Below are 129,611 nucleotides of genomic sequence, written 5' to 3' on the forward strand. Positions count from 1 at the left end.
TTTTTTCATGTGCCTGTTGATCATTTGTATTTCTTCCTTGGAGAATTGCTTGTTTAGGTCTTCTGCCCATTTTTGGATTGGGTTGTTTGTTTTTTTCTTATTAAGTCGTATGAGCTGCTTATATACTGTGGAGATAAAGCCTTTGTCTGTTTCATTTGCAAAAATTTTCTCCCATTCCATAGGTTGTCTTTTTGTTTTACTTATGGTTTCCTTTGCTGTGCAGGAGCTTGTAAGTTTCACTAGGTCCCATTTGTTTATTCTTGCTTTTATTTCTATTGCTTGAGTAGACTGTTCTAGGAGAGCATTTTTGAGATGTATGTCAGATAACGTTTTGCCTATATTTTCTTCTAGGAGGTTTATTGTATCTTGTCTTATGTTTAAGTCTTTGATCCCTTTTGAGTTGATTTTTGTGTATGGTGTAAGGGAGTGTTCTAGCTTCATTGCTTTACATGCTGCTGTCCAGTTTTCCCAACACCGTTTGCTGAAGAGACTGTCTTTATTCCATTGTATATTCTTGCCTCCTTTGTCGAAAATTAGTTGATCAAAAGTTTGTGGGTTCATTTCTGGGCTCTCTATTCTGTTCCATTGGTCTATATGTCTGTTTTTGTACCAGTACCATGCTGTCTTGATGACTGTAGCTCTATAGTATTGTCTGAAGTCTGGGAGAGTTATTCCTCCAGCCTCTTTATTTTTCTTCAGTAATGCTTTGGCAATTCTAGGTCTTTGATGGTTCCATATAAATTTCATTATGATTTGTTCTAGTTCTGTGAAATATGTCCTGGGTAATTTGATAGGGATTGCATTAAATCTGTAGATTGCCTTGGGCAGTGTGACCATTTTAACAATATTGATTCTTCCAATCTAAGAGCATGGGATATCTTTCCATTTTTTAAAGTTTTCTTTAATTTCCTTCATCAGTGGTTTATAGTTTTCTGTGTATAATTCTTTCACCACCTTGGTTAGATTTACTCCTAGGTATTTTATTACTTTGGGTGATATTTTGAAGGGGATTGTTTCTTTATTTTCTTTTTCTGTTGATTCATTGTTAGTGTAAAGAAATGCAACTGATTTTTGAACGTTAGTTTTGTAACCTGCTACCTTGCTGAATTCTTCAATCAGCTCTAGTAGTTTTTGTGTGGACCTTTTAGGGTTTTCTATATATAGTAAAATGTCATTGGCATATAGTGACACTTTTACCTCTTCTTTTCCAATTTGGATCCCTTTTATTTCTCTCTCTTGCCTGATTGCTGTGGCTAGGACTTCCAAGACTGTGTTGAATAGGGGTGGTGATAGTGGGCATCTAAAATCTATTTTTATATATAGTGAAAATTTATTAAATTGTGGCAGGTTCATACAGGTAGCTATTAAAAAGGACAATGTAGATATGTAAGTATTTGACACTGAAAGATGTTTATGATACGTTAGGTAAAAAAAAAGTATGTATGAATGAAGATATTTAAATAGAAATATACAAATGTGATACACACACACACACACACACACACACACTAGGTCTCACAGGAAAAATTCGAGTACATGTAGGATACAGGAGACTACACACTAGGGTGTAAACAGTGGTCTATGTGGTGTGATTAAAAGATAATCTTGATACTTTATGCAATTCTGTGCTTTCTCAATTTTCATAAATCCTATTGTAAATCATATCACATATGTTTATAATCAGAAAAACAACATGTTTCCGTTTTTTTAAATGACCATATTATCACTAATGTTAATGATATGCAGTAATGTAAAAGTGGATTTAAAAACTTTTTGTAGAAGATGATCCAATTTTGATAAGCCTTTATAACAACTGTAGGAGTTTTAAAAGCCGAATGTCATATAACAAAATGCAAATGATCTGTATTCCCGATTTTGTTTTGCTATGTTTTCTGCTGTCTATAATGAATATGCATAAGTTATGTAACAAAGAAAGTCAAATTATGTAACAAGAAAGTTTTAATTTTTCTAAAAAAAGTATGAATAAAATAGCATCCCTGCCTCTGAAGAGCTGACAGTCTAACAGAGGAGACAGGAGCAGAACAGGGCAGTAAAATACACAACAGGGCTCCCGAGGCTCACCTTCCATAAGGGAGGCCCAACCAAAATGGGAAAGAGCTCAAGGAAAGGTCCATGGAAGAGAGATCATTTAAGCATGCCTCCAAAGTAGATATGGACAGACAAAAACTAGAGGAAAGGGATTCTCAGCAGAGAGAAGGCAGGGGACAGCACGTTGAAGAGACTTGATTACACATGATCAGCTCTTCCCAATGAGCTGCCCACCATTTCCACCAACCAGCACGCTCACTCATCCAGCTCGTCCATGTCATTTCAAACAAGGCAGTGGTGAATGAGTGCAAGATCCATTCTGGTTGAATCTTGTTACATATTGAGTGAGGGAAACAAAAATGGATTCAAGACTAGATGACTCATGACTGAATTATTTTGCAGTTTGAGTTATGGGTTCTTGGCTGGATTTGATTGGCAATTTCAGTCTTTACTAAATTTATCTGATATTAAAGCTTTTTAAATTCTCAGGGACAAGTGGGAATTTCCCATACATCAGATTTAGATCTTAGTTTCATGCATCTATAAAAAAAAAGCTATACATTTCAGCAGGCTAAGGCTTGTCCTGGCATAACATGGTTCTTCAGAGTGAGGAGGTTAATGACTCCAACCTGGAAGAGTGATTTGCAAATAGAACCCTCTTTCCTGGAAAAGAAGATAATAGGAAGTTCTGGGGATGGCTCTGTTCACTGCTCTGGAACATAAAGTTCTGGAAAATCTAAATAAAGCTTGATTTCAGAGATGTGGCAATATTCACAGGACTTGTGTGCAGGGAACGTGAGAAAAAATGGAATTTCACATCAATTATGACACAGGACCAACTAAAGCATTTCCTAGCTACTGTCTGCTTCCAACAGGCCCCAAACACTTGGCCTCTCCTCAACTGTTGTCCCACAGCAAAGCAGCCAGGAGAACATTGTCTGGCTCAGAGTCCCTGCCTGTAATGATTACACTTGGGTGAAATTTGAGCACTAAATTGAATACCTGGAGATGTAGGTGCTAGTCTTGCCTCTGTCACTAACTCACTTGGAGACCTTGGAAATGAGGGGTTTGGTGTCAGTCAGTAGGTCAAAACTTCTCTTCCGCTCCCATACCATTACATGTTCTGCACTCTCATCCAAAACACCTCACTGAACCTAAATGTCCACAGATGGCTGGATAAAGAAGTTGTGGTGTATATACACACACACACACACACACACACACACACACAACGGAATACTACTCAGCCATAAAAAGAATAAAATAATGCCATCTGCAGCAACACGGATGGACCTGGAGATTGTCATTCTAAGTGAAGTAAGCCAGAAAGAGAAAGAAAAATGCCATATGATATTACTTATATGTAGAATCTAAAAAAAAAAAATTCAAATGAACTTACTTACAAAACAGAAACAGATTCACAGACATAGAAAACAAACTTATGGTTACCAGGGGGAAAGGAGGTGGAAAGGGGTAAATTAAGAGTTCGAGATTTGCTACTATATATATATAAAATAGATAAAGTTTCTATGTATGGCACAGGGAACTATATTCACTATCTTGTAGTAACCTATAATGAGAAAGAATGTGAAAACGAATATATGCATGTATGTGTAGGACTGAAACATTATGTTGTGCACCAGAAGTTGACACAACATTGTAAACTGACTATACTTCAATTAAAAAATAAATAAAAAAGAAAACTATCTACTCATGGTCAAAAACAAAAACCAAACAAACAAATCAAAACAAAGCACCTCACTGGACACAGTGATTGTCAGCTAGGATGACCACCTCCACCCACTCTCTGATCTTCCCTGAGAATCTCTGAACAAAATGACCTTCATCTGTTTCATGTCCCCCAATGCTCAAAGTTTAGAATTCTAGATTTAAGTTATCATCAAAAGAGCCTTGAAAAAATAGACAAAAACCCAATTTTGCTTGCATATACTTGTATGTGCTTAGACAATACCCAAAAAGGTTTAAAAGAAGATGCTAACAGTGTTTTTTCTCTGGGGAAGAGACCCAGGAGTCACATAGTTAAGGAAACAAAGAGACTGACTGTCACTGGATACCCACTGAATTTGTTCACTGAATGCATGTTAAGTTAGGAATTTCAGTGAATGGCAGCTAACAGAGACCTGAGAAATGGTGACTTACACAAACAAGGGGTTTTCTTTTTCTTACGAAATGAAAAGTCTGGGGTGGGGTGGCTGTGCAGAGTCATTACCACGTTCTCAGGAACCCAAGCTCCTTCCAGCTCTCCACGCCCCTTCCTGACACTGTGGCCTGTGTCAGGCCATGAGCTCAGACAGCTGCTGTGCCTCCAAGCATGACCCGTTGTTTCAAGCCAGCAGATGAAAGGGCCAAGAGCATTGCTTGCTGATTATGACCCCTTAAAAGAGCTTTTCTGGAAGTCCTCCCCAGCTCACCCCTGCGCACATCTCACTGCTCACAACTGGTGTGGCTCTGTACTCCTGCCGCAAGGGAGGCTGGGAAGTGGAGTTCTCTTACTGGACATATTGCCATCCCATGTCAAATTGGGGTTCTGTTAGAATGTTAGAAAAAAAATGGAGAGACTGGATATGACTTTCTAATTAGTAGTGTCTGCCATATACATATTGGCTTTTTAAAATTAAGACTTTATCTTTTTAGAGCAGTTTTGGGTTCACAGCAAAATTAAGGGAAAGGTACAGAGATTTCTCATCTCTGCCCCCCCACACACATATAGCCTCCCCTACTAGTAACATCCCTCCGCAGAGGGTACTTTTGCTACAATTGATGAACCTCTGTTGATACATTACAATTACTTAAAGTCCATGTTTTACATGAGGGTTCACTCTTGGTGTTATGTACTCTGTGGGTTTGGACAAATGTATAATGACATGTACCCGTCATTACAGTATCATACAGAAGAGCTTCCCTGCCCTCAGAATCGTCTGAGCTCTGCCTGTTCATCCCTCCCCTCCCCAGTCCCTGGAAACCACTGATCTGTTTGATTGTCTCCACAGTTTTGTCATTTCAAGAATGTCATATAGTTGGAATCATACAGTGTAGCCTTTTCAGGTTGCATTAGTAATTAGATTAGATTAGCAATACACATTTAAAGCCCCTCCATGTCTTTTCAAGACTTACTGGCTCATTTCTTTATAGTGCTGAATAATATCCCATTTTCTTTGTGTACCATAGTTTATTTATCCATTCACCCGCTGAATGACTTCTTGGTTGCTTCCAAGATGCAATTTGAAGAAAGCTGCTCTAAACATCAGTGTGCAGTTTTTTTGTGTAGACCTAAGTTTCAGTTCCTTATGGTAACAGGAGGGTTAGCTTTGTAAGAAATGGCAAAACTGTCTTTCAAAGTAGCTGTGACATCTTGCATTCCCATCAGCAACGAATGAGAGTTCCTGTTGCTCCTCACCAGCGTCTGGTGTTGTCGGTGTTCTGGATTTGAGTTGTTCTGATAGTTGTGAAGTGGTCATGTACTGCCTTCAAATAAAAAAAAAAAAAGAAAATAGAATATATAGTCACACACAACAAAAAACCTTGAAATAGGGGGAGAAACAGTCCCAATGTGAGTAGTGATGGCGAGTGATGGAACGAGAAACTTTGTGGGCTCCCCCAAAGCAAAACAACCATTTAACTGGTGAAAATTATTAAAAAATCATTTAACGTCTCTGGAAGTTGTTCTAAAGCCATACAGCAAATGCATTTATTTAAGAAAAATCTACTACCCCTCAGTAGGAACAGCGAGAGCCTGTGACATTTGAGTCATGTGCCCCTCCCGTCGTACCCAGCTCCGAGCGACAAAAGCATTATCCGAGCAGGTGAGTCTTTCCTCCAGTGTTCACTTGTCTGCGTTGTGTAAGGGCTGGGCCCAGAGCTGAGAGAGGCTGGATTTCAGAGCTATTCAGTCCCCTGGTTTTTGTTTTGTTTTTGCTTTTAACAGCAGCGCCTGTTTTTGAGGAGAACGGCTTTGATTCTTGTAGGACTGTGAAGCCCAGGTTCCCCATCATGACGGAAAGCAAGAAATGGGACCAAGCATTGAGATATCCAGGTTTAGGTGCTCACTGTTTTCTTGAGCAAGTCACTTCCCCTCTCTGAACTTCCACTTCCTCAAGAGAAAAAAAAAAATCCATGTAGGAAACAGGGTATCAACTCAGGACTGTCCCAAAGGCTCGAGAGCCATGATCTGAATCTACAGTCCTTACAATCTTCCCCTCCTGAATTCTGCTCCCTCTCCTCCCATAAAAGTAACTCTCATTCTCCCTCTGTCTCTGTCTCTCTTTCTCTGTCTTTCCATGTATCCCTGTCTCTGTCTCCTTCTCTCTCAAGTCCATTGTAATGTTTACCCCCTGGAAAGCTCCGGAGGACGTACTGAAATGTGTTGGCGATGAGGGTTTGGTATAGGCAGTTAGAGCTTCTGATATCTGGTTATATCAGAAGACTTAAGACAAAAATAATGTTCTGAGGGGAGAGCTAAGAGCTGCCTCTGGGAGGGAACAGCTGCAAGGAGGCAATTCACGCATAAAAGGAAATTCGGGACAAGCAGGGTGGGGCAGGAGCAGACTTGCAGGCTAAGTAGACACATATTTAGGGAGGTTTGCCTCCTCCCTCGTGACTCCCTCCTTTTCTACTCTCTTTCCTTTCTTGGGAAAGGACGGGAAGGAAGGAGAAATGCCCTCCAGTGCCTGTGATGCGACGGCCACCGTATTTGGTTCTGCACAACTTCCCACCCCACAGTCACTCCCATAGCGTGTTGATGGGGTTCGCCATGTCTACACACCAGCTGGATCATTATTTACTTAGTATTTTTCTTTAAATCAACTCCCTTTTCTTTATTTTCTTTAACTTAGGTACCTACTTTAGCCTCCTACCCGTCATTATCATCTATAAAAGGGTTTGGTATGTTAATTATTTTTCTAATGCATATTTAAATAAGCCTATAACTATTACAGTTTAAATATACTTGTCTCCATGTCATAGTTACATGGCCACACTTCCGGATCCATCTAGATTAGCTCATTGTGTCTCTGCAGTGTCTCTGGGAGGTAGGGACGAGGCTCTCTCTCCTACCCACGAGGAAGCTAAGGCTCAGAGGGGTAGGGGGGTAAGTAACTTGTTCAAGGTCATGAGACTAGCAAGAGGGAGGAAGCCCTGGAGCCACATGTCTCTAAGGCCCATGTCTTTCTCCTGATACCGCCCTACAGGGGAAAGAGAAGAAGAAAAGAGCTGTATGAAAACATCCACCAAGTCCCATGCGTTTGGCCCAACCAGCTCGTTCAGCCCCTATGAAGAGTCACGCCCCATTGCCCATTCCTGCCTCCCAGGCGGACGCCCGGTTTCCTCCGCCACCATCAAGCCCTGTGTCTGGCACAAGCCTGGTGCTTGATTTGTGTTTGTCAAGGGATGGCTCTGCTCCAAGTGCAGATCCCGCCACACCTGTCCTGGTGCTAAGGCTCCTCGAAGCCACCCTGAACGCTGCCCTTGGTGCTGCCATCACTCAGGTCACCGCTTTTGTTCCGGCTTCTTGCCCAGCAAACAGGCCAAGGCTTTGCCCTTAAGGTGGGACTTGAGAAGGGTTTGCTCTTTTCAGTGGTTGAATTATGACAGTGGGTATTCACCTGGGAACCGTTTGAAAGCCTTCTTTCATCTTCTCTTTTCTCCAACAGCGTCTGGTTGCCTAACACAGAGAGGACACACGTGCTTGGCAGAGAAGGGTGGGGTTCTCTGCCATGTACCACCTCGGCCCCTTGGCCTTATGCTGCTGGGGTGCAGCCCTTCCCTGAAACGGAGAGAGCACCGTCAGGGTCACGTGCAGACTTCTTAGACTCAGTGGCCCTTCTGCTCCGTGCTCTGCCCCGCCAGTGGCTGGCTCTGGGTTTGGGGGACGTGGGGGGTGAGGTGGAAGAACAGTGTCGGGAGTAATGGGATAAAGGAACCAATATTTATTATGGGTCTGCAGTGTGTCAAACACTGTGTGAAACATTGGACATCTGTTGTCTCATTTCATACTCTCAGCAGCCTGTGACCTTAACAAGTAGGTGTAATCATGTTCCTCATGCAGGTGAGGGAATCCAAGTCTGGAAAGTTAAGGAACTTGTTGAAAGCCACACAGCTACTAAAAGGCAGGGCCATGATTCAAACCCGAGTTTGTCTGACTCCAAAGCCCATTGTCTTTTCACTACATCAGGCTCCCTCATCCCTAGATGAGATGTATGACAAAGGGGCTTGGAAAGCATCAGATTCAGGATCTCTCAGGCTGCATGTTTCACAACACCAGTGCCTCAGGGAGGAGGACAAAGCCAGAAGATTTTGGAGAAAGTTGGTTTAAAATAAATTAAATGGATGTCTTTACACTGGGGTTTCTTTTATATTCGAATGTGTCCCTGAGTCTCCAAGGGGAAGCTGTCCTGTGCCACATCATCCAAATGACTGTTTATTTTCCTTCAAAATACCCAAGAAACTAGTGTTTTCAGAACATTTTGGAAAAAAGTCATCTAAACAGACTCCTGTATTTTAAGTATAAAAAGGGAAGCAGGAGATCTGTGCAAGTAATGCGACAAGCAGGGTCATTCGCAGCCCCGCAGCCTCACTCCTGCCCTGCCGTCCTGTCTCCGTGGAGAGGCTCTGCCATGTCATCAGTCACTGGGAATGAGATAAAAGCTCACCACGGGATAAGCATGACACAGTGGAGAGGGAGCCACCGGCAGTGCGGTGATAGCATTGGTGACACGGTGGCAGCACACAGGACTGCCCTGGCACCGGGCTCAGGGCACTGGGAAGACTTGCTTGGAGACTGAACAGCTTCAAGGACTCGGCTCCTGTGAGCCCACGACAACCTGGAGCCTCTGCCCCCAGCCCTCATCCACCATGACCAGCAAGGCTGCCTCCAGCTTTCCAGTCACATCCTCAAAACCCTTCCTCCTCTTGTAACATTAAAAGATGCAGTTGGCAGAGATACAGATTCCTTATGAATTCTGCTAACAGTGGTTGAAATCCTTCTGCAATGTAAGCTGAACATTTCTGGCCTGAGCATGGAACAGTCATGGAAAGCCAGAGCTGGAAAGAAGAGTGTGGTGACTAATTCATCCAAACCACACTTTGCCAGTGGAGGGTGAATTCTGGAGGCCAAGGGCTGCTGCCACTGAGACCCAGCACAGTGTGTCAGCCCATGGCTCACGTGCGGCGTGATACTTACGCTGCTTGAGGTGGGAAATCAAAATGCAGTGTTTGAGAGCCTGCCTCCCACGTGTGGGGGGGCAGGTGAAGGAAGTGGAGCGCCCACGCCCTGTGCCTCCCGCGATGGAGGCTTCGCTGTAGATTTGAGAAAAAAGCAAGACTGGCTGCCCTGGACTCTGCCTTTATGGCATTGCGTGAACTAGGAAAGGGGGTGGGCACGTCCCCTCTCTGGGCCTGTCTCCTCATCACAAGAAGGAAGAAGTTGGGTTTGTGATGTTGATTTTAGCTCTAAAGTTCTGTGAACACTCCGTGGAAGAGCGCTTCATGTCAAGGGTGAAGGCGCGGCTGACGCCCCACTGCCTCTTACCCCTGGCCATGAACGGGGCGCATTTTCTCTCTTGAGGCTGTAGAACCCGTGTTTGAGAGACTCAAGGCCCAGGAAGGGCAGGCCGTGCTGCTAGCAAAATGTAAATTAAATTACAACTAACTTGCTGGGGCAAGAGTGGGCCTGACGGGGCTGCTGTCTGAGCTGCAGGAGGGAGAGCCAGCTGCCCTCAGGGAGCCTCCACTGGGCTCACAGCCACAGGCACAGGCCGGGCCCTGATTGCTCCAGCGCTGAGGTGTTGACACGGTGCTGCCTGTTGCCTTGACAACGCAGAACAGTCCCAGGCTGTGGACCCTAGCAGTTCTAAAGCTCCCAACCATCTTTCCATTCTGCCGTCTTCCCCTCTTTAGTGGGCATCTGCTGAGGTCAGAGGTCGGTGTCGAGCAACTGTCCTAGAGGAAGTGCCCTCCGCTGTTCCAACCATCTCTGGAGGCCAGCTTCAGTTCTGAAATTCGGCCAGGAGGGTGGCCATGATGATAGTGGGTCTGGAAGCCCAGTTCTTCTTGGAGTGTTTTTGAGGACCACTGTCTGACTGGAGACATTCAGTATGGTATAGCGATGCGTAGCTGCGTGAGACAGAAGGATCACGGTCATGGTCTTGAGTAGTTGTTAGGCTGGGCTATCACACTGAAGAGGAATTAGCTTTGTTTGGAACCAGCTCCAGTGGAGAAGCACCTGGGTGGCAGGTTTGACTTCAACATAAGGGCAGCAACTTCCAGAACTCAGAGAGAAGCAGTACTTCAGAGGATGGTGGATCTCTCCACCACTGAGGGACAAGTGGAGGCTCAATGACCGTGACAGAGGGTTTTGGAAACAGTTGGCCAACCAGCCAGGGGCAAGAGGGTTACACTAGATGGTCAATTTAAGGGCCCTTTCAATTTGGAGACTTGAATCCTAGAAAATTCCTGATAAGATGCTTGCCCTTTTGGTTAGAGGTTGTCCAGTAGTGCCTGAATCTTCTCTGAAAGAAAACATTTCTCCGAACCCCTCTGCATTTATAGAAATCGCATCCTTTCCCTCACCACCAACCGTCATTCTTCTCTGGGGGCTTATGAATAAAACACCTGGAGTTCTGAACTTCTTTTAAGATTTCTCTATTCACTCTTGAAATTCCTGGAGAATAAATAAGCACTATCTTTTTGGTGGAGACATCTGTCTCATAAACTGAGATTTCAGCACCAGGAGCTGCTTGGGTTTTTTTTTTTTTAAAGTGTGTACGTGTTTTTTAAGTGTGTGTATTTTCCCCACTTTCTTTGCCAAGCTGCCATTATTTTACGCTTGTGATTAATGGTTCATGGATTAATTCCTCTGCTTTGGTTTCCTGATGAGATGATTAGAAATTTGGCTACTGTTCACTGCCATCTTCAGTCTGCCTTGGGCTGTTTGCAGAGCAGAATGCCAATTTGGTCTTTTTATTGCTCTTCCAGAGAGAGTGAATAATGATTGAATTTACAGACATGTAAATGATCAGGAATGATTGGCAAGACTTGAGATACCCCCAAATCCTTATGTCATGGAAAGCCTGACTGTTTGCCCTAGTGATATTCCATGGTGCAGATTCAGAAACTAGACCTCAAGGGGGAATTGGTATAGGAACGTGATCAGACTTGAACTCAGAAAATAAGGGATTCCGTCTTGGGTCTCACACCGGAACAAATCGCTCAACTACTTTGGACCTCAGTTTTCTCATCTGTAAAATAGAGATTTATTAATTCATTCACTCAACAAAGCACTGTATGCAAGAAGTAATAACTCTCTCTACTTGTGGAACCACTACATGTATGAATTGTTGAGATATGTCTGAAAAAATTTTCAAAGAAGACACTAATGAAGTTATCTACAAAACAGAAATAGACACACAGACATGGTAAACAAACCTATGATTACGGGGGAGAAGGAGGGTAGGAAGAGATAAATTAGGAGTTTGAAATTTAAAAATATTAACTACTATATGTAAAATAGATTAAAAAACTAATTTCTTCTGTATAGCACAAGGAACTATATTCAATGTCTTGTAACCTATAATGAAAAAGAATATGAAAACGAATATATGTATGACTGAAACATTATGCTGTACCCCAGAAATTGACACATTATAACTGACTATACTTCAATTTAAAATAAAGTTTCATAAAGTGCATTGGGAAGAGAAGGGGTTGTTTTATATAAGATGGGATCTAGAATATTTTTACCTTTAAAGCCTATTACATTCAGGTCTAGGGACGTGTTTCTTAGAATGGTCCTACATTTTTTGTGGCTGAAACCACTGGATATAGGGTAGACTAGCATAGCTATTGTCCTTCTTTCTACCCTGTCCAAAGTGTAAAATCAGCACATTCATGAGTGAACAGAAAGTAACCTCCTTCCATGCTCGCATTCTCTTCTGTTAGCTGAAAGTCTGCTTAACTGCAGGAATCTCTCTAGACACAAAGCTAAGAAGCTCCTCACATGCTTTGGGTTGTATAAGGCATCAGGGCCACTTTTCTGTCCTGGGGATGCTTAGGAACGCAGCACAATGTAGTGATGAGAGGCAAAAACACAACAAAAATCTATTACTCTTAAAGACATCTTTGCCACCCACTATGGAATTGTCTCCTGATCTTACCCTGCAGAGTTGTTGGGATGCTCCGATGAGACAATGTTGCAAAAGCGCTTTGCCAAGTTAAAGGCCACTTACCAACGCCAGGAATTATTTTTCCGTGCTTACCACCTGAACTTGCATTAGCCACTGTCAAGCCTGCCTGTCCCCGTGCTCCCTGATTACCAAAGCTGACCTGGGCCACAACCACCAGAGATGGTCTCTGATTATCTGATTGTTATCTACTTAATAAGTTTCCAACATTTCTATTTCCTAAGAGTCATTTCCCCCTCTTTCTAAATACCTGAGGAGAATCATTCTCCCCACACAGAAGCTGAAAACAGATTTCACCTGATAGCCCAGCTGTGTGGCTGATGCCACCCTGTTACCAGGAAGTGCAGCTCTGTTTCCTTTTTTTGTTTAAGTTGAAGTCATTCTAAGTCATGGCCACAGACGAGTGAATGTGGGTGACTTTAGTTCCAAGCCTTGATGACAGTACTAAGATAGTCCCAGTATCACTCCTTGCAACACCTCCTGGACACCTTCCCACAGTTGGACCTACTGATTGACAGGAAGAATTACTTAGCATTTAGAAAGCGTTTGGTGTCACAAAGGAATTTATGACTTGTTTTATTAGTTCTTCCTTAGAACCTCCCTATAAGGATGGTCAATAAGACACAGGTGAAGAAATCGGGGTCCTGGGTGATACCAACAGTGTGACAAATCACCATTTCCCTGGATAAGCTGTTTCCATGCATAAGTGATTAATTCCTCCAGTAAAATCCTACGGGGTTGATCAAGTTTTGAAAGTCATTATCCAGGGGCTGTGAGCTCTCCATCAAACAGCCAATGAAAGGGACTGGTACTGATGGCCTTTCAAAACTCCACCAGTAAGCTAATGGTTTCCAGATGCATTTTCCTCCAGCTGGTGCAAACATTTCTCTCCTTCCTTATATGGTACCTTCATTTTGTCATAGGTGGAACAGGGAGTCTGAAGCCCTGAGAAATGACTTGTGCAAAGTCATCAAGTGAGTTGGGTACAGAGCCAAAATCACAGCACTTGGCACAAAGTAGATGCTTAATAAAGAAATATTTGATAAATGAATGACTGAATGAACTCAAATCTGGTATTCGTTTTTCTCCCCTGACTGTGCTCTGCAAGAAGCTATTTAGATCCACGCCATATCTGCTACCCTTCAGAAACAAGGTTCCTTTCCTCAAGTCTAAGTTCTAGTCCTCACTGTCCAATAAGACAGCCAGAAGTCACCTGTGGCCACCGAGTACTTGAAACGTATTGGGTCCAATCAGTGGGTTATAAACGAATCTCATATTTTGAAGGATTAGTGTGAAAATATTCTAAAATATTCCCATGTTCAACAAATAACAGTTTGGCTATACTAGGTTAAATAAAATATCACTAAAAGCAAATGTATTGGTTTCTTTTTTAACTTGGCTACTAGAAAGTTTTAAATTTTAAATTCCGTTTATGGCGTTGCTTTGTGGCTTGTATTGGACAGCACTAGTCTATAGAGGCTTTAGAAAAAGAATCATATACTGGGGGTTTGGGGCAGGATGAGTAAAAAAAGGTGAGGAAGATAAAGTCACAGGATGTAATGTCCAGCCTAAGGAAGACAGTCAGTAATAGTGTAATAACTTTGTATGGTGACAGATGGTAACTACTCGGAATCATGGTGATTATTTTGTAGTGTATAAAAATATCAAATCATTATGTCAAACCAAAAAAAGAATAAAAGCTTTAAAAACTAAAAAAAAAAAAAAGAAAAAAAGAATTATATATGACGTCTCCTGTCTCCTTTCAGTAAAAATTCTTTTTTTCAGGCTAGCTAAGAACCTAGGAATAAAGTTAAGGGTAACTTACTTTCTTGGCAATAACAAAAAAATTCCTCCCTCTTTTCTCTACCTTAATCCTTTACCTGAAGTTTCGCTTGCAGACTTCTTAACCATGTCCCTGGAAAGCTGGGAAATCCCCTGAAGGATTGGTGGTTGGTTGGGCAGCTGGTCGGCCAACCCGGGAAGCCAGGCATCTAATCAGAAGAACCACCACCCCAATCCCAACAGCCACAAGCATGGAAGTCACACTGTGAACCAGGGAAGTATTTCTGGAGTGTGCTCTTGGTGAATAAGTTTTAATAAAAAATAATTATCATAATAACTGACGTTTTTATAGCACTTGGCAATTTATAGAATACTTTCACATGTATCCTCTCACTTGGTTCTCATAAAAGCCCTGTAATTTGGGCATGATTATGATCCCACGTGATGGATACAGACACACAACTCAAAGCGATTAAGAGGTCTGCGCATGATCACACGCACCTCGAAGGTGGTAGATGTGGTTGGAAACCCTGGCCTCTGAATGCAGGGCTTTAGCTTATATCGCAGGGCCTCCAGAATTCAGGGTGTGAGCTCCCCCGGCCTGACTGAGGGCTCAGGTCCCTTTTCCTGCTGTGCACAGGTCAATAGTAGAGGAGGAAAGGAAAGATGTAAGAAGTAGGAGAGAGGAAAGGACTCTAGGTAAGGGAATACAGATGTAATATCCTGATGGGAAACATCCTTGATGGCATGCCATAATCCCAGCTGTAATTATCTTTTATGTTGATGGACACTGAAAGGGAGGTGCCATCATGGCCAAATTCTTATCGATGGAAGTCCTACTGACTGCTGGACAGAGGCTAGCATTGGTATTGCCATCTGAGAGGTGAGGAAACTGAGGCTCAAAGGTATTAAGCCCAATGTTCATTCCTCCACCTTCAGTTGGTTTGTGCATCAATCTACAAATCATATGTATCTTTATTATTGTCATTTATTTTTTGTCTTTATTTGTTAATTATTCAACAATTATCTCAATTATTTATATTCAGTTTATTCGGGTTTACCTAGTTTTCTGTCTCTGGCTCTTAAAGCACTTTAGTTTCTTTGAAAAAAATCTTTGTTTTCTATTAAATGCACTTGAGGTTATAAATTTTCCTCCAAGTAGCACTTTTGTAGCATCCATGGGTTTTGATCACTTCCATTGTGTGTGATAGTATCAAAACCCATTTCACTGGTGATTCTTCATTAATACTTTCATATTATTCAGTTCTAAGTATTTGAGAATTTTATTGGCTTTCCTCTTTAACATGGATTATTCAGAGGTGTGATTTTTATTTTCCAAAAATAGTATCTGTCTCTTGAATAAGTAATGTACACATATGGTACAAAATTAAAGAGATATGAGAAAGCATGCAGTGAAAAGTCTCTCAAAAGCTACTTCAGCATGAGTCCATTATGATATGTAACAGAAACGGCAAACCTATAGGGACAGGAAACAGATCGGTGGTTATCAGGGGTGAAGGGTGGTGGGAGGGGTTGGCTATAAAGGGACAGGAAAAAATCTGGGGGTTGGGTGGGGGATGGAACTGTTCTATGCCTGCATTGTAGTGTGCTGCTATGGCTGTGTGCATTTGTCAAAACTTGGAGAAGTGCTTATTAAACAGGGTGCATTGCATTGCATGTAAATTACACCTAATTTCTAAAAAAATTAAAGTCTCCCTCTTTTCTCCAGAATTAAATGGTAGTTTTCCCATTAATATAAAATTTGCAGCTATGGTTTTTCTCTTCATACTGGAGAAACCTCTATTTTAGTTGCAAGGAAACTTCTAAAATTATCTAATTTTTTAAAAGGCTGACTGGCAAAACGTTATTCTGAAAGAGGACACATCCTTCACGAATCTCCACATTCTGCTGTGATCCACTGGCAATAAATTATCTTGGCCACACAGACCCCTATCCCTGGGATCTACTGAGTGTTTTGGAATCTACTAGCACTTCCTGGAAAACGTGGGGAGTGCCTGGCAAGGTTCAGTACCTACCTCTCTGGGTCACTGCTTGACATACAACTGAAAAGATCAAGCTGACATTCTGCTTAAGCCCTGGACAGCATCAGCTCTGCTGTGACATGCGTTAAGCAGTCATAAAAGAAGCTTGCTAAGATGACATGATTATGATTATCCATAGACAAATTAAAACAATCTCATAGCCAAACAACCAGGATTAAACAGGGAGTGGGTCATGATCGTAATCCCTCCTGAGCAGAGCAGGCAGATGTCGTCAAAGGAAGGAAGCCTTGCTTTAGAAGGACTGCTTATTAACGTCTTCACCTGAGTCCAGGAAGTGTTAAAGACGCTGCGCTTGCTTAGTCTTTAGGACACAACTGTCAGTGGAGAAGTCAGTCTCTCTGAGCCTTGGTTCCCTTCTCCGTAAAGTGGAGAAAATTTCATCTATTACGTAAGTTACTAGAGAGACTGAGGGGGATAATGGCTAGAGATGCCAGCAGCAGAGAAGGCTCCTTCCATAACCACTGTGTTTGTCAAGGGAGGACCCCTGATTCTACTGCGATGGGGAGGGTAGCCTCCCATCCTAGTCCCTTGAGGGTCAGGGGTCCAAAAGAAACTATCAATCTGTGAATTTCCCAACCGGCATCGTATCAGCACCAAATGAAATAATGCACGTCTAAGGGCTTTAGACCTTAAAAAAAAAACACTGTAATGGCATCGATACCTCCCTTACACATCCACACATACCGTTCTACCTGGATAACTCAAACCTATCCTTCAAAAATCATCTCAAGCGCCAGCTCCTCCAGGAAGCCTTCTAGAATGCCCGGCCTGAGCTTTAAGAGCCCTTCTCTGGGCTCCCAGAGCCTCTCACACTGCACGGTGGTTGCATGTTTGTCTGTCACCTCCTTTGATCTGGAGGCTGATGGTCAAATCTTCGCATCTCATGGTGGAATATGAGTGCCCAGCGGAGTGGGCAGGCATATGTGTTTGTTAACAGGTTCTTACTGATGAACTTGAAGGTGTTTTTAAGAGCAGAGCACTTCTCTCTCATGAAGTCCCCAGCTCTTGACCAGACATAATCTTGCGTTACTCCAAAAGACTCAAGAGTATTTTCTGGCTTCTTCTCTCGTGCGATTTGTAGCAAGTGCCTTCACCCTCTGAGCCTGATGAGAACAGCAGTGCCATGTCTGATGCTGCGAGGAGCAGAGATGGGAAGGTGCTTTGACGAGACTGAGGGCGAGGAGCCACTAGGCGAAAGGCTTGAACTCTGGCTTCATGCTCCCTGTGAAGCCTTTACCAGTGGCACCAGGAACACGTTTTAGAGACAGAGTCAAGATTAACTCACAGCCATGTGTTCACTTCCCTCCCTGCTCTGGAATGCCTGACTCTTCACAGGGCTGATTCCTCTTCTGTGGAAGCCCCTGACATTCCTGTGGGTGACACTGACCTCGGTGATTTCCTAGTGTCCTCTAAGGCAGCGGCACTCCATCCTCATTACACACTGACCACTGGAAAGTGCTCAGAGATTCCTCTCTGCAGCCCCACACACAGATTCTCATTTGATCGACGTGTCCTGGGTCTGTGCATGCCCCACGTTACATGGGTCACAGCTGGGGCCCCTTTAGAAGAGGATAACATATCATTTTGAAAGTCCAACTAAATGTTCTCCAGAATTTCTCTAGCCTACAGCCCTACATGTTTAAGCACATTCCCTGCACCCCAGCCATGTAGACTCTTAGGAGCCAATGCTGAGATGGCTGATAGAAGTCAGCTAGTCCAGTTCATTAATTCCCAGACTAGGAAACCGAGGCCCAGAGAAGGTTTGTGGTGTCCCAGAACCAGAACTTGAACTCATGTCTCCCAACCCAGGCTAGTGATGCTTCCACGACCCAGGCTGCCTTTGAGGATAACAAATAGCTCTTTGCACCAGAGGACTGGGTGGGGAGGTTCTTAATATTTCCTTCAAATGGACTGCTGAAGCTTACATCTCCCATGGACTCTGGCCAAAGCTGTTTATGACTGTTGTCCAACAATCCGGAACAGGAAAATTTTGAAGTCAGTAGAATCAGGAAGTTGTCAAACAGGGATGCGTTTGAGCCCCAGCTCTACAATTTATGAGCTGATCAACCTTGGATAAGCTACTTCTGTGAACTTCCATTCTCTCTTCTGGGCAACTGAGTCGACAGCGGTACCGGAACAACAATGCTGCCCAAGACAAACCCTCTACTCTGGATACTTCTAACTCTCCCTTTCCCCCAACAGCCCACCAGTCACCAAGTCCTGCCCACTCCTACACTGATTTCTTGAATTCCATTTCTCTTTCCCCCGACACTATCCTCATTCGGGCTGCTGTTCATGTTGCTCTGGGTCATGGCCAAGCCCCCAGCTGATCTCGCTTCTAGCCAAGTCTTCCTCAGAACTGGGACATCTGATGCTCTTATCCCATCGTGTAAAACCTCCCCACCAATCCTAAGATAAATCCAAACTTCTTATCAGGCCCACCAGGTTTCTGCTGTCTGCCTACCTCTTCTGCATCATTTATCATCTTTCCAACCGACCACCGGCATCCTCATATCCTGTGCCGGTCACTCCAGGTCCTCTCTGTTCCTTCACCAAGTCCTCCCTGACTTCGCCAGGTCTGAGTTAGGACCCATCTAAGTGCTTGCACAGAACTCTGAGCTTTTCCTGTGATAGCCACATGACATACTGTAACTGCTCTTTACCTGACTCTCCCCTACAAATGCCATAGGAGGGACCACCTCGATCATGACTTTCACTGTGTCTCCAGTGCCAACGACCATGCCAGGCAATAGAGTAGGCGCTTTATTTGGATCTGTAAAAAGATATGACGTTGATTTAGCAGGCTTTGTAATTATTAATTAATTAATGACACAAGTCTGCACAGTGTCGGACATAGAGCAGTGACCAATAATCAGTTTTTCCCCATCCCTGTTTCCCTTGTCTGCCTTTTTGATCTGCTTTTAAAAAGGTAAAAACTGAAAGGGAAACAGACAATCCAACAGAGAAAGCAGAAAAAACCGTGAACAAATCCTTCACGAAACAGGATATCCAAATGGCAATTAAGCCTATTGAAGAAAGTGCTCAATTTCATTTGTCATCAGGAAATACAAACTACAATCACAAGAGAATACCACTCCCACCCACCAGAATGGCTAAAATGAAAGGGACAGACAATAGCAAAGATTAACATGGATGTGCAGCCACTAAAATGCTCACCCACTGCTTGTGGGTGTGTAGAACAGAACACAATGATGCTCGAAACAATGTTTGGTGGCATTGAGTCAAATGAACATATTTATATCTAATGACTCAGCAATTCCCCTCCCAGATATATACCCAACAGAATTATATTCATACATTCACCAAGGTATGTACTAGAATGTTCAGAGCAACGATTGGAAAAAACCCAGATTTTCATCAACATCACCATGGATAAATTGTTTATTTATACAAATAGAATATTATATAGCAATTAAACTGAACCAATGATGCCCAACATCGTGAACAAGTTTCACGTACATCATGATAAGAGAAAAAGCCAGACAGAAAAGCCTCTATGCTATATAATCCCATTCATGCAAAGTTCAAGAACAGACAGGTTATGGTGTTAGCAGTCACGAAAGTGGTTACCCTTGGGGAAAGGGATTCATGACTTGAAGGAGACACAAGTGGGGCTTTAGGATTTCTGCAGTTTTTTTTCTTGATCTAGGTGATTGTTATACAGATGTGCTCACTGGGTGAAAATTATGATTTTAGTCACATTCTACAACTATAAGTCTGGGAACTTCGATTTTGGGTTGGTTTCCATCATTCTGTAAATGGAAAGAATGGCTCGCTGTGCTAAACTGTTGTAGGAACCACGTGGTTGATGCTTTCCTTCTGGGAGTCTGGAATTTTTGTCTGTCATGTTTTAACCGGCATGAAAACAGGTGGGCTAAAAAGGTAGACATTTGCAATGTTCTCTCCACTAAGGGGGAGGGAAAATTGGTCCCCAGGAGCAAAATTTAGATAAACTAGAGAAAATACAGAAGTAGGGACAAGGCAGACAATTTTGCAAGCACACATCCCCCCTGGCATTCTAGCCAAGATCTCCTGACAGCTGTAATATTAACCACGTAACTGCTCAATTTACGGCTTGGGATTTGAGTAAATTTGCAATGAGAAAAAAAGGGAAGGGGAAATTTTTTAAATGGCTTTGTATTTTGTGACTATGGCATCTGGATGTGTGGTAAAAATGGAAGAAAACTGTTACAGTTTTATAATTTCATCAATGCCAGAGGGGTCATCCGAATTAGGGAAACTGCAAAACAAACAAACAAACAAACAAAAAAACGTATTAGTGAAACACAACTTCCTTGCTTTTTTTTGCCACTGATGAGTAAATTAGAATTTAAACTCTTTGGCTATTAAGCAGAGTAAATCTCCACACTGATGATTTTCACTATGATTTTTGCCTCCTGGAGCCTCTGGTGTTACGGAACCAGGTCCGTTTGCAGATGCCCAGCAAGCCAGACGCCGAGACGCCGAGGTTTGCAGCAGACAAAGGGTTTATTCACAAAGCAGCCAAGAGAGGAGATGGGAAAACAAGTCTCAAATCCACTTTCTGAAGGCGAGGAGCTTGGAATATTTATGGGAGAAAGAAGCAGGGTGGTCTGAGGTGTGGGGAAAGGTGACTGTAGGTAAGGAGAAGGTGACGTCATCGGTGTTCTGCGCAGGTGTATGTGACATGCTTCTTCCTGGGACGCATGTTCAGAAAATGGTGGTATTAGCATGATCTGAGGGTGGAATTTTTGGCTTCTGATGTCAAAGGTTATCCAGTAGACACTCACACAGGCCCAGCTGAATGGTTGGTGGTCTCTACTGGTTTGAACTGGGCAAGACTAGCTCCATGTTTCTGGAAAACAACTTAATCAGCCAGTTCTACAGTGACCCATACCTCAGAGGTGTTACCTACAGGGCGCAGTTAGAGGAGTCTTGTGATAGATTGTCTAAGTGACATGAAGCTTGGAGGGGATGCACTTGCAAGAACAATTAAAGCAAGCTTAGTCAGTGAAGGCAGGTTAGGGGATATTACTTATTAAGCAGGTTAGCAGTTAAGAAATCTAGCTGATGGCTGCCCTCGGTTTCACTGGGAAAAGACAATCAACATGAAAACAGAGGCACTCAGCAGCAGAAAACACACTTTGGAGTTTTAAAAAGCAGTTTTTAGTAGCTAATGACCAGGATCCTACCAGATCTTGTAAACACTGGTGGTTTTCTCACCTGCTGCGCATATTCTGAGTGGGGCCACGTGGACTCTAAGAATGACAAGACGGATAGTGCTTGGGAAATTCTTGCTTGTCACTGGGCTTGGAACCCAGTCCTTTGGCCCTCCAGCGTCAGCCTGTTTGCTGCTAAAGAAACACCATTGGGCTTTTTGGAGTCCTAAATTGCCTGAAATCTGATACTCTCTGCTCTGGGCCTCTTCAGCCTCAGCTGGAGCTGTGCTGAACTGAAGGCAAACCCGTGCTCAGGGAACTCTGGGACCTCTGCAGATAAAGGGCCCTAAAACATGAGAATGTCATGGATTCTGGCTGAACCATCTAGGTCGCATATGATGTGTCCACAGGAAAGGGTTGAGGTTCAGATGGGGCCATCTGACATGGAGCTCCTGTAATATTTCGTACTTGTGATACAGAGACTGACTGCAGTCTACCTTGAGATTCCGGCTGGCAGCTGCCAGATGGGAGAGAGCATATCCCAGGGCCTGTGACCCCCTCAGCCTTCTCCTGATGGATGGGACTCTCAGAGATGCCTTGCTGCTGGTCCCAGGTTAGCTCATCTCTCAATGATTCACCGATGGCCTGGCTGCCCTCCCCCTCTCCTGGGCCCACACCTTAGGAGGCAAGTTGACAATGAAATGGAGCCTGCTCCAGAAATCACTGCTTGCAGGATAAAGGAGCAGGATGAAAAGGATGGGAAGTTATGTAAGCCCATTCTGAAAGTTGCTGAAGATTCAGGATTTCATCCTGACCAATTCTTGAACAGGATTACCTTTCTGATTCAGTTGAATAAAAAGATTCTGCAAAAAACGAAAAATAGACTTACCATATGATCCAGCAATCCCACTCCTGGGCATATATCTGGAGGAAACTCTAATTCAAAAAGATACATGCACCCCAATGTTCAAAGTAGCACTATTTACAATAGCCAAGACATGGAAACCACCTAAATATCTATCAACAGATGACTGGATAAAGAAGTTGTGGTATATTTATACAATGGAATACTACTCAGCCATAAAAAAGAATAAAATAATACCATTTGCAGCAACATGAATGGACCTGGAGATGGTCATATTAAGTGAAGTAAGGCCAGAAAGAGAAATACTGTATGATATCACTTATGTGTGGAATCTGAAAAAAAAAACAAGCACACAAATGAACTTATTTACAAATCAGAAACAGATTCATGGACGTAGAAATTAAACTTATGGTTACCAGGAAGGAAAGGAGGTGGGAAGAGATACATTGGGATTTTGAGATTTGCAGATACTAACTACTACATATAAAATAGATATACAACAAATTTCTTCTGTATAACACAGGGAAGGATATTTAATACCTTGTAGTAACCCATAGTGAAAAAGAATATGAAAACAAGTATTTGCATGTATACATATAACTGAAACATTATGCTGTATACCAGAAATTGACACAACATTGTAAACTGACTGTACTTCAATTAAAATTTTTTTAAAAAGTGTTCTGTGAGAATGCTTTTGTCCCTCTCCCGTACAACCCTTCCAGGTGAAGGATTTGGGAAGCAGTAAGAGTTGACTTTAATATGTAAAGTTATGATGACTAAATGGGACACACTGAGTTTGAGACAATAGAAGGTAAAACAAAACCCTCAGCAACTTGGGAGACTCGGGGGAGCACAAGTGCTCCGTTTTTCAGGACTGTCCCTGGAAGCTTCCCCTCTTTCTGAGGGAAAACTCCCTGAGCTGCCTTTCCAAGCAGCTGGGAAGCTTTCAACTCACACGAAGCCTTGATCACCCCTGACAGCACAGACTGTGGGACAGCAGGGGTGGGCAGCTCTGCACGGCCCACGGAGAACACCTCCAGGTGCTGTCCACTCGCCAGGTGGGTGAGCTGGTGTCACAGACGAGCAAACCGCTTGTAACTGCCAGCCTCAGGCAGTCCCTCCGAATCTGAGGACTGAACTGAATTAACTGGAAGGACCTGGTGGCCTTAGGAGGAAGCCTCATGATGGGAGGCCACACTGGGAGGCCCTGTAAACATATGGTACTGCCTGCTTAATGGATGGCCTGCTTGGGGAACCTCAACAACTGTCAGCTCTTTCTTTGCAGGGCTTGTATGTGCACCCTCTGGGGCTGCACCTCCTGTCACCACCTCAGCCCTCAGAAGCCTTTGGGTCAGCTTCAACTTACTATCCAGAGCTGTGCTCAACTCAGCTGCTGCCTCTGACAGGTAAAAAAGGCTCACACTCAAACTTAAAGAGACAGCTACCTGGATTTCTAAAACAGACATTTATGGTTACTCGGCTTGGCCTGAACTGGTGAAGCTCAGAAGAGCGTGACTGAGATCAGCCCTGCAGTGTGGTCTCACCCTGCTGCATGGGCTCCTAGGGGTAATAATTTTGCTGCAAAGATGCCTTTGGCCAAAGACTGAGGAGGTGGATTGCGCAGAAAAGCATAGATGTAGCAGGTCTGAGACTGCCGTTTCAGAAAGTCCGGCCCTCTGATGGCCTTGAGGAACATGGGTTTGGGGTAGTTTCTCACCAGTCCTGAGATGATGAATGGCTCACTGTACTGAGCTGTTTGTACAAACAGTGTGGTTCATGCTGAACATCTGATTTCCTTCTGGGAGCCTGGAGTTTGGGTGCCTGCCAGGCAGAGGGAACCCACAGGACTGACCCCAGACAAAAACCTTGGACCCTTAGGCTTGGGTAAGGTCCCTTGGTAGATGACATTTCTCATGTGTCGTCAAGTTTGTTGCTGGAGGAATTAAATACGTGACTGGGAGAGAGTCTGAGAACATTCCCAAAAACCCGAGCCTGGTTTCCTCTGGATTTCACCCCATGTCCCTCTTCCCTTCTCTGATGTCAGTTAATAGGCACTCCGCAAATGATAGCTGAGTATCGCCATCATTTCAATTGCTATTAGTAAGTCGAGACGGGAGGAAGGGGAGTCACATATTGTGCAGAACCCTAGTGAAACTGGTCTAGCAGGTCATTGTGAAACCAAACTTACAAGGTCTTTCCCCCAGGAGACCACGCAAATAAGATGTTAAAGTCAGCAGCTTCCACTCTCGGGTGGGGGCACCGAGTGGAATCAACTCTCCCGTCCAGATGTGAGGCTCATTTTCAGCATCGGCTTCGCTGCCTGCCTGTGACTCACTCTACCTGGAGACAGGAGTAGGAACAGGTGAGTTTGTCATCGCATCTCATGAGTGAGTGTCTGGGACAAGGACAAAGGAGACTCTTGGGGTGGGGAAAGGCAATTAAAAACTTCCATAAAGAAACTGAGGAATGACCAGACACAAGCTATGTACAGAGGTGAGACATGCTGACGTGAAATCACAAGTTATGATGGTACCCCAGTTATCTCTTTAAGAATGCTGATACTCGGGGTCAAACTGCAGTAGACAGAAAATATGAGAAAAGAAAAAAGCTGTAACCATAACCAGAAAAGGCGCAAAGTCAGCAAGCAGGGAGGGGCCTCCAAGGTCACGTAGTCTCGTGGTTTTCCCTACAGCCACAGGCGTCTTCCAAGATGTTCCAGAGAATCTACAGATTGAGAAGTATTTCTTGCCAAGAGGATGGCTTAATATTTGCAAATATTAACTACTACATATAAAACAGAGAAAAAAAATAAGTTATCTTCTGTCTAGCACAGGGAACTATATTCAATATCTTGTAGTATCCTATTATGAAAAAGCATATGAAAGCAAATACATGAATGTATATGTATGACTGAAACATTACACTGTACATCAGAAATGGATACAACATTGTAACTGACTATACTCCAATTTAAAAAAAAGATGGCTTGCTGCTTGAGGAATCTTTTCAACCTTTTAATCTGCTTTTGTTCAGTGCTAAAGATCTAAAAATCAGTGGTGTATGCCAGGGCCTATTTATTGATAGGAACCCAAAGCCCAGGGTGGACAATTAACTTGTTCAGAAAAACACAACGGCAGACCTGGGTCTTCAACCCATAAGTCTTGCTTCCCTCTCCCATGTGGGGATAAACTGATAAAACTGATGGACACACTGTGACCTGTTCCAATGGACAGGATGATAGATGTGGGTCTCTACCTTCCCCAGACCTAAAAGAGGTTTTCGGGAAAGCCCTCCTCGTCATCAGGAGGTGAGGTTCGGAAGGGCTTCCAGATTTGGGGATCAGATGGTGCAGGTTCTATCCTGAACCATGATCTCCCCAGATTGCTCTTGCCTGCTGACAACGGAACTAGTCTCTTACCCCCAGATTTTCATCTGTGCTGCTCCGGCCCAGTCTCCATCCTTTCTGCCCCTCTGGGCTTGGCTGGCCCACTCACTGTGAAATGAGGGAAAGTGCTGGACTTCTCTGCCCCCTGTTTTGTTGGCTCTCTCTGGGCCTGAATAGGCTTTACCTCCTGGCAGCTGATCAAGTCCATTCAGAAGAGTCCTTGGTTTCTTACAGCTAGAAGAAAAACTTTGGGACCATCTAATTCCATCCCCTACTTTTGCAGATAAGGAAGCCAAGGTGTAAGAAGGTCATGTGACTCAAAGTCACGCAGGAAAACTAGGAGTCAGAGTCAGGCTTCCTAATCCAACACCCGCATCCAACAGCTTTGCAATATTCACACCAACATTCTCTCTTTTAATTCTACTCAGTTTAAATCAACACACATTTGTGGAAAGTCTAACATGTGAATTTTAGGAAAGGGCAAGGAGGAGGAAGGACGGAGGAGAAAGGAGCAGAAGTCACGAATTGATCCAAAAGAAGCTGCGAGGGAGACAAGGATGTGAAGGACGCATTCATCATCCTTAAGAAGCTTATAACCAATAAGAAAAGGGAAGATAACTGTATGACATGAGGCACCATCTGAGCGCTCTGAACAGGTTTACATCAGTCAGGTAAAAGCAGAGGAAATTTAGGATGCTTAAAATAAAAGGCTTCAGGGAAGAGGCAATATTTAAAACAGGTTAAATCATTCAACACCCATTCCAGCTTCCTTCTCAGGGGCCCTTAGAGGCTAGAAAACCAAAGACCTCCCCTGACTTCCTTGCAGTTGGGGCGGCTAGGAGGCTCCTTTCTGGCCAATGAGGTATAAGCAGGTTTCTTCTAGGATAGCTCCACTTCTACGTCTCTCTTCCTGCCTGGAACTTGGGTTATGAGCAGCTGTCACTCAGGCAGGTGGAGCAGGGAAGACAGAAAGGGCCTGGTTCCTGGAGGGAATTCAGGATGAAGCTGCCTTGCCAGCCCTAGACTGCCTGCCCCTGGACTTCTTGTTGCCTGAGACAAATGAATCCCTGTTTGGTCCAGCCACTGCAGCTTCTCTTAGATGCAGCGGAACCCAGCCTGCCTGGTTCCCAGGCCTTGGGAAAATTATAGGATTTCAAACAAGCAGAGGCAGAGGACAAGAAAGGTGTAAGCAAACACTACAGGATAGGGAGAAAGTGTGGGGCATGTTCTTGGCAGAGCCAGAGCGCTCATAGAGGGAGATCAGGAGAGAAGGTGAGAAAGGCAGGCGGGCCCAGGGATGGAACACGAACGCGAGTGGACTTCACCCAGAAAGCAGAGAGGGCCTGTTGAGGGAAGGAAGCAGCACTTTCTTGGGAAGCTGATGTTAGTTCCTTGGCACCGAACACCAGCGCCTTGGTGAGCAGGCTGGGCAGCTGGTGAGGAGCCTGGAGCAAGAGTGGGTGGCCTGTTCCTTCCTAATCTGCAGCATGTACATTACATTCCTGTTGGCTTAGTGCAAACGCGGAACCTCGGCAACCACAGCACCGCAAACTCACTCCCATTCTGAAGGCTCTGTGTCCTCGCTGTCCTCCCACCAGCACCTGGCAGGCTGGCGAACCACAGCCAGAGCCCTCTGGCTTCTAAAGTGCTCCCTGCTCTCACTGCAGTCCGTGTCAGGCCACCAAGAACGATCAGAGAGGGAAGCACTAAGAGATATGCAGGGGTCAACATGAGCTGGCATCGTTGATAGGGAAATGGAAGTGAGAAAGATACCCAATCTGTGATGGTTCAGAACAGACAACAACGTGAGATAAATTCTTCCCCGGCTGGACTTGTCTGTGCGTATGTTTCCCTCATTCCGAATTGGGCAGCAGAGGCAGCGTGATGTCATGGAAAAACACTGCTTCCAGTCAGCCTCCAACTAGCTATTTGAACTAAAAAATAATAATAATTTTTAAAATTTTTTAAATTTTTAAAATGATAATTCCCTAGACTTCAATCTTCCCACAGACCCACCTGTACACTGAGAAAGGTCTGGACAGAGAAGCAAAAATTTCACCCTCCGAGCCCCCAGTGCAGCCAGCAGTGGGCCCTGCTCCGTCTGACCCAGTCTCAGACCTCTGCCAGAAAGTTCTGACTGTATCCTGTTGACTGGGTCCTCAGAAGATTCCCCACCAATGTACTTTAAACAAGAAAGGAAAACAGGAGCCTTTGAGGGGAGTGTAGCCTGAAGAGGCTCCATGAATTTCTTTTGAAATCTCCTACCACCATCTGAAAAATTCATGAAAGTTCCGTATTTTACACCATAACAGAATTGTGTTGTTTTATTATTAAAAAATTCTATGCACTTACCAGTTCAATGATCATTTTCCTCCATGGAATCCCGGGCAGATCTGTTTGCATCCCTGATTCCCAGCTAGAGGCCTAGCTGTCAACAGGGGACGTCATTTAAGATGCTTGAGCTGGGGAAGGGCTCGGGAAGACACAAATCAGATCTGTGTCTTCAAAGATAACTCTTTAGAGTAGCGAGATCTGAGAAATAACTGAAATGTCCATCAAGAGAGAACTGACTAAATAAATTACACTCATAAAATAGAACACTCTGGTGTTAAAAAAAAAAACGTCAGATCAGCAGGTACGGGTAAGGAAAGCTCTCGAAGGTAACATGAAGCGAAGAGAGTGGAGTGTGGACCGTGTGTACAGCGTCTTCCCGTTGGTGTGGAGATGTCGAAAACACATGTGCTCCAAGGACGTCCCTGCATATACACACTTGTACAAGCAGAGGAATATTCTGGAAGGGTACACAGCCAACTGCCAACCTCTAGGGAAGGATACTGGAACTAGGAAGTGAGAGAATTTAGTTTTCATGGCATCCCCTTTGGAACGATTTGCATTTTTACCATGTGGCTGCATTAGTTTTCCAGATAAAAGAAGGAGTTCAGTCCATCTTAAACTGCTTCAAGACAAAAAGTGAAAGAAAATCGTGTTTAAGAAAAAGAAAAGTGGAAAAGAACTCTGGCAGCAGTGCATTATGGAAGAGTGGTGGGGGAAGAAAAAGAGAGTGATTATTTTGAAGGACTCAGTAAAAGCCACTGCTCTAGAGCAGGATGGCAACAGTTGACCCAAGGAAGGAGCAGGAAGGATGAGAAAGACGTGTGAGAGACTTTTGAGCAGTAGAAACTTCAGGACTTGGCAACTGGTTAGCTGTGGAGCATAGGATGGAGGTAGAAGGTAAGGAAAACTTTGGTGATGGAGCAATGGGGGTGCTGTTCCCTTGCAGAAGGTCTGCAAGGAAAGGGGACAGAATGAGGGGGCTAACGAGCTCATTTTTGGAGGTGCAGGTAGAGACGACCATTAGAAACGTGAGTCCAGGACTTATGATGAAAAACAATCACGTTTACTGTGTGGATGGTGGCACTAAGTTCTAATAGAATAAAGGATGCACGTGATTTCCTTTCCGTGGTGAAAAGAGTTAAGACAGCAGGCCTGGGATTTCTTATCCTTAGAAAGGCCTGCTTTGCAAGGTTGACTCTTGGCTGACATCTGGGAACCTGACTGGCAAACAGGTCCCTGCACCGGTAAGAGATTTTCCCTAGACGAGAAAGGTGTGCCTAGACTGTTTGTACAAACAATATGGTTTATGCAGAATAGTATTTCACTTCTGAAAGTCTGGAATTTTGGTCCGTGGTAGGCAGAGGGTGTCTATGTGACCAGCCCCACTAAAAACCTTGGGGACGATGTCTCTAATGAGCTTCCTGGGTCGACAACATTTAGCATAGGTTGTCACCATGTGTGGCTGAGGAATTAAGTACATCCTGTGTGACTCCACTGGGTGAGGACCTTGGGAGCTTGGGCCTGGTTTCCTCTGGGCTTCCCCCCACGCAGCCTTTTCCTTGGCTGATTCTGCTTTTGTGAAATACATCTTAGCCACAAGGATGACTCTATGCTGAGTCCTATGAGTCCTCCTAGCAAATTACTGAAACTGGAGGTGGTTGTGGGGACCCCTGACACGTCTCCCTCAGATGGAGATGGGGTGGGAGGTACCCTCCACAGCTAAATCTGCATGGCCTCTCTGTGCTCCTGGCCATCCTCCAATCTCTCTCTGTTGCAGTTCCAAAGGAAGATATAGCGTTCAATGTTTGTTTTACAAAAGCCTAGAGCTTCTCAGAAAAAGGTATGATGCAGGTGAGGTGTGTTCCAGCCCCACCTGTCCCGCGAGTATCAGCCAGGTAGCGCCCAGCCCAGGCTGCTCGTCTAACACACACATGGGATGACCGCGTGTTCTCTCAGTGCCCATTCACTCTGGCAGCCTGTCACTCTGTGATTGCTTGATACTCGGATGGTCTGGGGTTTTTCAGAGGCCCAACAGAGGAAACAAAGGCTGGCCATCACAAAGCCTGTAAAAAGGAGGTGCAGGGTGAATCTTCCACACCCAACCAGAATCCAAAGTAGCCCTAATTAACAGGCGATGAGTGAAGGGTGATGCACCCTGGACCTCTGATCTTTATTATCCCCAAGTTCAGGAATCTGCTCATCCTCCCAGCCAGGCCCTGGCTCAAGGGGTCTCAGTCATAAAGGTGTGTCCCAGGGAGGAACAATAGTTCCTCGCACTGGCTCTGCTCTGCTACCTGCCAAGGCCCCCAAGAACCCACATGTTTCAGATAAATGGGGGTGGGGAGCTGGGGCCGGGTGGGATGGGTTGGTGGCCTTTTGTGCTACACGGCGGGGTTTTTTGTCGTCGCTGCACCTTCTAAGATAATGTGAGCAGGGGTTAAAAAATGAGGCATGGCCCCATCACCAAAGGGACTGACTTTCTTTCTAGAGCTTTAACATTGGAAACATAGTCTTCTAATTCTTTCCAGAAACATTCCTCCCTCCTCCCAGGAAAACATAACATCACCAATCTTGAAAGGAACAGGTCTGTCCAACTACAGATGGAAGAGCCCATCGGGTTACAAAGGACACAGTCAGGGTGCTGCTTACACAGTCTCACATCTGCCTGTGGGAGGAGGTAGCTGATCTCCCTTCACAATTATAAAGACCACCTAAGTCTTTGTAAGATGTAGTGTTTTGTTTTGTTTTGTTTTGTTGAGACTCCTTAGTCTTAATTCTTTGATGTAGTCATCTGAGGCTAGCCTTGCCTAACCTGGGTTTTTCTCTTGGCAGTTTACAAAGAAGCCTCTATTTTCTTCTCCACCCCAATTCTATTTCTAGAATATTCCCTCTGAAATCCATTACCTTGCAGAAGCAAGCAGAGTTCTGTGCGAAGATCCAGGAGGACTTGGTTTCAAAGGCCACCTTTGGACAGGTTCCGGGACCTCTCTGGGCCTCGTTTCCCTCACCTGTAAAATAGGAGTGAACGTAATAATCCATGCGACATGGCTCGCCTTGTGCCCTTCACAGAGCAGGCAGGGAATAAAAGTAGCTGTTGTTCTGTTACTTGCCACAGCAAAGACCTCCTTCAATTCTCCTTAAACTCAAGTTTTAGAGATCCCCATGCAGACAAAAGTACTGACTCCCCCCTCCCAATTTCTCGTTCATATTTTATTAACTCACTATTTGTTATCACTTTTCTTTTCTCTGATGGATTGTTCTCTAAGACCTCTGAGTCCTGAGGGCCCTGCTACCCCAGGTCTACACACCATTCTTTGTCTTAAGTCCACCTCCTCCTCACTATTCTCAACATTTTCCTTTTAGTCAGTTAGCAGATGTCTCTAGAGAACTTTCCAGACTGCAGGCAGATTTCTGTGTCAGATAGGACACATTAAATGTTTCTCCAGTTGAGACCCTGTGACTGTATCATTAATAAGGGTTTCTAGACAAAAATCTATGTTTCCTGATCTAGTTTGGAGTTTTGTAATACCCGTAACACAGATACATGGGTGACTGACTGAGATATCTAAACAACCACTTTTCTTTTTTTTAGATGCTTCTTTCCTCCTGAGGTTCAAGTCCCACCCTTTCTGCCAGAATAACAACAGCCATGCAGCACATTGTTGAGCCCATGTGTGTTTCAGGGATCTGCAGGGGCAATGCATGTATGAAGCCCCATCACAAAATCCAGCCAGAGTAGCTCCAAGGGGAGGCAAAAGGGGGTGTTTAAATATCAGATTCAAGACACAGTATAGGTTTGGACATCAGCTAAATGCAAATCAAAACCATAATGAGGTACCACTTCTCACCTACCGCTGTAGGATGGCTATAATCCGAAAAACAGATAATAACAAGTGCTGACAAGGGTGGAGAAACTGGAACCCTGATGCAACACTGGTGAGAATGTAAAATGGTGCAGTTGCTTTCGGACACAGTTTAGCAGTTCCTTAAAATGTTCAATATAGATTTATCGTATGTATGAGTCAGCAAGTCCACTCCTAGGTAAATACCCAAGAGAAGTGAAAAGATACGCCCGCACCAAAATTGCACATGAATATTCATAGCAGCATTATTCATATTAGCCAAAAAACAGAAATAACTAAGATGTCCATGAACTCATGAATGGATAAATAAAATATGGTATGTCCATTATTATTTGGCTAGAAATGTTATTTGTCTATAAAAAGGAATGAAATACTGATCTGTGCTACAACATGGATGAACCTTGAAAACATGCTAAATGAAAGAAGTCAGTCACAAAATACTGCATATTGTATGATTCCTTTTATCTGAAGTGTTCAGAATAGGCAAATCTATAGATACAGAAAGTAAGTTAGTGGTTACCTAGGGCTGAGGAGGTTTGGAGGGAAATGGGAGTGACTGCTAATAGGTACCAGATTTCTTTACAGAATGATGAAAATGTTCTAAAATTGATTGTTGTGATGGTTGCTCAACTCTTGTGAAATACTAAAAAAATATTAAACTGTACACTTTAGGTAAATTGTGTGGTATGCCAATTAAATCTCAATAAAATAATATAAACAGATAAATAGATAAGCAGTACAAGATCTTATCTTGATAATAAAGACTAAAGACTGAAGGTCGAAAGACAATTAGAGTAACTATAAACCCCTAGGTGAACCTTACCATCAGTACAAAGCTGGCAATATATACTGTGAGGAAGGCACTCTACAAAAAACCAAACCTTCAATAACAGATAAAAGTGGATTATCTAAAAAGATATTTTGATGTCACCTTCCCTGGACTACTTTGAATTATTCTGTAAACCAATCCAGATTGCTCAAGAATAGGAATTAAGAGGTAAAAAACTAAATCTGTATTCAGTGCTACGTGGCAACCAAACCAAGTTCAGATGTCATTGGTCATTGTGTACTCTACCCCCTGTGAACAACTCCGAGGTTACTCTAAGTCCTGCCTGGGAATTGTCTGCAGCGTCTGATTTAGCACTCTGCCTGTTGCATGGCAACCAAATCAGCTTAGCCATCTGCCTCAGAGGCTCAGGTCACCTTCTACCAAGGGTACCAAAGTAAAAGATGTTGTTCCTTTATCCAGTAATAACCACAAATGTCATTATATAATTATGTAAACTATAAAATATATTTATTTGTAATATAATATAAATATGATCAATAAAGCCTTATTATTGACAATGACAACAAGGAATACAAAATGTGTGCGACCTACAAGGGGAATCGTGAGAGGGAAGAACCAATCTGGCTCCATATTAGATCCATTTCTTTCACTTTAGCCTTTGTATTCTACTGCTTTTGTTGTAAGTTAAGAACATTGCCAGTGGAAGAGCAAGTGCTTAGCATGCACGAGGTCCTGGGTTCACCCCCAGGACCTCCCAAAAATTAAAAAAATTAAAGGAAGGAAAAAAAAAGAACGTTGCCTAAAGCCTGAAATACACAGGATAGCCCATTCTCAAGGCTCTGACCCTTAAAGGTATAATACTTTTCCATTCATATAGAGATAAAAAGTTGCAGGACAGAGACTAGCATTTCTCTTGTTGGAGGTTTACATTGTGACCTGACCTACCTACACAGCTGTGAGAACAAAGGATTCTGACAGCTAGAAATTTGCAACCACCAACCTCATCCCCTCCCCTGTTAGTACAAAAGAAGCCTGAATTCTAACTCAGGGAAGACGGTTCTTTGGAACACAGTCCACCATCTTGGTTTTCTGGCTTTCCAAATAAAGTTGCTATTCGTTGCCCCAACACTTCATCTCTTGATTTATTGGCCTGTCATGTGGCAAGCAATACAAGCTTGGATTCAGTAACAGAACTGTAAAACTTTACTGAAGAGCCAAAAAGACGTGAATAAAAAAAGCAATATTCCATGTACCAGGATAGGAAGCCTCGGTATTGAAAAGAAATCAATTCCTTCCAAATTATTCCATAGGGTCAGTAAAATTTGGGTGACATTTTTAGTGGATGTATGAGAATGTGCAAGTGTGTACAAAAATATATATGTGTGTGCATTAGTGGGCCGGTGTTACGTGCATGTAGACAAGTACTTTTGCAGGGATTAGGGGCACAATTTGGGCAATTTGATTCTTAAGTTTTCTTGGCTGAGACTATAGCCAGGAATGTTTAAAAAATAAGAACCATGAGGATGGAATAAAGGAACATCTACAGAATTAGAGGAACAGAGGTGAGTCCATAAATAGACCCTCCTATTCATATGAAATTTGTAAATGGTGTTGGGACAACTGGCTAGTGTGAGAGGCCATTGCCTAGCCTGCTGCTGGGGAGGTGCTAGGCTGGAAATCTCTACTGCAGGAAAAGCCCAGATGCCAAATTGAAAAGTCCTAGGTCTACGACACAGCTGATCTGAGAACAAGAACCCAAGCATCAGGACCGCTAAACATCAAGTCTAGATTGGCAGTTACAGAGTAGTTACCTTGTTGTGTAGGGCAGGGTGAGGAGCTATTTATTAACGACTTCTCACAGTATTGGGAACAAAAATTCAAACAGAAGAGATAAGGTTCTCCTAATCTTAATCTCTGCCCTCCTAGGTGAGCCTCAGAGAGATAAGGTGGGTCATATGGAACTGGGGAAACGTTCCATCAAGGTACCCTGTATCCGAGTTCAGGAAACACTTGCCCTCACTGCATGTCTAACTTCTGCTGATCCAGAAACTAACAGATGCCTCTCACAGCTCTCCATTTGGAAAAGTGAAAAATGGGATCTCTCTCTTCATCTATTCACAAAAATTGATTCCAAATAAATGAAACTTCAGATGCAACAATTCAACTTCTAGGAATCTCACCTATCGCAAAACTCGTAAGAAGCCTACCAGGATACATGTAAAAGACTAGTCATTACAGTAATGCTTGTACCAGCCAAAAGAGTAAAAAGTAGTGGTCACGATAAAAGCAAATAAATGTTGAGGACTTATTGATTTCACCACACCCCCATGAGGAAAGTGGTATTATTGCTGCGGAAAAATGTGTTGCAGCTCGGTGTTACAACTCAGTTGTGACAGCAACCTAGAAACGGGTGAGAAACCAAGCAACACACCGAGAGTTGAAGAACTCAGGTTCACTAAACCAGCTTGCCCAAAGAAGTTAACACTTCAAGCTCTGGATCCCGTCTGTAGGTTTACATAGGCCTTTTATAGGCTGCCAGTTTTACACTTTGCAACATCATATGCAAATAAAGTATAACAGAAATTGACCAACCAGGAACAAGCTTTGTAGAAATAGACCAATCAGGAGTGAGAGAAATAACCAATCAGGAGTGAGCTCCATGCAAATGAAGTACTACAAATGGACCTATCAGAAATTAGGGAAGTGGACCAATCAGAAGTGAGAGTAATACCCAATCAGGAGTGAAGGAAATAACCAATCAGAAATGAGCTCAGGGAACCAATAGAATTTTAGGTGTAAGTTAGCCGCTTTAGAGGCAGAAAGTGAGATAGAGCTTCCCGGCCAGGGAACCCGGCGGTGCTGGCAGGAGAGTAGTGGCCTTGCCTGGGGGTCCTGCCAGTCTTTTTATGGGGCTTCCCGCCTCATTTTCAGGTCCATTTTACAGACAGGAAATGGTGGCACAGAAAGGTTCCGTTACTATCCACGGTCACATAGCTGGTTTGACTTTAGATGTCTGGCTCCAAAGCTCACTCTCTTACCCAGTACTCTTCCCTGCCTCCACCCGACTGTCCGTGATTCATTCACTCATTTGTTCATTCAAAATCTTTACTGAGCACTATCATGTGCTAGGCACTGTGCTGAGCACTGGAGACACAGGGAACAAAAGTAAACAAGGTCCCTACCCCCAGTGAGCTTACAGTCTAATAGGGGGACAAAGACACACAAAAACATGCGTAACTATCCGCTATCATGAGTGCAAGAAAGGACGGATCAATAGTGCTTTGCTATGAGGCCTTTTAACAGGTCACATGATGAACCCAGGGTGAGGGGAAGCCTTCTCTGAGGAAGTAACATGAGAACTGAGATCTGACGGTGCGTAGGTTAGGGCAGGTAGGGGTGTGTGTGTGTGTGTGTGTGTGTTTGTGTAGTGAACGACCCGTGCAATGGTCCTGTGGCAGGAGGGAGGGTGGGGTAAACACTTATGCCAGTAACTATAAGTGCTATTTTAGGGCCCTGGCTTCTGGGAAACCTATGCATGTCATCTTTTTTGCAACCTCCGAGCCAGAGAACGCTGCTGATTGGCAGGGTGGAGGGTGATGGCAGTTTTGGCCACATTGCAAATATATGCCTCTAGGGCTTGGGAGGGAGGGAGGTGCAGATAATTGCAGTTGCTGGGCTGGGGCTTGGCATTCTTCGTGGGCAAACAGCACCTTTGGTAATACACATCTTCAGGATGGAATGAGTCTAATCTGGTCTAGAGGGAGGCCACTCCTTCTTCAGAAAGGAGAGACAGATTCAGACAGGTGCAAGCGATCAGAGACAAACTCAGTTTCAGGTCCAGTATGCCACGGGCACAGCTGGGAGGTCCTGGCTGCTTCCTGGAGTCAAATGCAATCGTGTATCTGCTCTCCACTGGAAAGCAAGCTTCCCCAGACCAGCTCATTCACTCCACAAGCACTTAGCAGGGATCGCATGCTGCGGGCAGCAGAAAGAAATACTGTGCTTCCATATCTCACAGGGCTTCAAATCCTTTACGGAATAAGCAGCGGTATAAATAAACATAACAATCAGAAAAGGCAAGGCAAAAACACATAAAAAGATCAAATTCTTCACAAAATGTATTATGAATACAACCACATAAAACAGCTAAAATGCTATGAATAGTAAAAGGATTGGGAAGAAATATTTTTTAAAGAAAGACTATAAATTATGTTTTGCTTCTCCAATGTGGAATTATGTAAGGGTTTTCCTACTTTTTAATATTTCCTAAAGTTTTAGAATAAAGACAGACTACATTGTTGATGGCAAGGTAGTAAGCTTTATTTAAATCCAGTAATTAATTCATTCGATAGATACTCCTTGAGTGCCTCTGGCACCAGGCACGGTTCTAGGCACTGGGACTCAACAGTGTGTGTGTTTCTCATCGCAAGGATCAGGAAGGATGGAAGGATGGTGTGGCTGCGGCCGAGGGAAGAAGGGAGGATGGGGAAGGGGAGAAGATGGCAGGGTAGCAGCATCCTTAAAACATGAAAAGACTTTGGACTTTATTCTAAATGGGTTTAAATCAAACAGTAAGCGAGAGTTAAATGCTCTTGCAGGGAGAGTATAAGACAGCACATAACTGCACAGTTCAGATATTGCAGTGAGGAGGACAAGGACACTGGGCAGGAGCAGTTAACGGCGAGCTGGACTTGAAGGAAGGTGGGATTCACACCGACAGGTAAGAAAGACACTGGGTAGAGGACACTGCCCTGTGTAAAGGACACCTTTTTTGTCACAGCCCTTTCTTTAACAAAATCAAAACCAAAAGCTTACCCTTACAGGGAAGTTGGAAGAAATCTTAAAGGTCATTTATCCCAGCTTTGGCTCCATGCAGTATTTCCTTCTACAGTATTTCCGTCACCAAATAATCTAGCCCAGTGATGTCCAACCAAGGGGCAAGAGAAAAGGACTCACTCTTTCTAGAAGCTGTTATCATTGATGCTCAGTTTTAGGAAAATAGAGTTGAGACCACAGCTTTAGCCTAGTTCCAGGAGTCCTCATGCCAGAGAGCTCACTGCATCCCAAATTTTCTTTGGCAACTCTGTTAGAAAGTTCTTCCTCATAAAATGAGCACTCTCCTTCGGTGTCATTAGTAGACCCAAATAGTATAAAGTCTTGATAAGATGCATGAATTGCCTTAAAATATTCATAACTCCTTGGCCCGCAAATGAGATGTGTGCCCTAAGATTTACGTATAGATGTTTATAGCAGTAACACTGTGTACAACAGGCAAACCTAAATGTCCAAGAAGCACTGGTTAAATTATAGTTCACCCATATGAAGGAATACTATGTAATCACAATTATTAAAATCTTATTTTATAAAGAATATTTAATGACCTGGAAAAAGGTTCATAATATATAATAAAGTGAAAAAAACAGGTCATAAAATGTTACATAAATCTTTATTTCACCTTGTTTCAAAATACATAAATATAAGTAAATATATTTACTTTATATATATAAATATTAAAAATTAATAAAATAAAAAATACCGTTCACAGGGACTATCTCTAGCTTATCGAACTTTTTATTTTTGGCACTTTTGCTTTCTTCATAGTCTTGTCGCCCTAAATAAAGAAGCAAACTAAGGGAAGCTCAAAATTGCCAAAAAGATGAACTCACGCAGGAATAGCAGAGGAATTGCAATTCAGGACACAGACGGTAGCAAGGTACAGGTGTCGAAAGTTGGGGCTGGTGATATTTATGGGCAGAAAAGCAAAGAAGGGAGAGGTCAGTTAGAGTCAGCTAAAATAAAAAACAGAGACCAGCTTGAAAATTCTCCGAGTAGACAAAAACCAGTCCAGCCATAGGAAGCTCAACTCAGCTTGTTTTTCGAGACCAGCTGGACCTGGGTTATTTCTTATTCATGCGTCTGGAAACAATAAGCAAAACTTCCCAAGGTTGACATGAGACAATCCCTGGCCAACTCCCTATCACTTAAAAAATGCCAATATTCTCAGTTTTCTGGAAATCAAGCATTTACAGGAAATCAGTCCCTCAGTCTTTAAGTTTTACTTTCCTAAGGCTGCCTACATGAGATTTTCCATTTTATATCCTCAGATTCCATTTTAGATTGAAATTCTTTTACAGTTTACAAAACTTTTACTTCTGTCATCTGAAAACATTCAGGTTAAATTTTGATTTTGATAAGCCTTTTACCTTTATCACTAGAGCGATCAGCCCACCTCTTGCACGCCCTTTCCTCCCATCCATCAATGACTCCACTCCCTGCGGTTCTCAAAGTCTGAATCCTCCTCCATAGCCTTGTATTACTTTAGTCCTGACAGAAACCCCAATCCCCTTTCCTCCTTTCTCTTCAAACAGCTGAGACAAGGTCGCATTGTCCAAATTTAATTGGGAGAATTAAAAGGAAAACAATTACAGAAAATACTAATAGGAATAAAATAGTTATGGCAAGACATTCTCATTTAGCATGCTGTCTACACCTGTGACCTGCGGTGTGGCTGGTCCAAATTGTGCTTAACATGTCTAATACACACCAGGTTTTGAAGCCTTCCTTCCAAAAAACAAAGTCCAAAGTATCTCATTAATAATTTTTTATATTGATTATATGCTAAGATGATTTGGGGATATACTGCGGCAAAGAAAACATATATTAAACATTTATTTCTGCTGGTTTTTTTTTCACATCTTTTAAAAAATGCGCTACTAGATCATTTAAAATTACATACATAGCTTGAGTTATGGTTCCGTTGGGCAGTGCTGCCCTACCCCTTCTCTCTCGTCTGCCTCTACAAGGAAGGTTGCAAAACTTATGACTCATTTTCCAGCCTCCCTTCAGTGTAAGGGGAGACGTGGGACAGGGTTTTGGCCGAGGAGGACAGCTGGGGTCAGATGAGGGTGCGGTTCTGAGAAAGCTTTTGCTTTCCTGATCAAAAGAGACAGACCCAGCAGGCTCTGCCCTTTGTCCTCCTTTCCCATTTCTTGCTGCCTTGAATGAAGGTTTAAGGCCCGGAACGAGGGCAGATTCATGGCCGTGAGAACATGTGGCCGAGGCCACGCAGGCCTGAGTCCTGAGAGCAGCACGCAGCAGCAGAGCCAGCCAGGGCCAGCAACCACCCGACTCAAGTCTCTTTTCCAAAGACCCCTGCTTTTTAGCTTTAAAGACACCTGAGGGGGTCTGATAGTGAAGCTTCCAAAGGCCGGCCCTCTGGCCCTCGGTCCGCACACACACGGCCCGCACGCACACGGCCCGCACAGGCGGCACCAGACTTCTGGGCTGCACCCCCACTCTTCTGCCTTGACTCCCCTCCAGCTCCTGCGAGGCCCCCACCTTATTTCAGGCCTGTTTGGGAACAGTCTCATCTCCTTGTAGGTCAAGACCCCAAAGACCCGGTTTAAAACTTTAGAGGCTGTTCCAACCCTCGGTCTGGGAACACACACCTTAGACACAGGCACAACCGTCGTGACAGGAGTGTCCAGCTCACCTCCAGGCCACACGCCTTCCATCCAAAGGGAAGCAGTGCAACCCAACAAGAGCTGAAGGTAATACTTTAATTATACAAAAACCACAAATTACATATAATCAGGACTAGCACACGCCCCGTAGCAGGAAGCACACTCTCAGGGGCCTCAGTCATCAGAGGAAGATGCTCAAGTGCCACTGACTCTTCTCCAGGCAAACATCCTGGTTCCACGGGCTGTCCCTGGTCAGGGAGCGGCATTCGGTGCCCCAGCCATTCTGAACATCCTCTCTGAATACTCTCCGGTTTGTCTGAGTCTCCTTCAAGGGCTACCAGGAGACAAGAAGCCACTTGCTAATCTGCGCACACGGGCTCTTCTCGGCACTGAGCCATCCAGGCATCCGAACACACCGCGGGCAGCCTGCTGTCTGCGGTCACAGCCGTGGGACCTGACGTGGAGCCAACAGAAGTGAGTGTGTCGACATTAACAGGCACTTGGAGGCCTTGGCACTGGAGGTCACTTGGTCCAGCTTCCAGACCAGCTGGTACAATCTTGGGAAAATCACCATTACAGGAAACCTCAGTGAACACGTCCTTCAGGTCTCAGACCTTCCAACGTGACCGCACAGCAGCCCCCTCCATCGTGAGAGCAGCTGAATTGGCGCACTGTGACCGGTGTCCACTGTTGCCCCTCCCTCTTCACTCCCTCAGTAAATGGCACCTTTCATCCAGGTGCCCAGGCCCCAAGCCTTGGAGTCATTCTTGGTTCCTCTTTCTCTCCCACCGGACAGGGAACTCTTAGCAGAATTTTTCAGCTCTATCTTCCCAAATGCACCCCAAATCCAAAGTCTCTCACCTTTTCATGCTCAACCGTCCCAGTCCAAGGTGTCATCGCCTCACACCTGGACTCTTTGAAAAGCCTCCTAATTGGTCTCTTCCTCCTGAAAATCTATTTGCTACCCAGTCGCCAAAATGGTCTTATCAGTCAGGTGATGTCACGCTACAGCTCTCACTCCTCCAATGTCTTCCCGTCTCCCTCAGAATGAAAATCTCAAGTCCTTTCCACAGCTATCAGGGTCCTAGTCCAGACCCCGCCCCTCCCTTCTCCTTCCGCGGCCTCCATCAATCCCCCCACCCCCCGCCAGCCACTCTGGCCTCCCACCTCAGTGACTTTGCAGTTACTCCCTCTGCTTGGAATGCTCTTCCACTTTTCATCAAGCTCCACTACCTTCGAGTCTCTGTGCATGTGTCCTGTTCCCTGCCCCCAAGCTCTGCAGGGCACACAGGTTATTGTCTGACTCCTCCTACTAGAATACAAGCCACTTGATGGCAGAAGCTTCCTTTTGCTCACTGCAGTGTCCCCAGCACGCTCGTCGAGTCTGGGAATGAGCTGAATGAGCAACTAAATGCATAAATATCCTGCTCAATGCCTCTGATGACTATGCTGACTTGCTATCAAAGTTTCTATCGAACAATGAAAAGAAACTTGTTCCTTGATGCTTCAACAATGTCACAGAGCTCACTCTGGTTGAACCAGAGGAGGATGCCCCAGACTCTGCCTGTATAGGTAGTTCTCCTCAAAAAGCAGCTCCTACTGGGAGGAAGAAGTCCTTTGAAATCTAAAAACCCCAGAAAACAGTATTAAAAGCACTGGATTAGATGATTCCTAAAGCATTCTCTAACCCTAAAATCAAATACAGTGAGGGATCGGAAACATAAAGATATTGCCTGGTCCTCCCTTCCCCTGGGGCTGCTGCAGGACTCTGAAAGTGGCCACAGAAGTAGAAGGAGGAACCGGATGCCCTGTGATGTTTTCCTGGTAAACAGGGCCCTTTCAAGCTTCGGGGTGGCAGTGATAAACTCTCACTGAGCCCCGCTGTCTCAGGAGTGTAATGTCAAGCAATTCACTAATCAGAGATGAGGAAATTGCATTAAGGAAGCCAGCTCATCCTTGGGGAGATGAGAACACGGGGCCTGACGTCAGTATGCCACTAGACTCTTATCTTACTGGAGCCTACGTCACAGAAATGACATTGCTGTTGGGAACCATTGTGAAAATAATACAGAAATCTGCAGCAGATGTCACTGTCAGCTTTTGGACTGTGAATCAATGACACCAACGCTTCAGGAGTCAAATCAGAAGGCTAGACAAGGTCATCGCACTTGCATGTTAAACGAGGTGACGGAACATAATACAGTTTCTGGAACAAGTGTTCAATAAATGTTAATTACTAGTAGTCAGGGCAGTGTGAAATTGACTGTCACTAGAGCTTCCTGTGTGGATTTGAGCATTCACTCAACCAACATTTGCTGGGCGCCTAGTATGTGCTAGGCAATAAAGAGAGGAAGAAGGTTACAAAAGATTACCCTGCCTTTTGTAAGCTAACAGTATAATAACGATGGTAAAAACAGCAGCTAACCTTTTTTTGAGCACTTGCTCTTGCTGGACACTTTCAGTGTGACACCTCATATAACCATCACAATAGCCCTGGGTGTCACTGCCCTTGTTTCAAAGATGAAGAAATTGAGGCTCACAGACTTATCCAAGGTCATACAGGGCCTCAGATCCCCTCTGCCTTTCCAAGCCAATTCCCCGTGACTTCCATGAAACATGGCCTTACCATTTCACCTAGTGGATTAACATTTAAGGAGGACAGAGATCTCACCTTCTGGTGAGTTAAAGGAGGGTTTCTGAAAACAAAAGAATAAAACTACTATTTCCAGATGCTCCTTCTCCAGCTGGTGGAAGAGGTCAGCCCAGGAGTCCAAGTCTGAGAATCCGTAGCCAGATTAGACCCGCGGGCAGGAATGCATTTAGCTGCAAATGGAGAAATGGGGGAAGGCGGGGGGGGGGGTGTGTGTGTCCCCCATCATCCCAGTTTTTATTGGGTGGAGGGATAACTCTATCTTCATTTTACTCCCAAACTTCTTGGCATTTCTACCTATTAGAAATACGAAGTATAAATTGAGAAATTTACTCCCCTTTCTCAAAATGCCCACAATATCTCATTTGTGACTTCCTCACAGCTCTTGCCACTTTCTGTTTTACTATTCTAGAGACTCAGTGACACAGAAGGTGCTAATTAACTTTTGCTGAATATATTCCTATTAAAGGCTAAACGTGTGTAAATAACACCAGGCACCACCCTTGCTAAGTGAGCCCTAAAGATCAATAAGGAAACTGTCAATGGTCTGCCCAAGGTCACACAAAGAACCAGTAGCAGAACAAACACGGAAATCCAACTGACTCACAGTCCTATAATCTTTTAAATACACTATAAATCCTCTTCTAGGCATGTGAAAGGCTGAAAATCTCTGAGGGGGAAAAAAGGAGAAATGTGGGCAAACAGACCTGTAATCTAGCCAGGAGTTAAAAGTCCTTGTGGTAATGGGACAAAGCAATCCTTTCCGTCATAAGCAACCATGAGCGAACAGATACTAATAGTGATTTTTTAAAAATCCTATAATCATGGTAACAATCAGAAGTATTTATGTAGCACTCATCCTGTGCCAGGCACTATTCTAGGGACTTGACAAAAATTCCCTCATCTCATCCTCACAACTGTGTCAGGTGGGCACTACTGTGTCAATTTTTCAGTGAGGTAAGGTTAAGTACAGAGAGGTTAAGTAACTTGCCCGAGGTCACGGAACAGTACCTAGCATTTATTGAGCACTTGCCATGTGCCAGAAACTGAGTCCAGAAACTGTACGCGTCCCATTATCTTGTTTAACACTCAAAGCAACCCAGGATGATTACTCTCATCACCACCACTTTCAGATGAAGACCGTGGGGCTGGGGAGGGTAACTAGCCCTAGCAGTCCGAGTTCAGAGCACGTGCTTTTAACCACGTAGCTAAGTCGCTACGTGCAGGAAGACCGGATGCAGTCTGGACACGAGGGGGCTGGAGCTGGGCAGAGACAAGCTCACTCCAGGACATGGGGCGTCACTGCGGAATCCTCATCCTGGGCCGCTCCGGGGTCAGATCTGAGTATGAGGAGACCGCTCAGCCTCCCCAAATCCCGGAGATGTCCGCGCCAGGATACTCGGCGCACTGGGAGCCGCACTGCTACTGCCCCCTGCCGCCGGCACCACCCGGAGCCCAGGCCCCGCCCATCTCGGCCCTCGGGGGAGAACCGGGCCTAGAGCTGGGGGCGCACGCCCCCCCCCCCCGCCCGGCCCGCCCCTCTCTCAGCCGAGACCACCACACCCGGGCTGCCACAACCCACCTCCCTGGCAGCTCCCCATACCAGAGAAAAAGAAGCACTTTCTGCATTCTCTCCAAACTTCCCTTCCCATACCTCGGGCCTGCCACTCCCTCTTTCTCTTGCCCTGAGACGCCGGGCCACAGTGCGTGCGTCTCTATCCTCTGTGCCCCGAGTGAGCCCACACCTCCCAACCCCGGGTTGCCACGGAGAGGCGCTGGAAGAGTCAGAGTCCCTGCGCCGGTGCCGCAGGCGCACATCCAGTACGAGAAAGCTGGCCACGCGCCTGGGGGTTGCCATGGTGATGCAGAGCCAGGGAGATGAGCTGGAAGGAGCGGGATTCGGTGGCTGCACGCGCGTGCCCGGGCTCTCCGGGAGGAGGCTGAGTGGGCTCTTGCTACTCCTAGGCCGAGACACTTCGGTCTGCTAGGAGTTGGGGGATGGGGAGGTTCTTGTGGCTCTCGCCACCAAGCCGCAGCCACCGATCAGCAATAAAAGCGGGGACTGGGGGACCCAGAGACTCCCTGGCTCTCCTAATTGCAGTGGTGGTCGGGCGAAGCCTTTTAGCTCTGGTCCTAGTTTTCCCTCCCTCAGTGCTGGGTAGCCCCTGGTTGCCATGGTGATGCAGGCAGCGGAGGCGTGACATGAGGTCTGCTCCCGGCTTCCCCCTATCCCTCTGCTGTGGGCAGTAGATAGCAACGAAATAGTCACACCAGGGCCCTAGCAAGACTCTCAGGACTGTCGAGGTGAAGAGCTCCTTCAGGCAATGGACACGCTTTGTCGGGCCCTTTGTGACTTTACCCTCTTGGCTTCTCTTCCTGCACTGGGCTGATGCCTGTCTCTCCAGGACCGTCTGACCTTTTAGAGCCTAGCTTTCAGTGGGATGGATGTGCCATAAAAGTATTAGCCAGTCCCCTACTGGAGGGCATTACGTTTTATCCAATCTTTTGTTACTATAAACAATACTGTAGTCACATCTTTGTTATATACTTCTGTGTAAATGTGCAGTTTTCTCTTTAGAATAAATTTCCAAAAGTGAGATTGCTGTGTCAAAGCCGAATGCAATTTTAATTTTCATGGATATGGACAAATTGCTCTCCAAAGACACTAGCAAATTAACACCCCCAGCAAAACTAGAATCCAGTCATTTTAATTGGGATTATATCAAGAGCGATAAACTGCTGTGAAAGAATTTTTCCAGAGCTGATGCCATTAAGCCATCTTAATTCTCGAATCAGTTTTTTTTTTTTAATATAATGTAGTCAAACAGTATCCAATCCCATTTTTTACTATTTGGAAATTATCTTCTCTGAGTAATTCTTTTACATGAAGATTTCATAATAAACATTTTACTTATTTAATAAGTTGTACATCATTTTACTTTACTTTCTATCATTGTGAGGAATCTTATATTAACATCATTTTACTTAAAAACAAAACAAAAACCAACCTCTGACATTCAGAAGCTGGCCTGACAAGCTTGGCCATGTTATTCTTCTGTTTATGTTTACTGAACATAAACAATATCACAGAATACCAACCTCAGACAAACTTACGCTGACAGCATGATAAAATGAGACAGAACTAGGCTACCACAAACTTTTGTCTAAGCCCAAGCAAAAACACGGTCACTATCCCATCCGCAAAATACCAAATTCTCCTGGCTAAGATGAGTGACTGCTTCTTCTTTACCATTAGAACTTCAGCCTCCTTGTAGTCCGCCTTCCCTAAAGATTAGATTTATTGAGCTGGCCAGTATAGAACTGCACCTACTTTCTTAAAGCATCCAATCTAAAGCAAAGCATGCTCTCACAGATTCTCCCCAAATCAACCAACCAACACTCAAATCCTATAATAGTTCCCTTCTAACCCTTTCACTGAGATACTCCATAGTTTCCCATGGCATGTGTTTTCCCAACTCGGTCAACTATAGGTGTGTTCCTGGGGGTCTTTGACAAGAGGGCATTGCCACTAGCAAGTTCACTTTTCTTTGGTAGAATTTTGCAGGTCTTAAACTTTTCAATGGCGGTCCTCCATAAATAGTTAATGAAGGACAAATTTCACATGGGCCATCTATTTTATTTTGATTGACGATTTCAGCCAGATCCAATTTTTCCCAGCTTCTGAAATTTTCAACATTACACTCAGGTTATGAGTCTTCTGAGCTCTTTTTAATACTAATTTCAGCAGGTGCATCTTAACCATTGTCAGTTTTATTTTGTATTATTTGTTTCTACCAGTGAGAGTCTTTGTGAATTGGACAGAAGATTGATAATTTTATCTACTTCTTGACTCAAGACAAAGACGTAAGACAATGATGTAAGGCAATGATTTTGGACTCAGATACACAGCAAAGTAAACATGTTTTGCTTCAGTTGGCAGGTTTACCATGTGCCACCATGCCCTTCCTGGGCACTGGGAACACAGACCTTGCCCGTGAAGGAATTCACAGTCTAATCAGAGAGATAGAGGACCTGGCTGGCCTCAATTTGCTAGTTGGATGGGAATGAAAAAGGCCTTCCAGACAGAGGGGACAGCCAAATACAAGGTGTTTATTCATTCAGTAAATATTTATTGAGTGCTTACTCTATGCTAGGAACTGGGCTGGCTTTGGGGATGTACAGATGAACAGTTTCATGGGGCTCTCTGCCCTCCTAGAGCCCTCAGTCCAGTGGGAGAGATGCATTCATTTTAAGCACTCACACCAATGACTATTACGTGTGATGACTGCTGCAAAGAAAGCCCAGGGTTCTGTGGGAGGTGGGGACAGTGGTATCTTGACCAGTGGGGTTTGAGAAGGCTTCTTGAAGTTGGTTATTTTTTCATCTGAGATGTGAAAGATGGATTGGAAGGGTGTTCCTGGCAGAGGAAAACACTCATGCCCTGAAGTGAAAAAAGGCTTCGCTCTTTGGAGGGCATGAAACTAGGCCAGTGTAGCTGGAATAAAGTGGACTGGGGGAAGGTATTAGGGGATGAAGTCCGTAGACAGGTGTGTGGTCCTGCAAGGCCTTGTCCACTAGGCTAAGGAGTTTGCATTTTAACCTAAATAAGAAACAAGCCAAGTGGTACGATTAGATTAGAGATACAGTTTTACAATGACTGTGTGGAGAAGGGATTGGAGGGGGCGGGCAATGATTGCCGTGAAACCAATCAGAAGGAGACTTGCAGGTATCCAAGGCAGCAGTGAAGGTAATTGGACCAGGTGGTACTCAGAGGAGGGAAGTGTTCAGTGGAGCCTTGAGGGTGGAATGAGATTAGGGTGGATTGAGGAGCGAGGTGAGGGAATGTCTAGTGAAAAATTTGGAAACAACCCTGCTATGAAGTGAGTTGTGTCCCCCTCAGACCCAAATGTTGAAGTCCTCATCCACAGTCCCTTAGAATGTGCCTGTATGCAGACCTAGGGCTTCAGGGAGGTAACTAAGGTTAAATGAGTGGGTCCAAGTCCTATCTGATCAGTGTCCATCTAAGAAGAGGAAGGGACACCAGGCTGTAGATGAAAGGCCATGTCCCACCCCTGTCTTGGACTTCCACCATCTAGAGTTGTGAGAAAATAAATTGCTATTGTCTAAGCCACCCAGTCGGTGGTATTTTTTTAATGGCAGCCCTAGCAAATTAATACAAACCCAAATACCCAAATAATAGGACAGCCAGGACATCAATTATGGCGCATCTTACTGTGGAAAAGAGTCTCCCCCGAGATATGCCAGTGTGCAGTCAAGATTGTGACTTATGAGGGGCTTCATTTACCACTCTTTCTTTGGCTTGGGGGGATTTCAGTGCATTTACAAGGATCAAGACAGAACTTCAGGAACAGTCACCAGGCTGTCAGCACCAAGGTGGCCTAGTTGATGTAGGTGGCAGGGAGGTTTGCTACTTTGTAACAGTGACAATCCCAAGCATCACTTGCACTGTTTCCCTCGCTTTCCTTTGTCCCTATTATTCTGGGTTTGCTTGTCTTTTTTTTTTTTTTTTTTAATTTCGTAACTTTGAGAATCAAACATATGTTTTGTTTATGAACTCTTGCAGTAATTGTACACCATCGGTTTAAATAGCAATTATCTTTTCCAGCCGTGAAAATTCACCCTATGAATTTTTTAAGGAACAATTAGTCTTGTAATGAGAGGGAGGATTTATTCTATGCAAATATTAAAAAGAATAAGGTAGGAAAAAAACAAGGTAAAGCTATAAATACTGACATGAAAAGATGTGGGAAAATGTATGTAGATTAGGAACCTATTTTTGTTTTTAAATAGAACCATTTGTTAGTGAATGCTTAGAAAAAAACTGGAAGCACATTTAGCCAACTTTAAAAGTATTATAAAATTCTACAATTTAAAGATCGGAGTTCTGGAGGGGACCGTAAAGCTCAGTGATAGAGCGTTTGCTTAGGCTCAATCCCCAGCACCTCCATTTTAAATAAATAAACCGAATTACCTCCCCACCCCAAAAAATTTTTTAAAAATACACACTAGGTTTTAAAGTAAATAAATAAATACAGATCTGAGTTCTGTGAAATGAACCATGCTGGTGATGTGCTGTAGCAGGGAAACTGCAGGACGTGGTCATATGCTGAAGTCTAATAATTGACTCGGAGAGCCACAGCCCCCCCCACGCTGGTACTCCCATGCTTACTGTCCCTGACACATGACCGAAGACAGCCGTCGGGGTCAAGCCCAAGTATAGTAAATACTCAGAAAGCTTAATGTCCATTTCATTTTAAAATAAACATAAATACAAATCCTCACATTCTCTTCTCCCACCCTGGTGGGTCATCCTGGGTGGCTCAGGTGCCCTAGCTGAGAGAGCACCAGTGTTGTTTTTCTAACTAGACAGCAGAGCATTCTGCAAATGGAGTGGAGTCGGCAGGACAGGGCAGCAATGCCATTAGAATATAGTTTTGTGTATAAAACAGCCACAGTGTATGATGCAGACAACGTGACTATTCTCAGAAAGGAGGCACCAGCAGTACCAGGTATTTATTTTCTTAGTTGAGAAAGGAGGAAGGTGGACTTGGGCGGTCTCTCAGAGGGTTTCCGGTGGTTTTCTGAAACTCCTGGCCCTCTGCAAGCCATGGATGAAGCAGTCGGAGTGGCTGGAATGGAAGGAAGTATAATTCCTTGAAGGAAATTGTGTCCAGGTGACCATTCAGCTGAGTGATACGTGGCAGTCTTTGAATAAAAGTATTTAAAGTCATTTGGTGTGGGGGGAAGGCATAGCTTAGTGGAAGAGTGTGCACTTAGCATGCACCAGGTCCTGGGTTCAATCCCCAGTACTGCAATTAAAAATAAATAAATAGACCTAATTATCTCCTCCCAACACACACACACACAAAAACCCTAAAAATGAAATAGATAAATTTTAAAAAATTAAGTCATTTGTTAGGGAGGCTATAGCTCAATGGTAAAGTGTGTGCTTAGCATTTAAATGAATGAATGAATGAATAAAACTAATTACCTCCTCCCCCTAAAATTTTTTTTTTAAATAATAAAGTCATTTAGTGTGATTCTCTATAGTTCTTCCACACTGAAGATGGTCTGTTTTGTAAAACTTGAGTTTAATAACTAACCTTTTATAACATCAAAAAATATTGCTTTTCAGACTTTTAACTACTTCTGCTGGCAGTGGAGGTTCTGGAAAGAAGCTCAAGATAAGTGCTAAGCGCTGTTATCAAGCTGGGAAATGAAGGTTGCCCATTGCCAAAGGGATCTTGTGGATTTTTTAGAAATTATTTTGTTTTTCAAAATGAAATTCACATACTACTCATCCATAAAAGAGAATAAAATAATGCCATTTGCAGCAACATAGATGGACCTGGAGATCATCACACCAGAAAGAGAAAGAAAAATACCATATGATGTCATTTATAGTGGAATCTAAAAAAAAAATAGGACATGAATGTACTTATTTACAAAACAGAAACAGACTCAGACATAGAAAACAAACTTAGGGTTACCAGGGGTGGGGGAGTTGAAAGGGGTGGGGAAGGATAAATTGGAAGTTTAGGATTTGTAGATATAACTAACTACTGTATATAAAATAGATAAACAACAAGGTCCTACTGTATAGCACAAGGAACTATATTCAAAACTTTGTAATGGCCTATAGTAAGATAGAATATGTAAAGGAATATATATATATGTGTGTAACTGAATCACTATACTGTACACCAGAAATTAATGCAACATTGTAAATCAACTATACTTCAATTTTTTAAAAATAGAAAAAAATGAAATTCACAGAACTTTTAAGCAAAAAGTGTCCAAATGATCAAAATGGCAATGAACTAGAAAAAGTTAATGAATCAATAGAGCAATCTTTATTGAAATCCTCTGAGCTAGGATGGGTGAGAGGCACAAAAGTGCTAGCTGACTTTTATCATGACGTTTATTGTGCTGTGTGACAGGTGGAGCCAGATCAAAGGGTGCTTATCTGCCCAGCTGCCCAAAGCACTAATCCATCGCAGCACTAAAACATCAAGCGGACAAAGGGGAAACATGGTGTCAGTTACTTGTGAATTTCACACAAGATCCTTTCAGAGTTGGCAAGCTGTTACGTGGTCCCACTCCCACTGATGTAAGGCAGCACGGGATGGGGTGGAGGGGCTTTAGATCAAAGTGGGAAGAGGACTTTCAAACTAGGACTACCTGAAGGTGAAGAGGAAGCCAGCCACAAGGGGAACCAAGAGAAGAGTGTTGCAGGCGGAGGGATAGTGAGTGCAAACACTTCTCACTTCAGGAAGGAGAAGGGAGGTCGCTGTGTCCGGAGCACAGGGAGCCTGGGAGGGAGGTGTCAGTGGGGTTGGGGGTTGGGAGCCATGGGAAAGAATTTCAACATTATTTCAGCAGCAATGGGAACACACTTAAATTTTTAACAGGGAACTGACATGAGCTGACTTACTTGATACGTGGGGAATGGTTCCAGGAAGACGGGAAAGGAGAAAGAAGGAGAAGATAAGTGGCTCCTGGGGCAGCATTGTCTCCAGGGACAGGTGATGGGGGTGGGAGGTGGGGATGAGGGGCATGGGGAGAAATGGGTAGACTTGGGTTGATGCTTCTAGTTGGCACCAATGAGGTTTGCTGAAGGGAAGGTGGGAAATCAGATATGACTCCTAGGATTGAAATTTGTGCATCTGAGTGGCTGGTGGATGGGCTGGCCACTTACTGATCTGCAGTGGACCTGAGAAGACAGGGCTGTGAGGAGAGTGTCAAGGATTCTCTAGGGAACATGTTAAGTGTGAGGCATCTATTAAACCTCCAGGTGACAGTGTGAAGTAAGCAGTTGAGTGTCCATGTCTGTAGGGAGAGCTCAGGGAAGAGGCTGGAGCCAAAGACAGGGATCTGTGACTCAGCAGAAAGACGCATTAGAAACCACGAAAATGTAGGCTGGGAAAGAGAGAGGCTCCAGGCTGGTCCCCGAGGAGTACTGGTGCTCAGACTGAGAAAGAACAGCTGGCGAAATCACAGGAAACGCGACTATTCAGACATGGAAAGTTCAAAGTTCCAAACAGGGGTTATGTTACGTGTGGTCCATATGTAATATGTGCTGTTTGTTGTTGTTCGTTTGGGGGCCACACATAGAGAAGTCTAAGTGCCATGCAGAGGACCAGCCTTTACTGCCAGTTCTCCTGCCTTTACCACCCGCCCCGTTTGCAGAAGTCAGACATGAGATGCTGCTGAGAGAATTGTGTCTCACCAGCCTCCCAATTCCTAGAGCTCAAAAGTTGTCCTTGATCCCATTCTGTTTACCCCTTATCTTTAAACCATCACCTAGTGCTGTTGGCTCTGTTTTCAGAACATCTCACTTGTTTAGACACAAACTGCCACCACCCTGTCCCAAACCATTATTTTCTCTTGCTGGAACATATAGCTTCCCTGCCTGCGCAGATAGCTTCCACAGCCTCTCGCCCACGAGCCATCCTCCTCGCAGCCGGGTTCTGTCCTAAAATATAAAGCTGAATGTTACTTCCCCTTAGAGCACTCAAGTGAAGTAGCCTAAATGACTATCACTAGGGAGCAGGTTAAGTAAATACCGGTCCGCCCTCAGAATGGAATACTTGCAGACATACCCAAAATACGATCATGAGAACTCTGTCCATCCCAGTACAAATTATCTTCGGGTCACAAAATGAAAAGAGCAAAGTGTGGATGTTAAGCCACCATTTGTAAGGGGTGGGGGACAATGTGTCTGTGTCTGTGTCTGTGTCTGTGTGTGTGTTTGTACATGTGTGTGATGCCTTACAGAGATATTAAGCAAACACAAGAAGCCAGCACCTATATGGCTTTCAGGGAGAGGATCTAGGCAGGTGGGGGGTGGAGTCAGGGAGGGAAAATAGTTTATCTTTTGGTATCTTCTGCATTTTGAATCAGGTGACCCTATTACCTGTTCAACAATAAACTGGTTAAAATGTTTACATAAGGTACATAATTAATTCTCTCCTCTTGCTTAGCAAATCTAGTCTCCTCCCCTTCCCCTATAAAACCTTGTAATAGGACCTGCCCCAAATCTGCGCTCACCTTCCAGCACTTTCTGACCAAGTTCCCGCCACCCTGCCTCCTCTTGAACCTCAGCACGCCAAGCACTGGCCCTCCCTGGGCTTTTGCTCTCGCTGATCCCAGGACCTGGGCCTCCCCGGTGGCCCTCCATGGCCCCCTCCTGGTAGTCTCTTCTTAGAAGTCACTTCCTCAGCGATGTCCTCCTCAACTTCAACTTCAGTGCGCCACCCCTCGCCTCCCAGCGCTGCGATCCCTTTTCTACTTCTTCGCAGCAATTACCACCATCCCAAACTATTTTATTTACTTGCTTATTGTACATCTCCCCGCCTGTGCTCATAAGCCAACCATAATCGTGATGCCCAGAACAGTGCCCGACTCCTACTATATACAACAAATATTTATGAATGAATGAGTGAATATTTTTCTGCATTGGCTGCAGCCTCCTAGTGGTTCTGATGGCTGTGATACCTATAACAGTGCTTGCTGTGTTTCCTTAAAGTTTAGTGACAGCAAACAGACTAGCATTCTCATCCTGGTCTCTATTCTTAGCTCTGAGACCTTGGGCAAGTCACAAGCCTCACTGGGTTTTGTGAAGATGAAATGCCATCTGCGGGATAAAGTGCCCATTCTGGCCGGCCTCCTGCAGCGGACCCTCATGCGCCTCGGAGCAGGAGGAGGAATGACTCTCATCCATCTGAGGACGGGGACATGTGGCAGGCAGGGGAGTGACCTGCTCCAGGACAGGTCCTCGGGTCTCCACTCCCAGGGCTCTGGCTCCAGGCTCAGCCCCCGAGCACCACTGGCCTTTCTCTTTCTGTTTTCTAATCCTTGCAAGAACCCCTGCCCCTCCCCTGGGGATGGAGTCTGTGCTTACAATCAACCACCACCATAATTTCCCTCTTTACTGGAAGATTTTGGTTTTCCTCTCATCAATGGTTGGTATGTTTTGGCCCGGAAAACAGTACATAGAGTTTCTAAACAACATCATCAAATTAAATGCAGTGACGCCCTGACTTAGGGAAGCTGTTTATCTCACTGTTTCTTAAAAGCAATGAAATGGTTGATCAGTTTGCCTCCGCATATTTATTTGTTATAACTGAAAGAAACTCCAACATTTAAAGCCAGAGAACTGAAACTGCCTTCTAATCTAAGTGTTGAAATTCAAAGTCATTTTCCAGACATTGTGTCCATATTTTATTTTCTCAATGTAGATCACAGACCGCAGGAACCAAGGCTGGCTTTGTAATGACCTGGAGGAAGTAGTGAATCTCTGGAATCTGACAACATGTCACCAGGCCGTGTGGCTCACGGAGCCATTGGTGCTACCTGGTATTTCCATGCTCATATATTTTCTATAGTGTAATAAAAAATTTTTTTCAAGAATGCAGTGGCTTATTGTCAAAAATCTCTGCCTCCTTGTGCCAACCACATCTGACCTTGTTTATTCCTGCAATGATCTTAGGGAGTCACAAAGATTCTCTCCATTTTACAGGCATGGAAACAGAAACTGAGTAACCCAGTATTGTCCAAGGTCATGCCTGTCTGGCTCCAAAGCTGTGGTCTTTCCACGCCATTTTTAGTCAAATGCCCCAAAGTGCACCACCCCTGGAGAGTGACTACCTTGCAGCTGTCTTCTGGGCCAATTAGAGCTGCTCAGATTAGCAAAATCAGATGGAAGCGGATCAATAGAGGTAAAGTGGGGTGAAACGTAGAATGTAATGAGCAAAATGAAGGCACAGAAGTCCTGGAAGCAGAATCCCAGTGGGCCCCCGAGCTTGCAGCAGCCACACGCTCCGACACCGACATGTGAAAAGCCTTTGCAGAATGTCTGTCCTATTTCCCTTTCTGTGAAGTAGCAATCAGCTTTGTCATTCATCCATCAGGAAACCAAGTCAGGGTGTGCCAGGGAGACTGCAGCTGAGAACTTAGGATGTTTTTTTCTTGCAAAATTTTGGGAACGAAGCAGTTGTTTGGGACCCTTTGATTCATGTCAGTCTTTGATACAGCACAGAAAATGTTCGTCTTGCTGCCAAAGCCTGCGGGAGGCTGAGGAGGGCGGGGATGGAAGAGTGTGAGGAGGGAGGCCATCCTTGGTTTCAGGGCAGGGGACAAAGGGAACACTAACCTTTACTAGTCCCTGCTGTGGGCCAATACCTGTGGTCCTATCTAATCCCAACGATCCTCCCATTTTACAGATGGGGAACAGTGGCTTGGAAGTCACAAGTCGTAGCCAGGAGCCAGAGCCTGGACTCAAAGTCCCTTGAACTGAAGCTGCAATAAAAAGGAGTGGAATATTGATGCAGGCTCCAACATGGATGAGCACTGAAAACATGCTAAGTAAAAGAAGCCAGTCACAAAAGACCACATGCTATATGATTCCATTTATACAAAATGTCCAGAACAGGCAAATCTATAGAGACAGAAAGTAATTTAATGGTTACTTAGGGTTGCAAAGGTTGAGAAGAAATGAAGAGTGATACGAAGAAATAAAGAGTGCTAATGGGTAAAGGGTTTATATTTGTAATGATTTTAAAAGTTCCAAAATTATTTGGGGATGGTTGCACAACTCTGTGAATATATTTAAAACCACTGAATTTAAAAGAGCCAATTATATAGTAGGCAAATTATATCTCTCTATAAAGCTGTTTTAAAAAAAATTTCATCTTTGCCATGTTTAGAGTCATACTGTTTTCAGGTAGCTTCCTTATCATCACAAGATGACTGCCATGGCTCCAGACATCACATCTTCATGGGACAATGTCTAGAAGGAAATGAAAAGGGATGTGTGGTAGGGGGAGTGGGTTTCTTTCTCATGCTTCCTTTTGAAATTAAAGAAACCTTTTCCAGAAGCCCTCAGGCAGCCTTCCTCTCACAACTCATTGGCAAGAACTGGGTCTCACACTCACCATTAAAATGAGGAGACTACCACTTTTCTACTCAAAATTGTCTAAAGGGAAATACTTAGAGACCTTGAAGTCCTTACGATGGTCCAAAATATCCTATATGACTGAAGCCCTCCTCCTCCTCCTTCCATCATTACTGCTCTGCCACAACCTCTGTAGAAATTATGGAATCTCTATTATGGCAACTCTTAAGTATGCTTCAGTATGTCCCCTCAGTGGCTCGGGCTTGAATCATATTTTAGTCTATCCCAAACTTTGTGAGTCCACCTGTACCCTTTGCTCTGGGATAGGCATCTGTCTTGCTTAGAAGGCCATGTTTCTTAAGCGGGGAAGAGTCTATAACTCCAAGAAGTTTTAGTGCTGTTAATAGAAACAATGATGTAAATCATACTCCAATTTGAATATTTTTATGTGTTTGGTTTAGGAATAATTTATATATATCTGGTATTTTTAAAGTACTTGTAATTTTTAAGGTTATTTGGCATATTGGAGTATAAAGAGATCAATTTACAATTCCAGCTAAAAATGTAATTGAGTAATTGATTTAGATTTATGATTTTACATTAAAAAGTAGAAGTGATTTTATTGAATTTGTAAACTGATTTGAAATATGTAAGCCTTAAAAGTTACCATATTGCAATAATTACTTAAATATTAAAAGTTTTTATTTATTAGACAGATAAATAAAGAACTTAAAATAGAATCAACTATATTAAATGGAGTAGTGCAGTTTAAAATGTTTAAGTTAATTGCAAAGGCCCCCTGAAACTTGATTATTAAAATTTGCTAGATGTAGAGGTAGAATAAATATTTATAAGTTGAACTTAACAGTTTAAAGAATGAGGTTTTAAATTTCTAACCATAATATGTTTAACGTTAAATTTGTGTTTTTCTGGGTATAAAAGTCATCCTCAGGGAACTTACACTGATACTTCTGGAATAGGCACAGGATCCACCAGAGCCAATGAGATGCATGAAAACATTTGCCAGAATTTCTGGAAAGGTGAAGCTTTCTCTCCTTTCTACAAGGGCTACAGGGCTTATCTTCTTTCTTCCCTTAGTCAATAGTGTAGAGTACATAAAGTCTAGATCAATGGGACCATTGTGCACACAGGAGAACCTGGGCATGTTTTGTGATTGGGCAAATACAGAGCCAGAGGGAAAAGCTAAACAATACAGCACTATGAGATCAAAAGAAATTAGGCCTTTGGTGACATCATTTGAACTGCTGGATCAACCTTTATCTGAACCTACTTACTTTTTGGTTCCATGGTCTTGTAAATCTCTTCTTCTGTTTATGGCTATGAGGGTCATCTCCTTTCTGGGTCTCAGTCCTCTTTTGAAAAATGTCAATAACCCCTCCAACCATATACCAAAGGTGCCCAGCACAGTGCCTTTCAAACACTGAAGGTGACTACATGAGCATGTCTCTGTTTCTGGGGACCAATCAGGAACAGAGCCCCTGCTTCATGGATAAGTCCATTCCTTTTCTTCCTTTCCCTTTTATTTGTGTATGCTCATGTCATAGGTACCCCAGCAGTAACTAGGCAGCTGAACTGAATCGCTCCGGTCCACTGGGTACAAAGTTACCTCACTCCCTAGGACTCCAACACATTTTGTTCCTCCACCAAGATTCCCAAGATCCCTTTGGTTTATGTCGTAGTTATTTGTGTCTTTGGTTTATTGACTCCACTACACTCAGAGTATCTTGCTGACAAGCAGCATGGGGCCTGGTATGCAGCTGGTACTCAATAAGTACTTGATGAATGAATCAATTAATTTAAATCCAAACAAAGCCCTTAAAACTCTCATCCTGCCTGTTTTCTCATATACAAAATAGAGACAATAGCTGCCTACTCTTAGTTGATTTTTCTTGCCCATGAATGCCTGCTCCTGTTCCTGCAAGCCAGACGCGGCATGTTCCTTTCCCAAGATGAACCCAGCTCTCCTTTTGAACATCCATCTCTCCCGTGGGATCCTGAAGCTGCTGCTGATGAAGGGACTAAACGCATAGCAAGCTCACAGCCGATATGGCAGCATCCATCACTGGCTTCATTTTGCTGCCTTGGCTTTGCCTGTGGATGAGTTTGAGATACACTATTAACTTTGATGCTTCACTGGAGGGCTGTTCAGTGCCTTCGGTAATGAGATTTGGCAGTTCTTTTCTGTTCTCAACAGGCTGGAGCTGTGCCTTTTGGTTCCAAGCATCAGACTAAATTGTCCTCTGAATTTGTCTTTAATTCTCAAACATGAGTAAAATCAAGTCATTTGGGGGAGCGGTTTCCTTCAACCACCTCTGTACCAGTTAGAAATGTGCTTGGTGCAAGAAACAGAAAATCTGGCTCTAGAGGCTATAATCCAATAGAGGTTTATTTTTCTAACATAATACGGCCAGAGGTAGGTGGCTGTTGGTTTTGGTTCAGCAGCTCAACTATGTCAGGACACATGCCTTTGTGAGTCTCTTGGCCTTTTCCTCATGGTAACAAGATGGCTACCACTACACCAACAATCATGTCTGTGTTCATGGTAGAAGGAGAAAGCAAAAGCTTTCAGAACACCCAACCCCATCCTACACCCAAGTCAACAAAGTTTGCTTAGGTCTCATTTGCTAGAACTGGGACATGAGGCCACCCTTAACTGGGAAAGAGGGGAAAAGGAATGTCGAGAATGGCTTAGATCAATTGTGATTCATGCCACTGGTCTGGGCACACAGTCTTCCTCGGTATATCTACCTCAACCTACAGATGCTACTGCTGTTGTGTTTGGGGGATGGTGCTTGTAGTTGCCATTTTTAATGTTTTAATCCAAATCCTGTGTTGGCTGGGTCTCCCTGCCTCTTTAGATCCTAATAAAATTGGATAGAACTTTTGGCTCCAAGCCCCTTTAAAGATTTCCTTATGGTATCTGTGAATTTCCAGAGTAGGGTAGGAGTATGGTTGATACCCTCAATGTCAGTTCTAGCTTTGGACTCCTGTTTCCCCAAGTGTTATCTCTGTTTCACTCTGTTTCACCCTTCAAATGTCCCCATACTTCTCTATCTTCTCCACCGCTACCACCATCCCCTGTGAAAGGAAAAAAAAAAAACCAAAAACCGATCCACACAAAGCATCTGTGAAAACGGCAGACTTTAATAAGCTGTGGGAGTCACAGGGAGGCGTTACGCTATATGTCATTCTGTAAGTAACATCACATTGTGGTACCCGGCCCTGTTCTTGGAATCCATCTGGTCTCCCAGCAACGGGGGATTCTTCCATGTCCTTTGCCCGCCACAGTTCAGGCCCAACCATCTCTGCCTTCCTTCCTTTGCCTTCTTCTTTCTCCTTTCCTGCTTCCTCCCGGGAGAAAGGCATCTCAGGCAGTGTAGTTTGATTCTTCCTCTTTGGTGCTCTGACCTTGCCAATACCTGAGCCCTCACCTTCTACCCTTAGTGATTTCCCCAGGTATTTTCCCAGATGAGGAGCGATTCCCATTCCAGAGAAATTCTGGTGCCAAATATGAATATACTTTTACTTTGTTGTATGTCCGACTTTAATTGTAGGGAGGTGCTGGTCTCAGTTAATTCTGGAATTTGAGCATTTGGTGGGGATGGGGTGAGAGTAGACCAGAATACACTAGTCTGAGCGATTTTGTTCGGACCACCTTGAGAAAGGAGTGGATCACCCTGGTCCACTTCACTCACTAGGTTCTCTTTGCTGATATTTGGGGCAAAGCTCAGCTAATCATAAAGGCTTGCCATGCCTCCCTTTGTCACGGCACTCTTTATGTATTTACCTACTCAGGGTGAGATGACAGAGGGTCTTCATCTTCTTTTTGCTAATGTGCAATGAGCATGCATAAATAAGCACATTAATTTGTATATGTACACATATACACACAGACATATGTATATTAAATACATAAATAAATACATATATATATCAAAAAATAGTTCTCTTTTCTCTGCAATGATCTTCATACCACTTTGTTCTAATGAGCTGAAATTAAGGAAGATGATGAGGGTGGATTGGGGGCCCATATGCCTTTGAGTTCCAACCCTCAGTCTTAGAGAATCCAATTACAGTGATCAGGATTCTTGGTTGTAAATAACAGCCACTCCACCCCCAGCTCAAAGGTTCCTGAAGGGAAAAGAATTACAGGATGTAGACCTTTCTCCTGGAGCTCCAAGGACAAAGGGATAGTGCAGATTTGGGACGCAGACCTCCAAGAAACTTTCTCCCCACGTCATTCTGCTATACTTGTCCTTCTCTCCCCTGGCTGCCAAGAACCATTATGGTTTTAGAGCTCCTCCATTCCAGAGATCAGCCCAAATTAAACTTGATCCCAAGTCTGTGTTTCCGGGAAAGAAATTGGTTTAGCCAAGATCAGGAGTCTACCCTTGGTCCAATCAGCTGTTGGTGAGGGGAGGAGTGGCTGGGGTCACATTGCTTAAACATGACAGCCTGGGTCCTACCCTAGGGTTTGAGTGATTGAACAGTTACCAGGGAAACTGTTAGGCACGGCATTCCCAAAGGTGTGCTCTGTACTCAAGACACACTAAGCAACCTCCCCACCCCCAACACATCAGACATGTTAACTTCTGCAGTCATAGGTGGACAGACATAGAACTTTCATCCCCACCTAAGGAGATGGCCTGACACAGAGAGCCTTCTGGCCTGTCCCCTTACCCCTCCATAACTCATCAACACTTAGGCAGCTGACTGAGCTCTGGTCCAAACCCATGAAAACCATCCCAGCATCTCCCGGTTCTGAGGAGAACAGAGTTTATTCATGTGTGCTGGACACACTGGATCGGTTTGATTATAATCTAGACTAGCTAACAAATGCGACAATTTAGACAGAATGAACAAAAATAGCAAAATTGACTCAAGATGAAACAGAAGATGTGAATAGCTCTATAGCTGTTAAAGATACTGAATTTGTTACCACAAAACTTCCCACAAAGAATACTGTACCCCAAAGAGCTCCTCATTGTGGTAGAGACAGTAATTCAACTGGTGGCCCAGTTCTGCAGTGTGGCTTTGGGAGTCCCTTCTGGAAGGTCAGCCTACAGGCGGTTTCTTCAATCCTTCCAACAGTTCTGTAAGCCACTTACTGCTCTGATGGTAGAATTCTTTCTGAACAGATGAGCAAGAGTAATTCTGTTCCCTGAAACTGACTAACACATAATCTTTCAGGTCCAGACCCTGGAGCTGCTTCCTCCAGGAAGCTTTCCTGGATTACTCATGAAGCCCCTCTCCTCTGAGGTCCTGTGGGTTTACCCATCTGGGCTTTTCATGTGCATTTGCTAGCTGCCCTGTATTGTAAGTTCCCTGAGACTGTGAGCTCCCTGAGGGCAGGACCTGCCACCAGATGAGTGGTATCTTTTATCATAGTGCTGGGTCCCTTTGCAAATGATTGGTGATGAGTGAGATTAAGACCACATTCTAGTGAGGTGCCTGGGAAGTATGAGGGCGCTTAGTAAGATTTTTGTCCCAGAAAAAAGAAAATGACATTTTGAGAAAATGGTCCCTTTTTGATCCATCCTCTTCTTCTTGCCTTGACTGTGGTTTTAGGAAGCTACAGCAGCTATTTTATAACCATGAGAGTGATGGCAAACCTAAAGACAAAAATCCAGCACAGATGTATCAGTTAATTTTGCCAACTAACAAAATGTCCCTGAATGTAGTGGCTTCAAATGACAATCACTTATTTGCTCAGCATTCTATGGGTCAGAAATTTGGGCTGGGCTCAGCAGGGATGGCTCATCTCTGCTCCACATGGCATTGCCTGGGATCATTTTTATGACAAGAGCCTCCCCTGGGATGGCTGAGTCTCTCTCCAGGAGGTGGAGGTCAGTCCAGGCTTGTTCATGTGGCAGCACTATTTCCAGAGGGTGAGAATGAGCGCTCAAGGTCTCCAGGGGTCTAAGCTTAGAGCTTCTCAAACCCTCACTTCCATCGCATTCTATTGATCAAAGACAGTAGCAAGGCCAGCCCAGATTCAGGAGGTGGGAAAAGGGATTCCATCTCCTTACAGGGCCATTCACAATTAACCAGAACAGACAAGGATGGTTGGATAGACATACAGGAAAAGTCAAGTCACAGACAACACCCCTGAGCAGCTCAACAAAGCAGAATTGACCTCCTCAGACTTGACTACATGATATAGTTAGATTTCTTTTTTTAAAAAGGTGGTCTTTTACTTGCAGCCAAAGGGACCCCTAGCTTATATAATAGAGAGAAGCGGAACACCTACTCATTGGACTGTTGGGAGTTGAAACGAGGTACGGATGCATGTAAAGCATTTGGCAGAGCTTCTAGAATACAGTAAGCAGCAGTAAAAGTTAGCAGGTGTTGGCAAGTATAAGGCATTATCATTTTACATCCTAAACATAACCCGCTCCCACTACGGGCCTGTATTAGCAGCCACCAGAGGGGACACACAGATGCTAAACCTGGGTCCCAGAGGGTCATGCAGGTCAGTTATCAGGGGTCACTAGGCCAGCTGCTGCAGAGAGCTGGTGTCCCATAGGGAACCTGAAATCAAGGATGCTGACAACCTCAGGCTTGCAGAGAGGGCTTTCAGCTCCAGTTCCAAGCAGGGAGGCCTGAGAAAATCACTAAGTTTTTCAGACAGGGACACTGAGGTCCAGGAAAGAGGAGTGATACAGCCAAAATCATACAGTAAGTTTGGAACCAAGTCAAGACTAGAACCCAGATCTCCAGACCCCAGCCCAGTCCTCTTATATCATTAAACTATGTCCACCTGGAAACCATTGGGGTTTTCCCCCCAAGAATGTAAATTCTTGCCCTTCAGGGTAAAGATGCCACTGAAGACCAAACTGAAGGTAAAAGTGTTTCCCGGGAATTGTGACTGAATGGTGACACCAAAGTTTGGAGCTTCTGGGGAAATGTTCTGCTTCTTGACCTGGATATTGAATCTGCAGTGAAATTTTGTGAAATTCACTGAGCTGGGCACTTATAATTTGTGTTTGTTTGCTTTTTTAATCTATGTTATATTTCAATTTTTTAAAAAAAGTTTTAAAAATGCTTCCCTGAGAATTGATCCTCCCCAGAGGGTTCATGGAAGGCAGACATAGCTTGGGGTGACGGAGGAGGCGCTGAACCCAGGCTCGGGAATGTAGGTTCTAGACCAGCTCAGCACCTTGCCTTAGCCTGCCTCAATGTCCACTGCCTTCTCTCTGGAAGAGGAAGAGTCATACATCTTCTGCTGAATCCATATGATTGTTTGGGGGCAAATGAGGTCATGGATGTGAAAGAACTTCGAAAACAATCAGGCATCTAAATAATGTGCTCTGCACCCCAGGGCTAATAATTGTCCTTTTGTGAATTATTGTGGGGGACAGTAGGAGGGGGCAAGGCATTGGTTCATAAGGGAATTGGTGGTCCAGTCCACCCCAGAAGCAAAATTAGCTGGGCGCTGGACTTCAATGCTTTTTCTGCTGAGGGCAGCAAATCAACGCAAAATCAAACAAATGTAATTTCACAGGGGCAGCCAGTAGGGGGCGTGCTCTGTGGAAGCCAGCAGCTGCCCTGCTGATGTCCAGGCCTGGGTCTCGCTCCCTCAGCAGCAGATGATGCAGGACATCACACCACCAACAGGAGAAGGGCCAGCACCTCCTCCCCTCTCTTTATTAGCAGCTCCTCCCGGAAGAAGAGAGCCAGTGAACCCCTGCTCCTGGCTGTCAGGTCCAGCAGGAGCAGAGATGGGCTCTCCAGGCCAGCAGGCCAGTGAGGGGATGTCAGAAGCCAAATTAAAAGTCTCTAGCAATTTAGGTCCCCATCTCTCATGCCATTGGTGCCTATGACATTGTAATATATGGTCCAAATTAAGGGCGAGAAGAAAAACACTATGGTGTGGCAGGGGGTGGTGGAAGGGGGGATAGGATACCCGCTGCTGCTGAGGCCAAGGTGGGCTGACAGCAGGGGAGGTGAGTTCCAGTCAGGTGGGTTCTGCAGCCCCTCCCCACACGCACACCCCAGCCCCTTACTCTGCTCCACTCACCCCATCTCACCGATGACACATTTTCCTTATTTGTTGTGATTATTATTGATTGCACATGCAGCACACGCGGTTCCCTCACTGCTCTCACTGCCAATGGCTGCCACACCCAGGACTCTGCCTGAAGACCCATCCAGCAGGAGCAGCTCAGCTGGCACACGGGCCAGGCCAGGGTGACCAGATGTTGCTGAAGAATGGAAGTTGGTGGATCAGTTCCCCATCCTTCTTGTTCCCCAGATGGGAGACCACTTCCCAGAGTCCCCTTGGAGGTGAGCCCCTGTGCCACAGTCACCTGCGTTTTCACTCCCTGTGCCACATCCCCAGTCCCCTAGCGGTGCCCCCTGTCCCTTCAAAAACCCCGTTAGTGCTCAGATCCTAACCTCGGGGTCCGCTCTTGTTAGAACCAACCCCTAAGACAGTGCATGTCTCCTTGCTAGAACGTAAAATCTACAAGAGCAAAGGTCTCTGTCTGATTCAGGGATTCAGCCCCTGCGCCTAGAATCATGCCTGGCACATCAGAGGGACACTTTGCAAAATGTTTGTTGAACAGATTGTTTATGCATTGAATGAAAATTTGACAGATCTTTAAGGAGAGCCTACTGTGCCAAGCTCTGTGCCTGGCATCTGGGACATTCTGGGAACAAGATAGATGTCAGTCCTGCCCCTGGTGCTCACAGTCTAGTGGGAGGAGAAAGATAGACAATCAAGGCAGGTGATCATTACTGAGACAAGGACACACGGAGGGCTGTGGGGCACAGGGGGGACCCTGGGTGGAGACACTGGGGTGACAGCCTGGAGCAGGGTGGGCCTCTCGCCCCTGCAACGTGTGCAGTCACACGGGGCCCTAGCTTAGTAGGGCTGCAAATTTGATTTAATGCTTTGCTATTGCATCCTGAAGTTCTTAATACATTTTGAAAAGGACCCTGTGTTTTCATTTTGCCCTGGGCTCAGCAAATCGTATATCCAGTACTTGCTGGTGTGGGACCCATCCTGAGACCCGAGAGGCTGCGTGGAGGGAGGGGGCCTGTGAAGCACGTCATTCCAGGCTCAGAAGTGAGAGAGTGAGCCCGAACATCCCAGAAATTGTAGAGGTTTGCTCCAGCCGGAGTGTCGAGGGCGCAGGGACACCAGGGAAGGCGCAGGGGCCAGGTGTGAAGGGCCCTGGTGGGTGTTCCCTGCTCAGGAGTTTAGACTTTTTCCAGAGGGGTTCACTGTGGAGCTGGAGGGCCCAGAGGCAAGATTGGAGGCAGAGAGCCCAGTTAGAGCTGCTTCCAGGAATCCAGGCCAGAGAGACAGGGAGAATTTGGCAGATTTGAATGACATTGAGGCAGCAGAAGCCAGTTCTCAGTGATTGATTGGATATGGAGGAAGAAATTGTGCCAAAGTCTGTGTTTACCCGACACCTTCAAAGTGAGACCCCCCAGGGAGTGGCTCCTGCGGGGCCTGGGCATCGTGCCCCTCCGATGCTGGCTTGTGACACATCCCAGCTCGAGTTGGGGGGAGACGGAACCCCTGTGAAGAGAGACTTGGCTCCAGCCTCCCCTCCCAGCTCAAACAGACTCCAAATGAGCTTTCTGCTTAGAACTTAATATGTTAAAAATGACTGTGGTGTCCGCCTCTGCTTCCCAGCACCTGATGCTGTAGGAGCCGGCAGGCTCCCTGGGGAGAGAGGAAGAGAGAGGAGCTGATGGCATCACAAAGGGGCCTGGCTGGATACCACCTGAGTCCCCAAGATCAGATTGCTCCGTTCCAGTGAACCCTGGAGCACAGAGTGTCAAAGCCAGAAAGAAGGTTAGCCATAATCTCATCCAAACTCATTTCCATTTCATAGGTGGGGAGACAGACCCTGCAGGGAAGAAATGAATCGCTCAGGGTCACCAGGGAGGGGGGAGCACCCCAGCTCCTGACTTCAATTCTGCGTCCTGATGAAACGCCCGTGACCCCTGCGCCCACCAGAAGGATTTGGGAGGCACGCGGCTCCAGGTCAAAGGAAGCCTCAAGGTGCTTTCAGCTTCATGGAACAAAAAGATGAACTCAAAACACCTTAAATGCTGGTTCCCAAAGTGTGGTCCTCAGACCAGGCAGCATCAGCATCACTGGGAACTTGTTAGAAACACAAATTCTTGGCTTTGTCTACTGAGTCAGAAATGCCAGGGGTGGGGTCCAGCCATCTGTGTTTTAACTGGTGATGTTAATGTTTGTGTGTGAGTTTGAAAACCACTGCCTGAAGCAGTAAAGGTGTTTGTAATCGCACAAAGCAGGAGCCCAGGGCTGGTTACTTCAGTGGCTTGACGGCTGTATAAGGACCTGTCCTCCACCCTCAGTGTATGGGCCTATCTTCAGGCTTGGCACATCCCAGTCATTAGGTGGCTGCATCCGCTGACAGCTTCACAATGAAAAACATCAGGAAGAGAGGAGACTGCGTTCTCCGGGTTCTCTGGACATCTCTTTTAATCAATAAGAAACCTTTCTTAGAAGTACCCCCAGACATCCTCTCACATCTCATTGGCCAGAATTGCGGCACGTGCCCTTCTCAAACCAATCACTGGTCAGGAAAATAGTTGCCATGATTTGTTAGGAGTAACCTCCGGCTACAGAGAGGAAATACAGTGATAAAAAGCACAAACTCTCCAGTCCCTCCACCCCTCAAATCCGGGCTCTGCCGTTTACTCATTTCATGACCTTGATCAAGTTACTTAACCTGTTTCTCAGTTTCCTCATCTGCAAAATGGGTGCAATAATAACACCCATCTCATAGGATTCTTAGGAAGACTAAGTGAATTCATATTTTGAAAGCACATAAGACAAGAGCTGGCGATACAAGAGTCTGTTAATTAAATACAGATGCTGTTCTTTATCCTGATTTTTATTAATCTTATTTTTTATAACTTAACTATAGGGCTTGGGGATCATCCAATAACAGTTTAGAGAGCACTTCTTTGTTCTCTTTTTTGTTGGTTTGTTTGCAGGATATTCCATTACATGAGTGTGCATAATTTATTTAACAATTAAGTTGTTTTAAATTCTTGACTACCACAAATAGCGCTGCAATGGATAAACCTGGAGATATGTTGTTTCATGTGTGGGTGAGAATATATGTTGGACAACATCCTGGAAATAAAGTTGTGGAGTTGAAGGACCCATGTATGCGTAATTTTGATGGATAATGCGACATAGCCCTCCACAGCAGTTACACCAATTCACTCCCACCAGCAGTGTGTGAGGGGGCTGCTTCCCCAATAGTCTCATCTCTAAAGTAGTTACAACTTCTCAATCTCTCCTACCCTCATGACAATCCATGTTTATTGTTGCTCTCATCTGTCCAGAAGAAACAGACTCAGAGAAGTGAGGTGACTTGCCTGAGGATGATCAGTGAGCTCAGATGAGAGCTGGGATGAGGACCTGGTACAGCACATCACAGTTTACAGAGCACTTCCCCTCCTATAGCAGAAGACCACTTAGCCTGCATTGATGGAGAGGGAAGTGCCTAGAAATATATGTCCTTCTGAGAGGCATTTACTTCCTTCAATCACTGATGAGTACAGGAGGATCAATACCCCAGCTCCCTTCCCCCCAGATGCAACAACTCTGAGGTAACACCTACAGGATTTCTAGAGCACTGTTGTAGGACCAGTCTACAGCGGGATTTTGAGATGACACATCCTTGCTTGGCTTCTGTTCATTTTCTGTCTTGACTTCCCATCCTCTACCAGCTTTCCTGGGTATGCTTCACAGCAATTATACTAACATTATATCATAGCATATTATGTTATATGGAATCTTTACTTTCACTGGAATCCTTGTCTCAGGGTCAACTTCTGGGGACCCTAACCGAAGACCCCTGCCATAGTCTCCTTCATGCTTCCTTGTCATTGTATCCGTTTATACAGATGAGAAAACAGATTGGAGAAGTGGATAGTTGGAAGTCAGAGAGCTATCCAGTGGCCCAGGAAGGGATGAGTACCCAGGACTTCTAACTCCTCGTCCATGTTGCAGTGAGAATCTTCTACAAACACCTGCCTGAGTGTACATCTGCCCGCATGGCGTCTCTGGGGTCTCTGGGCTTCTGCCTCATCTTGTCTCTCATGTGATTAGGCTGCCCGATACTAAAATCAGTTCAGCATTTCATGTCGGTCACATCCTGAAAGCTGAGTTTGGCTGTAATTGCAGCAGGCAGACCATAATACATTTATTTAATGTACCTTGAATTAGGACCTCTTGCATATATTTGCATGCTATTTGCATCTATTTGATTGGACTGGGAACAAAAATCCCAGTAGATGTAGCTTTTGAGTCAGGCTGGCTGGAAAGGGGCTAAGGAGCCCCAGGCTTGGCCCTGCCCCTGGGTCTGCACTAATCAGTGGCTGGGCAGACCCTCCCCTCCGCTCCGCCCACAGGGCTACCTGGGCAGGATCTGGGGCTCTTGTGTGAGTCTCTTCTCACCCCAGGACTCGTCATGCCTAGGACTGGGGTGATGCCCTCTGTGTCCAAACCCCCTCTCTTACACATGTCACCCAGACCATGCTCCATGAAGGCCAATGTCACCTCTGTCTGGTCACCGCTGGATCCCCACAGACTGTTAGATGAGTGGATGAATGAGTAAACGGATGCACTGGCCTGGTTTATTTTCCCACAGCACAGTTCTGATCCTGTCCCTTCCTTGCTTGAAGACTTGTGATGGCTCCCTGTGAACACAGAATAAAACCCAGGGCTTCATCCTGCCATTCAAAGACTTTCATATCTGGTTCCAAGCTTATGAAGTGCAAACGCTGATTACACACCCACCAAAGTGGACGTGTGACCATGACCCTGAAACCTGGCTTGGAGAGATGCAGAGGTGAGCTGTCTGCCTTGCCTGGGTCACAGTTTCTCATTTCTCCTCCCTCCCTCCTTCCTTCTGCACACCTGGATAGAACACACTAATGATGCTTAGTCCTGGGCCAAACACCATGGTTGGAAGGGAAAACCCAGAAATGACACAGAAACCCTGCCTGAGAAGGGGCTGCCATATCTGCGAGGAAGGAGAGTCAGGGTTAGCCTCGGAGGCAGGAACCTAACGGCACTTCCCAGATTTGACCAGGAGGGGGCGGCAGCATCCCTGGTTATAGGCACTCCAGCATCAGAGATTTTCCCCAGTAGGAGTGTCTGAACATGCGAGCCAGGTGTGGATGAGTGTGTGTGTTTGCAAATGTGGGAGAAGGTCTGAGCGTGTGATTGAGTGCCCTGAGTGAGGATGTATGTGTTGTGAGTGCATTTATTCATTCAACTCTCTCGCTCATTTCAAGTGTTTTTTAAGCATCCTCTCTGCACCAAGCCCTGCTTAGATGCTTAGGACACAGCAGTGAGCACCACGAATGTGGTCCCTGCTCCCGGGAAGCCATGGCTGAGTCCTGGGGAGACAGAGAAGGAAGCAAGCCATCTGTGACATCACAAGCTGACCTCAGGTGAGGTTGGGACTCACTGAGACCCGGTGAGCAGAGAGCACGTCTCCAAGGAAGTGACATGGGAGCTGAGACCAGGAAGACAAGAAGGAATCAGCCAAGCAAAGATGTGGGAGATCACTCCCAGCAGAGGGAGCGAAGAGGGCAAAGGACTGATGGCAATGCCTGTAGGAGTCTGAAATTGAAGAGTTTAAATTTTATCTAAAGATAGCAAGTCCTCAGACTTTTTAAACAGGGAGTGATGTGATGTCTGTTTACAGTTTTCAAAGCTCTCTGGCTGCTGAGTGGAAAGTGATTTGAAACTGGGAAGGGTAGACAGTGAGGGGCTTCCTGCAAGGGTCCAGGCAAGAGTGGATGGTAGCCGGGCCCTGGTGTGACTGTGGAGCTGGGGGACAGACACAGGCTCCTGCGAGGGGAGGAAGCAGGGGCACCCCTGGGCTCTCTGCCTGGACAGGCTTCGACTTCTAAGTGGGAGCAGCTGTGTCAGGGGCCACTTTGCATTTTAAAGACCTGTTTCTGCCTGGGGCCCCTCTGTCTGGCTCCCTGGCCTGTCTGACCAGCTCAGACCTCTGAAGGCCAGCCCCTCCTGCCTCCTCTGCCTTAGGAGCAGCTGCTCCAGCCCTGCCCTCCAGGCTTCCCCAGGCTTCAGGGACACAGTGTTCTGCTTGGATCCCATGAGGGGACCTGTCAGCTCCAGGCAGCTGCCTCCTCACTAAGCTTTATCATCCACCCCTTCAGTCCTTCCTGGGGGGATGGGGAAGAAAGGGGCTTTGGAAACAGACAGGCTTTCCCAGGACTCTCGCTCTTGGGACCCAGGACCCATGGAGAGCAGCTCACTGGAGACTCAGCCACTGGCCAGCAGTGACCACCCAAACCCAGAGTGAAGACGTCTTTAGGAGACTCCAGCCCCAGCCCTGTATCTAGCTGGCTAAGCCAAAAGCAGAAATGAGTGGTCCCCTCCAGGACCTGCCAAATTGCACATTCAAACACACAAGAAAGGTTGCTGTTGTAAGTCGTTACATGGTGGAGTAGTTTGTTACACAGCAATAGCTAACTGCAATCAATAACCTTGAAGCTCAGCCCTGCCCTTACTAGCTGTGTGGGCTTGGTTAAGTAGCTTAACCTTTCTGAGTCTCAGTGTTTTCAACTGGAATGAGGATAAGGACACCCATGATGAAGTATTCCTAGGAGAAAACCTCGTGACACCCAGAGGGTGGCCTCATCTGTGAGGGGCCACACAGACAGCAAGCAGAGAGGTGGAAGTCTGGCCCGAGGCCTGTGCCGTGCATCTTGCTGGGTCTCTGTCCCACACTCCAATGCAGTCCCTAGAGACCCAAGCTGGGCACGGAAGGGGTGAGGTGATGTCTGAAGAAATGGGTTAGTGTCCAGAGACTCTAGGTCCATGATCCTGAGTGTCTCCACGGAAGGGACTGCCTCCTAGAGCCCCGGCCCAGGTGCCACACAGGCTCGTCCCACCCCAAGAAGCTCAGTGCCTTGACCACCTCACCCCAGGGGACCATCACCTCAGCTGCAGTCACACCTGGACCTTACATCACTGGGGCTTGGGAGGTGTCAGGCCCACAATTGCCATGTCTCTCCACCTCCTCATCTTCCTCCTCTCTCACCAAATCCATTTGGAAACCTACCTCCGACCTCCCCACCCCCGTCCTCCCTGTCCTCAGGCCACAGTTGAGGGGCTTCTGTTGACCCACTATCTGATCCGGGACAGGACACTTGACCAGGCTGAGCTTCAGTTCCCTCACCTGGACAGAGAGGACGGCGATCTCTGCTGAGTTCTCGTCAGGATTATGGGTTATAATGACCCCACAGGCGCACCTGTGTGCTTCTAGGAGGGCCACGTGCAAAGGCCCTGCAGATGGAAGCTTTGTTTCCAAGACTCCAAGGACACTCCACCTGCCCTCTCCAGCGCCCAGGCAGGTCTGGGCTGGGCTGGTGATGTGGGCCACCACCGGAACCTGTGGCCACCCACAGTGTGCGATGGTGCCTGTTGCCAGGCAACCAGCCTCAGCTTGGGCCCTGTGCCCTGGGGTCAGCCTCCCACAGCTGGCCTGCTATTTCTGGGCTGTGGGGCTGCCAATGTCCTCCTAGATCTCTCTCCTCCACTGAGCCTGGGAGGGAAGAGGGGGCAGGCTGTGCTTTGGGGGACTCCTTAGGTTGCCATGCCCCTCAAGAGGTAGACCTATTCTGGGTGGGGGAACTGGGGGAGGAGGGAAGCTGGAATGAGGAATCCCAAGCTGTCATCACACTTGGGGAAGGGAAGGAGCTGGCCAAGACAAAGAGCAAGTCCGTGGAGGGGACCGGATGGAGAAAAGAGGGGCTTTGCGTACACCGAGCAGCCTCTAATAAGACGCTAAGTGCTCCCTTTGCACCAGCACCGTGCGCATTTCCTTTCATCCCACTTATTCAGTGGCCATCTCCCCACAACCAAGAGGGGACAGGGGTCAGGGACGAAGCTGTCTCCCTGTGCAATGCCCAGTTCCAGAACAGGAATGCTGAAGTCGAGTCCTCATGACACCACAAGCGGGGACATTTATCATTTTTGATCACCCAGCATCCATCCTCTCCTTCCTAACAGAACCCAGATTTCCTTTTGAGGAGTGACCTTTCCCACATTGCATGAAGTCCTATTGATTTGACAATCACTTAAGATAATTTCCATCGTTCTCCCCTCCCACTGCGGAAGTTAATAATAGTAATAACAATAATAACATTTACTGCATGCTTTCTGACTGTCAGGCACAGGTTTACATACATATATTACTTCATTTCATCTTCCCAGTAAACCCAGAACATGGAGTCAGTGCCCTGAGCATCAGCACAAGGCCAAAGCAAGCTTGAAGAGTCACTTGCTAGGACGCAGGGGACTAGGATTTGAACTGAGACAGGCTGGCTCCAGAGGCTTCATGCTTTATCACCGCCCTGTGGGTGTCTTTCCCTCAGGCCCTGCTTCTTACTGCACGGGTACAGCCGAGGCTGGGCATGTGACTGCATGCAGCCTAATGGGCTTTTGACTCCTGAGCAGATGACGCAAGGATGGGAGCTTTGGTGGCGTGGCCTTTCAACAGGGAGGGACTGACAATCTGGTAGCCACTATTTCAGTTCCTGCCTGATTCCAAGCCTGGCTCTCCAGGCTTCATCTCTGTTCTGTGATCCCCAATAATCCCCCACTAAATTCTCCTTTTACCCAAGTCCCAAAGAACCTAACAGATACAAGACCAAGAGGTGATGTATCAGCTAGCTGCAGCTGTGGAACAAAACAGTCCCCCCAAATTTAGTAGATTAAAACAAACAATTATTTCTCACAGTTTTATGGGTTTCCTGGGGGAGTTCTTCTGGTTTGGACCAGCTCTTCAGGGCTAGATGATCTAGAATGGCCTCAATCACCTGTCTGGCCGTTGACAGGTTGGTTGGTCTGGAGCCTCAGCTGGGACAGCTTGGTTCTGTCTCTCCTGGTCCACATCCTCCATGGGGCTAGCTCAGGCTCTTCATGGGATGGTCTCAAAGTCTCAAAGAGTAGCACATGCTTTGCAAGCCTCTGCTTGTGTCCCATTTGCAATTGTCCCATTGGCCAAAGCAAGTCACATGGCCACGCCTGGAGTCAGGGAGAAGGGGAAACACCAAAGAGCACGGACAGAGGGAGGGGCCCTGTGTGGCCATTCTCACCATCCACCGCCAGCAGGGATTGTTAGCAGTGGGTGCCAGGATGATCACTGTGTCCAGATGAGGAAACTGAGGCACAGAGAGGGAGCCTGACTCTCAGCTGCCCTAGGCAGAGGCAAAGAGAGGATGTACCAGACCCTCTGGAATCTCTCACCTCAATCCGCAGGTTAAGGCGGGACCTGATTTTTCTCTCTGGTGTGAAACAAGCTGATACAATACTCCTTCTTGCAAAAAGGAAAAGCTACAGTGAAACATTTGGTGTGCAAAATTAGCGAGTCCCATTGCCTGTGTGGAGAGCTGACCTGGGATAATCGCCTTTATGCACAGAAAAGTAAGAAAGGGACCTGAAAGTGCTTCCCCAAGCCCAGAAAGGTTGCTTTCTTTTTTTAAAAAAAATCAATTACCTATTCCCACTTCAGAGAAAACATTTCACACATGCATTTTACATTCTAAGTAGAATCCAGCGCTCCTGGCTGAAAAATACCTGAAAATTCTTTTCAGGGACTGAGTGTCCAGACAGAGGCCCCCAATTACCTTGGCTATAGATGCTTCAGTAGGCGGAACACAGTGGCCATCTCAACAATGAATGACTCTTTCCATCCAGAAGAAAACCCCAAAGTGTAAAACAAGCCTTGGATTTCGTTTCCCCTCCCCCTGCCTGGTCTGCTGCCCACCAGGTTTTTCTGCCCCTCTTCCTCTATGTGACACTTACTGGTCATGTAGAGAAGGCATTGAAGAAACTGTCTTCCTCTGGGTCTGCATGAGCTCTGGCATCAGACAGACCCAAGATCAATCCCTATTCTGCCATCTTCTAATTGTGTGAAATTGGCTAGTAACTTAACAGCTCCTTGGTTTTCTCATCTGTAAAATGGGCACGAAAATCACGAGTCAGATCCAACAGTGTCCTAAAGAGCCATCCAGGTGGTCGTACCATGTACAAAGGTGAGGATGAGGAACACTTGTCAAGCCCTTTCTGTGTTCCTCAGGCTTCAGCCTCCCTTGGTCCTGACTGGAGGGCAGCAGAGGGTAGGGCTCGGCTCTGGGGCAGGGCTGCTGGGGTTCAAATCCCAGCTCTGCCACTCACCAGCGGCCGGACTCTAGGCAAGTCACTTCACTGTATTGTGCCTGGGTTTTCTAATCTGCGCAGTGGGTTCCATGTGGTGCCCACCTCGTAGAGCAGATGCATGGGCAGCTTTGGTTGTTACCGGGCAAGTGCTGAGGGAGACTCTGGGATCCTTGCCCCGGGGGTGGGAAGAAGAGGGCAAGTGTCAGAGGGCGGTCAGCTCCACCCTGGCCAGCCACCTCCTGTTTCTCTAGGTCCCCCATGCAGGGCCTTTGCACTTGCTGCTCCCCCCTCCCCAGCCCTGACCTGCCTCACCCCTCACTTCAGCCATGCCTCTGCTCAAGGGTCACCTGTGCAGGAACCCGCCCTGCCACCTGCCCTGATATGCGTCCATAACGCTGTGAGTTCAGTCACAACCACTGCCTGGTAGCAGAAGCGGACGCCGATGCTGGCAGAGCCCCGTGACCTGCCCTGGGTCACTCTGTGGGCAGGGGAGGCCTGAGGCCCTGGGTTGTGCCTCTCCTGGCAGCTCAGGCCATGAGTCCCAGCTCAGGAAAGGTCAGTGGGCAGACAGGCAGCATCTCACCCTGGGCATGTGTGGGCAGGGGGACGGGCAGTCTCGGCCTCCTGGGTCACCACTGCCCAGGCGGGGCGAGGCCCTGGGCAACAGTGTCCGGGACATACCAGCGCCTCCCAGGCCCTGAGCGTCTGTGCATCCTCCTTTCAGAGCCAGTGGGCACAGAGAATGGGCGGTGAGGCCTGTCGTGGCAATTAGGGAGCACAAAGCTGAAGGGTTGGCAGCTCGGGACACGGCCTGGGGAGCCTCTCTGGGTGAACACGTAATAAAAGGCCCTGCCTGCTCCTCGTACCCTGCCTGGTGCCAGATTATGTAACATGTTGATGCTGCGAGTGGCATCCACCCAGCCCTCTGAGAACTCTGCCTACACCCAGGAAAGGGGTCTCCGGTGAGGGTCCGGCTGGCCCCAGCCCACCCAACACGCACATGCACACACTGTCCGGACAGGGAGGCAGGCATCAGTAACTCAGGAAGTCTTTAGTGAGCACCTCCCATATCCCAGACACACTTCTAAGTGCTGGGAATACAGCAGGGACCAGGACAGTCAAACCGACCACCCTTGGAAAGTGGCATTCTGGCGAGGGAGACAGGAAGTAAACACGTCAGATCAATGGCAGGCAAATTGGTGACATGAGCTCAGGAGAAAGATGAAACAAAACCACAAGAGGGGAGGGAGTGAGCTGGGGAGCCGGAGCGGGGTGAGTGAGACCAAGAGGAGAGAAGACAGTCAGGGAGGGGACAGTGGCAGACCCAGGACCTTTGTGCCATGATAGGGCTTGAGTTGTCACCCTCAGTGCCAGAGAAGCCACGTGGGGTTTCCGAGGGCAAGCCCGGCTGTCAGCAAACATGGTTTCCCATCTACCAGCAGAGCTGGGGGCCTCATACCTCCCGAGGCTGTGGCAGGGGCTGGAAGGGACCACTGTGATGCTTCTCCATGTCTGGCCCCACCCCGACGACTCACCCAGCACTTTATTCTGAGCGCCACCCCAGGGACTCTGGAAGAGAAGGGCAGCAAGAGGAGCCGGGCTGGAGGGGACAACCATCCTGCCACCAGTGGCCTAGGCCAGACAGGCCAAAGGCTGTGGCTGCTGAGAATAGAAAGAAGCAGCAGGTGGTGGTCGGTCTGGAGGGGCCCAGGTACTGCCTGGTGCTCAAAGGTCTGAGCCCTAAGCCAATTCACCAAGCTGGAAAGACCCTCCATGGGGCAGCTACCCCTACCTACTCCCCTCCAGCTTTTAACTTCAATTCTAACCTTATACCTACGGAAAAGTTAAGAAGCTTGCAATGGACGCCCATATGCCCTTCATCTAGGCTCACCTATCGCTGGAATTTTGTCACATACGCACTTCCTTCTCTCTCTCCCTCTCTATCTCTTTCTCTCGCTCTCTCTCCTCTCCTTCCTTATCATCCTCCTTCCCTTCCTTCTTTCTTCTCTCCCTGGAGAGATAGACAGACAGGCAGATAGACAGGACAAGTATGGAGGTGTACGGGTGGAACTGTCACACAATTTCACCCCTAAATACATCAGCACGTACTCGTGTGCGTACCACCCAGAAACAAGGGCATTCTCCTCTACAACAAAAACACCAAACACCAAAGCAACCAGAATGCTTCACGTCGTCACGGTACAGTGTCATCACGCACTGTTACAATAAAATCAGCATAAAATCTGTTATCATGTGGCCCATATTCTGAATTCCCCAAACATCTTGACAATGCCCTTTACAGCTCTTTCAATTGGACTGTTTTTTCAACCCAGGATTCTATCAAGATCAGGAACTTCTCTTGGTTGTGACATTCCTTTAGTGCCTGACCTGGAATGAGGGTGTCCACTGCACCCTCCACGCTGCCTAGTTTTTCTTTCATGACATTGACATTTTTAAAGAGATAGCCCAGTTGTCACGTTGAATGTCCCTCCAGTTGGGCGTATCTGATGGTTTCCTCATGATTAGATTCGGGTGGAACATTTTGGGTAACAGCTCTACAGAGGTGAGGTTGTGTGCCCTCCGGCACATTATATAAGGAGGGCGTCATGCCAGCTTATCTTGTCATCAGTGATGCTAAATGTGATCATTTGATTAAAGTGGTTCCAACGGATCTCTCCATTGGAAAGTTAATCTCTCCCCTTGTAAGCAATTCATCTGTGTAATGAATGATGATATTTGTGTCTGTGTGAATATCCTGTGTGAATTCTCCCCAGATTTTCATGCAGTGAAAGCTATGGATTCCTTGCCGGAATCGATTACTGCATTGGTGGCTGCAATATGGAAATTCTCCTAATTCTGTTACCCTTTCTACACTCTTCTGTAAGGAAAAGCTTTCCTCTTCCTCCCCTCCCTCTTTCTGTAGCATTACCACGCATTCTCTTATTATTGCTAGTCAATGTGTTAAAAATTCATTATCACCATTGTTCTTTTCGATGTTCAAATTGTTCCAGGTTTAGCCTGTGGGAGTCCCTTCAAACTGAATCTTGTGTCTCCCAGCTTTTTTTAAATAACAATTTTATTGAGGCACAGTTGACATAGTGAATTGCACATGTTTGGAGTGTTCAATTTAATAACTGTTGATGTATGTGTACACCCATGAAACCGCGTCCACATTCAAGATAGTGAACATACCCATCACTGACCAAAGCCTCCTCGGGCATCCTCATTTTCATTCCCTAATGTTCCCTCCAGTCTTCCAGCATCCCCAGGCAACCACTGGTCTGCTTTCAGTTACTATTGATTGGTTCGCGTTTTCCAGAGCTTTATATAAATAGAATCATACTTTCATATGATTCCTTTTTTATGTCTAATTCCTTTCGCTCAGCATAGTTACTATAGATTAATCCATGCTGTTGGGTGTGCCAAGAGTTCATTCCTTTTTGTCGCTGAGTAGCACTCCATCACATGGATGTATGCAATTTGCTCATCTGTATGTTGATACGTCGATGGACATTTGGGTTGTTTCCTGTTTGTGGCTATTACAAATAAAGCTTCTGTGGACACTCATGTAAGTCTTTATATGGACATATATCTCTTTTTCTCTTGGTTAAATACTTAGGAATGGAATAGCTTGATCATATGGGAGATGTACATTTAATTTTTAAGAAACGGTCAATGTGTTTCCAAGCTGGTTACACCATTTTCCATTCCTTTCAGCAGAGTGTGAGAGTTCCATTTCCTCCACATACCCACCAAGATGGCCATTTTCTGTCTTTTTTAATTTTAGCCATTACATTAGATATCCAGTGATTATCTCATTGTGGTCTTAACTTGTTTTTAAATGAATGACAAATGACGTTGAGCATTTTTTCACATGCTATTTGCCATTTGTTTATTTTCTCTTGTTACATGTCTTTTCAAATCTCTTGCTGAGAGTCGGAATCAAGACAGCCAAGTGCCACCTTGTTTATATCAGCTGGGACGTGCGCCCCGGGCTCCCCTGTGCATCCTGTGAATCACTAACTGCAGCAGCACTGTCATCACAGACTCGGGGTCACAGATGAACTTCAGAGGGTATGTGAATTCGCAAATGTGGAGTCCGCAAATCATGAAATTCTGTCTCTCCAGTCATTTAGGCTTCCTTTAATTTTTCTCAGCAATATTTTGTAGCTCTCCAGATTTATTTCTAAGTAGTTCATATTTTGATGGCATTGTAAATGGTATTATCCTTTCTATTTCAATTTCTGATTATTTATGGCTAGCACAGAGAAATGCAATTGATTGCTGTATATCGATCTCATATCCTGGAACCCTGCTAAACTCAATGAATTTTAGTAGCTTTTTGGTAGATTCTATTGGATTTTCTTTCCTTTTTTCCAAATAGAGCACCTTAATTAATTAATTTATTTATTAATTTATTGACATGTAGTATAGTTACAATGTGTCAATTTCTGGTGCACAGCATAGTGTTTCAGTCATACATATACATACATATATTCACTTTCATAATCTTTGTCTGCTATAAGATATTGAGTATAGCTCCCTGTGCTATACAGAAGAAATCTGTTTTTTTTTATTTACTTTATATATAGTAGTTAGTACTTGCAAATCTTGAACTCCCAATTTATCCCTTCCCACCTTGGATTTTCTACATAAATGTCGTGTGCTCATCAAGACAGTTTTACGTCTTCCTAATCTCATGAATCTCATGCTTTTCTGTTTTTAGTCTTATTTCTTGCCTCTTTGCACTGGCTGGAAATTCCAGGACAATGTTGAATGGTGAGAGTGGACATCCTTTCTTGTTCCTGATCTTAGGGGGAAAGCATTCAGTCTTTTTACCATTAAGTATAATGTTAGCTGTAGCTTTTGCATGAATGTTCAAGAAGGACAGATCTGAAGGGGTTTAGCCCTTGTTGGAAAAGGTATATAGTTCAGCCACCAGATAGCAGAGAAGTTTGATGATTTAACCAGGCTGGGGCTGCTGTGGAATTTCCGGGCAAGCACTCACTAGACAACTGTCCAGAGTGTATACTTGTAGGGACAGCAGGCCTTTAGCAAATAGTGTCAAGGGCAGTGGGGGCCTTCAGGCTACCCAGGCCACACACAGGCTTGCAGAGGGAGCAGTGCTAGGTACATGAGACTCTCCAGGACACAGGCAACTGTGTGCAGGTCACGAGGGGGCTGTGGTTTCAAGAGGGCTGTGGAAAGGTTATCACTGGGCTGAGGCTGCAAATTCACAGATGGATTGCAGTCTGTGCCTGTGGCTGGGATAGGAATCCACCGCAGACCTCCCTCCCCAAGCTGGAAATTCCAGGAGGCCTTTCCCTCCTGCCATGCCCCTCCAGAGTCTTCTACGGAGAGCTTAAAATTGTGCTCACTTTAAAGAAGGAACTCTTAAAGGAATTCTGTTGTTTATTCTAAAGCACATATTGAAGGAGACTTTAGAACGAGAGGCAAAAAATTAATAACTGACACAGGCGGGCAGAACTCAGTGTATTAACTACTCTCCAAAGCTGGCTGGGGAGGGTGGGTGAGGGGCTCAAGAATAGGGTGTGCGCGTGTGCGTGTGCGTGTGCGTGTGTGTGTGTGCTGTGGGGAGGGAGGATCCAGAGAAATGGCCCTGGGAAGTGAATTTGGGGCCCTGAGAGCAGAGACCTAGCTGGACTCTGGGGTGAGGGCGGCTGGCTCAGCTCTGCAGGCATCCACGGCTAATCATCTTTTATTCCCCGATTACTGCTCATCTGATGACCTGGGAAAACAAAGGACAACTTTTCTATGCTGGAATTGGGTGGCCTTGTCTCCTGAGTCCCCTCCACAGGCCTGGATGCCTATCCAGAACTATGGGAAACAGATGGGGACAGGCTGCACCCCACCGGGAGACTGGGACCAACGAAAGTCTCTTAGCCCCTTAGGTCTATCTTGCCTGGACCAAAGTTCTCAGGATATGTTCTCTGTGTGTCCCTCGCCTGACTCTACACCTCCGCCTAGGCTCCTTCAGGACTGTCAGCTTGGGACATGGAGTTTGGCACAGCTGAGGGCTCAGAAACATCCCTGTGATGAGGGAATACTGGTCTAGATGTATTTCATCTTTGAGTTGTCTGCAGTGCCCAGCAGAATAGGTGCTCAGTGGATACTCAAGGCGAAAGGAAGAAAGCAAACTAGATGTCGAGGAGCTCCATGAGCTCACTGAAGAGATCACAGTGTTTTTTTTCTTTTCAGTGTTCAAAGTATTTCATTTGTCTTAATTCATTCAGACTTCAGAATAATCTTGTGATGATGTTTATCACATTCTCCATCTTAGAAGTGAAGACCACAAAGCCCAGAGAGGTTAAGTAACTTGCCCAGGACCACACAGGAAGTGGCAGACCTGGGACTCTAACCCAGGCACTGAATTTCAGACCCCACTCTCTTAATTGTCACAAAATGCTGCCTCTTCACCCATCTCTCCTGTATCTCCTGTCCTAGAAGAGTGCTGCCACATGGACGGCGCTCAATACAGAGTCACTGAGTAAGGGAAGAACCCAAGTTGACAGCTCTCCCAGCAGCAGGTAGTCCCCCTGGATGCACCGCACAGGTGCCCTTTGCCCCAGCTCTGAGTAAGGTGCCCCGGATCCCCTCTGGCTAATTCGAGTATTTTCTTTCTGAACCCAAGGCTGCGGTGCTATTATTAATAATGGTGATGCCTAACCTTTATTAGAATGAACCAGAGGCACGCTCGCTACTTGCCGACCCAACACTCAGTCTCCCCTCAACCTTAGTGAGGTTGGTCCACTGCCCCCGTTGGGTCCCAGCCTCATTGGAACCAGATGTGGCCCCATGCTAAGTTCTAGCCAATGAGAAGTAAGTGGCAGGGTGGCAGGGGTTTTGGGGGACGGTGCCATAAAAGGACGGGGCGCTCATTTTTCCTCCCTCCCTCTTTGCTGCTGCCTGGGATGAGGGGAAGATGCCCGAAGCTCCAGCAGGCTTCCTGGACCGGGAGGTGACCTTAAAGGTGGAGGCCCTTTGCTGAAGACGTTGGAGCAAGAAGCCAGAAGGAGATGGGACCCCTGATGACTTCATGCAGTCAGCCCCATGGGCTGTCTTTAAAGAGGCAGAGCAAGTTCCAAACCAGGCAGGCTCTCAGAAGGGCCTGGGTCAGCACTGCTGACTGCAGGTGCCTCCCAGCAGACCTTGAGTTACTCATCGCATCGGGTGAGCATGAGCTGGAGGGCAGCAGGGCTCTGCCAGCATGGGAAGCAGGAATGCGAGGGTTTTGGCAGGGGCCTCGGTCTGCTGGCTGGGGGAGCTGCTCTCTGTGTTCTCACCACATTCGAGTTGTCTGAGCTGGGGCCTTACTGCATTTGGCAGGAGACCCAGACCACGGTTATTAAATTCCTCATATTCCGATTGCCCTTAAGGAACAAGTAGACCAAGCAGAGGCAATTATTGGAGGCTTTTGCAAGAGGGAAGTGATTCCAGCCCCCAGGTGAAACAGGATGGGGCGGCTAAGGTCCCCTGACAGGGAATTAGGATCTGAGAGCTGCAAAGATGATCTGGTTTTGCATTTCCCGAACATTAGTGTCAGGAGCTGTTACTAGGTGTTCAGTGTGGAAGCACTGATGATCCAAGAAGCTTGGAGGCTGGACCAAGGGATGGGTCTCAAGGCCATAGGCTCTCCTCGGGGTGGGACATGAGGCGAAAACCACCTGGGAGGTGGGGAGATGCCACAACTCTCCAAGTCAAAAGGCTAGAAAAGGAGGAGGGTGCAGTGCTCACTGCAGTCTGTCAGGGCCCTGCAGGTGGACGGGCCACAGCACGGCCTGGAGAGGGCGGAGGGCCTGGGTCACGCTCCACCCTGCCTTAGTCCACAAGCCCCAGAACATCCTTCTGTCTCAGGCCTGGCACTCCAGGATGTGCCTGGCTTTTCCGAGTCCTTCCTCCTCTGGACCTGGAACCCCCTGCCTGCAGGGCCTGCCTGGTTCACAAGCACCGAGTAGGTGACTGAGAGCAGGTATTTACCAAGTGGTTAAGCCAGAGGCTGGAACTAGAGGGACATGAGGAAGCAGGGTGGAAGGGACTGTCAGTGAAGGCCAGGTGCCTAACTTCCCCTTCCACTGGAGTGGACACTGGCCTGCTCTGGGCGCTCTAGACCCTTCTTCCCTCCAGGGCCTGGGGGACTCACCTCTCTCCTCTGCAGTCTGGCCTCAACAGACCCCGTGTTACAGCAATACGCCCCATATTCTTCATCACCCAGGCCCAAATCGGACACACTGTGGCCCTTCAAGCCCCCTCATTTCTGATCTCTGCCCAAATTAACCCCCCAGTGCCCAGGACACGGGGAGATATGGAAATGCTCTGGTGCCAACCATGTATGTGGCATGAAAAACCTTTAGTCCTGCCAACCAGCATATGAGGTGGGTATTTCCTATTTTGCAGAGAGGCAAATGAAATCAGAAAGGCCATCTGCCTCAAGGTCAAGGAGCCAACAAACAGCAGAACCAGTCTGTTCTCTGAGCCCTGCACCTAGCGCCTGATTGGATCTGAATCTAAGTAACTATTTGCTAGTCTCCCCTCACCCACCATTGGCAGTGCAAGGCCATAGACGTTCATAACACCCGCTAGGGTGACAACAAAGACAGTAACAAGTGTGGGCAAGAATGTGGAGAAAGGAAAACCCTCGCACGTGGCTGGTGGGAATGTAAAATGGTGCACCCTCTTTGGAAAACAATGTGGCAGGTCCTCAAAAGTTATGCTGTGATTGTATGACCCAGCAATTCTGCCATAAATGTATGTGCCCAAGGGCATTACAAACAGGCCCATGGAAAAACTTGTACAGGAATGCTTCCATTATTCGTAATAGTCAACAAATGGAAACAATCCAAATGTCCATCAACTGGAGGGTGAGTAAAAAAATTTGGTATCTCCATACAATGGGATACTATTCAGCAGTAAAAAGGAACGAAGCACTGATATACACTAGGACACTGACGAGCCCTGAAAACAACATGAAGTGAGAGAAGCCGGCCCCGAGGTCACTATTGTATGAGTCCGTTTATCTGGAACGTCCCGAAGAGGCAAATCCATAGACACAAAAGGTAGATTAGCGGTTGCCTGGGGCTGGGGGCACGAGTTTGGGAGGGGATGACTGCTGATGGGCATGGGTTTCTTTTCTGAGGCAATAACAACGTTCTGGAATTAGTGGTGATGGTTGCACAACTCTGAACATACTAAAACCCACTAGCCTACACACTTCAAAAGGGTGAATAATCTCAGCAGTTACTAAAAAGAAACATCCTTGTGGGTCGTTCTTCTCCAAGGTCCAGGCCAGCGCCCGGGCTCAGCACAGATGTATCCTTTGCAGGAAGTTTCCTCAGCAGAAGCTACTGGACACCAAAGCTCGGGCCTGGAACGCAGCATGCGGACTCTCAGATCGGCCAGGAAGCCTGTCTTATCTTTCTCTCCCAACCTACATTCCAAAGTCCTGACTGTCCTCCTGCGGCTGTTACTCCTCTGCTCACCAGGCCTCCTCAGGAAAAGCCCGGATGGTGGGCGCCATGTCCAGCACCAAACCTGACCGGGTTGGCAAGCTTTCCCGAGGCTGAGGTGCCGGGTCAGAGCTCGGGGTCCAGCAGACTTCCGGAGGATCCCAAATCTCTCTTCGGGAAGAGGGAACTATAGAACCATTTATTGAGAGTGCGAAGTACTGGGCCCAATACTAGGTTCTTATTATTTAACCTCTAACTGCCCTGAAGGTAGCTATCATCACCGCCCCTGTACCTGAGAGGGACGTGCTGCGAGGCTGAATCGCCGTCCCAGCCGGCATGCGGCATGTGGGTCTCCTGGTGCACCAAGCGTTCTGGACTTCTCTGGGCTTTAGTTTTCTCATCAGCAGAGGGGCACACACACCCACCACGCAGGCCAGTGGAGGTAACAGAAGCACCCGGCCTTTAATAAATGCCCATCCCCCTTCCTCACGGGATGTGGCATTTGCTGGCCAGGCAGAGGGAGATGGCTACACGCCCTTTCTCTTACCCCCATGCCAACCACTGCTCTCCGGACATGGGTGCTACCCCCTCCACCCACAGAGCTGCCCTGCCCCTCTGAGAGCCCACCTCCCTGCTGAGCTTTTCAAGGGGAGAGCCCCCTTCCCCTTGCTGCGGTGGCTGGAAGGGCCTTGGAGATGTCTGGAGGGGCTGGCAGTGCTGGCTGGGCCCTGGGACACTGGGGAGGGCCGACCAGGCCTGGTGTGGCCTCCCAACCCCCACGTGCAGGTTCCTTGCTGCCCAGTGCCTGCCCCGGGCGCAGTGGGAAGGCCACTCACAGCCACCAGGCGTTTTCTCTCCAAGCAGCAGGGTGTCCCATCTTCCCACCCCTCACCCACCGAGCCCTGAACAGGCTCCTCCAAACAGGAGGCAACAAAACCACAAAGCACTGCTTTTCAAATCACGTATGGCTTCTTTGACCCCATCAAATAACTTTATTCACACAAACGTCCCTTAATTTACAAAGCCTCAGTCATTCATACACATTAGGGGGATCCACAGTGTTCAAGGAACTTAAATATAATGTATCATACCAACCCAAGTAAACCAAGTACAAAAAATATTCATATATAAAGTTGTTCACACGTAGGTCCTAGATTACCAGCTTCTGTGCAAAAAAAGAAAATAAAGAAAAATAGATTTATTAACTAGTCTTTGTAACTAACTCTGTGCCTGGGTCAAATCCTCCCTCACACCCAAGCTGGCCCCACACGAGTGTTAAATCATTGCAACAAACTCCTCTGCCCTAATGGAGAGGCGCCTGGAGCACAAAAAGATTGCTTTAAAACGACCCTAAATAAACTCCCTTCCTCCTGTGGCCTCTCATGGGAAAGACACGGGGCCTCCTTCCCACCTCCGCTGCCGTCCTGGGGGCTCTGGTGGGGGCTCTGGGAACCGAGGGCAGTGGACTCATCCCTTGACCGCTGTGGAGGCTGACACGAGCTGACCTCACGGCACACTCCCAGTCCCTGATCCCACCCCTCCTCCAGGGTCTCTCTCCAGACAGGAGCCCCTGCCCTCTAGGCCTGGGCAGGGCAGGATCAGACGGCCCAGGATGTCTACAAGGCTGTGCCTCAGCCCCAGGCCTGGGGCCCACAGAGCGCGTTCTCAGGTCGCCAGGTCCTAGGAGACTCCAGCAGCAATGCCTGTCTGGGGGCCACCAGACAGGCCCAGGTTGAGGAAAGGAGCAAGAACCCAAGAGCCCCACTCGGAGGCAGAGCCACCAGTGCCCCCCAGGTAGGCAGGGAGAGCGGAGCGCTTGGTGGGCAGGGCTGGGAGCCCAGGCAGTGCGGAGCAGGGCGGGGGCAGTTAGGGGTGGAGGCCCTGCCTCTCTAAGCTTCCTGAAGATACCCCGAGGCTGAAACCCAGACATCCACCCAAGTAAGATCTGTCTTCTGAAAAGGTAAACAGCCAACAGCAAAAAAAGAAAGATTCCCACAATGCCAGCTCTTCTCCTTTTCTTAGAAAAAGACTCAAGCAAAAAATAATAATAATCTTATTGCTCCAAACACTGGTTTTCTAGGCGATAACTGCTATGTTAAGGAGCCAAGACGCTTGGAGGAAGGGAACGAGGGAGGCAGGGAATGTCCAAGGGCAGGAAGGCCGTGAGGAAGGTGGTCTTAGCACCGCAGGATCGGGGGCGGGGGCAGACGGGGCGCAGGGCCAGCGCCCCAGCCCCCTGCCTTCACTCACTCTGGGGTCACCACCGGCAGTGCCATGAAGTAGGCCAGGCCCCCTCCAGGGATTAAATCTCCACCCAGCATTGGGTACGTTTCTCCTCCAGCTGTAAACAGGGTATTTCTTAAGTAAACATTGAATACACTCCCTCGGAAAGGCAGCTGTGGGGCGCAAACCACATCCGAGTGAGAAGAAGGAATTCCCGTTCTCTGTCTTACTGCTTCTGGGATGAGAGGAGGCTAAGGCCTGTGACCCTAGTCCCGGTGCCCAGGAGGAGTCAGATGGAGCTGGTCTCAAAGGCAGAGACTGTGCATCCTCCGGGCTAGAGGTAAGAGGCGGGGGACCTGCGGGCTGGAAGGAGGCCGAGAGCACCCCTGTCTGAAGCACAGTTCGGTCCTCAGCGAAAGCTGCTGCTGAGAGCCCTGGGCTGGGTGGGGAGCTGTGTGCCTGGCTACAGCTCTCAGGAAGGGATGAGGGACAGGGGGGGAATCCTTCCCAGGTGGCTATCTGTGAGTGGGAGTGAGAGTTTAAATGACAGATGGACAGAGACAGGGAGAAAGAAGCCGTGGACTTCCAGCTGGGCTGGGCAGTCGGGTCCGGGGTGGGGTGTAGGGGTGGAATAAGGCACTATGATCTGTCCGGCTGATTCCTCTCACTGAGGGGAGACAGAGCTCAGGTCCGTATGGCTGTGGCCCAGATCCTCCCTCCAACTGGCTGTTTTTCACAGATCCAAGAAGAGAACAACTGACTGCTAATGAGGGCTGGACACTCCTAGAACTTGGACGGCACTAACAGACTTGGTGGCACTGAGATGCTGTGTCCCAGAGCGGCTGCCAGGCCCAAGACTCAGGTGGAGACGATAAAAGGCAGGAAGAGATGAAGACGGGCTGAGGGAGAGGCTTCCGGGGTCTAACCAAGGCTCGCCCGAGCTGGGCAGAGGTGGGCTGACAGGGCTGACATCCGGCCGGCCGCAGGGCGCCCGAGGCAGACGAAGTGGAAAGCAGGGGTGGCAGGAGTCAGGCACTTGGGGTAACAAGGGACAGGGGTCTGCCACGAAGCAGGGATGGGCTGGAAGTCCTGCAAGATGAGGGTACATGGAGGCTGTGACCTCGACCCAGGCTGCCCACCTCACCCAAAAGGTATGGCCACCTGTGACCTACAGCTCCAAGGCCTTAGTCAGGGGTGAAGAGACCGGGGGAGGGCAGAAGGGAAAGACGAGCAAAAGGCAAAAAACCTGTTAGGCCTGAACCCTCATTAGGTCCTCAGAGTGAGGGCTGCGGCCAGGGAGAGTTGGGGGTGCTGAGTCTGGGGACTGTTCTCCCACGTGCAGAGGGACAGCTGCCCCAGGGAGGGCAGGGAGATGGGCAGGCAAGGAGCGCCTGCTGCGATCTGGGGTGCGGCCTCCCAGCTGCAGCTCAGGGGACTCTCAAGGGGTGGCTGAGAAGTCAGAGAGGAGAGAGAAGAGACAGGCGATGACAAAGGACTTCGGCCGAGGGAAGGGAAGGGCCTGCCGACCACCTGCAGCCCTGCCGGATGCTGCCAACCACAGCCAGCCATCTGCCCAGGAGGAGGAAGCGGCCTTGGGATGTGAGGGCGTGAAAAGGCGGGAAGAACGTGAGCAGCTGAGTCCATGAGTTCGGGCTGACGCTGTGCTGGTCTCTCCCAAACTCCCCAGGCGAAGGGCTGTGGCTTTGAGGGGAAGCCCCCTTGGTCACACACCAACTGAGACGCCCTCGAGCACCTCCCCTATCCATCCTATGCTGGTTTAGAGAAAACAGGAAACAAAAACAAACACAAAGAATGCCTTTCCCCTTTCCTGCATGGCCACAATGGGGTGGGTGAGGTTCTGGAGTAGCCGAGGGGCTTCCAGGGAAGGGTGATAAGGGAGAGCGAGGGGCAAGGACACCCCACTTGAGAGGCCCAGGAGGAGGGGGCTGCAGGAGCAGTGCTGGAGGGCGGGAGAAAGGCTGTACAGACGGTGGTGGGATCAGGGGCACGGTAGGCTCCCTGCTCTGGGCAGGTCCACCCTTTCCCCATGAGACGCCTTTACACTGAGGGAGGTGCCTAACAGTGAGTCCCTGGGGTGAGGAAGATGATGCCTGACACCGTCACTGCATGGGGCCCGGCACACAGGGCACACCTGTCACTGGGAGCAGATGACAGTGGTAGCCACTCAGGACACCCTGTTCTTATGGCAATGGTCACAACCGGATCACAGGGACTCGGGGGAGGTCTCTGACAACCTGGATGTCTGGTGGGCACACCTGGGAAGACAATGATCCAGGAGGCAGTAGGTGATGGATGCTGACCTCACAGGAGTGACAGATGCCCACCAAAGACCCAGCTGTGTCCCGGACAGAGGTTTGGCACGACAGTTTTTTCCTGGGACTCTTCCTCCAGGAGGAAGGTCACTAACAGAAAGGCAGGCTTGTAGAGCTGGGGTGGGCTGGCCACCCACCTGCCAGGAAGTACAAGATGGTCACCTTCTGTCCCTCCCCTCTCAGAGCTCCTAGGTATAAAGGGCGGCAGAGGGAACAGAGTCCCGCCGCTGTAAGTCCTGGTGTGTCCTGGGGCTGCCAACAGCTTATGGAGGACAAACCCGCAGTTTCGATCTTCTTTCTCCAGTTCTCCTGGCTGAGCCCTGGTCTTCCCCTTCCAGGTGGTTCTTGGCTTCCGATCATCTACAAGGCCCAAGGGCCAGCAAGGAACCGCCCATCAGGGAGTCCGGCAGTTCCTGCATCTGGTGGGAGGCAGCATACAGGCCTCCTTCTGGCTTCTTGCCCCCCATTCCAGGAGAGATCCCCAAATTCTACATGGAGAGGCAGACCTTCCCTGGGGAAGTGAGGTGTTATAAGCAGAACTAGGAGATGGGTAAAAGAAAGAAGATACGGAAAATAAAGGACAAAAATAAAATAGCTCCCTAATCCCTTGTAAAAATTAAAAATGAAATTTATACATATGCTTTGTCCATATTGGGTTTCTTTAAAGAAACTGGTGCCTGTCCACAGCATAGCTCTTCTGAAGTCTTAATTGTTTAAATTAAAAAAAAAAAGAAAAAGACTAAAAAAAAAAAAAGAACAACAACAAAAAAATTAAGCAACTAAAAGGCGGGGGAAAACCCAAACAAAAGCTTCACATTGCTGGAGACCCAGCTGTCGGGAGATCGCCAACCGGCCAAGCCACAACCTGTACCCTCTGCCGTCCTCTGTGCGAGATCTGATGAGACTGTGGGTCCCGAGGATCAACCTGAAAGACAGAATGCAGGGAAAGAGTGGACGTGGGTCAGCGGGTGTGGGGCACCTCCAAGCTCCAGATCCCCACTAGGTGAACTCAGATCAACCGAGATGAACTCAGGAGGAGCTGGGCGGTGCTGGGGGAGCGGGAGGAGGTTTCTAAGTACTTTACATGGAGTGAATCTGGCCTCACTACGACCGCCCTGCAATAGACACTAGACACGTCATTCTCCTTTTTCAGATAAACTGCGGTGCAGGTCAATCGACATGCCTGAGGTCCCATCGACTGAGGGGCACTCTGGTGGGAAGTCCAGGCATGGGGGCCCCAGCTACAAATCTGACCTCAAACCCTGTTCCCCTCTCCTGGCTTCTGCACACTGTTAGCAGAAAGGTGCCACAGGACTCTAGCTGGTCGGTCCAGCAGCCTTGGCAGTGCAAGTTCCCCACCCTCCCCTCTCCACCCTCTCTGACTAATCGTGTTGGACTGAAACTCCAGAGCAACTCTCTCAAGTTTACTCATCCCATTTTAGAGACAAGAAAAATGAGGCCCAGGCATGTGAGAACTGCACTAGGCCACCTGCCAAGGGCACAAGAGGAGCAAGGTGCACAGCCAGGGGCAGTGCTGCGCCCCGTGCTGCCGTGCCCTGCCGTGGTTAGAACGAGGCTCTGGCACAGAGTGGCTCTGCCACTTGACTCTGCAAATTTCAGTCCTCTGGTTCCTTGGTCTCATCACCTGGACCACATCACAGGTTACTATGAGGATCAGATGAACTGACATATGTAAAACTGACAACAGTCCCTGGCTGTATTATCATTCACTATTATTTGGGAATGGCCTTGGTGCCAGGATCCAGGAACGAGACCAGCCTACCTTTTGGGGGCCTGTTCTAGTGGAGATCTGGAAAACAAAGAGACCACAGAGATTAGCCCTGGGCCAGCCCCCACCCTGCCCAGCCAACTTTCCCAGTCTGAGCCTGATCAGAGCTAAGTATAGCCCTACCCCAAGCAGGGCAGGCCACCCAGGGTAGCGATGTTCTGTCTCTGCGGCAGGTGGTCTCATCTAAGAGTTTCAAAGTGCCCTCTCTCGCTCAAATCACTGAATCAGAGGAGTCTTTCCCAGCATGCTTGAGCCTCCCACCCCCCACTGGCTTCAATGCTCTGAAAGCCCTCTGCAGCCTGACAGGTGCCCTCCCCACCACAACCTGCCTCCTGTGCAGCCTGATAACACTGGCCTGTCATCCTCAGGTCCTGGGGAGATGCCTCACGAGAGGCAGCAGGGTACAGTGATAGTGGATCATTTATTTTCTACCTGTCAGCCTTTGTTTCCTCCCCTGAGAAACAGGGGGCTCTTTTCTGAGGTTTGAATGGACTGTAAAGTACTTGTTCATGGCAGGGACCGACTCCTCGATGAGCCCATCTTCTCCTAGCCATTTGCCCCCAACCAGAAACTAGGCATGTGTCAGCCTTGAACAGGCTGTGGTCCGAGCCGCTTAATCGTCCAAACTGCTTCCAGCCAGTGAGGATGCCGCGGCAAAGACACGCACTGCACTGGAGGAGTGGGACAAGGCTTTCCGGAGAGCAACGTGGGCACGTTTTCAAAGCTTGGGATGTCTTTAGACCCTGTAATTCCACTTCTGGAACTCTAGTTTAACTGATTATCCTAAATATGAGAAGGACTTTGAGAGTAAAGATCCTCACTGAAGTGGTATTTAAATTATGAGGCAATAACCCACAAATCCAAAAGTAAGAGACTGAAACAAATGACCCATCTACTTGGTGATACGGTACAGAGGAAACGAGAGGGCTGTGGCATTTTGAACATTATGGCAGGAGCACTTGCATGGGTTAAATGGAAAAAGTGGGCTACAAAGTCTGTGACACAGAGTATGACCCTGAGATGTGAAAAACAAAACCTCTAAGTATAGGAAATCTGGCAAGAAACACATCAAAATGCTGCACTTGCCGTGGGCGTTATTTTCTTCTTCCCCCACTTTTCCTCTGTGTTTTTAATACTGAGTACACAGCACGCTGTGGCGCTTTACTTTTTAATGGGAAAAATAGCGTCCTTTAGTGAACAAGGAAAGCTGGCAGCCCCAACAGAAAGGTCCCTGGAGTAGGCAGGGGCCCCAGAGGCCAGACGCAGGCTCTTCTCTGCTCTTCCACACACGTGGACAGTGGAGGACTTTCCCCACCTGTAAGACGAGAGGTTGGACTGTGTGATTCTTCCTCCGCTGCACAGGTGAGGGGTGACCCAGGGTCTGTGTGGAGTCCAGTGGGATGGATGATAAAGGCGCTGGAAAAGTACTTGATCTGGAAAGGAGACACCGGATCTCTCTGGCCCTTGTGCTCCGCTGCTTCTGTGCTTCCCTGCCTGTTAATTCCGCTTGACAAGCACCCATCGGTGGGTCTTGTACGCTAGTTCTGACTTGGAAAAACAGTCATCGCAAGCACAGCCCGTGATGATGCTGCCGCCATGTCACACTCCGGCTCTATCCGGCATGCCTAGCGCCTTCTCTCCGCTGCTTTCAGGAGATGAACCACCAGAAGATGGCGGGACGGAGAGGACAGGCGAACCTCACCATCTAAGACACTAGGTCCGTTGTGAAATATAAGGGAAGGCTGGGAAACTGTATGGTGATGTGTGATTTGCTAAGATAATCTTTGGAACCAGTTAGGACCTTTTCAACACTGTTGAAAGGAGGGAGGAGAACTGAGGACAACCTCAAACGGATGCCCATCACAGCAGGAAGGTGGCCCATGGCGTCTGAAAAGCAGTGCTGTCAGGAGGCAGAGAGATTCAGTGGCCAGTAGTCTCCTTTCCATGATAAACTAGAGGAACAGAGTGTGCCCGCAGAAGGGCAAAACAAGCGCACAGCACTCTGTGACGCCAGCATAATTTACCGTGATAACCACCGGGTCTCCCACCAGGATGCCAGGCCGACGTTTCCCACAGGCTCCTCCACCCTCCCTCCAGCTTCAGCACTGGCTCCAGACCTTCTGGTAGGACGTCTCAGGACAGCCCACAGGTCTGTCTGCATCTCCCTTGTGGGCAGGGACAAAGGAAATAAGGGTCTTTCTTCCACAGAGAGAACCTTGGCTTCGGATTCCTCTCCCACCCACCACAGAGCCCTCCTTGAAGGCAAAGCCACCCCTGCTGAGCACGATGAGAGGCAGTGATGTGATTAACCTGCAGGCTAACATGCCGGGTGACATCTGAGTACACCCCCCACCCCCGCCACTGCCTGGTCTCATCTAGGGAGGATTTAACAAGGGAACAGGCCCGGAGATGGGACCACCTGCCCCACAGAAGCGCTGCTGAGGACTGGTACCGGTACTCAGTCCGAACTCCTCCAGCCTCACTGCCCAGTCTTCCCACGATGAGCCTTCACTCAGTGCTCCCAGAGACGGCTCCTGAGTTTGAGCTGGTCTTCTGGGAGGAAAGGTGTCAGTGATCTGGGAAAATGCTGGCAAGTGCTTCCCTTTCTTATTTCAGCTCTTGGACTAAGTTCCGGCAGCACATCCGACCTCCTAATTTCTCTATAATTATCATAACAGCAATCACTTACTCAGCATTTAATACGTGCCGGGCACTTTCTATGAAGTATGTAAGAAGGACGGTTTTAGATGTAACAACCTGGTGAGGATGCCAACCCTCCTACACTGCTTTCCACTCACCGCATCGCGGAGCAGACCAAGTGTCTTACATCTACTGCCTCATTTCACTCTGTCACCCTATGAGGTAGGAGCTGCTGTCGCCCCAGTTTTAGAGACGAGGGAATGGAAGTTCAGAGAAGATCTGCGTGGCTAGTAAGTGGGAGAGATAGGGGCTGCGACCTAGAGACCTAGGTCTGTCTTGCTCCAAAGCTCCCGCTTTCAACATGTAACTTTGTACTGCAAAATCCCTTCCTACGGAGACAAGAAGAGCTTAAGTGGAGTTTAAAGCCTATTTAATCCCTTCATCCATAAACAGATTCACTCAGAAAAGGCAGGCTTGGCTGAGGTGCCCCTGCACATGTCTGGGGTCCAGAGCACAAAGAGGTATGTGGTGCCAACCAGGCGGTGGGCAGCTTTCTGGCAAGTTCGTCTGCCCACCAAGCAGTTGTCTGGTCTGTTCAAGGAGACTGGGGAACCAAACTGCTCCCATGAAGGCCACGTGCAGTTTGGAGAACAGAAGCTGGGGAAAGCCAAGGTGGGAGAAGCCATGACAGGGCTGGGGACCAAATGGGCTTGTAAGGCCATCTCCCTCCCCAAGTCCTTGATGCACAGACTGGGAAGGCTGCATGAACAAAAAATTACCCCTTATCCCACAAGTATGGCCATCCTACTTTGCTGGTGCCCGAATGTCATTTCTTTGATGAAATGATGATGAAAGTAAATGGGAGTGGTTTAAAAACCCGGTCTTCCATCTCCTATCCACCCCTTCTCCCCACCTCCTCCCCTGGCTTTTAAATCGTACTGTTCTTGGAAATGTTAAGCCCAGCAAGCACGGGATTAAAACTCTGGGAGCCACAGCTACGTTTTAGGTCAGCAGCTTCACTCCAGGCTCTTCCAGGGGAGCACACGGGCTACGGTGGATGGTCCTGGCTCACATCCGAGCTCTGCCACCCCCCAGCTGTTTACACTCTCTGAGCCCCTCTTTCCTTACTAGCAAGTGGGGATGCCGTTTCCCTTTCTGGGCGGGTGAGAGGATTACCAGCACGCGGGGCGGAACAGGGCTCACCCTGAGGTCTGTCTTGTTAGTTATGCTGATGGTCAGTTTGGTTCTTCGCAGGTCACAGACTGAACTCTCTATAACTTATCTCGAGTCGAAGCTTAATTTGGGAACTTCCTCTCCTGTGTTGTCAATATGGGGGTTTAAGTATGAGGGCAGCGGAGGAGGTGGTGGAGGCGGAGGAAGCACTCTGGTCCCCGCTGTGAAAGATCTGACCCCTTGCCACACCTCTGCCATAAAGCCCCAAGGACAGCCAGATGGCGACCTGCTCAGGCCTAAAGGGGGATTTTTGAAGTCCAGGGACCTAGAAATCAAAATACCCCCGGCTGCTTGCGAGGACTGATTTTCTGTGGCTTCACACAAAAGTGTCACAGCTACTCATTGAAAGGGTGGGCCGGTGCCCAGGGCACCACTGGCACCTGTCAGGAGGGCCCACGCACCAGCCTGCAGACTTCAGGGTGGCCCCTGAGTCCGTGCTCGGTGCTGCTAAGGGAAGCAACAGACAGTAGGCAGGGGAGCGAGTCCACACTCCTACTCTCTCTACTACACAGACACACTGATCCAGGCAAGAGGCTCTCTCCACAGAGGAGTTCTAGTCTTGAAGGTTACTTAGCAAGTTGCAAAAGGTTAAATGGCTAGTAAATGGTGAACTGGGATTCAAATCTAAAGTTTAGTTTTCTCTATTCCTCTATGCCTCTTTAACAGGAAAGAAAGTCATCAGACTGGCATAATCAAAACGTGGTGTTCCTCAGTGGGTAGCCAAAAACTCACCCTGACCTAAACTCTCCCGTAAGTGCCGCCTGGTGGTATTATCACTGCGAAACAAGGCAGTGGCCTAGGAGCAGGTCCCAAACACAGTGGAGCACCATTCGAAGAGCATGGGTTGCAGAACGGCAGACAGTCGATTGTCTGTCAAGGGGTTTGGCTTTAGAGGAGGAAGAACTAAACTTTATACCCCAGCTCAGCCAATGACTGGCTCTGATCTTTATCAAGTCTCCGTTTTCTCCACCTAAACTGTGGAAACGTCTATCCTGCAGGGTGAGAAGCCTGCGACGGGATCTGCAATGGGCACAGTGAGACACACAGGAGGCACTTACTAGCTGTCATGGCAGCCTTCGATCACATCCCCAAACACCAAATCCTCACAGCAGTCACGGGCTCAGGCAAAAACTCCAGACAAGATAAGCTGGCCTCATGTCAGTCTTCTCTGGAGGTGACAGCCTCCTTTCTGCTTTGGGCCTCGGGGACAGTGGGTCTGGCTGCACGCCCCACCTGCCCGGCCCCCCACCTGCCCCTTGCTGTCAGCTCCAATGACACAGGCCTCCTCCCAGGAGGCATCCCCAGGGGCCCTGGCCTCTGCGGGGACTCTGTTCTCCAGTGAGGGCCCAGGACTCAAGGGCACTGAGAACCAAGATGACCTTTGTAGGCTCCTTCTGGATGGAGGTTAAACTCTAACCTGACAGCAGCACAGGAGTGCCCCGTGGGCTTCCCAAGGCAGAGGAGGAGCTGGGGTCGGTGCAGGGGTGGGGTGGGGGGTGCAGTGCCCTGGGGCCGGCAGAGCCCTTCCCACAGCGGGCTGATGAGACCCGTCTCCCCACAGGCTTTAAGCAGAACCTGAGATGCCCTTGAAGCGGGTGAATATAACCCAGAGGAGACAAGCGCTAGGCCATGTCAGCTGAGGCCGACCCACGGCCCACTCACCAGAGAGGACACACAGTCAGGGGCAACAACCGGCTGGCCCAATGTGTGGAGAGAAAGGGGGCGAGAGAGCTTAGAGCCAAGGAGGCGCGGTGATGGAAACACAAGTCAGCTTCACCTCAAGACTGACCGGAGTTCAGTCGGGGCAGTGACAGGTTCTATGCCAACTGCAGTAAGCAGTTACTGTGGAAGGTCCTGGACACAAAGACTCAGTCCTGTTACGGCAGTGTCGCGGTGTCACCATTGCTGATTTGCTTACTATTGTTTGAAACCCTTTGATTCCTTGAAGCGCCATTCACAATGTTAGTATTTAAAAGTTTGCCAGACACACAGAAAGAAGTCACCAGGCCAGACATAGGGCTCTGCGATTTGGAGGTCTGTGGGGACTGGCCATGTGCGGGCCTGTGCTCTGAGTCATGTCACTGAGGTCTGAGGGCACAGACCCAATTAAACCCGGACTTTTTGGCCCTGGGAAGTCACTGGGCTGTCAGAGCCTCGGGGTTGGTGAGTTCCCTTAACCAGCTCAGCTGGTAAACAGGTACTGGGTGGAACTCACTCACTCAAGACAAACTACTGGGGAACTTTCTGTATCCAGAAAAACAGCCCCAGGAATTGGCAGCTGACTGTGGGGATACCCTAACGATTTCCCCTCCTCAACTTATTAAGTGTGGGGATGAAAGCTGCCCCTAGAGACTGGGGTTCAGCTGCAGCTGCTGTGATTAGCAGAGAAAGGGCTGAGGGGAGAGGCTGGGCTCCCAGGAGAGCGCTCCTCCCGGGCCCTGAGCCAGGAAGATGTCTGAGGAGCTGTTAGCACTGCGGGGAGAGGTCGCTTCTCCACGGGGACCAGACAGTTTGTGGTCATGAGCAGCATGACTCAAACCAGGCCACGCCCAGAGGGGTCTGGCTGAAAGAGACCATATGGACATCTGGTTATTACAGCAACCAGTCCAAAGCCCAGTATGTTGATGGGAACTCACTGGGGGCACTTGCTCAGGGGGCTGGCATTCTCTTAGGGAAAAGAAGGGCAATGCAATTATTAGTGAGAGTGAAGTAAAAATGATCAGCCTATGAGGATTTGGCAAAAACACACAGGATGGGGAGCTACATCACTGACGGAACTCTTACTGTGTGCTAGGAATTTCCCTGGGCACCCCACACTTCTCGTGCATTTAGTCCTCATAACAGCACACCGTGAGCATCTGTGTTAAATGAGCATTGTTTAATGGTAAGGAAATGGCCCTAAGAAGTTAGGTGACTCGCCCACAGCACCCAGCTGGTTAAGAGGTAGAGATGCGATTCAACCTACATTTATCAGCATATCAGGTTCAAAAGCAACTCTCTTGATGTCCTGGCACCAACATGGAAGCACAGGGTCTCCAGTCGCCCTGGTGGCCCTTCTCTCCTCATGTGCTCAGGATGGTACCTGCGAGGTCTTGCACCTTTTGAAGATGGGAACTGTTGGGTAGAGCATCCCATCTCCCTCCCCTGGGGGCTAACAGCTCCCCCATCACTGTGACCGACTCATCTGCCAGAACTCCAGCCTATACACCACCACCACCTCCTTTGCATACAAAGCTCACCCTCCTTAGGCTGACGCTCAAGGCTCTTGGCAACTTGGCACCGTCTCCCCCTCCACCTTGAGCCTCCACGTGAATCAATGCAAAGACCTGCTCTTTCTACAAATTCACAGTGTTCTGCCTTTGCTCACAGTGTCGCCTGCTTAGAAGACCCCCATCTGCCCTCCTTTCTTCAAGGGCCATCTTAAGTCACACGTCTGACATGCTGCCATCACTTACATCTTCAACAAAAAGGCAGCACTCAGTCCTCTTGAGCTCCCGGGAGCACTAAGACAGGACTGTGCTGCCACTGACCTAAGGTGACCTGTCCTCGGAAGCTTGATGAAAAGAGCGCAGACACACATGAGGATCTGACAAGACAGTAAACGGGGACAGTGAATCTGGCAACCAGCACGTGCTGAGAGAGAAGGTGATCCTGGCCCCTCCCCACCCCACCCACCATGCCTTCTGGAGACGGGAGGAAGGCTGCACCAGCCTCGTTCCCAAACAGAAACAGATACAGTGCATAGGAGACCACCAGTGAGCCGCAAAAGCTCTCAGTAAGCACTTGCTGAACAAGTGCAAAAAAGAACTCAGGCTCTCCTGGGCTTCCAGCAGAGATCTGGTGAAAGGCAGGTGGGGCCAGCCTTCCCCCCAAGGCCTGCACAGAATCAAACCAAAATGTGACAGGACAGCTTGGAGGACTGACTCGGAAGCCCCCACCCCACTGGCTGAGGTTCGGGCCACCCCTCTGCTCCTGGTTGTTTGCACTTAGAAACCTGAAGGCAACTGAGACCAGAGACCTTCTCCCCCAACACCCCCCCACAAACCACCATACTCCTTTCCTTAACCCCAAATAGAAAGTATTTTCCAATTTACAAATTGAAGTGGTTCTCAAAGTCAACTTTATAGCCAGCAATCATGGTTCTGATGTTATATAACCATTAAAAAAACACACACACACACAAAACCAGTGAGATGTGGGCGCCAGAGAGCTGCTCTTTGGCAGAACCACCGGCCTGCCCATGTGACAGGACACTGCACAGGTTTTCAGCTCTAAAAAGCAAAAGTAAATACAAAAACAACAAAATGCTTTGTTCCTGGGACGTAATTATAGCAGAGTGAATATGCAGAAGAGCCAGACACATCAGTCAACTAATGAGAAGCTGATTACCAAGGGGAAGAACAAAACTCAGCAGGACTCAGCCACCAAATAAAGGCCATGAAGGCAGCCCTGGGCTGTGGGGGTCACTCCATGCCCAGGAGGGTGTTTTATGTTCTGCCCCAAACCTGAGATTCAAAACCCACAAAAGACCCACAGCTGACCACAAACACCCACCTACCTAGAGGACAGAGGGAGGGTTTATACCCAGGTATGCAAGATACATCTGTGTATTCAGCTCCCCCTCCCAGTGTTCACCATCTCTTAGGTGGTTCTACCTGCCACGGCCCAGTGACTCAAGCCACAGATACTGGAGCCACCCGTGAGCCGCCCCTTCCTTCACCTCCCTAATTCAGCCACCTGCCAGCCCTTCAGACCTCTCCAACATGCACCTTACGTTCACTCTTCACCTGCTGCACCCTCCACCCTTCCTAACCGGGCTTCCTGCGTCCACGCTCGCCTCTCTCCGAGTCCACTGGCCACAGAACCAGAGAGCTTTTGTACACATGCAAGTCGGATGGTTAAAGCTGCCACTCAGTGACTTCCCGAGACCTACGCGCTTGGGCTCCCGTCTCTCCGGACCTTCCCACCTCGCTCCGGACCTGCCGGTTCCTCGTCCCTCTGCTTGGCAGAGGTCTCATCCTTCAGACCTCAGTTTAATGTTACCTCTTCACAAAGGCTTTCTCTGATTGTCTGGGGCAGGTCCCTTATTTTCTGCAGCACCCTCCCTCCAGATGCACTGGAAAAATCATCTGTAGCTTTCCTGTATGACACTGTCTCTCAAACTGAGGTATAAGGGCTTCAAGGGTGGGGACCAGGTCTGGTTTTTCACTGATGTATCACAAGCACCTACCATGGTGCCTGGACAGACATCAGCAATCAATAAAAAAATTAATGGGCTCTTCTGGGATGCTTTCCTTTTTATGGGGTTGGGGGGGCAGCACAAGAACCTGCACACTTTCTGAAATACTACTGCTAGCTCTGGTAGCAGCGTGACCAAGAACTGGTATGAAAGGGTGACAGGCCTCAACATCTGGGGGCTACCTACTGTGAGCCCAGCACCCCAGGCTAGTTTTACATGGATTTTCCATTTACTCCTCATGAAAAGCCTGAGGGCAAGCTGGCAACCTCACTCTATAAATAAGGTCTCCCAGGCTCAGAGAGATGCCCGAGGTTTAGTCGGACTGAGGTCAGGAGCTATCTGCATCTCCATGGCCCAGGCCAGGCACACAGCAGGTGCTCGACACATGTCTGTGGAATGAGTAAGCGAAGTTTTCTAGTCCAGTTCAAAGCCGTGCCTAAGACCCCACTCAGAGCGTAAGTCCGACTTCCAATCCCGCTGCCTCCCCCTTTCCTATGTCTCTCGGCTTCCCCCTTCTCCAAGAGCGGGCTCCTGTCCCACCATGGTGGCCTCACTGGGCCTGTCAGTCCCTAACGGGACTCTGGAGAGCATCCCAATGCGCTCACTGTTACTATGGCTCAGAGGCCCATTTCTCTGGCCAGGGAAGCTGGCAGAGAAGCTCAGTTGTTTTCTTCCTCTTCCTCCCAGGAGCAGGTAGGCACAAGGCTTCACCTCATCTCAAGACAAATGCATAAGGGAGAAACTCAACAAGAACTAGGAGTCCCAGGTGCTAGAACCGCATCCACTGTGGCACTCTGAATGCGCCAGGGCTGAGTGCGTAGGGGAAAGAGGGCTCAGTGGTCCTTTTGCTGCCCTGGTTTTCTGGATGAGGAAACCACAGCCTAGGGTGAAGCGACTTGTCCAGAGCCCCCGTGCTAGGTAAACACAGAAGGCAGAGCCTAGATTAGAACCCGGCAGGCTCTCTGAGTGTAGGCCCAGATCTAAGCTTTCTGAGGGTAGAGAGGTAAGATGCTAGGCAGATGGTGCCTTCACCCTCTTCCCCAGGGTACTTCTCAAACATGAGCACGAGCCAGCATCACCTGGAGGTTCTGACTGAAGCACCTGTCCCCAGCTTCCAGCTCTGTAGGTCTGAGGGGGTGCCAGAAATACACATTCCTATGAAGTTTCCAAGAGATGCTGCCAGTCTGGGCACACTTTGAGAACTGCTGGTGCTAAGGTTTGTACTGTGTGTGTGCTGAGGGGGCAGGAGCCAGTAAGGAGGAGCAAGGAGAAATGCAGCAACAGCTTGTGGATACCTTCCGATTCACAGGTTAGAATCCAGATCTCTGAAGTCGCAAAATTCTTACTCGCAATCTATCTAAACTTTACCCAGGCCGTGTCAATATGCTGCAGATCCTGGAGACTTAACACCTGGGTCTGCCTATGGCATCACTATCGTATGTCCATCTCAATGAAATGCCATGAGTAGGTGGCCAACTGGACTTCTAGGGCCTCCCAAAACATCAGGCTGGAGTGACGTGCTCCCCGAGGCTCTTCGTGCTACACCTGGTTGGTGCCCATGCCCTGAGATGCTCAGGGTAGGGGAGGGAGGAGGACCTCTGGCTCACGTCAGTGGTGACATCCGGATTTCAGTTTAGGCAACTGGCCCAAATAACTTTTTTTTTTCTTTTTTCTTTGGAAGGTAAAAGTCACCCTGTTGTTTGGTCTGGGGTGTGGCACAGTCACTCATTTCTGCTATCCCATGCAAACCAAGGGTTCCTTCCAAACATTCATCAAATCCAAGTCTGCAATCTGGTTACTAACAACAAATGAGACTTTACTGGTGACTTCCAGCTCTCCTTCTGTCTCGTACAAGGCTGGGCTGTGCTCAAAAGACCCATGCATTCTGCCAAGATCTGACAGCACCACCCTTCCAGTCTGTGCCTTAGATTTGCACTCGACTGTAACTTTCTGGAAGGACATGTCTTAAACATGTCTGCAAAAGGCAGAAAGGAAAAAAACAAAAGGGCGCTGTTCGTGATGGAAGTAAACACAGAGTCAATAGCTCACATCACCTGTGACCTTCCCATTGGAACAGAGGGTCAACATCACAATCCAGTGTGAGCTACTACAGCCTCCCGCCTTCCACCACTGCTCCAGGAGCGCGCCTCGGAAGCATGAAAGCCAAGGTTATTGTTCATGAGATTTCCTGCCCAGGCCCCATAGACAGCTCCTCTTTGCAGGCTGGGAAAACACAAGCATTTTCATCTTCCTCATTGTGCTCTACAGGGTGCCAGGGTGGCTCTAATCCATTCCTCCTGAGTCCCTAGACATCACTTTCTTTCACAAGGAAACAAAATACAGAATTCTGACCTGTGTACGGTGTAGGCTGAGTTATCGCTTTCCCCTGGCACCTCTAACTAAAAGAGAAATTCCTTTAAAGTTGGAAAATTCATTGCAGTATTTTACAGTATTGATTTATTTTAAGCTTGGCTGGCAGTTTTAAGGCCTGCCCTGCTTCTGAATTCTAGAAGTGCTGGAGGAGGTCTCCGTTTCCTTTGATTTGGTAAAACCACAGAAGACTCACTAGTGGAAATGAAAAGGGGCTGGGAGCTGAGACGTCACCGTCCTAGTTTATCAAGAGAAACTTGGGCATCCTGTCCAGGCCCTGGTCTCAAGTACACCTCCGGCTGGGGATTTCACCATGACAGCGATCCCCTCTCCCCTTGCCCGCTGTGTCTTGTACCCAAAAAAGCCTGGGTAAGCCAAGGCAAGTTTCTGACAAATCCTGAAATGCAACCTCCTCACTTATCACCTGGCTGACAAGGTGCCCCTAAACCTGCCTTCAAGTACCAGCCCCGGGCACCACCTCCTCCAGGAAGCTTTCCCTCCACTCTCCCAGACTTCCTGTATCTCCCCTGAGCCACTCCTACTACAAGCAAGTGCACATAGCTGAGCTGTGGGCTCCTAGAGTGGGCAGCACAAGGGCCCACACTATCAGGACCACTGCTGGGCATGTGCCGGCCACAGCCAGGAGGGCTTGTGCTCACCAAACCTGACTTGAACTCAGAATCTTTCGACACGGGGTTGCGGGCAGCCACACTGACGACAGGGACAAATGATGAAATCCCTTGCTTTGGTCAAGAGTCAGAAATGAGCTGGAAGATGAGTCAGGGGGAAACCCAACAACCCCTGCCACTTTGCTTTGGATCCCCATCAACCTCAAGAGTCCAGGTTAAGCTCACTTAGAACAGGGCTTCTGCCCAGTCCCGGCAACACAGACCACAGGGTACCCCTGGTCACATCAGAGCCCTTCCGTGTCCTGATGCGCAGGCTGCCCTGTCAGCATCCCTCAGGGACAGCACACTCCTGCTGCCATTACGGAGGGGCGTGTGTGCTTTGGGTCCCGATTCCCAACCTCTGGGGAACTTTACTGTGCCTGCTTGTGTGGCTGCTGCCTTCTGCTGCCAGCCCTTGGTTGTGTGGGTGCCTCGCCATCCCAGCCTTGCCTCACCTGCCCATGTTGGAGGCAGTGTCGGTGGGACACAAGGGGGAGCGCACACAGGTGCTCTCACCTGAAGGAGCAGATGGTGGCCCTGCTGCCATGTGCAGGGCTGAGCTCCTTGTCTGACTCTGAAAGATGCTTGCGGGCAGCACTGACACTGACACCGACACCCGAGGGGTCCTCTGTGCGGAGCTACTAGGAGGGGGACCCACCATCTGCCTCAAAATGTAAACCCATCAAAAGCTGCTTTTCAAGAGGCTATAGGAGGCAGGATGGAATAGTGGAATTTCCAGGCAGATGCCTGGTTTCAAATCCTGACTCTCAGCACACAGGAAGGTGCTTCTCAGCCTCCTCATCCGCAGAAGGACCGCAGATAACAAAACAGCCATGCAGATGTTGTATGATAACAAGATTTAATGTAAAAAGTGCTTAATTCAGGGCTGGAGATAAAAGGGCCAGGCCTCTGCCCAGCAGAAGTCAGAGGACCCCTCAAAGCAGGTTTTTATAACCAGGAGCTGTTGGTGGTGGTCGGAGTATCTGCGTCCCCAGGTCCGAGGAAACAGGAGTTGGAAGGACCCCAACCACCAGGCAGCTTTGCTGGCAGCTGGAGGATTACAAGAGATATCTTGATTTATCCACAGGGATGCTGCCCTGGGCAGCTAGAAGGAGCCAGGATGCCAGGGAGGAGGAGAGTGTGAGCAACAACAGCCCTGGGGCAGGCCTGTCCCCTCATGGATGCTTTGATATCCTGTAGAGCTTCAAGGGACAGATTATCCTTGGGGCAACCCGCCCCGTTACATAACAGACCACTCACTTCCTCCGGCATCTGCAGTAGGAGCAGTCAAGAGATGGCAACAGCGGAGGCAAAAGCTGGGGCCCAGGGAGCTGCCTGGCCTTACAGAGACCGGGAACTCCCATGAAACACCAACACCAGTAGACGGACCCAGAACCAAGGGACGTCTTGTAGACCACGTACCGAGACCTAGAGCTACCAGGTGTCCACAGTGAACGCTGAGCTTTACCTTCCCAGGAAAAGAGAACACAACCCACAGTCCGTGCTAGCGGCCAGCGCCGTGAAGTCTAGTGAGACAGGGTATATAAAGCAAGGTGGGGGCTTCCGCTTACAGACAGGGACTCAAAAGAGGCTGAGGTTCTAGCTCTGCCATCCTCCCTTCGGGCAGTTCAAGGCTCCATGGGACACTAAGAGGGATGAGGCTCTGGGGCTGAGAATCCAACTTCCGACCTGGGTCCCTTCAGCAGTAACACCCTCTCCGTGACGCCTTCCCCGCTCACTGTCCTTTGGGCCACCTCATTGTTTACCAGCACACTCTGTACTTTCTCAGCGCAGAGGAAAGCGCCTCCAGCTGGACACCACCTAGGTGCCAGGAGCCTCGGGTTCATGTCCCTCGTCTCGGAAAGCGCAGTGCCAAGAGGGCAGGAAATGCAACCTACGTGATGCTCAACTGTTGGCTGAATTTTGAAAACTTTTGAAATTTATAGGCAATTCAATGAGGAAATACACCATATTGGTTAAAGCCAAGGACTCAGACCTGGGTTCAAATCTAGGCTTTGACCCTTACTAGCTCTGGGAGCTTCAGAAATGACTTGCCAAGAAGTGAATGAAATCATTGTCATGAAGCACCCAGCCCAGGGACAGCCATTCATTGTCATCATCTTTGGCCTCATCGCCTTCCAACAAAGACTCACCTCTTAGCCCTCCAGACTCAGAAGGCTGGCTTCAGGTGGCGGTCTCACACCCCCAGAAGCTAAGTGTCATTCATGGTCTCATATGGCCCCTCCCCACAGTCAGGGCAGTCCTGTGAGGGAAAGGCATGTCTGCTGTGTGCCTAGTTAGTTTGTGGCTGTCCCCATAAGTTACACTCACCAGAGAGGAGGCTGGAGACCTATCTAGACTTGGGTTCCTAATTTCTCACTTAAAATCCTTTTTTAAATTTATCCCCCAGGGACTCTGTTTTGAAGACTTTCCTATTTAAAACAAACCACATTAATTACGCATTTTACCCCCATTTTTAAGTTTTTACCCTTACTTTTCATTAACTTGATCCTTTTTATTAACTTGATACCTATAATGTGACACAATTTAAGTCTAATCCTAGCCAAAAGGAAGCAAATGATCTGAACTGGCTTCTACAGCTTCAGTGTGAGCGTACACACTGCCTGTTAGATGAGCTGGAAAAGCTCGTCTTGCTGGGTCCCCAGCAAAGGGACCCAACTAGAGGTATGGGAACTCCCATGTTACTAAAAAACAAACAAAAACAAAACAAACCCTCAAACTGATAGAACAGAAGCAAAATCTGAAGCCCAGGTCAAAGGGTCAACCCAGGTCACCCAGCCACATCTCTGGACCCCAGGCCAGGAGAAAATATATCACTTATTACATCAGTAAGAAGTGAGGTCTGATTTTCTTCTCTGATGCCGGGCAGTTACCAAGATCACATACAGTGTGAGGAGTATTTTCTATGACCTCTCAGGTCACACCAACATCTGATTCCCTTCAGCAGGCCTGAGATGCCTACTCTGAATAAATGTCATTCAAGGCCCTGGCTTCCAAAGGCCCTAGTAACTGAGCTTTGCTATCAGACAGCAAACTTGGCCATGAATGCAGAGTTTCTTACCCACAGCACTCCCTGGTAACACGTGGGCAGTGGCACCTGGACCATCACTTTTGCTGGCTTCCTGCTTTGGGTAAGGCTTGCGGCTGTCTGGTAGGAACCATCAGAAATCATTAGCCATCTTCAAAAAGTGACAAATAAGGGAGCGAGAAGACCCATCATTGAATAATCTTTAAAAACACACTTTTTTGGAACAAGCAATTGGACAGCATTGCCTTGAGTATACTTTTGTTTATAAAAAAAAAAAAGCTATTGGGTAATCCTCAGACGGAAGGCTAAGAAATACCACTGTCTTCAGAGGAATGGAAGACATGGGGATGCTTCTACCTCAAGCCAAGGTGTGTACCTAAAATTCACCATTTAACATTTCATTTAGACAGTTTAGAGAGGGTATTTGTCACAACCTCCTGTCATTCCAACAACCTCAATCAGATAAATATGATCTATTCTATTTTAAGGATAATAAAACCTCAATCAGATAAGTATGATCTACTTTACTTTATAGATGACAAAACCCAGAGAGGTAAAATCACTTGCCCGAGGGCACATAGCCAGGAAACCACAGAAATGGGACTCAATCCTGGACTGTCCACTAGGCAACACTCCTTTCAGAGGAATCCAATGTCTCCAACCCAAAGTGCATTTTCATTCATTGTTGTAAAAAACTAAAATCATTTAGCCCCCAATTTAAACACTACCCTGAAATCTACAACCCTAGATCACTCTGATACTGGGGACAGCTGTTTCCTTTATGCAGCTATAGTTTGAGCCCTGACAACAGGTTTAATAGGAAAGTTGACAAGGAATCAGGACACACAAGGTCTGTCCTTTCATTTGGGCCCTTGAACAATTTCCTTCTTTTTAGGTTTCCCCCTACTTCTCAGATCCCTTTCACAGTAAAATTCCTCAGGAAGAGTCAAAGCATGGTCAGTAGCTTGAGTCCACAAAGCCAAACCTTTTCATAGTAATACTAAGACATTATTTGCCTTCTTCAGTTTAATTTTCTTGTAAGAGTATGGTGAAGTTTTTTCCAGAAGTTACATGATGAGTGACACAGCACCGAAGTTACAATGCCGAAGCAACAGAATCCGCTGACTACCAAGGCAGATACTAAGATTTGCAAAAATATAAATGCCACACTACTCACTACATATTTGTTTTTGAAGTTATTTTTTATCAGTTATGATACATATCTTAATATGTAACTAAATTATCATTCATTTGAAAGGAGCATTTAAAACGTTTCTCAGTCCTGATTTGTCAAACCACAAACATCCATAGATATAACTCAAAACAAAAACTCTGGAGTCAATTTCAGGAGCGTAATGGGGCCTTCAGACCAAAAACTTTAAGAATCAGTGGTCCATTCTCTCACCATCTGCAATTCCTCTCCTTCACTCTCTCAAACCCACTGTAGCTAGGGGGTTCTCATTACGTGCCACCAAAATTGCTCATGAGCACTAAGGACTGCCCAGTTGCTAAATCCAGAGGTCAACACCCAGTCCACATCTCGCTCAACCTGCCTATGTGCTGCGGCTGGTAACTTCCTCCTCCGGGTGTCTTTTCTTCACCTGGCTTCCAGGACACCATGCCTAGGTCTCCTATTTCTCTGGCGCCTTTTCTTCTCCCCAGCCTCAGTGCTGGATGGCCTGAGCTCAGTTTTGCTTTGAAATCTTCTCTATACCCACTTCTGTACCTTAGCCGTCTCCAAATTTGTATCTCTAGACCAGATCTCCTCCCTGAACTCGACTCATTCAACTGCCTACACGGTCTCTGTACCTGGATTCTAAACAGGCATTCCTGCTTTCGGATGACTAAAATCTAACTTTCTCCAGCCAAACCTGTTCTTCCCAATGTCTTCCCCAACCCACTTGATCCTCTCTCTCCTTCCAAAGGCTTCCAAGGCCAAGAACTTGGAGCCACCCTTAATTCTCCTCTCTCACATCTTCTGTTCAATCCAGCATCCTGTTGGCTGGCTTCAAAATTCACCCAAAATCCAATCAACACCTCCCCTGCTCCATTGTTTGAAGCTATTCTCTCTCACCTGAGTTATCAAAGTAGCTTCCCATCTTATATCCCCTCACTTGCTCCTCTGTAGTTTACTTTCAGCACAGCAGTTACAGTGATCCTTTCAAAAAGGGTCAGATATCAGACAGCTGAAAACACACCAATGACTTCCCATCTTACCCAAGAATAAAAGCCAGACCCTTACAGTGGCCTACAAGGGCTGTTCTGGTTAACTCCTAGTTACCTCTCTGGCCTCTTTCTACACTCTTCTCTTGCTCACCCAGTCTTCAAGCTGTTATACTGGCTGTTGCCACTGTCTGGGATGTTCTTCCTCCAGAAGTCCTCATGACTCACTCCCTCCACTCCTAACCTTTGCTCAAAGGTCACTGTCTTAGGAGGCCCACCCTGATCTTTTTCCCGGCAAATATGTATGCCTCCATCCCCCACTCCCCCGCTGCATTCTGATCTCCCTTCTCCTGCTCTGCATTGCCCTCATCCACAAAGCTATGTTTATCATCTGTCTCCCCAGTTGAATGCAAGCTCCACAACTGCAAGAACTGTCGGTTTTGTTCACGAATGTATCTTCTGTGCCTGCAATAGCCCCCGGCAAATAGTTTCCCAATAAACACGTTGAGTGAATACATGGAACTGGCTTCTCCATCTATAAAGCTGGTTTGGGAGAGAGGGGAGCTTGGACTCAATAGTTCCTCCCAACTCAGGTCTCTGATTCTCTAACCAGCCAAACTCCTCATTTATCCCACAAGTGACTTGAAGCTTTGGTACCACAGGGCTCAGCCCCGGGTCACACAGACCTGGGCCCAGGCCCACATAGGCAGGAAAGGCACCAACTGACCAAGCACTGTCCTCACTAGTTTTCAGAGTCTGGGACACTTGACAGTAACTATATTCCTGATCTTTTCTTATCTCAAGGTCACCTCCTATTTCTCCTACCGGAAGCAATCACTTCCATTTAGCTTTAACTCTGTCCAGTAACACAGAGTAAATCCCAAGTATGAATATCCAAATGGGAGCCGTGATCTCAATTAGTTGTGACAACCCCATAATACTAGCCCAAATTCAGGTCCCTCTTCCAATGTCAACCTTCCTCCTACAATGTCAACCTTCCTCCTACCCCAGGGCAAAGTTGAATTCTAAGAGGTTTTTAAAAAGTGGACAAGATGAGATGGAAATGGGAAGTGACAGCATGAAATATAATTAAAACACTGTCCAGCCAACCCTTCTTACACCAAACCAAGCTCTAGGGAACGTTGCTCTCTTACTCATTGGGCCGTAGGACAAACTGGCCTGGCACCTGGAAGATACTCAGTGTTTGTGGAATGGAAGAATTAAACCTAGAGTGACTCACTCGAAAAGTAAGTTCACTGAGAACACTGCAGTGTAACCAGGATCAACTCAGTCTTAACCAACTCAACTAGAAATCTGCAGGCGCCGATGGGAAAGGGAGACTAAGCACCCATGCAGGGAATGGACGGCTCTGCACCTAGGTGCTGACGAGGCTCCTTCCCTGTGACCACTGGGATCAGTTTCTGCCCGCCAACACCTCCTCTCAAGGCTTCAGCAAAATCTGAAGAGTGTCTTACTTCCAACTCGCCATATTGGGGAAAAAAGGAGGGAGGAGGAAGGAACAGGAGTAAGATATATCTGCCCTTCAATTATTCAATTAGTAGGATCTTGGGTAAATGACTTAACCCCTTGCAGGGCTGCAAATGTGAAACAAAATGGTACATATGAGAATACCTAGTGTTTATGGTGGTCACTGTTCTTTTTCTTTCCATTCCCACAGAACAAGGTTGGGGATTTTTTTTTTTAAGGAAAATAAATCTGACCAATACTGACTAGTCAGCATTTGTATTTATTGACATGAATCTCCCAATATCTATTACTACTTTCTTACCTACTTCCACATTGGCAGCTGTCTTGCCAATTCTCAGCCCCAAGATCCAGGCACTCCTCTACCCTCAGTGCTACTCCAGTCCAGGTTCAACAACATCCCTTACTGGTGTGAACAAAGTAATTGGTCCAGCTGATCTCCCAATCTCCAGTTCAATTCAATTTGCACATGCTGAACTTCTCAGTGATACAATCTTTTGCTCTGGTTCACAGATGGTTCCCACATGCCTACTAAGTCAAGGTCACATTCCAGGGTCCCCTGTTTCACCTTATTTCTATTCTTATTTCCCTTGCTCACCTCAGACTCTGGTCTAACTGAACTACCACTACTGTTCCTGGCACATACTTTTGGATTTTCTAGCTCAGCTCTGGCCACGCTCCTGCTGGCCACTGTCCTCCCCAATCACCACCTGGCTGCATTCTTCCCAACCCCAAACTGCTGGAGGCTCCCTTGGGCTTCAGGTCCTTTGCAGAGGCTAGTCCTTTCACCTGGAATGCTCTCCTCGGCTCCCAAGTCCCTCCTTTTGCCTCTGGGCACTATTCCCTGAAAGATCAATTTCCTTACATTGGAAAGCAACCATCAGAAATACTGCTTTAATGTTTCTCTCCCTGACTAAGCTGCAGTACTCGCTTTGAGGATGGGGCAAGTTTCTGATTTTGCTTATCAATGTTCCTCCAGAGCCTAGCACAGTACTTGACAAATAAAAGTCTGTAATAAATCTGTTAAATAAGCAAGGACTTCTATATAAGAATATGTGGCACTCACACACTGTTTAGAGTATCTCAGATGGAGAAACCATCCGATATCCAAAGTGGGGAAATGGTTACAATACGCTACGTACTATGGAACATCAATTACTGAGGGCCACACTTTCAAAGTACGACCTGTGGAAATCCTCAGATTAGTGTTCAATGGAAGACAGGAAACAAAATTATACCTAACTACAGCATGCTCTAAACTATCAGAATTGGACATGCGAGTAGGGGAAAAATATTGCTTATTCTGAAAAAACTGTCCATACTTCTTTTGCATATTTTCTACAGTGAGCATTTATTAACTGATGAGAAAGTGTTTCTAAAAGACTTAAGAGACTCAACTCAAATGCAACATCCACTCAGAAAACTTCTCTAGACTTTCCAAAAAAACTTGCACTCAAATAATCCCATGCCCCCTCATCGAGACTCGGGGGGGAAAATCTTCGATAACAAGCACTTAGTTCTCTTCAACTCCGCGTTCCCCCCAACTTTCCAGCACCCCCCCCCAACCCCGGGCCCAGGCAGAAGAATCCAGTGGTCCAGGAAGTGTGCGTGCAGAACAAAAGGAGTGCACTCACCGAGTTTTAAGAACACCCAAGATGCTTTGCCCTGAATTTTAAGCAGCACATGTGACCTGGTCCATTCTGGTTTCAAGTTCAAAGGCATCAGGCCGGTCCTGTGGGTTAGCAGCTAACATATCTTTCAAGAGCTGCTTGATCCCCTCAGACATGGAAGTCCTGCGTTTCTGGGGGATGTGCAACTCCATCTTTGGGTTTTCTAGCAGCGCCTCACCAACGGGGACGATCTCAGTCCCCTGTTTGATATAGGTCCCCAGGAGCTCCTTCTTGGTCTCAGAGTCAATGAAAGTGATTCTTTCTATCATTGCCCAGATGATAATGCCCAGGGCAAAGATGTCGGCCTTGGCTGTGTAGTGTCCCTCCCAGACTTCAGGGGCCATGTAGAAGTCTGAGCCGCAGGCTGAGGACAGCCAGTATTTATTCACATTCACATTTTTGTTGTCTTGATCGCCCTCTTTCCCTCGGGGGGCCAGCCCAGCACAGACCTTGCTTAGTCCAAAGTCTGCCACCTTGAGGATGGGGGTGCCAGACCGCTCTGTGATGAGGATGTTGTCTGGCTTTAGGTCCCTATGCACGATGTGGTTTTTGTGCAGGAAGGCAATGGCGCTGGTGAGCTGTAGCATGAAGCTTTTGTTGGTGGCTGGGTCCGGCCTCCGGGACAGGACATACTGATTCAGGTCTCCACCTTCACAGAACTCCATGACAAACCAGAGATAGCAGGGCTCCTCGGCGTAACCCAGGATCCTTTCTCCTAAATCAAAGGAAGACCAGAAAGAGCCTGAGTGAGATGGACATATTCACACCACTTTTAGACTCAAGGGATGCAGCCTGTTACAATAAGGGTACAGTGATGACAATCACTCCAATGCAAGAGGACCGGCACAACGGGCCAGGAGCCATCTCTACTCACACAGGGTGAGCTCAGGGAGAACAAGGTAAGGGAATCTGGTTTACTGCTGACAGGCTGAACAGCCAGGAGGCATCTTAGTTCACCTTTCCAAGTCTCTACTGCTTCTTCACCTGTAAATGGCCATGTGTAACACTGACAGAGTATCTGTGACGGTATCTGACGTTCAAGTTGATATTTACCACCACCCTAAGAGTGAGGAGAAATGCTGAGACCCTGAAGCTCAGAGACTTAGAGAATCAAATCCATGACCACAAAGCCACTGTGTTTGTCACTCCACGCCAGGCCAAAGACCTCCCCTTCCCTCCACTGACTGTTGTCAATGCGTCTAGAATGCCACTACAATTCTATTTCAGAGGCACACTGCAACTCAGTGTTTTCTGGTAGCCCACCCTACACCTAGCACTAGTTAGGTACATGACAGGCCCACTGCTACGAAGTTTAGTTTCAAGGAGTAACAGGTATTCATAACAGCAAGCACCGTAAGCGGTGCATCTGCATCAAGGCCAGGTGTTATTAACGGTGAAGGGTGGAAAGGGTCACCTGATCTAAAGGAGTTCGAAGGGTCAGGACTCAAGTTAAAAAATAGGCAGTAGATCAGTAAGGAGCGGGCAGAAGGGAGCTCCAGGCTGAGATGGGATGGATAACGAAGCACAGGAACAAGAGGACCGGGGAGGTGTAAACAGGAGTCTGAAGTAGAGACAGAATATGAAGTCAAGTTGTGTGGGCTTGAAACTCCAGCCCCACCAAAAGTCTTTCCTCTTGAACAACAGAAACTCCAGAGAAGCTGGTGATTGGCATCTTCAAACAAATCCCAATAATCTTTACAAAGCAATTAATGGTACCCTGAACCCCTAGCATGAAATTATCTGATGACGACAAGTGTCCCAAAAGCTTGAGCCTAAGTGGCAGATGTCTCATCCTGCCACCGAGGAGGCTGGGTCTGCCCTGGGCGGTCACGTGGACCATTGGTGACTGAGCCCAACCCTGAAGACAAGTCCTCTGAGAAAAGTCCCAGTATCTCCCTTCTGCCAAAAATGAAGGTCTGCCAGAGGGTTTCCTTCACCCGTCACTTACTCTTCTTTATTATGAGAACTGGTGATCTGGGTAATACCCCGCCAAGCCAAAAGGCCCTGAAATTACCAAGACACACAGCCTGTCAAAGCCAGTGGTTTGGAAGTTCTATGTTGATGCAAGAAGATGGACAAGCCAAAAGCTTTAGGTTTCTGACCATGATTTGACAGACCACACTTCCCCCGTTAATTACATAATTTGTTTATATTGCTCACAATCAAAAGTAATACAGGTAGAACCAGTTTAGGGCAGATGGGTTTTTGTTTTTTAAAAATCAGTTGTTTCCCATCTCATAATCCTCTTTCTAGGTCACTGGCTCTAGCGGGCTGAGGCTCTTTATCTAAAAAGACTGCAAAATGAAGCGGCGATCTGAGCCCCGATCAATCTACACTCCAGAGTAAAGACCCATAAAAATGAGGGCAAGAAATGTTCGCTGGTGGTAGGGTCAGAAAGGAACTATTAAAAAGCTATCAAATTCCTTCTGCAAAGGCCACATCAGAAAACACTGAAACTTCTAGTGGGGAAATAAAGGGTGGGGAATGATGATTATTTTATATACAAAGTTGGTAACTATGGTAATTGAAGTAAAAAGAAAACAACTTTGCAAAACAGACTACATATAATGTAAGTCCAGGTTATGGGAATCCAGGGAAAGGGAAAAAAAAAGGTGAACGAGTTGGTGAGTGGGCAGGCAGACGAGACCTGGGCCCGGGAAGCCTTTGGGGGAATGAGCAAAGGTCAGAGATGCTAAAGGAGGGGCTGTTTGTTGAGATGACAGCACCAGACAGGGAGCAGTCTCCGACTCAGACACAGCATCAGTGACCATGACAGAAGGGAAACGGGGGACGCCAGCTACTTGTCCCAAAGACAAAAAGCACTTCCTTGCACAGGCAAGCGCCTTGGACTCATTTCATGAGAAGCTGCAGCATGTGTTTTCATGCAGGAATCTCAGCTGCCCACAAAAAAACATGAGAGGCATGTCAGCATGCCAGTCCTTTCCTACAGGCAGATTGCCTCCCTGGGCCTCTCGGCTACCTCACATCACGGGAAGGTGGAGGGAGGGAACGAGGCACTCAACACACTGGCTGCATTTCTGTTGAGAGGCAGGTAACTGGAAGAGCACAGAGCAGAAGATGAAGAGCCAAGGTTTAGACCCCAACTCTGCCCACTGGTTTACTGGGTGGTTGAGACTGAGGGTGATGGGAAGGTAGCTAGAACCTGGGGCAAATCTCTGACCCCCTCAGCCTCAGTCTCCTCACCCAGCATTATTACAGTGAGTTAAGTCACAGATGTGAAACACGCTTTGCAGAGGGTAAGGTACCTTGGGGAGCCACATCCTGACCACCACCATCGTCATTCCCACCTGACTGCAGCCAATCCTAGCAAGTTACCAACTTCAATACTCCTGGCACTGGAGGCCAGAGAAGACAGCTCCCACATGTCAGGCAAAAGATGACACTGAGATCAGAAAGTCAAAGTGTGCGATTATATCATCCCTGCCCCATAAACTGGGAAGAGACACCCACCTCACTGGGCTGTTGTAAGATTTAGCTGACACACGAAGCATCCTGCAAGGTGCCTGGACACTTAAGCAGACAAACACTGGGGACGAATCATGTTCATGTGTCTGGCAGGTCATAAAGCAGTATGTCAAGAATGTGGAATTTGGACAAGAACATCTGGATGTAAACCTAGACCCTGACCCCACAGTGCCTGCGTGCTGGACAAGTGACTCAACCTGATGGCTCTTGATTTTCTTGTAAGACCGGGTTACAAAAGCAGCAGCCTAAAGTGGAGAGGCCTGTATGAGAGAATGAACCATGAAAACGCCATGAAAGGGTATCAGAACTTGGAACAGAGCAGGGACTTGTTAGCACTGCAGAACCAACAGCCAGCAGAGCGGGGGAGCCCATGCAGTCCGCCTGCCAGGCTCACTTCTCACCCTTTTACAACTCGCCCTTCCCGCCCCCGAACGGAGTCCACACTCCTGGCAGCTGCTCCCCCCAGGGCACCTCTCACAGGCTGCAGGGAAATAACAGTGGCTGTGCTGGGTCCCCTGGACGGGCAATCACAGTGGAACGAGACCGCATTTGTGCACTCCCCGCAATGCAACTCACACCTATTGACAGTAGGTCCTCAATAACTGGGTTGAGATGAATCAAGATGAGAATTGTTGGCTGGAGAGGCTTCAAACAGCAACAACAGGGAATGTTCTGGTATAGGGCACGCGGAATGTGTAGATTAACACAACTAGGTAGACACCCAGAATTTGTGAGTCACTGCGGAGGGCCCTGGCTCCATACCACCAAAAGCCAAATTCCAGTCGAAAATAAACTGATGTTGTTAGGGATCTAAGCTCTCCTGGAGAGTTAATTTATACTATAAAGAGCCCTACCCAATGCAACCCCAATTAATCAAAGCTCTCCATTAAGTAAGGGCTGTTTCTATCTCCTGGGGCTGGTATCTAAAACCCCCAATGCGCCCAGAAGGCAGGTAGTCTGTGATAGCAAGAAAGAAGTCTGTGTGCTTGTCCCAAGACAATCAAGGGTACACCAGAAAGGAGGTGGAGGGTCCTTGGCAGCTGAGACATAGGGGAGGCACCGGCAGTGCTCCAAGTACTGGTTAATACACAGTCAAAAACAAATGGTCTCTGAGTGAAGTATGATTATGCCTATTTAACAACCAAGAAAAACAGAAGAGGCCAGAACTTAAGCCCCTTCCCAAGAGTGCAGCACGGCTGTCAAGGAGAGCAGGATGCCGGGAAGTCATCCGGGCTTGGCTATCTGCTTAGCTGCTTTACATCAGCAGCCTCACTAACCTCAGTGCCTCAGTTGTCTTACCTGTAAAATAGGGATAATTATAGACTTTCAAAGGTGGCTGTGAGGATTGAATCAGCTAACAGGTTTAAGGCTTTGAGAACAGCTCCCGGCACACAGCCAATGAGTTTTATTTTTATTAACAGGATGAAACGGGGACTAAGGCCTTCTGACTCCAGTCAATACCAATGTTCTACTGTATCCCATTCATTTCCAGGGCCCTTAATGCCGCCTTTTATGTATGTCAGGGTAGCCAAAGATCACCATTCAGCCGCTGCCGCTACCTCTACCTCTACCTGGGGTTCTCTAAACTCTGAGGCCCCACCCTACAGCAGAGAATTCAGAGTTGCTTTCTGGAGGCCTGGGACGGGTGCCTGGCTCTGAGCCTGAAGTTTCCCTAGGCTGAGAGACTGCAGGCCGACAGCCCCTCCACTAAGACCCTGGCCGCTCCCCACACCCGCTCCCCTTCACAGCTTACTGAAGTCTACTTCCTTCCTTGCTTCCCCAGGCCTCTCTCCTCCCAGGAGGAACTCTACTGTTTTCCAGGACACCCACCACTCGTAACCTCGCACTGTGGTCGTCTGGGTACGTACGTGTCTTCTGTGTGCCTCATGGAGGAAACGTGGTACAGCCTCTTCTAATACGATGTGTGGCTCAGTCACCACTGGGCATCGGTGTGCAGACAAGACTACAGCCCACAGGCCGAGATTCCCACCCATGTCAAGCCACCTAAAGGCATCTTGAGTACAGCAAACGTTAAATAATTGGTAAAATGAAACAAGTTTTACCAAGTTAGGATAAGCTAGGCTCCTAGTTTCCAAACTTCTAATTCAGTTGTCTTGGATTTTTTTTCTTTCTTTTTGTCTTTATTTGTTGCCTTTGTCAGAAAGATCAGTGTGCACCTTAGAGAGAGCACCAGAATTTGAGTTTGACAGTGAGCTCAGGCTTGCCTGCTGTCTAAGTGGCAGTAATCTTGAACCCAGTTTTAGGTGCATTCAGGACAGGGTCCTTCGGCGATGGAAACAAGAGTATAAAAGCAAACTCTTGATGCCTTAACTCTTTTCTTTTAATGAAAACTACTTGAAAATTAAAGCCACCAACCCATCAATCAAATAATTTACAGGATTGTTAATCTGGTTTAAAAAAGCCTGGGAGGGTGGTTTGAATCCTACCACAAACTCATCTGGGGCAAGCCTTGTCCCTTTTCTGGGCTTCCATTTCCTCCCCTGTGAAACAGAAGGTCAGGTCAGACGTCTGAGATTGCTCACTACTGACCAACTTCGGTTCTCTATATAATACTCTGCGTAGGACTTACCTGGTCTATGTTTAGAGAGGAGGGAAAGACACAAAGACAGAAGTCTATCAAAGTTGGCTAAGATGAAGACCTGCCATTAGGAAGTCTCCTCCCCCTTCTTTGATATTGGATTATTCATGTATAATTTTTTTAAACTATAGAACACCTTCTGGTCAAGTTGATACTACAGCGGAGGAAGAAACAATCATTCTCTATTTGGCCCAATTGTGAAATAAATTCCACTTTTTTCTCTACGGATCCACATGTTCCTAGGCCCACTTCTCTGCTAACTTTGGGCTAACTCCTGATTCTCATTTTTTCTGTTAATTTCTAGAACATGGTACAAAGCCGCTGTTAATGAGCCAACTTGCCTATTCCTCCTGTGACCCTGGTTAGTGTTTGAATCTCCTACAGGTCCTTAAACTTTTCAAATTAAGTTCCTTTGGGTCAAAGAGTTTTTTTTTCTTCTGCAAATATCACTATAGGCTCTCAGTAGAAGTTTGTGGATTTGGTTCATTGAAACTTTAAGGCACATTAACACTTATCTGTTCAAAATTATTGTGAATTGCAGGCGACTGGGCAAGAGGTGACTGCAAAGGACATTCTGATTAATGACAGAGCTGAACCAGATTATCTGTAAACTAGAAGGAATCTGCCCCAGGGCAGATTAAGACTGCTAACTCTCGGAAGGTGAAGTCAAGAAAACTTAACCTGGAGTATTGTGGGTCTGTGTTCTCTAATATTGCTAGCAAAAAGCTCAATGCCCATTTACTGCTTTTTAAATTGACACCTGACATGTAAGTGTGAACATCAGTTTCATAAGCAGAGACAACATGCATGGTCTGTACTGCTGCATCCCTGGGCCCAGAACACGGACTGACCCACATTAGAGGCTCATATTTAAGACTCCAAACAACTAAAATGGACATATTAAGTCTGTGACCTAAAAACAAAATATTTTTCTTTTTTTTTTTTTTTTTTAGGCCTCAGTTTTAGTTCACAAAGGGAGTAAGAAAATACCAGTGTTTCTGTCAACTTGGCGCTGCCGACAACACAGGAAACCAAATGTGTTCCATGGTCAAACAAATTTGGGAAACTTAGACAGGAACACTGTCAATCTCGATGGGGATGATGGTGGGAGATTCAAGATGTAGCCTGAATTTACTGGAAAAACAGTGAATTTCTCCTCCTTTGGAGCCCTTGCTGACATTCTCAGGCTGCAAAACAACTCTGTGACAGGCGACCCTTATCCTATGAATAAAGGAACGCACCCCACAGTTTTAAACAACTTGTCCCCTGTCTTCTGAAGTCAGTTAAACCAGGACTAAAAGTCTGACCCCATAGTGCACGGTATTAACCACTGTGCTATGCTGCTACTGTTGGCTGTAGTTTTGACAAATTCTACAAATGAAGAGTTTGAACAGTGTATGCAGGGAGAGGAAGTGAAGACTTCTACCCCAGGTTGAAGTTTCAAAACTGGTATCAATGAACTGAGGGTAGAAGGGGATTCTTTGGCAAATTCCTATATCCAAAGACAGTCGTGTAATATGAAGCCCAGACCATTCACTATTCACGGAGACGACAGTCTGAGAATGAAATAAAGAGCTTGCAGGATACCAGTAAGCTATAGGCATCTCCTGGAAAGTCTTTTTGAAACAAATATATTCACCCAGGAGAGAGGGTGGGCTTTGTAGGGCGATCGGGCAGGAATGGGCATAAAATGCAGAAGCCTATTTTGAAAAAGGACCACTGGTGATACTGATCGTGTCCTGCAATCCACTGTCAAGCAATGTACTTGAAACAAGACAGAGAGTTCTCTTGGGATGGGCGTGTAGGATCTTAAAGTTAGGCAACAGCTACAAACAAAATGCCCAGTCCAACCCCACCCGAAATCCTACCCATTCTTACAGGTCAGCTTTCGTTCATCCTCCAGGTAAGGAGAGTACAGTGACCCCTTTTAAACAGGATTGAGACTTTGAATCAAGACAGATTTGGGTTCCCGTCGCTTATGCCATGAAAAATTCTAGTAAAGAAACTAGGAGTACAACCCTACTTCCCTTACATGCTGATTAACCTTCATCAACTTATGCTTGTTACACCTTTACTTTCTCCATTTATAGAAAGAGGAGAGGATTTACTTTGAAAGTTATTATCTAAAGTCACTCTAAGATATCTGAAGCATAGTTAGGGCTCAGATTAGCAACCTCTCCGCTGAGGACGTCTCCTTGGGCCTCCCTAGCCCACTGGCCCTCTCTTCTCTGAACAAACGGATCTTGGCCACCTATAGTCTGACAAGACATTTGAGTACTGAGCACTCAGGATGAATACACTCCCTAACTGCGGTAAAACCTCAAAACTAGGACGAGCCCTCCCAGGACTGCAACCCCCGCCTTGCTTCACTGAGCCCCATCCTTCTTATAAATAAAACCACTTGCAAACCAGCCTCAGAGGATTAAGAATGTGAAAAACTGGAGGGAAAAGATGTTAGATGTTGTTATGTGAAAGCTCTAGGCCCACCTGTGGGGTTATTATTCTGCAGGCCCCAAGAGGACTTAGCCAGAAAACCACCAATTTGCTTGACTGCCCTGGGATGAAGGAAGAGCTGAGAGGGGCGGAGGGTTGTCTCAGAGGAAAATGAAGACTAGGAAGTAAGAGTTTGCAGGGTGGAGCTGGAGGGTGTCAGGATATTTGGAACCAGACAGGGAGGGGATGTGGGTGGGTCCAGCCAAGTTTTTCCTTTTTGTTAGTTTTGGGAGGGAAAGAGAAGAGGCCCTGGAGCGGGGAGGACTCTGAAGTTCTTCTACCAACTCTGAATCCTATGCCCTCCACTCCCAAATCAACCCCTAAGAGAGCAGGACGTTTCATAATAATGGCTCACACTTACTGAGCACTTACTAAGACAATGGTTGGCACTTAATGAGCACTTGTTATGAAAATACCAGCTAACGTTTGTGCTGGGGTCTGAACCTGGATGCTGAAATGAGAGGAGGGCCCGAGTGCCAGGTCCCGAAAGGAGGGTGTGTCTACGTCCAGGGTGACAGGACCAGGAGCACGGTCTAGGGGCCCAGGGGTCAACTGGGGCCGAGCCCACTAGCTTACTGGGTCCAGGCCCTGCTTGGCCAGGGCGGCCCGCGGCGCTCTTACCTTTGAGCGAGGTCTCCACCAGGCGCAGGTAAAGCTGCGAGCTCTTGTTGCCGTGGCTCATGCGCTGAGCTAGCCCGTTGCGCTGCAGGACGCACTCCTCAAACTGCACGACGTTCTGGTGGCGCCGCTTGAGGCTGGTCAGGGCCCAGAATTCGGCCAGCGCTAGCTCCACGTTCTCGGGGGCGTCGCAGCGGATCTTCTTGACCGCCACCCGGGCCCCGCTGCGCCCGGCCACTGCCTCGTAAACCACACCGTAGCTGCCGCGCCCGATCTCCGCCAACAGGCTGTAGCGCGGCCGCGCCGACCCGCCGCCGCCCTCCGGCCGCCGCCGCGCCAGGTAGGCCTCGCCCGGGGCCTCGGCCGCCACCGGATCCATGGCCTGGGCCGCCGCCGCCGGCCTCAGCTTCGCGCTGAGCGCCCGCGGCACTGGGCTTCGCCTTTTCCGCTCGGGGCTTTGTGTACCTCTGCGGGCGCCGTCCTCCTCCCCCGTTTCCATGGCTGCGGGCGGCGGGGGGAGCAGCAACGGCGCTGCCCGGGCCCCCCCTGCCTCATCCCTCCGTCCGGCCCCGGGACGCGGAGGAGCGGGACCTTGGATTGTGACCTGCGGGCGGAAGAAGCGGTTAAACGACCAGGCCGAGGCGGGGAGGCCAGGAGAGCAGGCCGCAGGGCGTCCCACCTCCTCCTCCGGCCGCCGCGGCCCCTTTAAGACGGAAGCCACGGCTGCTGACTGAACGGGGGAGGGGAAAGCGGGAAAGACGAAACCACAGGGCAGTGGCTCAGAGGGGGGAGCCGGAAAGAAAAGCAAAAACTCCCCGCCTTTTCAGTTAATTTATCGTGTAGCAATACGAAAAGCGAGGACCCGCAGATTTCGCGACCTAGGAAAATCGCCTTAAGAAGCAATTCGGACTGTTTAAGTCTTTTTCCCCGCCTGACTCCCTGTGGGATGCCCCTCCCCGCGTCCCGTCCTGTGATCTCCCGGGTGTAAACAGACCATTGAATTAAGCCCGAGCTGGAGCCCAGCGGACCGGCCCAAGTCCCGCAGGGCCGCGGGTGGAAGGGGATGACTTAAAAGTTCGGCGTCCCTGAGCGCGCCGACCAGGGGGCTCCAACTGCCCTCCCTAGGCTCCCGAGACGGCGGGGGTGCTTTCAGCTTCGGTACTAGCTTTTACTCCGCGGACCGCGCCCTTACCTGGCTGGCGCCCTTCCACTTCCGGGCAGCCCGTTTCCCCCCTAAGGCCCCCGGCTGGGGATGGTCTGCTCCAGGCTGGGGCTGCCTCCGGTACGGAGCCGCGCGAGAGGCTGTGGCCCGCGCCAGGCGTGCGGCGCAGCCTGCAGCTGCACGGGTGATGGCAGCGTCGCTCTCAGGGGAGAACTGGGCGGCTAGGCTCTCCACGTGTTCGCGCCAGCTGAGCCCTTTACGTAACCCCTTTATATAAGCCGCACCTCCCGCCCTCACTCGGGCCCGCGGGGGCTCCTGGTGTCCCATCTCCCGGGAGGCAGGCCGAGTACCGCGCCGCCGGGGTCCTGCCAAGGTCGGCGGGCCAGCCGCAGCCGGGCGCACCCGGCACGCCACGCCGGGGCCCAATCACAGGCGAGAACACAAAACCCACAAAAAATAGGCGCCAAATTCCAGCGATCCGCTGTGGCTTCCCGGCCTCCGCAGCTGTCTGCGCACCGCAACCTCTTCTTTTCCTCTCTGGCTCTGAGAGAAGAGGAACCGCACCCAGTAGGCCCTAATAAATGCTGATTGGTTGAGTGGATTGGTCGGTTTAATTAACTCACAAGTCGTGCCTGGGAACCGCCAGGACTGGGCTGGAATCCACACCCTGTCTCCTATTAGCCCCTTAATCCTGGGCAGATCATTGCCTACTTGGAGTCTCAGTTTCCTCTTATACAAAGTGGGTAAACTGCGTTTTACCTCCCAGGGTTGATAGCCGCAAGTGAAATGTATATATTTATATATAAAGTGGCTAACTGGATGCAAGGCTAAGAGCGCTTAGTGTAAGCTCCACTTAAGCATGAATTTTTTAATATTTTGTTCACTGCTTTGTATCTCAATGCCTAGTAGGTGCCCCAGTTTATTAACTGAGTCGCCAGATATTTATTGAATGTCTTTAATGCACTAGGCGCCGTCTTTGTTCTAAGTTGCCAGGGAAAGAGCAATAAACAAGACAGTCTACCTTGGTTGAGGTACTGTGCCTCATCAAATCATATGGGTGACCTTGTGCAAGTTAATTAACTTTTTGTGTCTCGTCATCTATGATACGGAAGAACAGTAGTTGGAGGATTCAGTGAGGTTAAAATAGGACAGGGCCTTGCACACACTAAATGTTAGATATTAAATAACCTAATACATTAATAATTTACACATATATAATAATATAGCATCTTTTTTTGACAGTGATAAGTGTCATAGAGAAAAAGAATGAGCCAAAAAGTGTCTGGGATCTGGGGACAGGCCGCTTCTGTTAGTGTGGTCATTGAAAGACTAATCTTTTTTTTCAATAGAATTTCAAATTTACATATAAATTGCAAGAATAGTAAAGAAATCTCATACACTTTTTAACCAGAATAACGATTTGCTATATTTTACTACATTTGCATTATCATGTTCTCTCTTGTGGATATGTGTGTATATATTGTACACAATATGTATATGTGCTTTTTTCCCCAAACCACTTTAGAGTAAGTTTCAGACCTCGTGCCCCTTTAATCCCTAAATACTTACATGTGTATTTCCCAAAAAATGGATATTCTTTTGCAAAATCTCAGTACAATTATCAAAATCGAGAATTTTAGCAATAATACAATTCTTTAATACATCTTTCATATTTAATTTTTGCTTATTGTCCCAACAATATAGCATTCCCTAAGATCCAGTCAGGATCACATTTTGCATTTGGTTGTCATGCCTCTTTAGTTTCCTTTAATTTAGAAAGGCGGTTAATTAATTTTCATTGTCCTTTATGATCTTGACATTTTTGAAGAGTACTGGTGAGTTATTTTGTAGATGTCCCGAAGTTTGGATTTCTCTGATATTTTCTCATGATTAATTAGAATCAGGTTATGCATTTTGGGCAGGATGCCACTGAAAGAAATTGTGTCCTCAGTGTATCACATCAGGAGGCACAATATGTTGGCTTATTCCAATATTGATGATGTTAACTTTGATCATTTTGTTAAGGTGGTGTCTGCCAAGGTTCCCTTTGTAACTAAGTATTTTGTAGGAAGTGGGAAGTTATTTTGGGACCATCCTGTTTTTCATCAGACCCTCACCCACTGTTTTTAATATTCATTAATGATTCTTGCCTGAGTCAGTTATTCTAATGGTAACAAAGTAGTGATTGGAAGGCCTCTGTATTACTTTGTTAGGGCTACCATAACAAAATACCACGAACTGGGTGGTTTAACAGAAGTTTATTTTCTCGAAGTTTCAGAAACTAGAAGTCCAGGGTCAAAGTGTTGGCAGGTTTGGTTACTCCTGAGACCTCTCTCCTTAGTTTGCAGGTGGCAGCCTTCTGGCTGTGTCCCCAGAAGACGTTTTCTCTGTGTGGGTATCTTATCCTTTTCTTATAAGGACACAGTCACATTGGTTTAGGGCCCACCCTGACTGGCTTATTTTACCTTAATCAGCCTTTTAAAGACTTTATCTCCAAATATGTTACATTCTAAGGTAGTGGGGGCTGTGAATTCTACATATGAATTTGGCAGGGATGGGGAGGGGGGAGTCTATAACAGGTCAATAACAGTCTCTTTGGAATATGAAGCGTAGCTGAAACCTGAGGCCAGCCCTGCTAAACTATGGAAAGGCATTTCAGGAAGAGGGGAATAAGTAGAGAAGCCCTGAGACAGGAACATGATTGATGTCAAACTTAAGCCAATTGGTGAGAATGTGAAATGGTACACCTACTTTGGCAAAAAAAAAAAAAAAAAAAAAAAAAAAAAACTTTGGCAGTTTCCTATAAAGTTAAATACATATCTACTCTGTGGCCCAGTAATCCCATGCCTAGGTATTTACCCAAGATAAAGGAAAACTTACGTTCACAAATACACTGGCATAAGAATGTTTATCGTGGCTTTTTCCATAAGAGTCTCAAACTGGAAAATACTCTAATGTTCATCAGTGAATGACTAGATAACTAAATTGTGGTATTCTTGAACAAAGAAATGCTGTTCAGTGGGGGGAAAAAAGGAATGAAGTATTGATCCGACAACAAGGATGAATCAAAGTAATTTTGCTAAGTGAAAGAAGCCAGGCACCAGAGAGTATATATAAACTGGATGATTTTATATACGATTCTTTAAAATGCAAACTAATTTATGGTGACAGAAAGCAAATTAGTAGTTGGGGTGCGGACAGAGGGAGGGATGGAATACAAAAGTATATGAGAAACTTTCTGAGGAGATGGATACGTTCATTATCTTGAAATTATCTTGTGATAGTTTCAAGGGGGCAGTATGTTAAAAAACACTTCAAACTGTACACACTTTAAATAAACGCAATTTAGGTACGTCAATTTTACAGTTTTACCTCAATAAAGCTGTAAAAAAATGGAGGAAAAATACATTCTATGTGATTCCATTAATATAAAGTCAAGCTGCACTGCCCTGCGGTGGCAGGAATCATATCAGTGGTTATCTTTGGATGGGAATTTAGATGCCAAGGGGCACAAGGGAATTTTCTGGGTGATGGAATTTTATTGTATGTAAATTAAGAATTGTAATAAAGTTGATTTAAAAGATGAAAAAGCAAACCCAAAACATGCCACCATGAACACTCACATTTTACTTAGAGCTTCTAGGGGGGTGGGTATAGCTCAGTGGTAGAGCGCATGCTTAGCATGCATGAGGGCCTGGGTTCAATCCCTAGTACCTCCATTAAATAGATAAATAAACCTGATTATTTAGAGCTTCTAGGGACAGAAGGCTGCCTCGTGCTCAGGAAGGGCTCTGTTCCTTCCCTCATCAGCCCCATGGGTTGAGCAAGGTCTCTTCCAGCCAGTTTCCCCACCTGAATTTTAAGAGAGCTTGGATCTGAAGTTCTGAGAAGACCATAAGGAATATAGATCCTGTCACATGCTTGTGAGAGGGGCCAGGCTACTTGAAAAATTGTTGATGGCTTGACCATTTTTTCTTTTATTCTGGTTTTTCTTAAGTTACAAAAGTAACCTCTTCTTATGATGGCCAATAGCCAACATTTATTAATGTTTTCTCTCTCTCAAGCACTGGATTTCACAAATTCTCATGAATGACCATCCTGTGAGGTTTACTATCATCAGCCCCATTTTCCAGATGAGGAGACTGAGGGAGGAGTTTGATCAGCTGGGATTGGAACTGAGATGCCAGGCTCTGCACACCACCTTACCCGGCTCAGCCCTTCCCAAAGTAAGCATTTATGGGAACGTTTATGGCAAGCCTTCCACGCCTTTCTCTGTTGACAAACAGGCCTACCTGGAGTTCCCTGGAGCCCCACACAGTGCCAGACATGATTGGAGGTCAACATTTAGTGACAAGAAGAGAAGGAAAAGGGACAAGTAGCAGTGAGGCTTTAGGCCCTTCCAGTAAACACTGGCCTTTGAGAGAGCTGACAAAGAAAATAAGACATAATGGAATTATGTGATTCCAAATAACATTAGCCCTCAAAGGACAATAAAGCCAGTGAAGGAATAGCAAGGGAGAAGGGAGGTGCTATTTTAGAGTGGATGGTTTGGGAAAACTGCTGTAAGGAGGTGACCATTGAGTAGAGACCTCATTGAAGTAAAAGAATCGGCGAAATACATACTGACTAGAAGTGCAGTCCTCCCTCGTCTGAGGGAAGATCAAGTGCAATGGCCCTGAGGTGGGAGGCTGCAAGGGGGCCTGTGGCACTGAGCGCAGGGAATAGGGGAGAGTCCTGAGGAGGCTCGGAGAATGCGGAGAGACGAGCTGGGGCCCACTCATGAGGCAGGGGCTTGTGGGCAGCAGTGAGGACATGGAGCAATGACAGCACGCGAAGCGCCGTGGTTAGTGATGCAGCTGGAGAGGGCTGAGGCTCAGGTGGGTTGCCCCGTAGCAAAAAGCAGAATGATCATGCACCCTCTCCATCCCTGGTACTTAAGGGGTGAGAACACCCAAGGGGCAGCCAGCCTGGGGTGAAGGGGGTGGTGCCATGGGAAGCAGTTGGCCTAGCCTGGGAGGGTAAGGGTGGGTGCAGTGGAGGAGTGTGGAGGGGATGGCAGCTGGGAGACGGGGCTGAGACCGCTCCAGTGGGAAGAGAGTGGGCAAGGGGAGGAAGGGTTGGGGGCTGGAAGTGGCGCGGGGCTATGGCAGAGATAATGGTGGTTGTAGTAGGGTAGCTGGGGGTGGGGGCGGGTTAAGGGGAGAGGAGGGCTTCAGAGGGGCCGTGGAGATGCTGAAGGACAGAAGCTGGAGGTGGGTACCTCAATAGAGGGTATACTCTGAGTGGGGTGCTATGCTGTCGTCTTAAACTCCCCTTGCGTAATGGAACTGGATTTCAGAAGCTCCGGGAGGGCCGTGTCCAAGAGAAACCAGAGTCTGTCGTGCTGCCTAACACCATGGGTCTCACAGCAACTATTATACAAATGGGAAGATTGAGCCTCGGAAGCTGTTACATCCCACAAGTGAAATAGCTAAAATCTGACACCCAGCAGCCCTGGGTTTAAATGACCAAGCTCTTAACCCTTATACAAACCGGTGTTCTCAAGCTTGAGTGCACCTCAGCATCACACGTAGGGCTGGTAACAAACTAGATTGCTAGCCCCCCCCCCCCCAAGAGCGGCCAATCGGTTAAGTCTCGGGTAGGGCTTAATTTGCGTATCTAACTAGATCCGGGTGGTGCTGATGTTCACGTTGCTGTATGGGAACCACACTTTGGGAACCACTACCCTACGCTACACTGCCCCTAGACCGAGCACAAATCTGGGGCAATTGTAGGGGACTGGAGTTCTGGCAAAGAATTTGGGGATGGATTGGAGCAAAGAAGACACGAGGTGATTATTAAAATCAAGAAAACAAAAACAGTTTATAAGGAAAACGTAATCATCATAAATTACAATGCCCAGCTGGAAATAATATTACATTGTCATTGTAATGTAAAAACAGTGCATTGATTTAACCAAAAATTATGATATAATTATTTTGGGAAAATTGGAGGTGGGCGGGTGTAGACAGAGAGAGAGGAAAACTAAGTCCTTATTCTCCATAGCTGTAAGTTAGTGACACCATAATCAGGTATAAAGAAGTAACTATAGAATGAGTTATTGCTTCATGGGATGGGACTTGATGGTGAGACAGAATTTTTGTTATAAGCCTTGTAGTGGTATCTAACCTGTAGTAGTAACTAACTCTTAAACATTATGTATATTTATTACTTGGATTAAAATTGAAATTAAAAATAAAAGTGGCATGGGTTTAAGCCACCACTGAAACAGCCTGTCAGCTTGGTGGCGCTGTTCAGCTTCTGGCTGTAACATCCACCTGTTGTCTTTGTATTACCTGGAAGCATCTGGAGGGCTACAAGTAATAAGTACCCAAATCACACCCTGGGGACACTGCACTAGAGACATTGCAGCCACTAGACTCAACAGAGAGGGCCCCTCGTCTATTTAACAAGGATCTGAGTCACAGAAAACAGAGGGAAGCAGATTCAGCCACCCTGTTTCCCAAACTTAAAGGATTGTTCTAATTTCCTCCAACCTGCCAATGAAAAGGCTCAGAAATTCCAACCCTTCTTCCTCTCCCATCTGGGAATGCCATAGAAGTTCTTTATCAGGCTATTATCTGAATATTTGCTGCAGAAAACTGGTTGCTAAATTCCTAGGAGTTATTTATGATTTTTGGAAAGATAAAGGAATATGATGCAGAGCTAGCAGGGCAAAGTCCTTTATTCTACAACTAGTGGAACGTTCCAAATAAAGGATTGGGGGATCTGGTTGAAATGTACATAACGTAGGACAACAAAGTACACTCGTTGATCAAAGGGTAAAGCACACAGCCTTTTAGGAAGGCAATTTGATAACTCATTGTTTATTAATATATTTAAAAATTCATACACTCTGAACCAGCAATTTCATTTCTAGAATTTATCCTATAGAAATGTTTACCCAAGTGTGGAACAATATATATGTGCTATAAGGATTTTTATTGTGATCATTTGTCATAGTAAAATATTAGAAATACTCAAGTGCCAGAGACGGGATTAGTTACATAGAGGCACACATTTGAATGTCATGGAGCCATCAAAAAGAAGGAATTAGCTCCATGTGTACTACCACAGAGCAAGTATTCACAATATATTGTTATATGAAAAAGCAAATGTAAACTAGGATCTAAAGTATGACCTCATATTTTGTTTAAATATGTGTACACAGTTGCTAACCTTCATTGAGTTGTTTATTTGGGGCTGTCCTACATGCTTTATATGTGCTAATTTATTATTCCAGTATGCCTGTAGGGTAGGTTTCATTATTACCTTCATTTTTCATAGAAACTGAGGCACAGAGAAGTTATGTGACTTTCTCGAGGTGGTACCATTAAGAAATGGTGGAACTTGGTTTCAAACCAAGACATATCCGATTCCAAAGGTTGTGATCTTAAGCCATTACATGATACAACTTCTGTACTTACGTGTTAGTTTCTGCATGCATGAAAGAAATAGTTGGATAAATAATACTCTAGATGCCAAAAAGAATTCTCCCTAGGGGATTCTTTCAACACTTTTGTATGATTTGAACTTTTTAACCTATGTATTTTTGGTATTAATATTTAAGTCCCTTTTTGTGGATATGAAAAAACAAAAAATTCAGTTTAAAAAGAATAGGCAATCATGTAGACTACACTTCATCACTCATTTTCTCAGTGAGTACTGATTAAGCCCCTACTGTTTGCTGGATTGGCGATTGAGATGAATAATATGTCATGGAGGAACATAGGGTCTCATGAGAACACAAAGAAGTATCCAGCCACAGTCTCCCGGCTCTATTGCACTGTGGCTTTCCTTTAGATTTTAGATCTTTACAAGGGATATGCAGTCAACCCCCAGTATAATGACTACATCTGTGTCAAAATTGTTTTTGTTTTTGGGGGTTTTTTCCTTCAAGTTTTATTAGGATGTAATTGACATACAGCTTGTATAAGTTTAAGATGTACAGCGTAATGATTTGACTTACATATATCATGAAGTTATTAGCACATCAAAACTTTTTTAAACCACTTCCTTCAGGTGACTTCTATAAATTGGTCTTTTGCAAACACTACTCTGTTACTTTAAATAAGTAAAGTGATTGAGAGAGTCTAGGAAATGTGAAAGATTCTGTAAGGCTTAATAATAACTTAAATATAAAGCAACTCCCACTTTGAGGGATCATTTCTGGGGAAAACCACTCTGTCTTCTAGCCAGGTATAGACCACACGTGAACCCCACCTATTAAACCTGGCAGACCTGCCTGTACAAATCTGTATAGCGAGCATTACCCTCCCTTAGCAGATGAGTAATTTGAGACTCAGAGGTGAGGTGATTTGCCCAAGGTACCTTGCAAGGGGCAGAACTGGAACCCAACTGGAGTCCAGGTCTGTCTGGTCCTCTCGCCCTACCTCGCCCATTAAAGCACGGAGAAGGTTTCTAGGCTACTTTCCTAATTTAGATTGCTGGCCCTGCTAAGAATATGGGGCTGTGTTGACAGAATGCTAACACTGATTAATTTATTGTTCTTTTATTGCCTTATGCTAGTATAGTTGTGTGCAGTGTTTCATAGAGAATGGCGAAGCAATTTGCAAATATAAAACCCAGATGCTTAATTTGAATTTCTGGATTTCTGTTTCAAATTTATTGTAAACCAAGTCAGGTTGTTTATACCATAAACACCCTAGTGTCTATTATAAAGATCCCTGGAAACTGCTCTTAGGTTCTAAAGTGGTATATTTGCTTACATTTCTCAAGTACGAGGTGAGAGGAGTCAACAGTGCCTTGTTTGGGGGTGAAAGGTCCCCTACAAGGGTGTGTTGGAGCTGCTTCCTCTGGGCTTACGTTCGTGCACATCTGTTCCCAGCTCTCAGTGACATCACATCCAGCTTGAAATCAACTAGGATGGGAGTATTGACACCATGGAAAGTGGCAAACCCTTGTGGGGTTTTAATTTGTAATCAAAGCTCCTTCCATCTGCTTTCTGCCCCTCTTCCAAATGATTTAACCTCCCTGTGCCTTGTGAATAGCAAGAATTCTTCCTTTCTAGGTTACTCTGAAGATTTAGTGAGATAAAGCATGGCACTCCTTCTATGTTTGTTTATTTAAATAACTAATGCATATGAAGCATTGAAAAAAAATCAAACAAACAAAAAAGTTTTC

The 129,611-nt window shown here is 47.0% G+C and overlaps 1 protein-coding gene across 3 annotated transcripts; it reads right to left on the bottom strand.

Annotated features, from left to right (window-relative positions):
• Positions 1–25,072: 25,072 nt before the first annotated feature.
• On the bottom strand, positions 25,073–120,974 carry STK35 (serine/threonine kinase 35). Of its 3 annotated transcripts, none has more exons than XR_004313174.1 (5): positions 120,459–120,974; positions 119,270–119,870; positions 110,035–110,785; positions 30,741–30,844; positions 25,073–29,899 (listed from the first exon to the last, which is right to left on the bottom strand). XR_004313174.1 is itself a non-coding variant. In XM_032461982.1 (4 exons), the coding sequence occupies exons 1-3, from the start codon at positions 120,753–120,755 to the stop codon at positions 110,073–110,075; spliced, it is 1,611 nt and encodes a 536-aa protein (XP_032317873.1). In that variant the 5' UTR covers positions 120,756–120,973; the 3' UTR covers positions 84,159–88,689; positions 110,035–110,072. The 3 variants fall into 3 exon arrangements, 1 of the variants encoding a protein (XP_032317873.1); XR_004313173.1 differs by lacking the exons at positions 25,073–29,899; positions 30,741–30,844 and adding exons at positions 84,159–88,689; positions 89,548–89,574; XM_032461982.1 differs by lacking the exons at positions 25,073–29,899; positions 30,741–30,844 and adding an exon at positions 84,159–88,689 and having other exon boundaries at positions 120,459–120,973.
• Positions 120,975–129,611: the final 8,637 nt, after the last annotated feature.

This window comes from Camelus ferus, chromosome 19, assembly GCF_009834535.1.
Source record: "Camelus ferus isolate YT-003-E chromosome 19, BCGSAC_Cfer_1.0, whole genome shotgun sequence".
In the NCBI taxonomy this organism is placed as follows: domain Eukaryota; kingdom Metazoa; phylum Chordata; class Mammalia; order Artiodactyla; family Camelidae; genus Camelus; species Camelus ferus.

Bases quoted from the DNA above. Each gene is read 5' to 3' on its own strand.
- STK35 (XM_032461982.1), bottom strand. From the start codon at position 120,755: ATGGGACACCAGGAGCCCCCGCGGGCCCGAGTGAGGGCGGGAGGTGCG. The intron at 119,871-120,458 runs GTAAGGGCGCGG...TTCCGCCCGCAG, and splicing joins AGTGGAAGGGCGCCAGCCAG to GTCACAATCCAAGGTCCCGC. The intron at 110,786-119,269 runs GTAAGAGCGCCG...CCTTTGATTTAG, and splicing joins GGTGGAGACCTCGCTCAAAG to GAGAAAGGATCCTGGGTTAC.